Consider the following 142,578-nt stretch of genomic DNA (forward strand, 5'->3'; position numbering starts at 1 on the left):
ACTATGACTTTTTAATGTGTTCTACTCCACACAGTGAAGATCCCTGGCCCCTTGACCGGGATGTTTTGAATCAGAGAATGAATGTCTTCTGTGTCTCCACCCAATTCCATGGCGGAATCATCAGTGAGCGCCTCCATTTAATGGCCTCTAATGAGTTTAATCATATGCAATTAGACATGGAGTCAAGAGTCTTGGGGTGACAGTGGAAAGTACTTTCCTTTGCAGAGTCATACTGACACTGTTGACGTCAGTGGGCTTGAAGTAAATTATTATGCTGAAGTCTTACTGTCTGATATACTATAGAGACACTGAGGGCCAGATGTACTAATGTTTGCACCCACTTCAGGCGAATTTGTTTCGCAACGTAACGTAAAACCATGGCAAGGTATGTACAAACAGGTTGCACTCGGGCAAAACCACAGACTGGCTGTCGCAAGAGCTGAAAATGGCAAATTGCGCTTTTCCATGCCATGCATATGCCTTCATAGGAGGGTCAGCAGCTTTGTGATAAAAGATGGGAGGAGAAGCATTAGGCACCTAATTAGGTATTCTGTATGTACGAAAACTGCCCATGAAAGCACACGGAAATATTTCCGCCTTGTAAAAGCAGGTGTTAATCTGAATTGCGGTTAAATGTGTCAGACAATGTGTCAGACAACAGAATCACTATTCAGAGCACCAGTTTTGCTTCTTTGTACTAGTCAAAAGCAACCTTTACTTTCTCTGGCCCTTCTAATGTCTACTTTAAACATTTTGTGACACTGTGAAATCTGGCATTCTTATTGTTAAAAATATTAATTACACAGCATTTTCACGCTAATCCCTTTTGATTGTGAACAATGTGCTTCAATTAATTACCCAATTACAATTAACCCAAATGTCCTTAGTTGCTGGAGCCAAAGAGTTGGACAAGAATGAGCTTGTTGTGGATTACTATATTAATTTACCAGTTCTACATTGATCACACTATCTGGTCTAAGGGAAGAAATGTCTCTGTTGCCATCAGTTTTTACTTCCATCCTATGGCCAAATGTATTTAAACATAGCTCAGTTACTCACACCCACACACTTCGGAGGAGTGGAAATGGAGCCGAACCCACGACAAGTTATATGGATGTGGGCAATTCACTGTATTTTTCTGTTGTGTTGAGGGAACATTCATTTGGAAGGGTAGCATTCATGCTAAAGCAAACCACTAGCATACAACGCCTGTAATTATTTCCACATGGTGCTGAAGGACAACTGATGTCCCAGGGCAAAGCGCTGTGATCTGAGGAGGGGTTGCACCAAATCTCATGTGCAAAGAAATTCTGTTTTTCAGCAAGGAACCTTCCCATAACATGTTGAGAATGATGGAATGATGGGCTGTACACTCCTACTTATGAGGCTACAAAATTGCCTGCAAAATTCATCTCTTCTCCCGCCGTAACTCTGACCAGATTGGATGCATTGAGAGTTATTTATCTGTACTGATTTACAACAACAAACTGATGAGTCCCTCTGAGTATTTTCTGCAAACTGATGTTCTGTTCATGCCACGCACAAGAAGCTATTCAAACACTTGGAGGATGTTTCTTTTGCAAGACGCTTTGGCACATACCTGCCTACTCAGTTCGTTTCTAAGAGCTGCATGGTGCAGAAGCAGATACCGGGTTTGCACTCAAGGAACGGTAACTCTTTGGGGTTTGTTTTTCTGTGTCAAAGCCAGGGGAGCCTGGGAAAGGGTGTGCTTGCAGAGGGGTACATGGGTTCACAGCTGCTCACTCTGCAGGCGTAACTGCTCTCAGAGCCACCTGTTGCTACTAACTTCCTGTACCAAACATGACGGCTTGAAAGACACAACAGGTATGGCAGCCTGCCTGTCATACTGCTGCCAGGACCTTTGTTCTTTTTAGTGTTCCAATATTGTACATATTTATCATTATTATTATTACTATTATTAAGACAAATGTTGTTAAAATGTTAAATGTTTTATCATTTGCTGCACTTCTGTTTTGATCTTGATGGTAATATGGGAAATATTTGGGCATAAACATTTTAATCTGAAATCTAAGAGTATCCCCTCTTGTGGTTCAATAAAAGAGAAAAGATACAAAGATAACCCAGAATAATTGAGACACTGATAGAACCGCTGATCCCCACGGCGATGCAGTCTTTCCTAAAAACCACGGAAAAGCCTGGAGAACTCCTCTTTGAAGAAGCCTCTCAAAATGTCTACTGTTGGTAATTTACAGTTTAGTTCCAGGCTGGAGCCGGGAACACTGTGTGGCTGTTTACTGCTTGGGGGGGTGGAGGACAGAGAGGCAGTGGGAGCTGTGAAGAGGAGGCAGGGAGAGAGAGAGAGAGAGAGAGAGAGAGAGGGGTGGAGAGGACGGAGGGCTGGCAGACCAATGTGCTGCCAGAGCTTGTGGAGCCAGGGCTAGACCACCCAGCGTGGTGGCAGGACGTTGGCGCAGGATCAGGGGCATGTCTGCCAGCTTGTGCCCAGAACGGCGCTCTCAGACTCTGCCAGAGTAGATGGGTTGTTTGCCCTTGCCCACAAAAAAGAGGAGTTCAACGACTCCTGGTGCCCCTGAGTGATCCATGGCCTGCTGGTGTTTGAACAAATAGACGTGGAGGCTGTGTGTGTGTGTGTGTGTGTGTGTGTGAAAGAGAGAGAGAGGGAGAGAGAGATGAATGGGATGCTGGATGCACTGGAATGAGATATTTTTAGTGAGTGGTTTCTTCAGTTATGTGACATTCCTATGGGTGGAAGAAATATTACAGAAATGTTATTTAGACATTAGAGGTGCCACAGCACACTCAACAGCATCGGTATTTTTCTTTAATTTTCCCTCTGTATGGTGGGATTTTTGGACTAAAAATGAACTGCTCACACACTCAAGTTGTATTTTCCACATAAATCTGTTTGCGTGCCAGTTTATGACTTGGATGAAGTGAAGAGAAACCCTGAAAGGGCTCATCGTTTTCATTGCAGCACTAAAGCGCACAGCAGCCCATAACGCAGTATGCATTTTACCTTAAAACCTGTACTTTGTTAACATTTCCCACACCTCCCACGAGGGCCAGTGGCTGAGTAACTTCCTTGCAGAATCTGTAGGCGCATGCTTTGCAAAAAGCGCTGTTTTGAAATGGCTAGCCTGTTTGTTTTTCGCTAAAAGCTTTGCCATTACGCTCTGTTGTCATGAGCGCTCACAAACAGTTCTGCTAACGTTCTCTCCCAGTGGTCGTTTCAGTGGCATCACAAAGAATTTGGACTCTGTTTATCTTCTCCGATGGGGCCTCGCTCATTTCATCCCAGCACTTACAGGTTATAAACTCATTCACAAATTGCATTAGCCTTTAGCTTCTCTCAGCAGTTCAGGGCTTTCTGGTAACGTATCATTTGTCACAGGGTAATTCACTTTGCTAGATAGACTGGCCAAGGTAGATCAACTGAGAGGTAGGTCAGTGCGAAAATGAGGTTTCAGAAATGTGAAACATATATACTGATACATTTACGCTGCTCTCCTCTCCCCTGTTGCACTACCTTTATTTTATTATTAAAACTACCAGTCGACCCGGAAATGCTATTGCATGACTTAATGTAATGGATAGGCTATTTCATTTTAAAATGCACATTATACTTTATGTGCAGTGGTGTTTAGAATTGTCTGTTGTTGAAGAAAGTCATTTTAAACATGTTGTGCCTACAGGCTACTGTTACATAGAGACTGAGAGAGAGAGAGCGCTTGAGGGAGCTAGTTTCCCTGGTAGCTATCTTCCCTTGAGGGAGAGCTACTGTGCAGCATATTGAAACATGATTCAACGAAACTCTGGACAATAAAGCATTTCTTAATGCTGAGAAATGTTTGCTGTCAGTGTGTATTGAATTATCTATAAGTAACTCAGTGCAGAGGGGGGAGTTTTGTTCACTCTTTAGCCAATTTACCTCTGCAAACAGTCCAGTGAAAAGACAATAAAATAATATTACCAACCTAATTGATTACATGCATCACAACAGCACAAATCCAAACAGCATGACCAGCTGCTACAGTAGCTCTGGCTGTGATTGGCTTTGTTTAAAGTGGGCTACAACAAACTGACCACATGCCTCAGAATCTGGTCATCTCTTGGCTCTGCTGAACTGTAAAGAGCAGCCACAACAAGCTGCCTGCATCGGCCAGTTGTGCCTCTGCCACCGCCTGGCATAGCTCCTCGCGTCTTTCATTGTGGCTTCTTTTTATGTTTGTCAAGTCGAATTCAGCAGCTCACCGACCTATTGAAATAAGGGCTCCTCTGTTGTGTTTTTTCCCCTTCATCCTCGTCGTCTCTGGCGTGGGCTCATATTGTTTGAGTTGACCAGAGCTGCTCACAGGGGCAGGTGTTTGAGTGATCTCCACTGCCGGCCTCCGCAGTCCGTTCATCACTGTCAGTGCGCTCGGGCCACCCGGGGCCTCACAGCATCTAAACAGCGCGCCGCCTAAAGAGGAACAGACCAGCACCCCTGGCTCCCCCTACACTCATACAGTACATTTGCAAATCATTTATTTTGCCAGCGTTTCCTCTCCCCATCCTCCCCCTCCCCCTGCACCCAACCCACTCTGCCTTGATCAGATTCGGGTCGCGTCTGGAACCCATTTTGACGCGTTAGCTGTAGCGTGCGGCTGCCTATTGGGGACATTTTGCACTTTCGGGCTTTTTATTAAAGACGGGATGTCATAATAGGCCAAGCAAAGACAGAGACAGAGAAAGAGCGAGAGAGAGAAAGAGAGAGAGAGAGAAAGAGAGAGAGATAGATGGAGGGGAAAAACTTCCCTAATGTAAGATTGCAAAAGGATGTTTGCTAAACACTGAAGCTTTTAACTTCTGCAATTGTAAACACAGCAGTTTCCTCCAAACAGGAAGCATTAATTACTATGTTTTTCCACGCTGTGATAGAGTAATTGTTTTAATGAGTGAGTGCGTGATTGAACGAAAAAGAAAATAGACCTATCTGAGTAAAGCCTTCTGTAGTTGCTTCTGTGAGAGGTTTTTTTTTCTGATTCAGCTAAATGCTAATGCTTCTGCCGTGCTATACTTAAGCCTGGAGTAAAGATTTTGCAGTGAGACATTTACGCTTTTTAAATACTCTTTTTATTTTTAATGAGCAGGTATTGACTCGCCTGCGCTGCGCCGTGTTGACATGGAGCCAGCGTCTGTGTTGAGTTTGGAAAAGCCTCTGCGATTGTGAATATAATAACGGCCTGAGATAAAGTGCTTGACAAGGAAATGTACTCTGTGACTGTCTGAGATGTGAATGTTCTTCCAAAGGATTATAGGGGTGATGGGTGTGGGGAGTTGGAGGTTGGGGAGGCGTAAAAAGGGGGAAAAGCCATGCTTTACATTATCAAGTGGGTTCCACGCTAGCTTTATATACAAACCTTCTTTGACTGATCACTTTTGTTTGTATGTTTTTACGTCAGTGGTTCAATTGCAAAACAAACTATGTTTTTCTCGTCGTAATTATTCCTTCTTGGCTCTCCTTGTGCATTGGTGGTTTGGCATGGACAACTGTAATTTATGGTGTTGTTTACGTTGTGTTGTGCTTGGTCGCTGACATAAGGTCATGGGCGAGGTGGGGGTGTTGTGGGGACGCTGGTCAAGAGTCCTGGACAGAAAGGGGAAAAAGTGCAGGTCCGCGCGTCTTTCAGGAGTTGAGGTGAGTGTAGGTTGGGGCTCCCCGGGCTGCACCTGAGGTGGGGATAATCTATCACACGGCATGAAAGCCCTAATTAAAGCGTCTGTGGGCCCTTCCAGACACTGCAGTGCACCCGCTTGGCCTCGCACTTCACACACCCTCTCCTCTCCGCTCTGCTGTTCTTGGCACCGCTGCTCTCACATCTCATATAGTCAAGAACAAAAGAAAACAACCACAGAGGAGGAGTCCTTGTACAGAAATCAATGCTTTACCCTAGAAGGGCATTACACAAATACAAGACCTAGCTCTACAAGGGCACTAAACAAATAGCAGCTGATGTCTTATATACCAGTTAATGTGTTTTTTTAATTCATTTCATTCATTCTTTTTCTATTTCTCAGTTTTGGTGAGTTCGGCTTCCCTTTACTGGTGTGTATGCCCTTCCTCAAGACCTTGGCATGGGGGCCTGTGGTGTCTTTTTTCCAGCATTACTGCTGTCTAGTAGGGAAAGGCATACCACACTAAGGGCCCATGGCTTGCCTCACCCCTCTGGCTTTGTAAGCCTACGGGAGCAGCAGCAGCGGCGGCTGGATTAACGGTAATTGTGGTGTGTAGCAGTCTGGAAAAAAGCCAGGATTAAAGAGGGATTCTCCCTTATCCATGGGGATATGAAGGCTAATATGCTGCATGCGGACTAGACACACAGACACACACACACAGACACACTTACAGACAGTCACACACACACACACACGCGCAATGTATTTTGATGGTAATTTACGATTCATAAACTCACGTCTACAATGCTTACAGTACCATGTGTAAACAGTTCTGTAACAACTTGAGGATACGGTATATCCTAAAATGTTGACTTAAATGTGCAGACGGCTACACAGACACTGGCATGGCAGCGCTGGAAGAGGGGACATGACGTAGTTCAGCTAAATACAGGGTATGTCCTTCAAAGAGCCCAATTCTTATGATTCACTTCTCCCAGTGCTGAAGTGTCTAGCCTCAGTGAAGACTGGAACACCACACACACACACACACACAACACGCACACACACACGCAAACACACACACACACACACACACACTGGTGTGTTTACGTCTGCTCGTGGGTAAGCTTTGTGTGTCTCTGTGACACAATCTGTTACTAAACATCCTACATTTCCCAACAGCGTCTAGTGGAGGGGCACCCGCCCCCAGTCTAGCCTCTGTGACAGCGTCTGAATAGAGATGCATACCAGAGCTGGGCGGACTCTCCTCATCTGTTTAGAAAATCCCCATCATCTCCTCTCATCCCTCTATCTCAAATGGACTCGTGGATGCCCAGGGAACACTCACCCATACACTGACATATATAGCATAGTATGTACATCCACGTACACAGCGGCAACCGTAATAGGACGTGCTTTTGAAATGTTTACACAAAGGAGAGGTTTAATCTCCCGCTCAGGTTAATAACCTCCTGAGAGATAGCTGGTCTTTTTTTTTTGCTCATTTCTGCTTGGTCAGGTTCCTTCACCATTACTGTGTCAAGTGAGTTGAGAAGCCGCAGCCTGCCCTCCCTCTCCCCATAACAAAATCATGTCAAAAAGCAATTAATATCTTAATACCTCCATCAGCCCTGCCGCCTTCGCCTCCCCTCCATTTTCCAGTGCCGATGTGAGCCCGTGGTTTTCCTGGTCTCATCTACTAGTGCCCTTGGCGGTCAGCTGTGGTTTTCGGGGGCACAAGGAACCAGGCTGTGGCCAGTGTGGCTCTCCTAGGCTCCCAGGGCTAAGTACCGCAGGCCTGGGAGAGTGCTGGGAGAGGGAGCCGGAGCACTAATGCAGAGTCCAGCCACACTGCAGCGCCTGACTCTCCATTAACATTAGTGTGATGCATGCAGCGCAGAGCAGAGCAGGCAACACACACATTTCACTCCGTTTTTTTGAGACTTTGAGACATTATCAAAGTCCTGTGATCGATGCACTATGTCTATAGATAGAGTCCCATAGATTTAGCTGTAGCGACTGGCTGCCAGCTTCCTGTGGGTTCGTTTTGTTTTTAAGCCCTCGTCGAAGATTTTGGATTTGAACACATATCAACCAGGAGCGGCTCCAAGCCCAAGGTCAACGCGAGCTGGATCCAAACCCTGGGCTTTCTGATTACAGTCCATAAAAAAGAAGAAGAAAACATAAATCCTCGTCAAACCTGAATAGGTTTCTTATATTATGGTAGGTCACGGGGTAACTCTTCATCTCAGCTTAGCTCAGCTTTTTGAAGAGGAAAGTGAAGCTGGGCTTTAGGACGTGGCCACACAATATTTTGTTTTTTTGCTCATTTCTTTTGGCAGGGTCTCCTTGAAACTTGTGGAAGTTCTTGGCAACCCATGCAGGGAATCTCATGATTAAAGAGTCTAAAATAAGTTTATAACTCATGTATTTATTAACCACTGAAAAGAGGGAAAAAGCTCTTCGCTTTTCCTACCAAACCACGTGAGTTGTCTGACCACATAGTTGTGTAATTTCTCTTTCTCTTCTCTCTCTCTCTCCCTCTCTCTCTTACCCACCCTCTTGTTTTCTTTCTCTTTCTATCTTCCTTCCACCCTCCTTACCCCAACACATACACATCCAGCTCGCTTACTTTCTCCACTATACTCCTCCACTCGCTCTCTCCTTCTCCCTCTCTCTCTGCCTCATCCACATCCTCACCCACTTTGCTTTCCTCAGTATCCTCCTCCCCCACCTCTCTCTCTCTCTCTCTCTCTCCTTCTCCCTCCCTCCCTCCCTCCCTCTCTCTGCAGCCCTCTCTGACGCGTGACTTGGTCCGAGGTCACCCCGGCGTGGTCGGGGCCCACACACCTCGGCCGTCTGGGTGGTAGCGGCGCTGTGTAAACGCTGACTCCAGGCCAGTGGTTTGGGCACGCGGCGCGGCCCTGGGCTGCAGAGGTAAAAACTGCCCTCGTGGCTCTCGCGCTGGGCTCGGCCTCACCTTCACAACTCCCATCAAATAACAGCTGTGTCAATATATGGATATATACATTTAATTCCTGTTATGATATCTACTTTAGGCATAGGCTTTCATTTTTGCATATGCCTGCAGAATCATTGTAGTTATTGTTATCGTGCAGCAGTGAGCATTGAGGTGGTGAAAATTTTGACTTGATTGTGAAGATGATGCATGATACACTTACAGTAAATCAGTGTTGTAGGCATGTAGTGTTTATCACTGGTGTTCATTCACTTGTACTATGATGTGCCTGTATTTTGTAAATACCTTTTGGATGTGTATTCTTCATTTTCTTATTTCTGCATTTCTATTTCCACTCTGGTGGGTCGAAAGTTGTTATTATCTGTTTTTACCTCTTCAAACTGCTGTGTGAGCTCTCTGGATCCCTGATTGATTTACTATTCACCTCTTTGACAGGCTGCATAGAGACAAGTCATAATTCTGTGCACTTGGGAGATTAAATTCCTGTATCGCTGTCAGCTACATTAACTTACTTCCTGGATCTCAATCCAATTAGTGTTGCAGCCCTCCCTAGCATTAATAAATCAATACCGATGACCGGCCGATAGGCCCTGGACTGTTGATGAGGCTTTTTCCCCTCTCCTCGTGTCCAGCATAGATATGGTCAACATGGTCTCTCTTCGTCTCGTGTTTCTGATGTTTTGGTTGTTTTTACAACGTTTTGCAAACCAATGCAAAGAATCTTTGGTACCAGAAATCACTACCACAACTGCCTTTTGAGGTAAATGCTGGAGAGATAATGATCTACAGCTTAATGTTGATTTACAGGCAACACTTTAAATCATAGTCTGTTAACAGTGCAAATTAAATATTAATATTTAATATAATAATATAATATTAACATTGCTGATAAGTCTTTGCTCGCCTTTGCTACTACTTGGCACCCCTTGGTTAACCCCAACTTTGATCTTTGTCTCCTCAGCTCTTTTTAAAGGACTCTCCTGTTTAGAATGCCACCAACTCTCTCTCTCTCTCTCTCTCTCTCTCTCTCTCTCTCTCTCTCTCTCTCTCTCTCTCTCTCTCGCTCTCTCTCTCAGCACTTAAGCCACCCCAGCTGCTTGGAATGCCCTCACAGGAGGAGCAGCAATGCAGAGCAGATCGCGGTGGGCAGGATGCGAAGTGTGCTGTTAGCGGTTGGCCTTGGGCTCTGTTGCACATTACCCGGGTTCGGCACTCGGAGAGAATGACACAAATGAATGTGCCGGTGCGTAGTCCCCTCCGCCAGCCAAGTAAGAGAACGCAGCCCTCAACCCAGCCTATATGCCAGAGCTGATGATTTACATGGCAAGCAAGTCCACAAGGCCTACCAGTGAACCCAAGGTCAAATGCACTGTGGAGAGCTCACCTTACATTTGTGTTATATGCTTTGCTAAAGTATTTGTTGTGTCTAATTATAGCACTTCATTTCTCTTGTTTCTTCTGTCTGGCTACACTCTAATTTGTTGATTGCTGTGATCCCCTTACCACTGGTTGGGAGAACTTGACAGAGGTTGCTTCAGTATGGTTTGTTTCTTGATTGCATACGTCATCCTTCTAAACGGCCTACAGACTAATTTGCCTGTCTAGCTGGGGAGACAGTCGATAGGGCCATTGATTGCTTTCACTTTCAGGGAAAGACTTTTGGGGTGATGGGGAATCTGGTGTCACAAAACCTCACCAGATATCTTTCCATACAATTGACATAACCAGTTGACATAACCTAAATGGGCAATGTAACAATATAATGTTCATTATGGGAAGGGGTTTAGAGAGGAGGCTATATCCCATTCCCACTGCATTTGTTAGAACAAAAATATACACAAACAAAAATGGCCCTAGGTTATGGGCTCCAAGATACATTTTGGAATCAAATAAAACTCTAAAAGATTTCCAGATAAGTTCCAGATAGATCAATGTACAACTAAAAGAGGGGAAAACGTGCAGAGAAAGAGCTCATCCCTTTTCAAGGCATATGGTGCAAATTTGATCAGAAGTGATTTTTTCTTTTTTACGGGAGAAGGAGGAGGAGGGGTGGTATTTGTGTCATTGATGTGAAAAATAACGCAGGCTGTAAAAACCCAAATCAAAAGTGCATCTGAAAGTGGTTAAACCCAAAGAAGAACCAGCTGCATCATCAGGGGTGTCTCAATCTCCCCGTGGTTGGCAGGGCACTGGAGAGAATGCCGAGACAGCCAGCCCCCATATCTCGGCTGCTGCCAGCGAAGATTCCATGCGCCGGAGGAAGGTGGAGGACTGGGCCTCTTCTCCAGGGATGGCAAATGTACCAGTCCCTGGATGTCCTTAAATATTAATGTGGCCTGTTAGAGACATAGCGCTCGCTAATGCGCTGTAGTGGCCCTCTGAGAGCGCGCTCTCCCCGAGAGTGTGCGCGCTTTATTTGCAATTAAACTCCACGAGGAAGACGGCTAATGCAATAGCCTGAAAGATTTGTTCTATTTCTCAATTCAGTTAATCAACACAGATACTGCACCAGGGTGAGAGGAGCTCAACACAGTAGGGCTACAGTGTCTGGACTGTCAGTGATCATAGAGGGTGTTTAACGGTAAATAAATTAATCGTTTTGCATTTATCAGGAATACTGAGGCCTAACGCTGTGATATACTCAGCTGCTGATGCATGCTGTCCTCGGAAAATCAAAATCAAAATAGTAAAAAAAAAAGAAAATTTATGTAACTCTCAGCTCTGAGGGTAAAGGGCCTATCGAGTATGATGCAGATGGATCCATACCCACTGAAGTCCATTATGGTCAGAATGCCCCGTACCAAAACTGAAACCTGGTACGCTCAGAGGGCAGCCATTCTGTACTCTTGACCCCTAAGACTGTCCATCCATCATCTCCGACAGAAGAAAATGACAAGAGCAACATGAAAAATCAATCCCATTACCACAGTAGGGGACTGTGAGGGGCAGGGGACAGGCCTCAGATCAGCCCCTACTCGCGGGCTCACTCACGGTCAAATGATGGGGTGAAGGTCAAGTTTCCAAAGTAGACTTCGCAGATGTACCCCAGCGCTGGACCATAAGGTTGGCCCCGGAGGTCCGTCTGCTGGTCCATTTGGAGATGACCCCTCTTTGTCGCGCGCACGCCCTGACATAGCAAACAGACATGTCCTGATGCCTCCATAGCCACAAACTGGCCCTGGACAAGCTGCCAGAGGCGTGTGGGACCAGAGATGCACAAAGGCAGCTCCTGTTAGCCCTAGTGAAGTGGTCAGGCAAGGGTCAACCAAGGGTCGAGGAGGGGGATGGACGGGGACTGATTTTTTCACTGTCAGGACAACTTCAGTGCAGGATGTCCTAAACCACATTCACCATGTCAATGATGCAGCATTCATTATTCAGGCTTGGACCATTCCCCTTCCCTGACAAAAGCTGCTTACACGTGATTAGGCTCATTTGAAAAATATCAGTTATCAGAGTTTTGAATGGATAAAACAGACTGTATATCTCCGCTATTTGTCCTCTGTGTTGTATACACCAATCCTCCTTGCTCTGTGGGCTCTGGGCAGCGGCCTGTCTGTAATCACGAGTGAGAGGTAAGCAATGCCCTCCAGATGTCAGAGAGGGCCCCTGCTGCCTACACTACACTGAGATCCAGAGGCTTTTTTGGGGCAAATCAAAACACCGAGTGCATCAGACGTATGGACAAGTCAGCCAAAAGTGACATGCACCTCCTGCGTCCCTCCTTCAGATAAGAGAGTCCAGGCCAGCAATCAGCGTCCACAGCATATGAATGGGAGCGTCGTCCGTAATGGAGTGTGAAGACAATGATGGAGCAGGACCTTGGAGTGTGCGTATGTGTGCTTTCGTCAGCGCGCGCGCTCTCACACACACACCCCTTTTGATTTGTTTGTGGCTCCTAAGTGGCCTACGACACGCAAGCTGCTCCCCCTCGACCCTGACGAGCGCTACTTTTGGGTGAGTGTGTGTGTGTGTGTGTGTATGTACAGTATGTGTGTGTGTGTGTGTGCATGTGGTTTCGAGAGCGAGCGAGGCTACGGGGGCCTTTGCCAGGGCACTCTGGTTTTTCACAGCTTAATTCCATTAGCTGGGTGGCGCACCGTGCTGCCTATGGAGGTGGAGAGGGACAAAGAAAGAGGCTGCTTCTTCTGCTGGAGCTATTCCTGGAGATGGAGGCGGAGAGGGGGATGTGGCGAGAGGCACGACGGAGGGATGGAGGAAAGGTGGTGTGTGTGTGTGCGTGCGTGTGTGTGTGTGTGTGTGTGTTGTTGGGGGGGTGGGGGGTGTCAGTGGTTCCACAGTCTCCCAGGCTGCCGGTTCACTCCTGCCGAGTGTAAACTGTGTTTGCTTTGTAAAGTGACTCTGTGTGTCTGTCTTTGCTCTGCTGACCTGGCTGCCTGCATAATTGAATGCTACCTGTCCCACCCACCCTGCCGGTGCAGGCACTGCCACCTTGTGTTAGGGCTCGCAGCTGCCATGCTAATGGTCTGTGAAGGCAGGAAACACAGCCAGGAAGGTTTCTATGGGACAGTGTGTACACACGTCACTGAGTGTGCGTGTGTGTTTGTGTACGTGTACGTGTACGTGTACGTGTGTGTGTGTGTGTGTGTGTGTGTGTGTGTGTGTGTGTGTGTGTGTGTGTGTGTGTGTGTGTGTGTGTGTTCGGGGGCCAAACATTACATACTGGGGTGGATGGTGATTTTCCTCCTGCACGTCTGTGTGTGTGTGTGTGTATTGCCCAGACTGCTTGTTGTGGCCCTGAGAGAAGTTCCGATTTGCTCTGGCTAATAGCGCAGCGCAACAACAAAGCCTGTGGTGGGCCACGTTTCCTCTCATAGGGCCCAGTTTGGGACAGAGGATAACCAGAGCAGTGTGAGGAGCACAAGGACTACGGTGAGCAACCAGATCCCTGTTGGGCTTTTACATGCTGCAGTGCATCTCTCAGGTGGGCCCCTTACACATTGGTGATGGTTGTTATGTAAAGCCCTTTGGGTGCCTCCATAAAGCACTAAATACATGTAATGACGTTGATGAGATAGTGAGGTCTGAATCTTTTGATTTACGTCAGTCTCTTCATCAGTTACATCAGCTTTATCTGCGTCTATCCCAGATTCACAAACAGCCAAAAGCTGTGTTGAAATGTCATTGAAAAGTCATGAGTTTGTATCAGCTGGCTGCATTTGCACCCTACGGATCACATTATCTTGGTATTTTCCCACTGGTTATTGTCCCCGCTGGTCGGTGTAACGCCTCATTCCCATCAGATGCCTGGCCTGTGTGCGTATCTCAGACGTGGCTTGCACCGTGTCGCCACCGCGAGCCAGCGACAGGATCGAAACGGCGCCGCATTTTCACGGGGCAAGCGTGTCCGAAGCGGTCCTCCGAACAGATCCTGCGCGTCTTCTGCGTCCGAGACGGTCCTGGTGCAAACACACACACACACACACAACCTCGACGCAGTCATGACGGAACGGAGACGCATGCGGCGCGCATCTGGTGGGAATGAGGCGTACGAGCCATTCTGCTGCAGGCTGTTTACTTGAATGTGAAGATCAGAGAGGAAGATAGATCACTTGATCCCCAGATAGGCTCCAGTGCTCCAGCCATTCTCACCGCAGATGTGTGAGGAGCAGATAAATGAGCAAACTGTCTCCATTCTGAAGCGTTCTCCTCGCTGCCCGTTGCTATGCCTCTGTGTCCATGCAGAGTGAGTGGGGGCAATCATGACTGCGCGTTGCCAATCAGCATCACTGCAGCAGCCGAATCTGCTGAGCACATGTGGCACCAGACTCAGGCCTATTGTCTGTGAGTGGTGATGATCAACTGGTGTTGTTCACTCACTTCATCTGGGAACTTCACTGTCACTGATTCCTTAGACCCGACACAACAGAGACAGCACAGGCTGCCAAAAGAGAGGGATGGTTGCACTTTGAAATGAAGGCACTTAAAATGAACAATTCTTGAAAAACACTGATGAAAAAAACGAATCTCCAACTCATACTTTGCATGTGACGTCACAACTACTGGCTGGCAGGCAGGACATCATTCTCCGCAACGAAACCCAGTAAACTAATCAAGGACCTTGCCAGTACGCCACCAGTTTTACTATAAGAAATGTGGTGATTTTGATGTGAAAATGACATGCCAGATAGTTGTTGTGTGATTGGATGCACTAACCACCGAGGAGATAAGCCAGGGTTATGTTTTTTTTAATTATTTAACTACCTTACTTATCAAGCTGTCATTCGCCGGCAGGCGGAGTGTACATTCAGATGAGGACTTCATCACACCTGCAAACACAAACATGCAAACGTTAGCCATTGTTGTCAGCGTTTCTTGCCCGCCAGTAGTCACTTGACTGCAGAGTATGAATATCACAATTTAGTCAACAATTTATCAAGTCTAACAGCATTACAGTATATGCAACAAAAACATTAACATACTCTGATTCACAGAATGCTGTTAAAGCTGCTATTGATTTTCTGAAAAGCTGACCAGTTTTGTAACTTTTGTACATATTCTAAAACGTAACTGCTTTGTATTTGTAAAGCAAGACAAAATGAGTGAAGAGAGCAAGTTGGAAGAAATAAGAAAAAGGGAGAGATGCTGTCCCTGTGTAGCAGAGGGAGGAAGAGAAGGAGAGGAAAGGGAAGGAGAGAGGGAGAGAGAGAGTGGGCAAAGCCTTGGTTTCCACTGTGCAGATCAGGCATGGCCTCATGTGTGTGGACCCTCATTGCATGGTTTCACAGCAGCTGCAGAAACCACATCTCCTCCCATGGAGAGCGTCCAGCTCCGTGGCCTGCCCTGAATAAGCACTGGGCCTACAGGAACCAGTTCAGAACGGAGCCTTAGAACGTTAGCACAGAAAAAAAACAGAAAGAGAAAGAAAAAGAAAGCACAGCACACATATGGGGGTTGGGGCTCCAGGGCAAAGGAAACCACGCCGGGATTATGAGCGCACTGTTCCAGCCTCAGCAACAAGCCCTCTGGACTACCCCCACCACCACCGCCTACGCCCGCCCTCAGGCTGGCAAAGCTATTTGTTACCACACAGACCGTTTTTTTACCCCTCCGTCATGATTCCATAAACGTGGTGATCTAGTGGCGATGAGGAGAATCCAGATCTGGTTTCAGCTGGACATTTGGCCGGTAGGCCGATGCCTGCTGCCCCATCACTTTATTCTTTGAGGTTTACAAAATCGGCAGGCCTGCAGACAGAAAACTGGAAAACCATTAAACGCATACAGGGTTTCAGTTTGGAGTTTGTGTCATTTCTGGACGTGTTTCTGACGCAAGAAGCCAGGCGACAGTTTTTCAGGGCCAATCAAGACACGTCCAGTCATATTTGGCCGAGGCGTCATTAGCTGGTTGACAGCTTCATGGTGCTGCTCCAACTGACCCCTATCAGCTTGTGCTGGCGTCGGGACCGCTGGAAAAAAACACACACACGCATATTGCTGGGCGCTCGGCTAATAATTGTTGAGTGAGTGTTGAAAGGATATATCCAACGAAATAAAAATCAGTGTGAAGACATGGTTTTTGTCACATTGTTTCTTCCCATGCCAACTTTGGTGTCTAGAACTGTCTCTCGCTTAGATCTTGCTGGCCACGCTGCAGGCCACTTAACGTCTACAGGCGGGAAAAGAGAGCGAGAGAGAGAGAGAAATGTTTGTTAGCAACCATCATAGCAAACACTTGCGGTGCTAAACACTCAAAGGCCGATGTGAAAGGCTGATGGAGCGTGGGCTCGACACAGAAGGGGTGGATACTGGTATTGTCCTCTGCTGTCCACAGAGGTTTCTGGGAACAATGGACGAATGTCAGCGATGGCATGTTCTCATGTCATCTCTGTGTAATTAGACGTCTTCTGCTAGTCATCTCCTCACCGCTGCTGGATGTAAATATAGACCTATTGAATTGTTTGGCAGAGGACGGCTTTGATTTTCCCTTTGTCTTTTCTTTCTGTGGTGGCTGTGCTCCTGGCCAGTCATGCTGCCTTTGTTCTTCAAGGAAAAGGTCAGTGGCGATAAGCAATAGGTTTGTTGTCCAGGAGACATGTACTCTCAAGTTTTTGCAGCACAAAGACAACTCGTAAGGAAGTCAGGGATATATTCTGCAGCTTTGTGCATTTGTTACACATAAAGGTAACACAAATGCAAAATGTGAACTGGGTGAGAAGTGATCATCCAAACTCAGACTCTCTCACAGTCAGCCTGTGCAGTCTTAGAGAAATCATATCGATGTCAATATACCATAGTGATATTACTGTAATTCACAAATATAACATTATCTAACAAATGCTGCATTTCAAATGGCTCACTGCATGATTACAGGTAAGAAAAAAACAAGCTTAGCCTAGTCCAAGAAGTATTATATTTCATTATCCCTGTGTGATTTATCACGTTGTGTATTTGTGTTGCAATATAGGATGCTTTCCCTCGGGATAAAGTCAAAGCTCAATTAGTCATTGCTGTGGTTATGAAAATCACCCAGTTCACCCAAATAAAATGCTTAGCTTAATGAATTCAGTTTGTGAGTTCATTTGAAATGGGGGAAAAAATGGTGGCAGTTTCTGGCGATGCTATTTTGTTGTGGGCAGATTTTTGTGTGGCACATATTGCATGCTGTAGACTGATGTTTTTACACGCTAATGTTGCTGTGTTGTCACAAACAGCCGAGATGTTGAGCATTTCATTTCATAAGCATAATGTTATTTTTTTATTTTTTCAAATGTAGTATTTTCAGATGTTTGATTTGCGGCAATAATTTGTGTTATTGGCTTTTTATTGCTTTGCTAATGTTGTTGGACTGTGCAGAAATGGGCTTCCATCTTGCCAGAATCATATCGGTGTGGATGGCCAAGAGTGCCTCAGAGAGGCCTGGACACAAGATGGCATCTTACATGCTAAGCACTGCTGCTCTGTTTACTTTAGGGAAATCTACATGCCTGCCTTAGTTAGTGTATATGTGTGTGTGTGTGTGTGTGTGTGTGTGTGTGTGTGTGTGTGCAGTATGTGTGTGTGTGTGTGCAGTATGTGTGTGAGTGAGTGTGTGTGTGTGTGTGTGTGTGTGTGTGTGCGTGCGTGCTTGCGTGCGTGCGTGCAGCGTATGTGTGTGAACACACACATGTGGGAGCCAGCCTCATAATCGTACATTTGTGTGCAAGCGTGTGTGGAATGAGTCCCCAGTGTTGATTTAGCGTCATGAGCCATCAGAGGGAACAGTTGCAGCAATGTGCATGACGCAGCTACCACTTCAGGCCCAGCAAACCCATTCACCCCCACCCCTCCACCACCACCACCACCACCACCCACCCACCCAAGCAGGGGAGCGTGCTCCACCTTGCACCTCACGCTGGGTGGAGGGAGCCACAGGTGTTGAGAGGGGAGCAGTGTGGAGGCCAGGCTGGGGGGTGAGAGGAGGGGAGCGGGGGTACAGTGGGAGCTCGGCCACCTACCGCGCTCCGCAGAAGCCCGGCAGCGCGCCCCCATCTGCCATGCATTAGAAGCTGCCTGCGTAATAAAGCAGTTGTCATAGGAAATCAATATAATTAACGATACGCCCCGCTCTCTGTCATATCCTCTCAGCTCCCCATCTGCGTGTTCAGAGGGATGCTATGTGCAGGCTTGTGTTTACGTGAGCTTTAGTGTGCCGCTCTGTGTCTGTGTGTGTGTGTGAGACAAAAGATTACAAGTGTGTATTTGTGTGCATGCCTGAGTGAGTGTTTGTGTATGTGTGACTGTGCTTGTGTGTGTGTGTGTGTGTGTGTGTGTGTGTGTGTGTGTGTGTGTGTGTGTGTGTGTGTGTGTGTGTGTGTGTGTGTGTCTGCGTGTGTGTGCCTGTGTGCGTGTGCCTGTGTGCGTGTGTGGTTGGGTGTGGTTGTCACCAAGTTCATTTTGTTGTTTTCCCCACAGTCCTCAAGAAGCTGTTGTCAATGGTATTTATCCACTCAGACATATGCTTCGATCATTTGTCCATCATTTCATGTGTTAGGTATAATGTACACATACTGTACCCTATAAAAGCCTAATCTGTGGGCAGAGCTGTAGGAAATTTGGCCTCAAACAGATGAAAAATCCTCCTGACAAATATCTGCATGGACCTCCTCACACACACACACACACACACTCACGCCAACACATACACACACACACACACACACACACACACACACACACACTCACGCCAACACACACACACACACACACACACACACACACACACACACACACAGAGGGACACACACACACACACACCAGTCTTCAAAGGAGCCTGGAAAATCAAGTCACATATGGAGGACCAGAGCAAACATCTGTGAGGTTGTTGATTAAATCTGAGGCTGTGGAGAGATGAGAGGATGAAGTGTAAAAAAATAAAGTAAAAAGATGAAGGAAAGAAAGAGAGTGAGAGAGAGTGTGTGTGTGTGAGAGAGAGAGAAAGAGAGAGAGAGGGGGAGAAGAAAAAATGAAATGTTCCTGACTGTGAAATGACTGCCAGCTTTCTATTTGTGCTTTCTTTTAGAGTCGCTCCACGGCGATCCTTTCTACTCCAGCAGCATATGGGATGTGGGATTGGAGTTTTGGCGAATCAAAGCCTTCTGGATAAAGATCTCTGGAAGCTCCAACTAGTAAACAGTGCCATAAAAGTGGCTTGCGGGGTGGAGCGTCAAACAAAAACTTGAATGTCTGCCCACCGCCAATAAAGCCACGGCTTCCACAGCCATCTCCTCGCTCGCTTTGCTTCTCTTCCTCTCTCTCTCTCTCTCTCCCTCTACTTTCTCTTTCACTTATTTCTTTATCTCTGCCCCTTCTCTCTGCCCTCTATCTCCTTTTCTCTCGAGCACCTCTCTCTCTGTGGCTCCTTTTTTCTCTCCTTCCCACATCCTTCATCACTCTCTCTCTCTCGTTTCCCGCCCTTCCACTCTCCAGAATTGTGTTCTGAGGCTGCCCTACAGGACTTGTTTTTTTCCTCCTTCCTGTCTTTTCCCTCGTTTTTTATCCTCCATTTCCACAAGGTCTGCTCTATCATTATCTAGAACTTTCCTGATCCATCATATCAACCTCGATCAACCTCCAGCCACCTCTCTCCTCTCCATAAGTAACACCTGAAACTTCATTTTCTTTATACATTCATCTAACGGAAACCACAGAAGGTCCTGCAGCAGTTCTCAGCGCTTGGGTGGAGTAGGGGGTATTTCAGGATCTAAGTGTTTGTGACATTGCGGCTAGAGGAGGGTGGGGGTGTTTTGACCAGAATATTCCATCTGAAACGACTCAAGCCTAGTAGCAATATACACCGATACATCACTGGTTGGGAAAGTGAGACATGCCCTCCTGCTTGGCGATGGTTACATGCATAACTGTGAGTTTTTTTTTTCTCCCGTCTGTGTGAAAAAAATACCTTGGGAGCTGCTGGAAGCTGCTTCACATCTGGGTCAAATCGTACGGTGTGGTGTTGTGAGCCAGATAAATGTATAGAATAGACTTAGACTGAGAAAACAGTGCCTTCTCTGCAAAGCTCCCCAAAATCAGAAACGGGGCGCCTGTATGTGGAAGATGAATGGCCTCAACCCCTCCCCAACTATCATGCCATCCATCCCCATATCGTTCCACCCTGTTGGTTCTTACAGGTGGATAGCTGACTTTCTAGTGGTGAACAAAATGCCCCCTTAAGTCAGCCCATGTGCTTTTTAATGCCAGTGAGAAAGATGTCTTGAGGTGATGATGGAAGCGGTCAGTGAGGTCCTCATGCTCAATACTGACCTCTAGTGGTCTTTTGAAGATGGACTTCATTACAGTGTTCCCATACCAACACTTCAATAGTCAATCAGAAAACATTCTTTCTGAAAAATTGAATGTAATACTTAAAAGTACCGATTTCTTAATACAAAATGTGAAATTGTATGTTAATTACCTCATTACTCCACAAGATTCCTGGATGAATGGGAAAAAAATGGTTTAATGAAAAATGATTTAATCAGATTAAGTAAAGCTGAAAGATAAATAGTCAAACGCGTTAACCAAAATACATGTTTGATGATCCAAAAATTGTTTTATGATTCTGAGGAACTGCAAGCTGTCATAGTATCTTTCTACATAATTAGTTCAGTTCTCTCTCTTCAGAACTTTCCATCTAGTATAGTCCTAAAGCCTCCTATGTGTAGCTTCCAAATATGACTGAATATTTAATATGTCTATAATTTGCACGACCTCTAAGTACTGGCACTCTCCAACCTTGAGACTGCAGGAGGAGTAGGGAGAAGCCCTGAGCCCCCAACCGCCCATCATCATCAAACCTGGTGTTAAGGGTTTAATGACCCTCTCCACTGCACGCCTTGTTAACTCTTCCACGGTACAAATTAGAACGTGTTGCAGAGGGCAAAGGTCACAAGCAGCTGCTGTGGCACCTCTACTCAGCCAATCAGAAACAGATGCCGTCTTTTTCTCCTCTTCGAGCATTAACAGTAAATAGGCCTTCAAATGTAATTGAACATATTTTTTAAAAATGACAAGCACAAAATGAATACCCCCACCAGACTGTTTCAGTCAACAAATGATTTGATCTTGAGCTTCAGCCTCATGGGTGATTCATTGTTGTTGAAGTGATTTCATTATGATGTGTGTTTGTAATTAGATGTTGTAATAACATCAGTTAAACACATTTAAAAGATTATTTTAATAAATTGCCTATTAAAGTTTAAACATGTGTAAATATTAGTTTCTGTTATTTGCACAGTGTACACAATGTCCTACTGGTACTGGAAACATTCCTCTCTGCTTCTTAATTATCTCACAAAACTTTGCCAATTATTAATGACAAAATTCAGTCCATTTGTGTGAAACTGAATCAGAGAAAGAGAGAGGGAAAGAGAGAAAGAGAGATTGAGAAAAAGGGTGAGAATGAGAGAGTGCTGATGAGAGACCACCGGAAAGGGTTTCATGTGACCCACTCCTCTCACGCGCACTGGAACACACTTGTTTATTTTGGTCTGCACCCTGTGATTTCTCGGTCGCAAGTGTAAATTACATGTTGCCACCATTAAATATTAAATCCAATCGGTGCTTAATTATTGATGGTATCACCTATTATGCAACGTTGCCACCACTACAGGAGGCAGTCTGGCAAAGAGCTTTTCTTCATTAAGATTTTCTTGAGGTTAGAGACTCTGCCCACCCATTCCAACCCATATCTTCTGCTCTTTCTCTCTCTCTCTGTCTCTCCCCCTCTATTTCTCTCACTAGTGATTGATGATTGCAGGAAGTTCGTAAATGAAAGACGCACAGGGAAAAAAAAAAACGCTCTCTCCGAACTGTATCTTCGTGGGTTGGGATGGCCACTCAGAGAGAAAGTAAGTGCTTCTCAAACCACAGCTAAGTATTTTGTGTGGACCTGAGGACACTCAAGCTCCCCTCCGCCCGTAACGATTGGTTTTGGGAGTAGTGGGCGGAGGGTGGCGAGTGGTTACCCACAATGCAATGGGAGTCCGTAGGCCTCGGCCTCGCCCCTGCTCTGGTGGTGTGTATACGGTTGCATTGGCATGCCACTTCCAAATGTTTAATCTGCACACAAATAATCATGAGATAGAGGCAAAGGACCACTTACCACCTGCGGGTAAACATTAGTGACCATCATCACCTCAAGTCGGTAAGGAACACAGTGTGAGCAAGTCCTCAGACACCAGTCCCTCTCAGGCTATTTATCACGCTCACGGATTGTTTCATAAGGCTGTAAACCAGAAACTTGAAAGGCTTTGTTGTGTGCAGTGCAACATCAGTTCTCAGTTATGTACTTTTTGAAATTTCTCGGACAAATGGATAGCAATAATGATTAGGGCAAATAAAACAATGTGAATGCTCCATCTTATTTTGATATAGCACATGCTGCTCTGATCATACGTTTGAAACAAATCAGTTCAGATCAGCTCCAAATCACACACAACATTCATGTTGATCTTTCAGTCTGATCTCTACAAGGGGATATTGCACTTTTGTGCATGAATACAACTCAGAGCAGGAAAACAACAGCGGCTTGGCATATAGAGAAGCGCTCAGCAAACCTTTGAGGAACTGAGCGAATGCTAGCAGACAGGGGGCAGGGTGGTAATAAGCCCTCACCGGGGCACTGTTAGTCGTCGCCGGCGATAATCAATACGGCTTAATAACCTATAATCGAGTCTGCGCTCGTCACAAGCGATGGTGACGGATGGACCTGGGATAGGCCCTGACGCTCCGCTAATGTGCTCTCAGTGAGCGACTGTTTATTACTCAATAAGGGACTCGGCAACTGCCATGATCAATAATGGATGGAGCTCTTTTAACTGTGTGCAACAGCACAGGAGCCGGGAGAGACTGCAAGCAGACTAGGCCACCCAGCTCACGCTCACTGGGATGAGATGAGGGGGGGATATGGCCTCGGAGGCCCACTCAGGTTTTAGAAGTAATGTATTTACTGTAATATGGGCCTGCTACATGAAATGTATCTCTCCTTTAGATAGGTGGGCTGCGTCAATGTCATTGTGTCAATAATATATGGAAATAAGCATTTACATAAAAAGTGTGAGAAAGACATTTTAAGAGATATGGCTGGTACATGTGTAAACAAAAACAAACATTAAAGCAATTTGACAAACTAAACTTACATATAAAATGGAAACTCTTAGACTCTGTCAGAGTTCTTCATCCACAAATGAGTGTTTATGGTTTCGAGCGGATCTTTAAACACAATCAGCTTAATGCTATTTTCTGTTTGTTTGAGCGGAAGGATCAGAGCCCTGAGTTTGTGTGTGGAGGTGAGACGAGGTCTGCTCATTTATCTCAGATCAAGGGAGAGCTTGGACTGAGGTGGCCTTGACGCTCAACATCTTTTTGATTCAGCAACCTTGAATGGACCTTTTCAGCAAATTCTTTCACACACATTTTCAAAAACCAGGGATGACAGGTCACCAAAAAAAAGGCAATCTTTCGGGGGCCTCTGAAAATATTTTCCGAAACATAAATAGCAGCACACTTAAAGAATGACACTTTTTTTACACGACGGCACAGCCGTGGCCAGTATATCAGGCAGCCAGGTTGTCCAGATCTCTGTCTGAGGACAAGATGTTTGTGTTTTTTCTGCCAGTAGCCACAACTTAGAGGCAAAGAATCCTCTATCCTCACCACAGGCTCCTCAGTCGAGGCCCTGTTCCTGGCCTACAGGACGAGTGGAAAGGGAAAAAGCTGATGGACTCTAAAAGTGGCTGAGGTTTCCTCAGGACTCCAGTGGTCTCTTAGACGCGCCTCTGTGTGTGTGTGTGTGTGTGTGTGTGTGTGTGTGTGTGTGTGCTCAGCTCATGAGTAACCCAGTTCAGACAGAGAAAGCCTCACCAACATCCGGCAGTCTCTGTCCAAATATTTACATCTTGTGTGTGTATGTGTATAAGTGCGTGTGTGTGTGTGTGTGTGTGTGTGTGTGTGTGTGTGTGTGTGTATGTGTGTTGGTATCCAGTATGGCCATAGGCTCCATGTGTGGGCAGTGTCCAGGCTCTTTGCCACCTTCCTGACCTCCCTGGGTTTTTGTCTGCTGCTGCCCCACCCGCTGCCCCGCGGCCCTGCTGCCCGGCCTCAGACCACACAGACCACCCAGCCCGCCCAGCCTGTGAGGGGGCCACTATACCTCCAGACTGGACCTCCTCACCAAGTGTTGCCCACAGGACCCTAGTGTATGTGTTGGTGTGTGTGTGTGTGTGTGTGTGTGTGTGTGTGTGTGTGAGAGTGTGTGTGTGTGAGTGTGTGAGTGTGTGTGTGTGTGTGTGTGTGTGTGTGTGTGTGTGTGTGTGTGTGTGTGTGTGAGTGTGTGTGTGTGTGTGTGTGTGTGTGTGTGTGTGTGTGTGTGTGTGTGTGTGTATGTGTGTGTGTGCACGCGCGTTCGTGTTCGCTCATTCGTGCACATGTGTCTCTGTGTGTGTGTGTATTCCCTATGGTGACACATGTGTGTTTGTGAGAGTATGTATATGCCAGTGTCCAGCCTTTTTTCTGAATTCATTCATATTTCTAGGAACACCTACTATTCGTTGACTACCAGTGAGTGTGATTTTGAAACTGCTCAAATTATCAACTTAAAAATCATCAGACCATTAAACCAGATGACTTCATATTCAGTTGAATATTGACCATATTTGTGTGTGCGTGCAAGCATGTGTGTGTGTGTGTGTGTGTGTGTGTGTGTGTGTGTGTGTGTGTGTGTGTGTGTGTGTGCAGGCATGTGTGTGTCTGCTCCATGTATGTTAAACATCTGATGTCAAGGTGGTGACATTAATCCTGTGCTTCATTGGCCGTGTTGCTTAGTAGCAGCTCTTGCGATGGGACTATTTCTGTGTGGCCCATAGCCATCCTGTCATCCAAATGGCCAGGGACAAATCTACCCCATATGTTGAATTGCATAATGATTATACTTGCTTTGTCCGTGTGTGTGTGTGTGTGTGTGTGTGTCTGTGTGTATGTTGAGGGGGTGGTGCTCATACATAGATTCATACTTTCACATAAATCACATAAGCATAAAACACACCATTAAAGAAGCTAGTGAAGTACTCACTCAGCATCATCTGAATCCAGGTACAGACACCTATACAACAGCACAACACAACACATTCACACGTGTAATAGATCGTCCTTTTAACTCTGCAAACTCACAGAGCTCTCTTTTGGAGCAGCAATTACTCAGTGACATGATGTACCTGTAATAACAGCCTGCCTGGTGCAGGGGAGTGGGTGCTCCTCTTGAGGGCTGAGGAGCTTCAGAAGCCCTCACAAGCCCTCAGATCCTGGCGAGCTGATGAATGCGGTGGAGCAGCCGAGCGCTCATAAAGGTGTCAGAGTGTTGACATGCGCTCTGTTTGAAGCCACTCCCCACCGCAACGCCCTCGCCACATCTGACGGTCTGCCCGAGATGCCCCCGAGCGGGCGTCAGGATGCCCCCTCTATGCGTCTACTGTTCACTGCTGCTCCTCCTATGGGCCATAAGAGAAAGCATCCTGAGAGAGAGGGATAGAGAGAGAGAGAGAGAGAGAGAGGGAGAAAGAGAGAAAGAGACTGAGGGATGGAGAGAAATCGAGGAGCCAGTGGCAGCCGTTAGGAAGCTGTGCGACCGCAGGAGACACGGATGAGTCACCGAGCGGAGTCCTGCAGGCCCCCATCGGAACAGGCCCAGCAGAGGACTCCTCGCGCCGCCGCGTCCGTCCTCCACACCCCTCTGTTTATTTTCCCGTCCCGTCGCCTGATTGGCTCGTGCGGGACCAGCAGCGCCGCGCACCGCACGGAGAGCTGGTCCCTCGCGGGGCCGATGACAGATCTAAAGGATGGTTCCCTATCCCCTTGTTACAAATAACTTCCTCCGACATGTTTGGGCACGCTGACAATGTTTTGAGTGAAAACAGCTTTCAGGCCTGGCCAGGAGTCAAGCTTTCAACCCCTGGGGTGGGCTACGTCTTCAATCGCTGTTTTATTCCTCCAGAGAAGGGGGGAGAGAGAGAGAGAGAGAGAGAGAGAGAGAGAGAGAGAGGGAGATGGAGAAAGAGAATGTGAATGTGTCAGAGAGGACTTGAGATGGACTTGATGGGTACAGAAGCTGTGGGTTTAGCGATGGGTAGGAACACAGAGGGAGAAGGAAAGAGCTGAATAAATTACTTTTAGCCTTTTTTGCGCCATAGATTCCTAGCAGAAATAAAAATGTCAGAGGGGAGATTACTGGTGTTTCTCGTGACTAGTGAGCAGTGGCTGCTATTCATCATTATCACACTATTCCACATTTCACTCTCCATCTCTCTTTCCTGAGCTCGTCCTGCCTCTTGCTCCCTCCATCTCTCGTTCACCTCTCTCTCTCTCTCTCTCTCTCTCTCTCTCTCTCTCTCTCTCTCTCTCTCTCTCCTCGTTCTCGGGGTCCTGTGGGAGTCTCGCCTCTGGTCAGTGCACCGCCGTCAGAGTGTTCTACTCAAATGCTTAATCAGAGGAGATGGCGAGATCGATGAGATGTATCGTAACAGGAATCTGAAATGAATCTGTTCCTCCGGATCAATGAGCCCATGTGTGGAGGGCGACTGGACGGAGAGAAGGAGCTGGAGGTGGAGGTGGAGAGGTGGGGGGTGGGGGGGGGGGGGGTGGCGGAAGACGACCTTCCATGAGAGAGGCGGTGGATCACTTTTGGGAAGTGGCTCCTCGGAGGAATGAAAATGAGAGAGGGATGCGACGGAGGAGCGACTGAAGAATGAAGTGTGAATGAAAGAAGCCGATCCTTCTGCCCTGCTCACCGTCTAGGAGTATAAATATCCTAAAAAGGCCTCCACTCAAGTGCCTCATCAGTCTATGTGCCAGTGGACTATCCTACAGGGATTATTTACTTGATGGATGTCTGTTTATGGTTGCCCCCACCTTCCCAGCTCTCTGTCTGTATTAGTGCCTCCTTTTAGAAATTTGTCAAACGCACAGATCACACTTGTCCAGTCACAAGACTGAATAGCCTTCGGGGGGTTTCTATAAGTCAAGGAAACCATTTTCATGAAACAGTATTTACAACATGTGGATGAAGGGTCTTTTGTTGTAGTTTTTGCGTGTTATGGCCATTCCATGATTTGATTTGGCCTGAATCAACCGCAGGCCAACCACATAGAAAAAATCTGATGAATATATCCACACGGTGTGTTGAAACAGCTGACAAGTCTCATGTAGACATGGATGGAGTACGGTCGCCCTTTTTGATCATAATTAGTCACCCCTAAAGGCTGTGCCCAGGCACCATGCTATATTTGTGATAAAACAGTTGACCTTCTTTTGAAGTGCATGAGCAACCAGAGTGCCACTTTGTTAGATTATGTAGGGATCTTAGCCTTGATTTAGAAGATTAAGAAAACCTTATGGTGTCTGTGTTGAAAGCCGTCTACTTACTATATAGTACCAAAATATGTTCATATCAGTGCTCTACTCCACCTAATGCTTGAGTCGGCTAGATTCTTCAAAGCAGCACCATTAATGCATAGTATTAAGCCTTTGCTTTTTCATACACCTCACTCAAAATGAAGAACAGATACAGTGTAGAATGGGGAGAAATGTATAGAGGTAGGGGCTTTGCAGACATTAGCGCTCTGCCACCAGTAGATGAATCCCAGATTAATAGCCCTGTGAGGGAGGCAGCAGGCTTAGAGGGGCTGCTGTACCCTGGGCAGTGCATGAATAATGGCTCTGGAGCATAATGGAGAAAGACAGGCAGACAGAGCGAGAGCGAATGCAGACGAGAGAAGCCAAGCGAGGCGACGAGGAGATAAACTCAGGCGAGGAGAAAGTGGGGAAGGAGGTACATGGGAGCAGGAGAAGCCCAAAAGACACTGGTGAGTCACTGCAAAGCATCCCGCGCCATATGGGCCTGATCACAGTTTCTGATGGCACGGCTGATGTCATCGTCACAGAAGATGTTAGCAATTAGGGTCTCGGGCTGAAAACATCTCTGATGGCACTTGCAATGGGGCCTGGATGAAAGTGATGGAGCTCGCCTGAGTTTGCTGTCAATGTTGCAGAACAGGCCAGTCTGCAAACACTGGAAAATTCGCAAATGATCCCAGGTCATGAGAGAGTGGAGAACAGAGGGTGCAGAGAATGGGTGGGGTGCCAAGTTAAGGCCCTCTGCACTTCAAAGCCAGCGAGTCCATTTGCCAGAGAGCTGTTAGAAAGCCTTGAGGGTAGGATTAAAATGGGCTGTTTAGAGGCGGATGTTACATTAATGTGAGCCAGGCAAAGATTTGGTGCGCCGCCATTATTTATGGCACCACACTAATTCAATCCTACAGCACAGCTCAGTGTGCTGTCTTGTCATTGTTTACATAATTGATCTCCTCTACCACTTTATCAGTCTTTTCATCACTTCATCTAACTAATTCATCTTCAGGAGGAACTACCTCAGATATCAGACCACCGTCTCCTCCACCTCCAATAGCTGTTTGACGGTTGGAAAAGACTACGGATGACAAAACACCTTGGCCACCGTGGTCTGCATCAGGAACTGTGGGAGTCTGGGGGGGTTCAGACGGTAGGGTGGGGGTTGGAGGGCGCCAGCCTTCACTGATCTGCCGCGCTTCATATTTCTTTATCTGAGGCCCAGGCGGCAGGCGAGCCTCTTTTCCCAGAAGCTGTCAGGCGGCGATGAGATCAACGGCTCATCCATCAGAGCGGCCCGCTGCAGCCAGCCCTTCCGTCTGTGCAGCGGAGGCAGCGGAGGCAGCGGAGGCCCCGGCGGCCTCGCGCCCATTACGCTTTCACATCATCATCCCGCCGCCTGTCACGGCTCTCGGAGCGGCCAAACGGCAGCCCTTGAATCTTTTCCTCACTCCCGCTCCCCCAGTGTGGTTGCACATGTCCATGTAGTGTGTGTGTGTGTGTGTGTGTGTGTGCGCGTGTGCGTGTGCGTGTCTGTGTGTTTTACGAGGAGCAAAATAGCATTTGAATTTGTGACGTGCTCCTTTTGAGTCTCTTTGACTGCAAATGAAAGCCATATTTCTTTTTTCGCTCTCACCCCCACAGAGAGTGCAAAAGGCACGGAGAGGAGAAAGGAAAGGGAAGGAGGAAGGGAATTACTCATCCGGACATTTTTTATTTCATTCAGTGTGCAAGTTCAGTCAGTTATTTTAGTCCGCTGAATTCATTTGTGATATGATGTACAGACACAGTTGCCGTGCACATAACAGATTATATGTGTCAGAATGGTTGAAGAGTTGGTCTCAGAGGTACACTATTGTCCCTCACTTCTTGGTGACTGAGTGGATTCTTGTTAGTCACCTCATTTCTGCCCACAGCGGTATTAGTGGACAGATGGCATTTTCTAGAGAGAGTGAGGAGACAGAGAGGTGTGTTTGAGTGGGACAGAGACAGAAGGAGGGAATTGAGAGGGAGAGCGAGGGGGTTGACAGAAACTAAGAGAGAAATGTTTATATGGGGGCCCTGTTTTTTTGTGGTTTATTTTCTCTCCCACATCTCTCGTGTTCAACTCTCCGGCGTTTTGAGACGGCCTCCGGAGAGACAGGGGTTTCTCCTGAGGAACTGAACAGGCTTCCCCATTCACCCCTGTCGTCTATCCGTATACGGCCCTCCACTCCCTCCGCACAGGAAGGAAGCAGTTGTGAAACGCTCAGACAGCTTCCTCCAGAGGCTTCGCTCGAGCACCTTCGACTTCTCCCTTAAGTAAAATTACAATTTCATAATCTGTGCTTGTGTGAATATAGGCTTTAATAGACGTGGAGAGGAATTTTGTCGCCTTGTTTTTGTTCTTGAGTTTCTCCCCAAATAGCCCCATCCAGTGCCGAATGTGTTCCTCTCTCTCCTGCTCTCGTCTGGCGTTTCCACTCGCCCTCTCTCTCTCTCTCTCTCTCTCTCTCTCTCTCTCTCTGAGCCCCGCCCTCTCAAGGTGTTTACATAATGAACATATTGAGTTTGTTATAGAGACTGAGCCCTATTTCCCTTCGCTGTGGGGAAATAAAAAGGGTAGTCTTCATATTAAAACATATTTTTGAAATTATACGATAATTAAAGCAATTAGAACTTGTTTATGAGGCTGGGCTGGGGTTATGGCCACTTTAGGCAGGCACAGGAACAATATGGATCTTGTTTGACTGCTATTTGAAGCGGTTTGGCACAGCGGAGTGTCCTGTTAACAGTGCCTTTCAAGCAGATGATCTGCACTTTGCAGTTTCTTGAAAACTCAACAGAGATTTTACCCAGGCTGTCATCTACAGTTCAGCTTCTAAAGTATCAGTATTTGTGGCAGTTAGGAACCAATCTTCATAGTGTGATGTGAATGTGATGTTGGAATGGTCTAACTTTCTGGATAAACATAACATCTTTCTGTGTTTTGTGATGGTTCTTTGAATATGTGACTCTTATCAAAACCAGTTATAGACACAACATTTATTCATTCTAACAGCAATTTAAGTATCATGTTCAAAGAAGCACCGTAATTATCAGTAACATAGTATATTAGTTGTTTTCTGACAGTGAATACCCATTCAAATGTCATTATGCAACCTGTTGCGACAGTTAACAATGAACACACTGTTGAATCATTACCTGCAACCTTTATGGCATGTCATTGTGCCAATTTAGTGATTTATTCGGATTTTATCTACAAGCACACACATTTTCACTGGTGTGATTGACTGATTAAAATGAAACATAATCTTGCAGTGGTCTTTACTTTGGCTCTATCTGTGACAGGCAGTGCTGTTTCGATCCCACATACATGTTGAATCCAAAACATTTCACACCATTGTGGGTTTCATAACAACAGTAAATCTTTGGCCCTTCAATTTGCCCCATCAGAGTAAACAGCTTGTCTTTGGTTTTACCTAAATCCTTATGATATATTGTGCTGAAGACAAATGCCTTGTACCGCTCACGTACATGTTGAAATTTCTCTTTGACAATGGCAGAAATATTCAAATCCATATCTGTACCAAGACAATGTTCAGTGCATGGACTGTTATATGTGTAGAAAATGAGGCACTCCACAGCATCTGTCCTAATGCTACTTAGCACTCGCTTCTCAGAGTGTTCCGTGAATGCTTTACCTTCTCTGTAGAACTTGCGCAGTGGGATAGCTGCTGTGATGGGGCCTCTGTCGTAGATCTCACCTTTTGCCATCACGCGTCTCACTGTTTTGAAATCAACAGCATTCAGGCTCTCAGTCGTACCATTGCTACAGTCACTCCGGGTCAGCTTCAGTGCCATGGAAAACTGCACACCTCTACATGAAAACAAAAACACAACAGCAAAGACAAGTAACACTGTGCAAATATCATATCCACTGGTTACATTAAAAATGTTTAGGTTCAATTTTTTTTTTCTTTTTTTTTTTTAAAGAAACAGAAACAGCAACCCGAGACACACGTACTGTATGAGTGCTATTGCATTGCTCTGTGTGTATGTGAATGAATACACTTTAAGTAGAGGTCATGCCGGGAGATAACCTGATGAAAGTATACGGACTGAAACATTGTTAATAATAAATGAATATCACAAGTGAAATAGACAATGGGCTGGAGGTATTCTTCATGTCTATGCCATTGACCTTTGGTCTTCTCCAACGCACTTGTCGACTCAAAGTTTTTTGCTCTTGAATCACACCCATTTACACATGCCCCTTGGTGTTTCTCAGAGATTGTTTCAGACACTTAATCATGAGAGGAAGGAATGAAGCTAAGTGATGAAGTCACCTTGGCATCTTATGGTCACTCTGCATATTGTCCTGAGCTTCAGTTTCTGCCTGGACTTCCTTCTGTAGTTTACTGTGGTCGAACCTGCAGAGAAGACATTCAGATGGTCTTGAGGCCATTCATGTGATTTACAGAACATTGACTTCACGTTGTGTTACAATAATGTAAATCAGAAGTGTAGCTGGTTTTCTACAAACAGGAGGCCATAGAATGCAAGGGGACTCACTCATCGAAAACTGTTTGTAGTATTAATGTCAGTTTAGAGTTGGTTAATCCATCAATAGACATCACAGACAAGATGCAGGCGCATGTTATCACAGTTATCATCAGCATCAGTTTCACACCCATGGCCTTCTCCTGGGGCGAAACGTATGAATGGCAAAAACGTTTCATAATTAAAATGTTTAAAAGGAGTACAAAGGATTGACTTCAAAGACACACACATACACACACACACGCACACACTGACAACAGAAAGAAACACCCATCCAAAATAACTAGGTGGCTATATAATAAAAAGAGATTGCAAATAAATAGAGATAATGTAAATCACACTGTGCTTTTTCTATGGATATCATTTCCAATGCACCTAAGTATAATGTTGTTTATTTCTCATACGTAGAAGTACTTGATAACAAGTATTACAGACATTACACACAAAAATCCTGCATCCTAACAATACTCACCATCAGACTGACCGATATGGCTCTCACACAGAGATCTGTGACCAGTCATCCATGAGGAACAGTCCATTATATCCTCCAACTTTCAGCTGAGTAACGCCCCTTCAACAGTGTAATGCCTGTAATGAATACGGACATGTTTCATGTTTTATTGTTAAGACACTTAACTAGCATCATATTTGAGTACTCATAGGCCTACCCCTGTTTTAAAAACGACTTGTAAAATTGTGTCACTTGCAGACTGCATATGTAAATGCACTGACCTGAAGAAGCTCAGAGAGTGGGCCTTTAAGTGGGCTCTTACAGAGCAGGTGTTTACATCATCCGATTCACATTTCTAACATTTGCATTTTAATTACTTATACAGTATTATGTTTCGCTTCAAGACACAGACCATCTATTCAAGGAGGGATGTCAAAGTCATGTCAAGATATGTCTAGGGTCAGATTCACAATATTCACAATCTAAGCCTTTTATCCCCTAAGGCTGATACAGTATATACACCTAGTTATACACCTGGCTATATGTATTTCTATTTATTTATTTATTTAGTTGCTTCAAAAATATAACACATTGTCCTGTGGAAAATAGGCCTACTGAATGACAGAAATAGACTTTTATGGCCCACAGTCTCTCTCACGAACTGATCTGATCAACAGAATTTATTTGATTCTAAAGCATTTCTGTGATGAAAGCCTTTCATGACCATTTTGACTTTTTGAGGGACACTGCATGATGATGTCATTCTTGCAACATTGATTGGGAGCAATTTCCAGTGGCTCAATTTAAGTATAAACAACTTTGACATCCAAAAATTTGTTTGACTAAAATTAAATCATTAATTAAATTGATTGATTCATTCATTAGTTAATTCATTAATATTAGCATAGTTAAGTTAGCCTGGTGAGGATACACAGAAACAATTCAAGATTCAGACAAGGAAGATACTCAGAAGGATACTCAGGGAGGCTCCTGTATTAAGAGTCTGAGGGAAAGCAATTGGACCCCTTTCTCACCACCCAGCATCATCCTGACAGGAAATCCCACCAAATCCCATTTTCCAACCTTGCATTGTGAGTCTCAGTCACAGAGGATATAAAGTGTCTGCTATGCTGGAGTTATGACAGAGACTCCCAAGTCTGGTGTTAAGTCTGGACTGTGGTGTTAAATGCAGAGCTGTATTCCACAAACAGCATTCTGACATATCGACTCTTCTCCAGGTGGGTCGGTCAGGACATTACACATAGGCCTAGACCTTATTCATTCCTATAGATGCTTCATACTGTATTAGCTATCATTCAAACTGCACCAATTACCATTTCTTTGGCAGCCCACACAATAAAATCTGGTTAACACTAAATTAAAAACTATTAAAAAGCCACAGGTGGGAGTGAAAAATGGTTAGTGGTTACTTCACCTCATTTGAATTGTAAGGTTGTGTCAGAATGACTTGAGGTGAGCACGTCACAATTAATGTTGCTGTGTGGCACTGGAAAGCTACAGGCTTGAAACAGCTTCAGGGGAGGGTTGCATCATGAGTGGCGGCCTGCCCGTCAGATCTTCTCATCAAACGGCTTCTGTGGCAACAGCTCCGAGCCCAAATATCATCTTGTGTGGGAGGCCTGGTGTTTGTTTTATTCGAAACCTCGCCTCATACTTTTGGTTAACCATTATCTTGCATCAGGTTTGTTGTTCCAGTCGGCAGTGCTGATCGGGCCTGAAACGAGTGGTTTGTTTAGAATGTGGGTGGCTGGCTCGATTCAGACAGCATTAGCTGAGGCAGCTCTGCTGGACCCGCTCGAGAGTATTTTAAACCTCCCCACAACATGAATGCCTCATTCAGGCCACAGGCCTCCCCATTCCTTTCACTGCACTGTCGCCACAACCTGAATACCTTCGGATGTGTGTACAGAGAGCCATAGCCATGCCTACCCCCGAATACTCCAACATGTGTACTCGCAGACAGACACTCTCACCCCACCTCCCAGAGGCATATAGCATTATGACGCCTTATTGGGTCATTAGATGTTAAATGCCACTGGAGTGCACTGATACCTGTGCCATTAAGAAGACAAAACACAATTGCCAGTCATGCCTGGCACTCTCAGTGTACTATGACATCGCTGTCATCACAAAGTAGATGATAGCAAATACTTACACTCACAAGGACATAAGCACACTATTACACAGCACACATGTACATGTGCGCACACACACACACACACTCAAAAACACACATACTGTAAACACAAACAAACAAACACACACACACACGAAAGCACATGCACACATTCAGACACAAACACACTCACACACACACCCCATGTGCGTAAGCAGTCAGTTCGTAAGAATCTGGGTGGAGTGTGACAGAGCTCCAGTCACCCAGCCTGGCATTCCACTGAGTCAGGGCATGCATGAACTGGGTCCCTACGGAGGAATGCAGACATGCAGACAAATAGCTGCCTCCTCAATCAAGCAACAGCAATTAAATCACTTGTGTTTTTACTCTCCTTGACAGATGAAAGAGGCAGATAACACCTTATCGGTGGCGTGATCAGATCAGACAAAACATTCATCTCAAAGTTTCTCACGCCACTTTATCAGCACAAGACATTTGCCCTTGATACAGAGGTATTACTATAACGAAGTGATTGGTCAAATAAGGTCATTCTTACATCAAATTGCTTTCAATGTGTCGTGCAAAATATTTGCTTTCTGATTTACAAAACAATCCTGCCTGTGTGTGTGTACTGTGTACTGATCCAATGTACAATCAGCATAGTTCACTTGAAACGATAAGGAAATTATGTTTATTTAATAAATAGTGAAATGCTCATAAAGGGTCAGCTGAGGAAAATCAACAAACAGCAAATGAGTAAATAAATGATAACAATAAATGATTAAGAACTCATGTAACATAATTGTTTCCCTTTCAATTCCCTCGCAGATTGGGGCGATTTACATGTTCCATGTAACAGCGATACAGCTTTCAGGGTATAATTCTCCCATTAATATTTCATTGGCATCAGTGTGTTTTCCAAAGTATAGGGTGACGTGCTGGTCAATCCCTCCCACCCCCCGCGCACAGGCCCTCAGCTCAGCTGCACTCCGGCCGGTCACAGCCTGGGCGGAGGAGGACCGCTGTGGTGTGGATGTGGAGGGCAGCGCCTCCGAAGTCATCTTATCCCGCGCGCCCGAGCGCAGGGGCACCTGTAGCGCCCCGGCAGCAACAGTAAATCACGTGACCATTTCCGCGCGAGGAAATCCTAATCCCGACGTTGATCTGCCCGGGCCCCGAGCTCCGCGCGGCTGATAGAGGGCACGCTGAAACCCGAGGCGGCGGCATTAAGAATTAAAAAGCCGGGGAAGTGGTCCCCACGCTCGCCTTGTTTTGTCATCAGCGCTCCATTAGTGTCACTTTAGGCCGCGCGGCCCCCTCCTGCCGCCCTCATTGGGCCTGAGTCAATATCGGGAAAGCTGGCCCGTTTTGGCCCAAATGGTTACAATACACCGTCTTCACGCCTAAAGAGCTGACAAAGGTTATTATGGTGACCCGCCATGCAGACATGGAGGAGAGAGCTCCAGAGGAGAAATCGTTACGCTATGGGCCCCAGACGCAGTAAGTAATGCGGCGCACTGGTGCCGAGGTGAAGGCCCTGTTCACGGGTGTGCTTAGAATGCCGCTAGATATGAGAACTACACTATGTGGACCTCTTTCAAACCAAAACATTCAAACAAAAATTCATATTAAAATTTTGATAATAGTAATAGTGAATTTCATATCTTACGTTCAATAAAACACTGTTCTTTGTCTTTGGTCTCTTTTTTGTATAAGTTGATGCGTATAGAAGTATCACATTAGCATAACTTTGTACCATGTGGCTATTGTCATATCCTGTGTGGGTGTCCTAATCCTCTGGATCCAATTCCAGGCAGCATCATGTCCTGTGCTGAAGTGTAGTGAGGCAGGAGGCCGCGGGGGAGGCTGGAGGGTGGAGGTGAGGTGAGGTGAGGTGACACGGGCGGGTTGTTTATGATGTGGCCTGCTCAGGTGGTCTGCTCCTGCACCCACAGCCTCCACAGATCTATAGCCGCTGCCACTGCATCCCCACAGGCACAAAGCCACAGGGCACCCCACCCGACCCAACTCAACCCAACCCGACCCAACTCAACCCAAGGCAGCGCAGGGCTGCCCTCACAACACTGTTTCACCTTACACAGCTCTCAATACTCATATCAGTCTCAGTACGGAATGACCAGTGTAGAAGTCCTTTGACCAATGGGAATGAATATTTGATTTTTCAAACTTTATTAAAAGACATTATTTTAATAGTGAAAGTGTTTGGGTTCTAGAGACTTTTCATTATCATAAACATAGGTTTGAGAGGCGGAAAGCACTTTACTATTACTATTGTGCCTATACAGTAATGTCTGGATATAATACTATGTGGCAGTGTGCCCTCATGCACACAGACACAGATGTAACACTCACACACACTCACACACACAGAGAGACAGGCAGAGAGATAAAGAGAGAGAGAGAGAGAGAGAGAGAGAGAGAGACTCCCAAACACCATACACACACTAATGGTTAAAGATTTCTCTTTCTTGCCCCCCAACCAAAGCTTTGTGCTTCTCCAGAATGTCAATAAATAAACCAAATAGCATTAAGAATAACTTGAACTATATGATCGGGGCTCTAATTTGATAAAATTAGTATCAGTGTTTTAAGGTTTGGCCATTTAGGTGAAATCCTAAGCCAAAGTGGGAGTAATTTGGTCGTAGGGAAATTGATTTTGAGCATCAGCACTTTCTCATTTTCAAACAGAGCCTTCGGCTAACCAGGTTAATTTCTGTTAAACGCATTACCCAGGTAGCTCCTGCTCTCCCTCGCAATGATTATGTGTCGGAGTTGAGGGATTAAAATTTCGTGCAAATAAGAGAATTATCATGGTCCCTGACTGGAAAGGGAAATTAAGAGCTGCCATTACGCTCTGTCTCAGGGCCCAGAGCAGAGATTAAAGATGATATTATTAGGAACAGTTTGAGTCTCCATGGGATGAAATAGAGATTTCTATCAAATGGTGATTTCTTTTCTGCCAATTTGTCAAGGGGAGTTGTTTACAAAAGATCGCCTGGATTATAGATATGATTGTATAAAAAGATGCTAAAAAATACTATTTGATATTTTTGTCACAGTGACAGCACTGCCAATCTACATGCATGAGTAAATAGGCAGTTCTCTCTAAAGCTCTGAGTCTTCTCTGTTATGAAGTTTCGATAAGAACAATAAAGAACCTAAAATGTGGCACACTTTTGTATGGGCAGCTCAATCAATGTCCCAGAACATGCACAATGTCCCTGCAGCAGCCTGCCCTGGGGTTCCTGTGGCCGGCCCGTCTGGGGGACACGCGTGGCATTGGGGTGGTGCTAAGTGTAACCATGTGGGGGAACCTGACACTGCTGCTGAACGGGCTGAAGGGTTAACCTGGGCAAGCAGGAAAGCCTCAGAGCCCTGGAGATGGATGGCACTTCATCCCCTTTCAACAGAGAGAGAGAGAGAGAGAGAGAGAGAGAGAGGGTGACAGATAGACTGGTATACTGAACAAAAGGGGAGTGGAGAAGAGAGACCGTAGTGGAATGGCTGGTTGGTTGGTGAGAGGGGAAAGATAGAGTGGAGAGGTAGAGAGTGAGAGAGATGGAGGTAAGGCACTCATCTAAACGAGAGGAGAGAAAGAGAGAGAGAGAGAGAAAGAAAGAGAGAGCAAAGTAGACTGAGAGGAGAAACAGAGACAGAGAAAAGAGACTTCATCCATCCGGCTCCGTCTCAGGGGTTTCTGCGGCGACCGTGCCTTCCAGTGCGGCCGACCGACAGGAGGCATTTACCGTACGCCATCCGGCAGCCAAACAACAAGCAGCCACACTAATGGGCGAAAAAAGCAAAAAGCCACAAGCCACACGTATCCAGTAAATAGCCGACTGACCGCAGTCCTAGAAACGCAGGCCTTTTCCATTCTGTTTGATTCCACGCGCCAGGTACACTCCTGTGCCCATTACAGCGTCCAGGCCAGCCGTCGTCTGACCACTGTTGTGACTCCTGTAAGTTCATCCCAGGGAGTGTGGTCGCATCCCACTGAAATGAGAGGAGGGAGTCTCCAGGAGAGAGAGAGAGAGAGAGAGAGAGAGAGAGAGGAGAGAGGTGGTGGGAGGAGAAGAAAGAGAGGAGAGGAGATGAGAGAGAGAGACGAGGAACAATAGTCTTCTGAGTCCAAAAGACTTGGCTTGCCATTAGCCAGCGTAAATATTTCATTCTCCTCACTGTATGTATGTATGTACGTATACAGACATATACGTACAGATGTACATGTATGTGTGTGTGTGTGTGTGTGTGTGTGTGTGCGCGCGCACGTGTGTGTATGATGTGTGTGTGCTGGAGGATTAGGAGGGTCACACACTGATGGATCTTCCTGAGGTCAAGTGGGCAGTTCAGTCCCCAAACGGCGCTTGGGGGTTGGTTGGGTATCAAGGCAGCCCGCCATGCCTCAACCCTCCTGTTGACTCCAGCATGTGCTTTACGTTAAGGCAGCGACTGCGTCTGATGAGGGGTTAAGTGAATTTCCCAGCTCACCGGCGTCTGGGCTTATTTGCTTTGTTCAGCTCTGCAATGGATTACAAAGAGCCCGTGCCCTCCAATCGCGTGCCCACAAATCCCCCCCAGGTCATTACTGTTACAGCAATGGTGTGATTGAGGCCCCTTATATTTGACTTTACACAGAGATACTGAAACCTGACACACACTGTTACACCAACATTGCACAGACCTTCAGCGTTCACACAGGGCCAACTAAAACTGGTACGTCTGAAAGACTGAATTTGATCAAGGTAGAATGTTTTGGCTTTCTCCCTTGGCACTGTTTCTCTCCTTCTCACATACACGGGCTCCAGAGATTTTTTCCACTTTGCTCATCCTTAATGTCAGTCGTTTGAAAGGCGAGCTAATCTTCTGAACGCCAGTTGAATGCTCCTCTGTTCACTGCCCTTTCCTAAACAATTCTGCATTCTGTTGCCGCTTGAAGCCTGAAAAATTTCTAAGCATCCACAAACTGCTGTTGGGATTGTTGCTCTCTTTGAAACCCTGAGCTCTTCTTATGTTCTTCTTACGTCGCCAGCTCTCTCTCTCTCTCTCTCCGTCACTCCCTTTTTTTTCATTCTTTCACAGACGCTGTACAGCAACAGCACTGGCGCCTCCCTTAGGCTGTGATTAAAGTCAATGAGTGAAATAAGATACAAGGAAATTGAAATGATTAGCTTTTATTGTAACCACGGCGACTGGCAGGGCTGCCCTGCCACAGAGCAGGAAGGCAGGGCCCATAAAGCAGGGCCACTCGACTGTGAAAATATGAGTTGGGCCGGCGGCGCAGCGCGGCACAGCGCTGGGAGGAGAGGGAGACGAGCGCTGATTATATGCTGATTTTGCGCTGCGCTGCATGAAATGCGCCTGACCTCATCACGCAGTCCCATGACTTCCTGGGACACCGCTGGACCCAGCTGAGTGATCGATCACGCCGCGCGGCTTTGGTCGTTAGTCAGCTCGTATTTTTCCTTCCCTTGGAAAAAAAGAAACAAAATACTAGCTAGCAGACATCCGAGTATATATTTGCTTTTCCTTTTATTTTTTTATTTGTGCATATATTTATTAGCCGCTAAAATGACTTGCATCATGGAAAGCGTCAGTGATGCCTGGCATGAATGTGAATGCTGCGAGCCCTGTTGTGCAAACCATAAATTTGAGGATGCAAAAGGTACGGCTGTTCTGTAAAGTCGATGAGCAATCTGATGAAAATTAAAATGAGGGCCTCAGCTCGGCTTACTCTCCCTTGGCACTCCTCTGTTGCTTACAGATTTGTTTGATCTAAACTCCGTGCCCCCCCCCCCCCCCCAGCCCCCCTTTCAAAAGTCATCCCGCTAGTCCGCCACACTCGGGCCTGGCAGCGGAATAAAGGCTGTGGAGCCGCACAACTGCGCGCGGGCCGGGGCCAAACGGGCAGGGTGCCATCGGTACATTTCCACATTCTCTCATCGCCAGCGCTGCGCTTCCTCTCTGCAGGCCATCCATCACCCGTCGAGCGCAGCGCGCACGAGCCGCTCTCTTCCAAACGTGCCATGCCGGCCGGCCGGCCAGCCAGGGGCCCTCACCCCGCGCCATGCCACACAGCTACAGCGCCACAGGGGATGGGGGGGGGGGGGGGACAGGTTACAGAGCAGTTGGCGGACCACGTGGGCAGAGAGTGAGAACGCGGCCAAGAGGGCCACCGTCTCAGTCCAGGGCAGATGAAACAGCTTCGCTGGCTCCTTCCTCGACTCTTCTCTTCGCACCTCCTCCCCCCTGGAGGAGGGGGGATTCCTCTCTCCTGTGGCCTCCGTGATTTCCTTTTTGAAGCCAAGGGGTGTATGTTTTTTTTTTTTTTTTTTTTAACGGCGGGCAGCCCGGGTCTTGGCAGACCTCCGGCTTCCCTGTGGGGGCACAAATTGTCACGGCCACCGGTTGGCCAATACCAAACCACCGTGACCGGGAGGGAAGTGACATCATGCACCCTGGCTTGGCGTGCGGGTGTGATGGCACTATAATAGCCATAGCACTGCGCGTCTGACGCCTGCCAAGAGCCGCTTAACCACCGGGAACAGCGACGGCGGCAGAGGAGGGGGTAGCGCACTGCCACAAACGGCATCTTAATTTGTCCCAGAGAGCTTCCTGTCAGGGGGGCTCCAGCCTCCGCCCCACGTCCTCCTCCCCCCCCCTCACTCCCTCCCTCCCTCCCTCCCTCCCCTGCTACAGGAGCAGCGCCTGACATGGATGTTTGTTTTCCTGAGCTTCATCTGCTTGTTGTGGTTACTCTGCCATTATTTTTGTGACTCCACAAAACACACACAGGACCATGGCCAATGGAGATAATGCACAGAAGGCCACATCGCTGGCTTAGCTGGATCCAGTTGCCAAGATCTGACCCCATGACACAAAATCAGTTCATCAATTGTCCATTTTTTTCTAATCAACAAAACTATAAATGGTGCAATTCTTCTACAAATGGCTTCGCCCTGGCTTCATGGAAACATTTAGTTTTATTTGTAAGTGAGCGTGATCCACTACCACATCAGATGAGATTTAAAAATATAAATGTCATAAACAGACAGCGTTGATGTCAGTCGCATAACCGGAGGCCTGTGGCATGACTTCATTGCACTGAAGGAGAGTTTGCAAAAACATGCTCTAGTGAAGATCTCTGCACTGCCGGCTCACAGCAAATTCAAACGATGCTTCTTATTTAGGCAAGCATATTACATTGCAATGCGATACTGGATTACATTCGGCAGAAAGAGGAGACGGCCTCAATCCCCCCCCTCCTCCTGCTGAACCCTCCACTCACTTTAGGATGTAACTTCATCACTGATGTGCTGCCAGACCCGTTGGGGGAGCTGAAGTTTGGAAACACCACGCCCCATCAAGGCCTCCCAGTCTGAGGAGAGTGTTTAGCCGCGAGCTGAAACACACAAACACAAAGCTACATCCAAGAGTGATATCTGCCTCAGAGGATTTGCAGTTTAATGGACTGCGCTAAATGCATTCCATTTTGGTGTTACCAGGTGAATAGGGCCATATCTGGTTTCTGCACTGTTTTTCTCCACGTCTCATTCCCATTAGCACTTATCCATTTTCACACTCCATGGGGCTTTCCCTCTCCCCCACTGGTAATAGGCCCACTGAAGTTAGAGAGCAACACACCTTTAAAGTTCAAGGTTCTTTGATGTTACATAATGTACTATCCTGATTTGCTAAATCATACTGACAATTTGTGTCATACATAATGTTTCAAATCGACTGTGCGCTTTAACTTTTTGGCATAACTTATTGCTATGCATTGTTCGGTACCATTCATTGCCCACTGAGTAAGACCATGAAAGTAGATGGGCATGTGCTGTGTTATTGTTTTGAGACAGTGGTTGATGATTCAAGTGGGCCATTTTGTCTTTCATCTCAGTCCAAATACTATGATTTGCCAGTCAACAAGTCGATGCATGCAACAGCAGCTGTTGCACAAGCATCATCATAAACATGAAGATCAAGTAATCCAGGCAATCAATCACGACATTTGTTATTGAAACACTTTTGAATGCTAAATGACTGGTGTCTACTTCATTTGAAGCCCGCAAACATCAGTACAGTTCTCCACAACCAAGCAAAGGTCAACTTGTCACGAGTCTGCGGCTCAGCAGGTCTGCAAGTAGGGCTCTGATGGTGTGAACTTGAGAAAAAATAGTTCCCTGGCCTCCTTTATTTCCTCCGCGCTAAATTGCGTGTTAGCCGTCCAAGCATCCGATGTGAGGAAGCTGTGGCCATTTGCGCATCCCGCCGAGAGGAACCATTTGATGTTGGGTCACATTTTCTGCGCCGGCAGAGAGACAGATAAGAGCGACTGTTCCTCTCACAGCTGTGTGTCCAGGGGCTGTTGGCAAACGCGTCTTCCAGCTAGCTTCCTCCACAACAGGCCATTGTGTCGCCAAGTGAGAACTGCAGCATCTAATTAAGGTCAGAGGGAAGAGAGGATGGGAGCTCAAGATGCGGGGGTGCAAGAGGGAATTGTTCTCCACATATGATGAGGGAAGGGAGACAGCATGCGCTGGAGTTATGTGGTTTGGAATGCAGGAAAAATAAGACTTGCATGTGATAATACTTTGTTATCTCTGTCTTCATTCCACACCTGTTCACCCTAGAATCTGTGCAATAATACATGTATACATGATGTTCATGTCCATACTTAGATGCCTGTTTTGTTGTCTGTTGTGCATCCACCAATGCCTTTCTGTTGTTGAATGGTCTACAGTTACAGTTACATTTGTTCATTTAGCAGACACTTTTATCAAAAGCGACCTCCAAATGTGGATTAACATTCAAGCTATATTGCAGTGTAGAAAGGAAGTATTTGTAGTGAGGGATCTGTATTTCTGCCCTGGGCTATTTGGTGTGCACACATCCACACTGATAATGAATGTTTCACTACAAAGTCCTCGTTCCATATACTCACCTATAGTCTTTTCATAGTTTCAGTTCCCTCATATTTGCCCGTCACTTCTTTCTGCTTCTTTTCATTTTCTTTCAACTGTGCTGCATTGTTCTGCTTATAGATTTCGTTTGATGAGAACACATTTGTTTCATTAGGGATTAAAGGACTGTAGAATGTAAATATGTCTTTCTGGTGGGTAAAATGTTTTAGATCATTGCAACTGTGACAAAATAATCCATTGTCATTGAACTTTGATTCCCAAAAGCAATATTCAAATGTGTTTGATTCGTGCACTGGCAGATGTGCACATTGCTCAAAGTGCACTAACACAAATACACAGAGAGAGAGAGAGAAAGAGAGAGATAAAGAGAGAGAGAAAAAGAGATCGGGGCATTGTATGTTACATGGTGCCCTCTTGTGGCATCATGAGACCTTCTTTGGTTCTTCCATCACGGTCCTGTCTCAAAACATAAATACTACTTGCAATTCCACATTCCATTGTCCTCCACAATGAGATGGACAGAGCCACCATGGTACTGGCTTTTATTTTCCCCTCACTTTTTTGTTGTTTTCAGGCCCTAAAAGTCTGAGCACTAATTATGATAATAAGCGTGCAGATTAGTCAGCATTGCTTCAGAGAGTAGACTGGAAGACATATGTTTATCCACAGTTCTCTGGCAACAGCAGGGCTTTGGTGGTTGATGCTTGTGGAAAAAAAATATAATGGGTCTTAATTGGAAGTTTAATTGTCAACAGCACTTCAAGAATGATAGCTCTACAACCAGTGGTATTTGAATATGTTTCATGTCCTCCCCATTTGCCCTTATTTTAGGCTTGTGCTCAGTAATGCTATAGCCTTGTTTTTAAAGCACATGGTGTGCCCAGAAAAATCACTCAGAGAAAGTGTACATTGTGTGGGACATGTTAAGCCATCTTGGACCATGAACTCAATGCATTAGGAGAGCATTAAAGAGCATTAGGACTATCTGAATGGGTTAATGGTGAGATATTTGTCTACGCATAATTGCATGAATTAATGTGGTGTGCAATATGGATTTAAGCAAGGCATGCGATGGATGATGATGATGGTGCTATTTGAGTATGCATTTGGATTGTTATGGGCAAACAGTGTAGAACACCAACAGAGAGAGAGCACAATGGCGCCTGATAGGCTCTACAAAAAAAGGGGGGCGGGGGGGGGGGGGGGGGATGGACGGACGGTATGGAGAGAAAGAAAAAAATGTTGATGAAGGCAAAGGAAAACAGACAAGCTGAAGTAGGCCTACAGGCTACAGCCAGGCTGCCAAACTTACCACAGGAGCACAAATTAATGTGTGTGTCTGTGTGTGAGAAAGAGAGAGAGAGAGAGAGAGAGAGAGAGAGAGAGAGAGAGAGAGAGAGATGTTTGTGTGTGTGTGTGTGTGTGTGTGAATTTGTAAAAATGGGTGGTGGCTGATTAATAAATCAATGCATCATGGAAACCGAATGAGAATTAATTGTGTGCTTCTCTGCTTGGATTTCCACTCTTTTGTCAATAGCAGAGTAGCATTACAGCTCTGTGCAATGGAGACGCATGTTTTCTTTGGCCCGGAATTAATAACTTTTCATTCAGTGCGGAAATGACAGGGATAGCAATTAAGGAAATGGAATGATTTTATTGGCCATGATGTTTATATTACTTTCCAGATGTTGGACAGCTGTACACACTAAGAGTTCTGGTCTTACAGATATGGCAGTCTGAAGGACTTGGAAGTAGAACTTTGAGTTATATTTAATGAAAATGGTGCTTTCTATGATGCTTATGTTATGATGAACAACATAACCTGTATATGACTGGTTACTTTTCCACTATTCTATGACAGAAAGAGGCACCATCTTTAGTATATTCACAGTGCTTCAAATGCTTACATATTTAAATTGGGGTTTTGAATTTTAAAAATGAGTGTGCATATCACTAGAATTGTCTACATATAAGGATAGATCTGTGTTTTTGTGTATAGGCATGGTTTCATTGGTTGCTATGCACAATGAAGTGGGATAAAAGGGAGAGCAACAAACCCATTTCCTTCTCTCTGTCCCAAAAAACAAACATACTATTACACACCCATCACACTCAAACCATCATCATCAGCTAAAATACATCAAATTATTTGTTACATCCAATCCTTCAAACACTCAAAATGATCATTTTCTAACAGTGCTTTACATAATTTGGTATCCAATAGGATTTGTTTCCTGACTACTGTGTCTTTGACCAACCAATGTTTCACATTGTTTTGCATTGTTGTGATGGTCTTACATCTGGTTTCCAGTGAAAATGCATCACCCCATTACCATCGCCTGTGATCTGGAGGATGCTTTAATCTGAGGCTATAAACTCTGCTTAATTACATCCTCTTTAAGTGCTCAGTTAATTATAACATAATCAAACAGGAAATGCATCTATTTTAGTCAACCCGACAGACTGTGTTAAAGATGCTCTGCAGACAGTTGTTTATATCCCCTAATTGTTGAGTGTAAACTACAGAGACACACATAAAGCATCATGCATGAGAGTTTAACCTCTAATTGTGCTGAACAGGGGGGGAAATCAGTGGCTACTATTGACAGGCTAAATTCTTAATAAAAAGAAAACATGAGTTTGAATTTTGCTACAGGCTATCCCGATATCAAAATTCTTCTTTTAGACTCTATGAATGTGTCTGTTGAGCTGTTAATAGGCATATCCTACCAAACTATTTTACTACTTCTATCTAATCAATAACATGGGACAAAACAACACTTACACAGAGGTAGGCCTGCGTAGCCTGCACCAAAAATCCTTTATCAGCCTACTAGCCTACTTGCTTATATCTGTACTTCTATCAGTGTTAAACCATAGACTGTAAAACGCATGGTTAAAAGTCAAACTAATATATCGAAACGTCACTTCCTGTTTACAATTTTCAAGATGGCGTCTGGTGTAGAGGTAGGGGTTGCCAGCTACATATTTCGAAACATGGGATTATTGGTATTTAAACAGCGCTAACTATTGTATTATTTTAAAATAGCTTTCATTGTGTCTGTATATTTATGATGGCAGATATTCGTTCATTCTCCCTAGTTTTCACTATTACTAATCGTCGCCGTCTTCCGTCGGGCTTTTAGCTAACTGTTAGCCAACGTTGATTGAGGTTGGTGGTCGGGGAAAAACTACGACATCGAAGACTGAATTCAATAATTGTACTCATTGGGAGAAGAATAAGGATTGATCATGGTGTTGTGAGTGTGATGTTAAACTCACTTGGTAAATGCGGCAGTGTCGGTTCGGTGTTGGTGTAGCTAAGGTTATGCTAGAACTTACCGTTCGAAAGGATCTTTGGTTAGACTGTTTGTCCATTGATCTGTATTGTATATGGCTCAGTATCCATATGTGTCTTGCCATTTGATAATTTTGCATATATCAGCTGATTTCAGTCATCCTGTTAAAACTCACGTAGGTGTCTACGCCAGTTCCTGAAGAGGAGACATCAGAAAGCCTCGCATCCCAGAAGAGAGAGGAGAGGCTAAGAAAGTTTCGTGAACTTCATTTCAAAAGGGTGAGCTCAACAATGTTTCTCAGTGATGTTGTGCTGCTGGGAAATAACAAAAGATGCTGATTAAAGTGTTGTATGGTATGAATGTCCATGGCTATCACATTGTGTACCAAAAAAACCTGTATGGATATAAGTGTCTGCTAAAGGATGAAACATGTAAAACATGTTCACACGAGTCCATCTTTGAGAACACCATCCTAATCCTAAACCATCTATAACCATTACAAAATGCAACAGCGAAGTCATGTTTCGTCTTTTACCGCGAAAATCTCATATTACGGAGTATAACTGATTGACCTGTCATTTAAGGTGAATTAAAATGTATTTTCTCTGTTGCAGAATGAAGCTCGCAAACAGAACCATCAGGAGGTGGTTGAGGAGGACAAGAGACTGAAACTTCCATCTAACTGGGAGGCAAAGAAAGCTCGTCTAGAGTATGAGCTAATGGTCGACGAGAAGAAGAAGGTGAACATTTTGTCTTTCTTTTTTGTTACTTTAAATAAGGTAATAGAGAGCATTTTCAGCAGATTATAGTTAATAAAAAAATGTCCAATTCGTATTAAGCATAGAGTTATATTTTTGGTTTACCTCTTGTCTCTTCTATCTGACGTTTACCTATTGGAAAATGTTTTAATTGTGATCCATATTGTGTTAAAAAATAAAGTATTCTATTGAGCCAGCAGATGTCAAATGAGGCGACAAGATTTTTTTTTTAATGTAAACAAAATAGCCCAAGCTGCAATATATCACTTGTTTCTGTAACAGCAGCTAGCTGGGACGTAGCTGTGCAGTATGTGAGGTAGCCGATTACATTGCTGCTGTGATGAAAGTGAGGTTTAGGGGGTTGTGTATAATGGTAGCCAACTGGGACATACCTATGCATTAATTACACTACCGGTCAAAAGTTTGGGGTTGCTTAGAAATGTCCATTTCACTCCATTATAGGCAGAATCCCCCAACCTCTCCATTCTCTTGAATTTCCCCTTGGGGATCAATAAATATCTATCTATCTATCTCGAATACCCGCTGAGATGAATTGCATTGTTCATCAGGGCAGCAGTTTTCAGATTACATTATGTACTTACATTTGAGACTCGATGACATAAGAGCTGTAAACAATGCTAGCACCCATGGGTTTTAGCTCCCTTGCTAGTGTGCTCGCCTCCCAATTTGGAGGTGTGAGTTGCGGGTTAAAGTCTGGGCTATAATGCTTACAAAAGTAAATATTACAAGTGCTATCTCATGTCTGCGCCATCCTTACAGTCACATTACAGTCAGGCTTTCTTATTCTTAAAGCTAACACCTGGAAGGTGCTTCTGAGGCTTTCAGAATAAACAGAGAGAATATGGAGTTCTGTATTTTTTATGGTTTGAGGCTTTCTCTATTTCTGTATATTCAGTGCTTTGGCAACGCCATTTGCTTTTAAGTGATCATGTCAATAAGGCGTATTGCATTAAATTTAAGTTGGATTGAGTATCCTGCAAGGGGTCCATTTCAGGAAAACATAGGCACCACAGGCACAGCTCTGATACACTGATGTGTGGTTTGTAGGAGTGTGCAGAAAATGGGGAGAACTACCACCGCGTGAAGCTGCTCGAGATCAGTGCAGAAGATGCTGAGAGGTGGGAGAGGAAGAAGAAGAAGAAGAATCCAGACCCGGGTTTCTCTGGTGAGTCCTGTTCACACACAGTGAAAGCACACCACTATTTATTATACTGTGGCAAATATGGCTGCCAGCTGTTGCTCTTCAAGCCTTAAAGAGATGAATTGACAAGGAAGGGGGGGCGAGGGGGAAACAGTGGCTGTTATTCATTGGTTCTGGCAATTATGAACTGAAGAGTTTTTCCTCTCCCGCTGACTTTGTATCTCTCTCTCCATCTCTTTTTATTTCTCTCCAAACCAATAGGCTATGCTGAAGCCCAGCAGCGCCAGTACCAGCGGCTCACCAAGCAAATCAAGCCAGACATGGAGAGCTACGAAAGGCAACGAGAGGAATAGTATGTTCCTTGTGCACTTTTACTTGACTAAATACTATGCCAGTTTTAGGTCTGTTAAATGATAATGGAGATGAATTAAGTGATTAAGATGAATTAAGCATGTTAAATGTTTTCTAAGGCAAGTGAACTGATGAAATATAGTGTGCACAGAGTACATTATTTGTGACATGGAACCTTTCTGGTTACCTTTCAGTGGTGAGGACTTCCACCCCACCTCCAACAGTCTGATTCATGGAACCCACGTGCCCACCAAAGAAGGCGTCGACCGCATGGTACAGGACCTGGAGAAACAGTAAGTGGGAGGTTGGAGGGGATGGAAAGAGACCAGGACATGCCATAACATTGTGAAAAGACTCTTATGTTCAACTGTATAGTCATGAATAACATTAGATGATGGCATCATCTGAGTTGTCTATCTTTGCTGTATACAGTATTGGGCAAGCCAATGCCAATCTAATGTTAATTAAGCCTGAAAACTTAGCAATTAGTCATTACTGGTTACCCGTTAAATTGTTATCTGGATCAGTTTAAATTTTGTGTTGTAGACAACTTAACAAAGCTATGAAAAATTGTGCCAATTTGTAGAGAGACCATGTGCCTTAACCTGTGATGTCATGCTATGGGCATTTAGTGCTACTTTTCATGAATTTCCATGACAAACAGTTCTTGGAAAACTGATAGCGTGTGTGCATGTGTTTGTTTCTCTCCTCAGCCTTGGTGTTCTAGGCGAGATTATGCTTTCAAGATCTATTTTTGGGTGTCCTATTGTAGCCATAGCTTCTGTGAGAGATTAGCCAATGCAGTTGGTGCCAGGTCATGACGCATATCTCCACGCTTTGAAGATGCTTGGAGAGAGGAAAAAAAGTGACCGTGTCTGTGTTAGCTGTGCTGCTTCGGCGGGCTTGAAAGTTGACTGGCTCCATTGTATTGTCAGCTCCTCGAATTAACTGCATGTCAGAATGTGAAGCAAGACTGTCTGGAAAAGCTTCAGTCGAGTGAATTCAAAGGGTATCTAGGGTATTCAAAGCACAAATCTCTTTGTCTGACCCTGTCACTTTTACCTCTCCCAACCCCTCCAAACAGGATTGAGAAGCGGGCTAAATACAGCCGCAGACGAGCCTACAATGATGATGCAGACATTGACTACATCAACGAGCGCAACGCCAAGTTCAACAAGAAGGCTGAGCGTTTCTACGGCAAATACACTGCCGAGATCAAACAGAACCTGGAGAGAGGAACCGCTGTGTAATCATAGGTCAATGTTTCTAGACATTTCCGGATTCAGCAGCTGTCCATCAGCTTATAAAAGCAAAATCACCCATAATTTCTCTTCTGGGCGATCCCCTGTTATCTTTGTGGAGAACAAGCTTCTCTTTGTCTTCTGGTTGAAGGGTGGCATAACAAAGCAGTGAGGACTGTGATATCATCAGAGGTGGCTGTAAAACAGATTTCTCTTACATTTCTTTATATTTTTTCTTTTAAGCAGACAAAACATTTGACCATTTAGCTATTCATTGATTATGCAAGGTTTCTCTTTACATCGGTATTTTTGTTTATATAAATGCATTCTATTTCATATTGTTTTGTGATTTCTTGTTTGTTTTGCATAATAAACAAATATGGTGTTGATTGATACACCTTTCAATTACATTTCCTTCTATCTATGAGAGTTGGTGACTCACTGGTTATGTGTGTGCGTGTGTGTGTGAGCTCATGTGCTTCCCAAGTATGCGTGAGAATTCAAAAACATTTATCTCCGGGGGGCATACCGCCAGTGTGCCACATTAAAAATACCAGCCAAAGAATGCGTTAGTGTAGGTGTAGGGAGAAAAACAATTCTGCAATTCAATTTGGTGACTTTATCGGGCTCATCTCAGGCCTCGGAGCAGAGCGACATGAGAGGAGAAGGCTTGTGACCTGAAACTAGATCAAAGGAGACACTGAAGAATCTCATGCTGTCATAATTGGCCATGTCTTCCGTCCGCACTCTCCCAAGTCCGGCAGCTGATTTCCCTGGCGTGCCTGGTCAAATGGATCCTCAGGCCTGTACAGTATGCTAAGGGGCCCGAGGACACGCTTTGACTTTAATTAAACCCCTGCAAAGCTGAAGGGAATAAAAACATCTGACATGAGTACACAAGTCAAAGATGCAGCAGTCGCAGCAGACTATGTGTAGTCATAAGCTTTGTGTGTGTCGATGGGGCGGTGAGGTTCTTTGTAACGTGTCACACCATCATATGAATCAGATATGTGCATGTGAAGCCCACATGTGGTAAATGAATGTTATGAATTAGCCTTGGAGGGGGTAAAGATAATTGCCCTGTTTGGTTTGTGGATGGGATGGCTCTTTTCAAAGGAGGGTGCGTGCGAAGAATTAGTGATTGTTTATGACTTACCCCATACATTTCCTCTCAGTTGCAAATTCCCAGGGTGGGGGGCAGCATGATGACAAAGGGTCCAGTCCATACAAAGCATCCGTCTTTGATAGTCAATCCCATCAGTCAAAATCAGTGAATTTTATTGTCATTTAAATGTTCAACTAAAGCTTCTGAAAATTACTGACTTTTATTGATAATGTCTCCACACATATTTGACCCAATGCCTAATCTGGTTATTTACACATACACCCATTGAAAAAGCCACCTTAGAACACTGAACAGTTGAGCATCACACGTATTCCTATTTACATTGCATGTAAATGCAATGTACTGTTATCCCTGTTCTTCTTATTATTATGGGGATTATTCTTCTTCCGACCAAAATCAACGGTTTTTGACGCTAAAACCACTTAACCGTTTGACGTCATTCAAGCACTCATACAAAGGTCTTGTAAAGGAGATTTGACGAATGTATTTTTCACACTTGTGAACTTTATATTTTTTAAGATATTGACGATAAAAGAATTAAAAACTCTCATAGAGTTAACATTGAGAAGCTTTGGCGGCAACGAAGCCTCTGTTACGTCAGTGCTCAGCTGTCCGTAATCAAGGATCCACACCACTGCGCTAAACCCATGGGCTAAACCAGGCTGCTGCACCTGAATGTTATGTCTACTCATTAAGCTGTACTGCTGTGCTAACCCAGGACGTTATCGTCTTGTCTCCTGTTAGGCTAGCTGCTACTCCTTACATTTGTTTATATCATTACAGTAACCGGTTTGCTCTCGGTAACGTTATCAACAGCTAAAGACAATCTAACCTAACGTCAACGTAAATTTAACACTGTATGTAGCTAACGGCAACCAAACTTGCTCCAGGCTAGGTTTAACGTCGGGTAGGCTGCAAGGCCAACAGGACTTACACAAGGGCTTTTAGCCATCTCACAGAGCAGCCTACACGACACCGATCTTCACCAGAGACACTTATTTGTCTTCACCCAGCGTTTTAAGTGAAGTCCAACCTGATAGACATTTAGGTTCAAGTCTACTCACAGTCGTTTCTAGCACAAACTGCATTGTTATCATTTCACGTTTGTTTGTTAGCAAGCTAGCTAGTCGTTTCAGCTTGGGGACTTGCCAACCAGGCAATCATTTAAAGCTTTCGGTATCATTCACAAATTAAAAACCTTTGTTAACAGCTTATTGTACATTCCTATTAGGACAATCACACACCTGGAGACACTTCGAAGAACATAGCTCATCCTGTAGCCTACATAACATATCCTACTGTAAGCTAACGTTACATTTGCTAGATATCCTACCTGTTGCTGCATCATCGTTGATTGGCGTTATTTGAGATTGTAGGGTAGGTATTCCAATTCCTATTCTGTATTCCAATGGTGTCTAGTATGGCCTACTTTTAACCTGCATTAGTGTAGATATGAAGGCTATAGCTATCCTACCAGTCGTTTCACTGTAGGCTACTAAGTGTCAGCTCTTGCAACTTTGAAGTTGGCAACTTCATGTCAGTCTTTTAAATTCTAATAAATGAAGATTTATTTTCTATAATAGCCTATATCCACAATTTTGATGCATTTTCATAAATCACTTTTTAAATGTGACTTTTCAGTGGAATTGTAATTGGGTTATTGTTATTTAGCCTATCTATTGTTCTCTGTAGCCTAGTTGTCTTTTTAACTATAGGCCTAATGTTTTACACAGTCAGCAACCTTTTTCGCATTTACATGCAATGGTAATTCCTTCCATGGAATTACATTTTCTAGTTTCTTTTGGTCTTTCATGGTAAGTTTAGAGATTCCAAGGATGATTGTATTCATGGGTTTCATCAGGTCCCTTTCCACAGGTGTATTAATCAAGCACCATGCAGACTGCATTCATAATCAAGGCACTTGATTTTATACACCTGTGGAAAGGGACCGGATGAAACCCATGAATTGCACTCTAATTTTTATTTAGTTTTCCCCCTTTTTAATGTATTTGGTTGCTTTATTTACACACCACCTTAAATCCTATACCATTGAAGAAATCTGGGTGGTTGGTTGCTGTGGTGTGGCCTAATTGAGGTAGCCTATCCCCATTAGCATTTGCTGCTTGTTTTCATTGTCTGTTCAAGGGCCATTACAGTTTATAATGACAACTTGAACTCAACTGCAAAGGGAACAGATGACAATGACTCAGTCAGCTGCAGACAATCCTACATTTACCCAACACTGGCAAAGAGGGTGCTTAAAACACACATACCCTGTTGGAATTTCAAGTCAGTCATTTTTCATAACTTCAATACAGCTTTCAAGCTTAGATCTCTTGATCAACAGCTTTCAAAATTAGGTCATTTAAACTAAATAGCTTAAACTTACGCCAACATGTCCTCTTACATCTGTAACACACAAATTGTGTCATTAAGGACAACCCCATTAATCCATAAACCTTTACAACATTTGATTAGATTGTATAATTGTTTATACATGTTTGATCTCTGTCTGCTTCATGTTGAAGATGATGTGTCATGACATGAACACAGCCAGTAGGCTTTCAAAAGTGGATATTACCGCGCACAAGATTGATTGTAGTAAGGTGTTTAGTCTTTTGGTGAAGATAAGATAGCACTATTGTTAAACTTGTTAGAGTTCTAAGACAGGCGCCTTTGAATAAAAATTATACTCATGTGATGGCCTCAAATAGATGCCCGGCATCCGTGGCATTAAAAGAGAAAATTAAACATCAAATAAACTTTGCCTGCGAGGGGTGACTTGAAGCATTTTTCTCAAGCCAAACTGAAAAGGCGTTCTGTGTCTGGCAAACAATGGAGGCCTTTATGTGCATCTGTAAACATGGAGGGGTATCTTCAGAAGATGTGTCAAGATTCTTTTGTGGTTTTGCCAGGATGTTCCCGATTTAGAGGGCAGCGTTCCCTTGTGGCGGAGTATCGGGCTACATTAAAATGAAGTCTGTTGCTAGCTGCAGCTCACAGCACTGTGAGGATATTGGAAGTCCCTCACTGAATGCCGTTTGACACGAATTAATGCATGTGCGCATGAATGTTGATGACATGTAGGCCTAAATAAAAATAATAATAAAAAAAGTCCTGTCCCCCCTAGCTACAGTGAACTCAGCTGACAAAAAAATTTTAGAACTAGGAATCACTCATTCTGATGTCAAAACTGAATGCTCAATTTCCCTTGATAAATCTAGTGAAGGTCATGTAAGGCAAGGCATGGATCGACTCCATTGGGATCATGGCAGACTGTTACACGCTCAAGATATTTCTAAGACCAAAATCTGTGCTGTACACCTGCCAAATCTTCGTTTTAGAAACAAAGCTCAACCATCAAACATATACAAAATAATTGTAGTGGATTTATAACACCACAACATTAAAGTCTCCTATCTTGTCCTCTTTGTTCGATGAAGTCTATTAAAACCACTAACAATCTTGAACTCCGGGATTGAGTATTGAGACAGATGAGGGCTAACATTAGATGTAGTCCTCTACTTCCATCTACTGGCTAGTTGTGCAATGTCATAAGAAGTCCCACTAGTTCATGTTCCAGCCTACTCTTTTCTGGCTAAGTAGTCATACATTTATTATGGTTAAGTCATTTCAAGAGCTAGACAAAAAGGACTAAGAGCCACTGACAATTCCACATTAAATGTCTTTATTTAAAACCACAGAAACATCACAAAAATATCCCACCTGTAGATTTTCTTCTTGCCTTCTTCCCAATTCCCTCAATTGCTTTTTACTGTACATCTGCAAGAAAATATCTATGATGAATTCCATACACCCCTTTCCACCCCATATATATACAATAAATACAATATTTACAAAGTCTTGCATGGACAAGCAAGCTTGCTAACGTTTCGATGAAAGAAGGACTTTTGTCTTGACTGGGATCCACTGGCCATAAGGCTTTTTGCTGCCCACGATGTCAACCCTTGAGGTTACCTTAACCTCTGCCATGCCCTGAGGTTTGCCATTTGTCGGCTTTGCAACAGTGTTCTGTGAAGATAAAAAAAAAATCATAAACGTGTTTTATTTCTTAATCTAATTCTTTAATTTTATTTCTTAATTTATATTTATTCAAAATGTCACTTGTTAATTCAATTCAATATGCAATTCATACTCACATTGATGCTGAACATGATGGGTTTTCTCTTAGGAGACATCTTGGGGCTTAATTCACCATCCTCGGAGGTCGTCTCTGTGATCTGCCAGAAAAACAAAAGGAACAGACTTGTTTAACAAAGTGATCACAAACTCTTTTCAAACTTTCTTTATCATCCTCAGACTGATAGAGATGTGACCTTTTTTTGTCTTTAGACAACAAACCATGCATATGACTATCTCAAGATCATTAAGGTCACAATGTACAGGTATAATTGTGACTTAATAGCTACGATCTGCAATGTTACAACGAAGATCTGTCTGCACTGCTGCCAATGGGCAGTTGCCGAACTTTTGGACCAGTTAGTTCCAGTACATTTGAAGGGAAAAGGAAAAAAATAACAGCACAAAAATAAAAATAAAAGATCCCTTCTCTGATGATGCAGTTTTTGAACCCCAACTTGTGCCACAGCATGGGCACAAACTTATCTTTGGTACATGGAGAGGGGGAGGGGGTTGTTTCTTCTTCAGTTTTTAAGTTTTCAGCTCAGGGCTCAGGGATAGTCACTAGTGTGCAGTCCCAGCGCCTGCACTTCTTCTGCAAGCTGGAGGTAGGCTCTGCCAAATAACAACGCATCCGTTTCAACCAAGAGCAAACAAACATCAAAAGTTTCTGTTATGCATGAAGAAAAGAACCTGCTAGTACGTTACATGTAGTCAGATATGAGGCGTTGGCTACTTCTTTAATGTCTATGTTGCAACGACCTACAGTCTCCAATTTGAAAGGATGGGAGATCAATGCAATACAAAGAGATGTATACTTAACTATAGTAACGCTACTAATATGTACTGTACTTCTTAAACAAGGTACACTACAGGCATCAACTGTTACTTGACCTTTGATGTGCAAGTGAGACTTAAGAATTAACCCTTTCCACAAACCCAGTGGCGTCACATGACTGCCCCCTCGCTCTCCTAAATCCGAGGGGTGCTGGAGAGCAGACCATGTTATCTGAAGAAATGAATAAAACAAAAAGGCAGAGCACATGAAGCTAAACCATGTTCCTACAGACAGTGATACGAAGGCGGTCAAGAGTTAAAACACACACACTTACAGAGGATAGAATTAAGTTTCACACAGACAAGCATGCTCACACACGCTCACACACACTCACAAAGAAAACGTAATGCTTACTAAGGGGAGAAACCTCATTTACCTTCAACATTTCCTTTAAATGTCCGTGACAGACTCGATGATTCAAACTACTCGAATAAGCCTCTGCTGTAATTAACACACAGCGTTTTGAGGACTATTTTTAATCAGCCTGATCCAGGCCAGTCAGATGCCTGCAAATACACCTTCTTTATGAAAAGGAAATGGAAAAGTTACAGAAACAACCCAGAGAAAGGGGTCAGTTTAAAAAAATGTTTCACAATTACAAAAAAAAGAGAGACCCCTTCGCTCTTAAACTTTTACTCATTGACTTGTGTGTGGACATCCAGATAACCATATTGGCAATGGTCAGTTTCAAATACTACACTACATGATGTCAGAATTGCACATCTGCATTTAAGCAGCTCAAGTACTGTTACCTTGTACAAGAGTAAAATACGGTCAGTAGCTCTCTCATTCAAAAAGGACGCACAAAAGAATAAACTATTTGCTTCTGTTAACACCCACCTGTTCTAGACTCTGCTGGGGTTCTGGATCTGGTCTCACCCATTTGTTTGGGACTGGAGTGCTATGATCTGGTGACAGGGACGCTTTCTCTTCCGGCTGGAGGGTCCTCTTCACACTTTCAGGCAACTGCAACCGTTCTGACCCCACAATCTTCACTGCGTTTTCTGCAGCGATTTTCAGAAGCTCCCTCTTTTCTGTTGAAGGACAACCCAAGATGATCAACTTATCAGCTTGACAACTCACATTAAAGTGTCACAAACTAACAAAATAAAGTACCTCAGTAAATAAAAGAACCACAGACTAGAAGCAGACACGTTCTTACCATCCTGACTGAGATGGACTGAGGACTGCTCGGGTGTCCGAGACCTGCTCCTGTAGCTCCTGCGGCTGGAGTCAGAAGGTCTGCTCCGGTATCGGCCAACACTGCCTCGGTGCCTTCTGCTGTCGGGTGACCTGGAGCGAGAGCGGCTTCGGCGTGTGTAATGGCGATCTGATGATGGGGAAGGACTGTAGGAGCGGGAGCGTGCCCGGTACCGGCGAGGTGGCGAGTGGCGATGACGGCGGCAACGATGATGTGACGACTGTCTGTGGCATCGTGGACGAGGACGAGAATGGGAACGAGATTGGGTACTTGATGTAGAGGAACTGGAGGAAGATCTGGAATGACCTCTCCTCCTATGAGATCGCTTCATGCTTCTGGATGAGCGACTGTCCCGGCTGGTACTGCAGCTGCTCCCTCCACTACTCCTGCTGCTGGAATGGGGACTAGAGGAGGGAGAGCTGGATGACTCTTGATCAAAGATCAACCTCAGCCCCTCACTGAGACGTGCTGTCTGAGCTTGCATGCTCTTGTCAGTGGTCTTCATGTTTTTCTATGGAAAGCAGAGAAGACAATAATTTAGAAAAAAATCCATTAGATACAACACTGACAAAGTGTATTATGCAATGACTCCGTTTTAAAACGTGACACAAGTTGAATAATCGGCTGACGTCATGTTATTATATAGCAGCGCTTAACAAGACTTGCTCTCGGGTTCCCCCTACAGTTGAGAAGCGCAATAACAAATGAACTAAATTTGCGTCTTTATGCAACAGTCTGAAAATAACTCCGATATATAGAGGGGATGCACCGACTGCAGTCTGTAAAAAAAGATCTCAGAATTACTGCAGCGTAGTAGCAGATATTTCCACTTCGAAATTATTTTGGAAACGTCGTGTTAAAATAAATAACACCACCACACATACGTTTTAAGTGTCAGTAAACAGGCACAGTTCAGCCGAAACCTGGACATTATAGAGACCAGCCCGCCCCTGGAGGCTGTCGGAGTTTCATAAACACAGACGTTACGCAACTCTGGAAATTTCCAGGGACGCCTCGACTGTGTTCTCGTAATCACAACTGTTGTTATCAGTGACATTTCAAACACAGCTAGTTTGACTTATAGATAATCGTAAAACCCCCCAGTTTCACTACAGGTTAACGTTAACATGACATTCCGAAAAATCTCTATAGTTAGTGCTACACCTCCACAGTCCATCTGCTAACGTTAAATGTACGTTTACGTCAGCGCTCACAAAGAACATGCTAGCTGCTAAGTCAACTCAGCTAACGTTAAGGTTAGCTGGCAACATGTCCAGCAACATTTACATTTTAAGTGTAAAGTTATGGGATATTTCGCATGCCATGCCACTCTATTCCACACCAATAATATCGAAATGTTGGTCAATATGGACTTCATGATTTAAGTTAGTTATGAAACTGGTAATAAAGAACTTACCAGTGATAGCTTCACGTTGGCGTCGTTAGAAGCTCCTTCAGCGCTCGCCTAAATTAGGCCACGCTGTTCGGTCTGTTCTATTGGATTAACGTCCGTTAATAAAGAAAACTTTGATTTGAAGTTCAAATATGTTTCAGAGGTAACTTACGGATAGATTTGTGGTCGTTTGAGATCAAATTAACAAAAATGCAACAAAATATTAACTCTCTCTACACAGATTGTTGCTCTAGAGATTTCCTTCTGACTGTCTCCAATGGCGACTGCGATATGTGCACACAGGAGTCACGAGGACTAGGGAGGAATTATATGTTGTGACGTCATGTTCACGTTTCACCAGTGTGTTTTTCACTACACTTTTCCTCACAAATATCTTTGTGTTTCACAAATATGGCGATTCGAAGCAGTTGGTGAAGAACGAGCATATAGAGTAGTTGGATTATAAAGTTAATGACTAAAGATAAGTTATATTTAAACAAAGAAAACATGATAACCAGCAAGAGCCAATATCATCAAACATCGCGAGAACTGTTATCTACTAGAAATCGCTTTGACCGGCCTGCCACTTCCTTCCTCAAAGATCGTTGTTTCACTTGGGAAAACAAGAGACTAGAGACTAGACAGTATATTCACACGATTGTATGTTAAAGTATCTGCATGATGGACGTTCTTGACGTGCTACCCTCAAATTTCGGCCTTGTGATCTTCACGTACCTATACAGTTGGATAATGCTGGGTTATCTTGCGGTCCAGGTTGGGTCTGCAAGGAAGAAATATGACGTGAAGGTAGGCTCTGCATTTGAATTTGTTTAAGACTTCTCTCATTGCGTAGGCTACACTATGCTATATAGACAGTAAAAGGCATATATGGACCTGCCTGTCTGTATGCTAATCAGCAGTGTCATTAACTGTTTATTAGTTCAAAGTGAAAGGTGCATTTTATTTATAACCACAATAATTCCGTAATTGAATTGGAGAGAATACTGAGAAAAGTGCAGTGTCCATGCACTCTTGAAAATCAGAATGATTAACTGGAGCAAGAGGTCATAAGTCCACTTGTTAACAGTTAACTTTGACCTCTCTTGCTTAAGAGCCCATTGTGAGATAAAGGTTTAGTGGAGCATTATATGAAAGATATTGTGCATTTTATGCATGACATTTTCTGTTTCTTGAGACCGTCAACTTCATTTTCAGACATGGGGCCATTAAGATTTGGCCTCAGGGGGCAGGCAGATACATTTCACAAAATTTTCAGGAGTAAAATTCTGCAAGTCATTCTAGAATTTTACTGTGCAGTCTAGAACTTCCATTAAATGCCATTACATCTCTGTGTGAGACACATTATCAAAATTCTTGTACAACCTTAATTCTGGAAATGTTGGGAACTTGGGACCCTTTGTAAAATGTGAATAATAAAAAAAAAAATGCTATGATTTACACATCATGTTGACAACATATCAACTGCTGAAGGAAAACAATTGGACTATTTCATGGAAATCATTCATTGTAAATCATTTTACTTTTTTTCTCATTTTACAAAGCATCACAACTTTTTCTTAAGCATAAGCTCTTCGATGGAAACATGACTGTGTGTGAACGAACATGTATGGATCATTGGCACATCAGCTTCCATCACTGTTTTCCAATGACGTGCACTTTGTTTGGTTGTATTATCGGCAGGTCTTGTGCCACTTTACCCCATTGGCTCTGAGTGTGGCTCTATGCCAGTCCCATCATCTAGCTAGCCTGTCCAGTCCTGGGGGTAATTGACCAAGGCAATCCTAAACTCAAGAAGATCCTTGGTCAATGAAACATAGAGCCACTACCTATGCTAATAAAAATGGATTAAGATGAGTTTATTTACATTTATTAGTAATACATTGTTGTTGCTATACTCTTTGACTTGATACAAAAGTTACAGTTGCTGAGTTTTGAGGTTGCTTGGCAATCATGATTCATTCATTAAACCTTTATTTATTCTTGGAGGATCATTGATGAAGTTCAGATTACAGAAACAATGAAGTAACAAAAGATGTAAAAAGTAGAGTATAGGTCTAGGCCTATAAATAAAACAAAGTCAAATAAATGAATAATACGATAACTTATATTACACTACAGAGGAGGAAGGGGAAAAAATAAAATATTATTATTATTATTATTATTATTGTTGTTGTTGTTGTTGTTGTTATGTCACCTGTGGGGTATACTACGAATCTCGCTGAACATAACCAAGCTTTCTTAGGATAACTTGGATTGCTAAAAACGAAAGAGTGGTATTACGAAACTCACTCACGGATGAATTTATCAAACTAGGCTTTCAGCTCAGATCTGTGCGCGTTCTCGTGGTTGGGGTGACTTTGACCAATGGGGAAACGTGGAGATGCACAAGACCGCCTCGGTTTAAAAGCGATTACTTCCGTATTTATGAGCGGTAGCAAAATCTAGGGTGGTCTTTTTTTGTGTCTAACCTATAACATCCAAAAATCGATGGTCATTAGATATTGTATGCTATGCATGTCCATAAAAGTGATATATCTGAATGCGCAACATAATTAAAGCGCCTTCGAGTTTCAAAATGTTTGAAGAGGCGGAGCTGCTCCAGTAGATGCGATGACAGATTCTCACATGTGAGATGACTTCGTTTTTCAAGATAATTGATTGGTCACTAGTCAGTAGGATGAGTCAGAGGGCGGTGATTTTTCACGATTTGAGCTATAACTGAGCACATAACCAGCTCCTGACCAGGTTTGGTTGCGAGCATAAGATACCATGGTGATACAGCGACGCCAAAACAAATCCACTTTCGTATGACAGAATACCCTGGCTTTGAGCGCAACTTACCTCGCTAACCCACTAATCGAGATTCGTAGTATACCCCACTGGGCTTAGAATGGGTACACTTACCTTACTACATATATCTGGCAAGATTTCATAAAATAAAAGCCATTAAATATAAGTTAACAGTTTTAGAAAAGCAATAAGCCACTTGAGTCCGTAGGTTACACTGATTATAGAACAGCTAAGCTGTTCTGTAATCAGTGTAACCTACGGCCTCTCCTGCATATTGGTCAATTATAAAGCAGTAGTAATGCTTGGTAAAGTGATAATAATGATAATGGTAGTAGTAGTAGTAGTAGTAGTAGTCATAGATATGTATATATGTAAAATATACACAGGAGAGATGTTAAATTCCTCGTGCTATAGGTAGAGGATTTCACACAGCAGACAATCTACAAGCCTGTTTACCATCTTCCGTTATGGATGTTTATACCGGGTTACTTTGGTTACATTTACACCTGAAATGGCCAGACACGTGTTCCAGGAACAGTGTGGCATCAGGGCAACAGCTGTGGTCAAAATAAGCTTTTCTATTGGAATAAAACTGAATAGTTGTAAACATGTACTTTATTGTAATGAGGAATAATGGGGGAAATGAAATGATGATGTCATCGAACCCTAGAGGTCAGATACAAAATGGCTCCACGTCTGAAATTAAACCTGTGTCAAAATGTTCATGCTTTATGATATGCTTCAGTTAGATTGTTTTGTTGCATGATTATGTTGTGCCACTGTAGCCTTCGATCTCTTCCTTTTCAGTATCCAACAATGTACAGTGACAAGGAGCCAGTGTTCAACTGCATTCAGAGAGCACATCAGAATACCTTGGAGGTATATCCTCAGTGGCTCGTCTTTCAGACTATTGCAGCATTGGTCTACCCTGTAAGTTTTATCAAAGGTTAAGAAATGTTTCATCACAATTAGTAAGATTTCAGAAAATGTGCATTAATGTGTATAGGCTACATACATTCATACAGACCCAATGTGCTTTCTCTTCCTTGCTGACTAGGTTGCTGCCTCTGTGTTGGGTGCCATCTGGGTGACCAGTAGGTTCTCATATGCCTGGGGCTACTACACTGGAGGTAAGGTACTCTATTACTGGTAACTAATTTACCAAGAGAGAGGCTAGAGCTTTAAGATTGGTACATGCACCTAATTAATTGTGCAAATGGGAAACTTCCAATTCAGTTTGCAGTTGAATGTGTATTACTCTTATTAAAGTAGGAATGTTTGGAATAGTTGAGTTACATGTATGTGTTGGTTAGTCATGGATGTACTTTTACTATTTAGATCCTGCAAAGAGGATGCGTGGCGTTTATGGCTACATTGGATACTTCGGAGTCATCATTCTTTCAATTTCCGTTGCTTTGCAACTACTGAAAGTGTTCTGAAATGTAATGTAAATATTTGTTATTGTCATGGCACACAGCTAGGTGAAAACAATCATGTTGCTCCATCACACATTGCTGTAGATTTGATCTGTTTGTGATGTTTTCTCTAAAATTGATCTGTCTGCATAATGCACTGCTTTTAGTAAGCTATTCAAAAAGACCACTATTGCTTTTTATCAGTTACTTCCAATAATGACAAGATAATTCTGGATGTGTACACCATCAGTTATATTTGATGATGTATTGCATCAGTAACACTTGGCATGAATGTTTTGCATATCTTTGTCTTTTCACAACATGAAATTGAAACATCAATTAAACAACTTCAGATTTAATAGTTAACTCAATACCAGCCTTTGGGGTAGAAAGAGTATTCTTTCTGCAACGATGCTTTAGCTTTATTCAGGTGATGTGACATAAACCAAGAATGTCTTGTAGTTACTTGTTTCTTGGTTTTCTGTGTACAGTATGTCATCATGAAATGTCTGAAAATTAAAGTATGCTATTGAACTGTAACTTAGTGGTTTGATAACAAATGGCAAACATGTTCTAACTTCCTACAAGGGCTTGTGTTTTAACAATAAATTATTTTACAATGACTTGTTGATGTTGTTGCTGATATAATATATGATATAATAATTTAGTGTCATTCTAGTGTGAACAGTAAACTCCTATCACTGTCCTGCAATAAAGTTTGTAGCCTAGCCTAGGCCTATCAAAGCAGAATGAATCAGGCTAAAAGCTTGTGATCAACAATGTCATCTGACACTCTCACATGACTCATAAACCAGTATATCCTGTTACTTTTTGATGTTACTTGATTCTGATGTTACTTTTGGAAAATACAAAGGCCATTTTTAATGTCTATTAAAAATGTACGAATATGACATTTTCATAACGACAGATGAACCATTAATATTATCATGTCTAGCCTAAAGCATTGGAATATGGCGAATGCCTCCCGCAGTGCTAGAAGCTGCGCAAGTCCTCTGATGTAAATACGGACAGTAATCGATTATGCGCATGCGCCTTTGGACAAGTCAGTCAGTCGGAAATAAGGAGGAAACTGGACCGAAGACGTCTGAATTGGTAATGTTCCGTTGATGTATATTCACAATAAATTCGTGATTACATGCATGGTTGATAAAAAAAAATACCCATATACTTTACTTGAATCATGGTATGCTTTAGAGTAGAGGATAAGCGGGCGTTCCTGGAACGACAAGCTAGGTTAGCCAGGATAACATTAGCTCACAAGAGCTGGCAGCTGACTGCTACTGCTAGCTAGCTTGTTGGAGGAGTAGAGGTTTTTATTCCCTGAACATAATTAGTAGCTTATCGAAATGCCGTATTTTGTCAGGCAACTATAAACATAACTATAAACATTATTGTCCAAACTGTCTGACGAACACAGCCTGTTTTATCTCTTATCCACCAACAGTTGAAGTGAACGTTGATGTTAATCCTTTGTGTGTAGCATCTCATTTTAAGAACCCATTGACACTGCGCAGCACTGAGAGCTACGAAGGTCGAAAAATTCAAATAGTTTTGTCAATAGGGTTTAGCACTCTGGTCCAATGGCAGGTTGTTTTTCAAATAACTTATTCGTGTCTTGGGCTGCAATTTAGAGCTTTAGACAGAAATTAGAAGGTAGAAGTTCCTTGGCATTGTTTTGTTGTAGCAAGCGCCTCAGTGGCCTACATTTCCCAACCATCCACGCGAATAGTTTTTTTTCCATGTAACGTTAACATGTTACCTGTTAAGATGTTTATAGATTTTTGCTTGATTTCGGGGTTAGGATGGTCCTGTTCTCACCTCCATGTCGGGCAAAATAACCTGTTTAAGCACCTTAAATGTGGCTCTGTTTAAATAACAGGTCTGTTTACTTCTGTTCTCAGGTGGTGAATCATGTCAGGCTTTTTGGATGGAATCAGATGTGGCGACTGTGAATGCAATGTGGATTGGGGCGAGAAGAGAAACACAATAGCTTCGATAGCTGCTGGGGTTCTTGTAGGTTCCTCAAGTTTTACCCTTAATTATTTGTAGCTCTATGCATAGAGTTGTTTTTGACAATGGACCTTTTTACAGTTTGAATCTGGATGTCTTGCCGTTGTTTCTGTTTTAGGAAATCAATTGTGTCTTTATGTCTGAAGTTTTTCACAGGATGGTGGATTATCATTGATGCAGCTGTGAAGTATCCAACAGAAGATGACTTTCACCATGCTTACCACACATGTGGAGTCATAGCCACGGTGGCTTTTTTAATGTAAGTCACTGCCGTGATTCACAAGAGAATGTGACTGTGACAAACAAAATTCATTTGCAATGATGATGTTCTTTTTGCAGGATCAATGCTGTCTCCAATGGGCAGGTGAGGGGAGATAGCTACAGTGAAGGATGTCTGGGACAGACAGGTATGTCGCAGTTAAAATGTTTTCCCAGTATGGATCTTGAAGCCGAACTGTTATTGTTTTACTAGTTTTTATCCCTAAGTAACATAATTAAAGACCTCATTGCACTGATCTCTTGCTTATTTAGATTACAAAGAGGGCCAGTCCCAGTTTGTGGTCGATTTAATGTGGCCCTTATCTACCAGTAGTTCACCTTGATACTGCTACCAGATTTCTCCTTAAATATTGATGTGTTTACACCACTAAATGCAATCTACGTAATTCCACTGAATCCATTGTCTTAGGTGCCAGGGTGTGGCTTTTCATCGGCTTCATGCTGGCATTTGGATCCCTCATCGCTTCCATGTGGATCTTGTTCGGAGGGTTCGTTGTCCCCCGTAAGTTTTTACTCTAACTGTTGGCAGTGCTGCCATTACCACCGCATGCATCACACACTGTGTGCAGGGCAGGGCACCAAGGGCCGTAGGAGGCACCAACATTTAGTCAATAGATATAAGTAGCTTTACTTCAAACTGCTTTTCATTTTTCTAAACGTTTACAATGTCAAAATACAGCAACAGCATGTTACATGCAATGTGAACATGGCGCTATCTACCATAGAGGGCACGAGGTCATTTCTTTCTTTTCTTTCTTCCAGTTCCGTTTAATTTATTAATATTAAGTAAAACTAGATGACGAGACGATTATCATTGCCTCAATGCACCGTCAGGTCTCACGTAGCCCAGTTGCAGTCACATGGCAGTATCTACCACAGAGGACACCAATATTTCTTTCTTTAAGTTTTGTTTCATTTAGTAAAAAAATGCTGCCGGGACCATTATCCTTGCCTCAACACACTTGGTGACACAGTTGCAGATAGGCCTAGGCTACCTCTGATAGGTAAAAATGAATGAGAAAGCTAATGGTTAAATACAATAAAGACGCAATAGGGCCACCACAGCATCAACACAACACAGAAGACAGGATAGAGAAATCAGACAGTTAAGAAGAAAGAGTTAGGAGGAGAAGAGAGGGAAATAGATGACACTCACCGTGCCAGAAGGTAGCCTATAAACTCTAGCCTATGACCCTGTAATTTATAAATGCAATATTCGCTACTCTGATGAGGAGAAGCAGAGCACACACCACAAAGCAGTTCTGCTTTGGGTACCCAAATGGTCAGCAGCAGCACTGACTGTTAGCATTGTCCTTTTCATCCTGTTGAATAGTTCTCTTATGGAAGCCCATTTCAACCACTTGGGAAACTTGTTATCTCAAAATGTTTAGTATCGTGTGTTTATCTTGTAGTTTCTTGTGTGAAAATCACATGAATATTATGTTCTTGTTTGTATTCTGCAGAGAAACCCATTGTGTACCCTGGAATTGCAGTTTTTTTCCAAAATGCTTTCATTTTCTTTGGGTAAGTGTTTGGTTGTCTGGTGTGTGTTTGTGGGTGTATTGAACCATATCACCTGAACCAAAGCAATTGACTCTTTTGTAGTGATTTTGATGTCTGTTTGCACCAATCTCATCAATGATCGGTGTCTCTAATGTTCTATTTCAGTGGCCTAGTGTTTAAGTTTGGACGCACTGAAGACTTGTGGCAGTGATAAGCTGTCTTCACTCAGCAGAACTGTTACACACTCCTGCTCCTGCTGGCCTCCTGCCCTTTGATTCAGCCTGACCCCTGGTGTGATGAGACCAGTCAGACCAAAAATTGCAAAATGGACCCCAAAGCTTGGCCGCCAATGGAGAACATTAGCTTGTTGCAGTGTCAAACCTGTCTGATCTCGTCACGACTGTGGTTATAAAAGAAAAATGAAAAAGAATGGAGGCCACAGCCATTTTTTGTATAAGAAACTCCTGCAGGCTTGGGTTACTGTGTGTCTATATCGCATACCGTGGTGTGGCATTCCATTTTTGCTTGGCACAGTCTTCAGCTGTAGCAACACTTAACCAAAACGATATCCTATTAAGAACAGTGGTTTGAGGTTAAAAGTTAAAAACAGTCATGTCAATAAACAGGAGGTGCCCAGAGTTATGATACTAACTAGTACATAATGTCCTTTGTTTTTTATATATACAGAAATATATATATTCCATATGTTTTCAAATACACTACCGGTAAATACAGATTAGTATGAGTTTTATGGTCATGCCACCTAATATTTCAAAGGGAATGTTTTCAAAATCGTTAAAGCTGGAAATTCTGTTCATGGTGTGAGTATAAGTATGTTACAGAACTTGCCCCTCCTGCAAGAAAACATGTGAAATGTACCCTTGGCTAAAACTTGTTTGTGCTGTTGCAGTCCTCTACTCCATATGTGTCCATATCAGCTGATACAGACTGTATATTCTGTAGCTTTCACTTATGCATTATTTATAGAATGGTATGTGGTGGCTTTAGCAAAAACAGTTGCATAATGTAAAAAGCACAATTTGATATGAGGTCCATGTTTTGAGGAAAAATCAACTAATCTTGTGTTAAGCGTTTGATTGGTCTACATCTGATGTTTGGAAAGGAACATGCACTCTTTTATTTTAGTTTTCTTTCTCTAAGATGCCATAATAACGGCTCTTTACATGTCTTACCTGGCAAAACAATAAAAAGCAGATTTGTTATTACACATTGTAAAATTGTCTTCTATGCATATTTTAAAATGGAAAATGAATCTCATATATGTGCTAGTCAAGTACAAGTAAACAAATGAAAAGCAAAAAGTTGTACAATGAAACATGTAATCAATGTATGTTTTTATTGCTTTTTTTCCCCTCAAAGATTTTTCTTTGTTTCCAGCTTGTCATTCGTGTTTTGCCAGATGGGGAAACTGCAAAATATTTCAGTTTTACAGACATTGTTGTTGACATTGAAACATAGTTTATTGTGGTACATACCATAGTGTGTTGTATCAATATGGACATCTGCATGCTGCTATCAAATGTATAACAGAATATGGATAATGTTACAGGTAGTACACTCACTTTCCAGAAGGCCTGGTCATCAAAGCACTTCCTGTCCTGAGGGGGTCTCCAAAGCTTCCATTTTAGGATGATACCTGAAAAAGACAGCCAGCGGTCATAAAGACTTCAGTAGGTGCATGGATCTTCTTGTTGAACTTTATTCTGTAATCTTCTAAACATGGGAAATTGGCTTCAGAAAGTAAAGGTCTTACCACATATTTATTCCAAAAATTCACTAAGCCAGCTGATTCTAATTAGCAGAACTCCTCAAATGGGTGGTTAATCTAATTTCTGAAATGACCTGTTAAGTGCACATGAACCAACAATACTCGGTATGACTTATTCTTTCAGAAACCAGATTTTCCCACCTCTGCTTTTTAAATGATCAGTAAGTACCTGTAATGACTCCCATAGTCAGACTTGAAGCAAGTGTGATGAGGAGAATCAAGATGTGATACACAGTAAACCTCACTGCACTGATGGGTGAAGATTTGAGAATATTGTGTTAGGTACATAAAGGTACAATTACATACAGGAAAGGTTACAGGAATGTTACCTACATTGTTGTGCTGTCAAAGTTTGCAATCTGAAGAAAGAGCCGAACAAACCATCCCAGAATGCCAGGGAGCCCATGCACACTGAGGATGCTGCATGTGTCGTGGCATTTGAACACTATTTCCATTAGGGGCTTAATGGGAGAAAACAACAAAGGTTAGAGTATTTCTACTGATCCATACTCAAATATCGACCCATTTTAAGCAAATTCATGTACCTTAATGTATTGGTGTCCCAAGGTTGACATTATGCCAGCTGATAACCCAACTGCCATGGCAACCCAAGGTTGAGGAAACGTTGACATGGTGCCTCCCACAGCCACCCCACCAGCGAGAATGCAGTTCTGTACATGACGCTGGCAGAACGACACCTGGACCAGTCAGCTACAACTCTTAACACCACTCATAGAACTGTATTGCAAAGTGCTGGTGTAAAGTCACAAAACTCATATTTTGAGTTAGATATTTCAGTCAATTTATACACGTGTCTGTGCAAGCTTTCTTTGATGTGGCTTTCAAAAATGTGATGCCCTCCCTCTTCTCTTTAACTGTAGATGTTGCTCATACAAAGATCCTTTGGACGTTTTAGAAAATTAGTGCCAACCTCACCATGTTGAGTTTCCCTCGAGGGTTGAAAAGAACAGAAAGCGCGATGGCAGTTACAGCAGAGACAGCCATAGCCAGGTATGTACTACAGATGACATTTAAAGGCACTGCAAAATCCATGTCTTTGTTCAGTAAATACGCTGAGTTAAAACTGGGCCAGAATATCCATAGGAAAAGAGTCCCTGAAAAACAAAGATTTAACCAAGAGCTCAACATGAAGAGAAGACATGGCCCATAAAGGCAAACACAAATGCCAAATAGTTACATTATCTTTCAGTCAAAGTCACAGCTGGCACTGACCAGCAGGGTATACTAGTCAGAGCTGGAAATATGCAATGAAAGCTTTCCAACGTATGTGCAGGGTGGTCCTAAATTGTATAGACCTGTTATGTAGCCTATATTGTATAGCATGCCTAAAAGAGGTAAATTGCTCGATACTGTTGCTTTAACAAGATGAAAGGTCTTGCACCTGTATTCTAACTCACCAAAGAAGGAGAATAATGTCATCTTTCGATCAGATTTCTCTTTTTCATGACGAGGTTCAATACCCTTACGATATAGTGTCCAAGATGTCATAATTCCAAAGAATGCCCCATATATGTGGAGGTACATGATGATGTGTTTTAGTTTGACCTGTTAGGACACATGCCATTTCATTATATTCTGCACATCTGTGTCAGTTGTCCAATGCACAAGCCATGTAAAATAAAAATTCAAACAGGGCTTCTAGACTTGACTCAGGTAAATGTTTCACCTTCAGTAAAGTCTGAATTAGCCACTCATTTAGAATGAACCCAGTAACCTCCATCAAAGACATCAAGAGAAGCTGGACAGGATTGGTCTTCCCAATCACAACACCCATGGAAATCAGTGATGAGAATGCACTCATTTCTGCAAGGACCAACCTGGCAACACAAATAGTGGCTTTAACTGCTTGAGATAAAGTATAATGGGGTTTTTTTCAGTTCCTCAAATTAGTTTGTGTGGTCACTTGTATTTGCCCTGTTGTCTTTCTCAGGAGTAGGCACACAGGGATACCTTTCTATGGTGATTCGCCCTGGATATGGTAATTGCAGAAGAACCCGAAACACAATGGCCCACTGCACCGCCAAGGCTGCAACTAGCAAGCTGAAGCCAGTACTGCTGAAGCCGTAACGCACCAGGAAGGTGGACAAGAAGCCAAATCCCATAAAAACCATGACGTGGACATCCTGGAACTCTTGAAACCAAAAGAGAGCACACCTTCAGATGTTTGCAGGTAAGTGACACATTCATACAGTTATTATACAGTTGTCATTTTAAGGATCCCCGGTTTTAGTGAAGAAAAACCTGAACTGCACATGCAACATGACAATTCGAGACTGCCTGTAAAACCTTTATAAACCCTATTATTGGTGAAATCTTCTATTTCGTGAGGCTTGTCATGTGAAGGGAAGCCTATTGGGAAATGGCTTTTTCCAAGCATTGCTCTGCTGGCAAGCATTTGGGCAGAATGGTGAGGCGAGAGCCTGTTAGAAGCTCTTATCAGCTCTAGTCAGCGCTGCATGCAGTCCATCTCCACCCCAACTGTACAATTGTCAAAGCTATTGAACCATCGAGAAAGTCTGTATTTGAACATTGTATATTGGACTGTCTAAACCGTAGCCTATCTTTTTGGAATAAAAAAGGCACATTTACACAGTCAATTAGAAGTAGCCTGGCATAAATACAGATATTGAATCATTTTCTGTACAAACCTGCATAAAATGTAATGGAGAATATGTGTTGAACTTCCACGTAGAATGCAAAAAACAAGATAAATATAGTTTCCAAGAGTAAGGCAACGACAGGGAGTCGTGAGCGTAGACTAGGTGCGTACTGTGGCGCCATTAGTATGTGTGAACTTAACAAATTATAGCACTGACTCTCAGACGAGAACTCACTTTGCACATGAGGCAAAAAGGGGAGTTTCCTCTGGAGAATTTGAACTAATCATATATTACTCTTCACATATTCCTGGTAAAATATGGTTTTCATGGACAGCAAATATTTTGCTCAGCTATTTTCAGCTGATTTATCCCAACTCAATTTTCAATGGGACCAAGTGCCATGTTAGCGAATTCTGTTTACATTTGAATGAAATCCAAAGGAAAGGCAGACAAGATTACAAATAATATTAAAAGTGTATAGGCCTACATTAGAAAGTTCGGGCAAGCCACTGCATTTTGCATTCTTTACTCTTTCATACTTCACATTGTGTAAACCTTAATAATAAAAAAAATACCTCACTAATATATGAAAATGAACAATATATGAATATGACTTTAAACGTGTGGGTATGTCTGAAATTACTTGTAAGAGTGCATCTTCCATTTCACTGCTGAAAACTGAACTAAAATATCCAGTGGTAATTGTTCAATTTATGTACAAATGTGGCTGTAAACGTTCAAAGATTAGCTGCTATTATTAAGGAAGGCCTTTAGATGGCACTGTGTTTCAACAATTTTTAATCAAATGGAAAAGAGACTTCACTTTTTCCTTCCTTTTAAAAATGGTTTGTCTTCACAGAAATCTGTCATGTGCTTGGTATAGAGAATCAATGTTTATTGAATTGCAAGCATTTATCAAAATACTGTCTTATTCCAAGCACTGGGTGTGAAGATCAGACTGTCAATTCTCTTTGAAAAACTACAGTGAAATCACTTAATTGCTCATGAACCAGCATAATCCTCTTACGATGTTGACTTCAAAAGACCTTTTGAAGACCTGCACTTGTCAAGTTATCTCATAAGATCCTTCTTGGTCATCTTTACTCTTAAGTCCACTACTGAGAACCACAATCAAAATATCAGCAGGGTTTATGAACACCTAGAATGTTAGTTTTGCTCATTGACAGATTTTGTGGAATCAGTCAAGTTCATCAGAGCCCGAATAGTTCATCCAGTTTATTCTCCACCTGTGAGTGGTGTGTTTATATATTTTATATATCATACAACAACACACTTCCAGTGTCTGAGAAAGACTAACTCCTCGTCTTCACACGGGGATCATCTTGGAGCTTTGGAAATGGTGATGAGCTAATCAGGGTTCTTACGGGTCATGGAATTTCATGGAATATTAATGTCTATTCCAGACATGGAAAGTTAGGGGATTTGGTCATTTTGGGGGGGAAAGTCATGGACTATCAGGTATTATTCTTTACTGGATTATTTCATGCATTTCATATGGTTCCTACCGTTACCCTACTTGATTTTTTCCTCCACCCATTTATGCCCATCTTGCTCATCAGCAAGATGCAAATTCAGGCCAGATACATATGGGTGTTTTAGCTTTTTAGTCAGTGAAAGTCAGGAAATGTGATTTAACAGTGGGAACCCTGGCCAATAAGACTATGATCAGATTATGCAAAACATGTCATTAGAGATCCAAGAGATCTCTCTGAGTCCCCTTTGTTTTTTTGGGATGATCAATGGTTGAATGATTGCTGGTCTACACCATGATCATACATTTTCTTTCTGGGCAGTCAATCAAAGTGTATACAACAGAATGAACATTTGAGAAAATATAGTCAGTGTGGAGCCTCACAACAGTTTATTAGACACACATCATCCTTCCCATAAAGAATTACTCATGTTTAAATACTGTGCTGGTGTAAAAAGTTACGAGGGAAGAACATCTATTCCCGGGCTAACATTTCCAAGCAAGTTTTGGACCGCTAGGTCTATTTGAGGGAAACATGTCCAACATCAATGAGGCAAACACACTCATCATGTGACCACTCAAGCTCTTCACAGTAAAGTAAAGCAAAGTCCTGAATTGGTGTCAGTTAATCAGTCGCACAGCTTCTGTGCCACTGTTTGTCTGTGTCAAGTGTGAAATGATCACTTCCTCTTCCCATGCCACTGGGTGACCCAGACAGGCAGAAAATAGGTGAAGACATACAAAGGACTGGTTAAGGGAAACTCTAGAGGGGCCCCAATAGGCATGAATGCAGACAGACGAATAAAGGGGGAAAGCAAGCAGTGACAGCTCCTTCCTGCTATGTGCATGTACAGGAAAGCTAATGTGGCACAGAAAGGGATTTTCCACTCTCTAATTGGATGGAAAGTTTGCTCTAGCAACCATTTCCATTCAATCTCCAAATTTGTCTGCTTAATTTTTTGGATTGTTCATTACAAAGTTAAAAGAATGTTTTGAATTTATTAAAAATTGTTAATGTTAGATCTGAGACGGCAAAAATCAGAACCATCGTCTCTATAACAGTTATGAGCTGCATAACTACAGGGAGCTATAGACCTCCATCCATCCTCAGCCACAGTGGCAGCCAGATGGCTTTGTCTTGAGAGGGTTGGTCTGAACAGGTGCTCCAACTGTAAGTCCATACCATCCGTCTCGGATAGAGATTCTGCGTTTCTGGTACTGATTGTAGATCCCCTGGGCCAAAGTCTGAAACGCCAGGCTGACGTTTGTGTTGTCCTTGGAGGAGACTTCCAGATAGCCCACCATGTTGAGCTTCTTAGCCAAGGTCTCTGCTTCCTCTGTGGTGACCTGTCTCTGTACATCCAGGTCACACTTGTGGCCCACCAGCAGGAATATCATAGGGTTGGGTTTGACATAGTCAAGCACTTCCTGTTGCCAGCTGTGGATTCGTTCAAAGGTCTGTCTCTGGGACAGGTCAAATACAAGCAAACAACCAACAGAATTCCTCATGTAGGACTTGGCAATTGACCTGTGTGAGGGCAAGTATCAGTAGATCAATTAATAGAAAGGAAATAAACCTCTCCATGCAGTGAAATGGTCCATTTGTAAATTATTTGAAAATGAAACCAGTCCTATCTGCCATGAGGAATAGTAAATTATGTACTGTATATATTACATTCTTATTACTATACCAAAACATTAATGTTGTTACTGATCTGTGGTGTGATATTATATATATAATCATACAACTTGTATTGTCTGGTGTTTAATATGATTAACAGCTCACCTGAATCTCTCTTGTCCAGCGGTATCCCACAGGAGCAGTTTCACCACAATACCGGGGTCAAAATCCAGATGATGAACTTTAAAATCAATTCCAAGCGGAGACTGCCTTGAGTCATCAAATATGCCTTCAGTGTAGCGATGGAGAAGAGAGGACTTTCCTACTGCTGAGTCCCCAAGAATGACAATCCCAAACCTGAAATTCCATGATACCTCCATTCTGTTGCCAATATGGCTGTATAAAGACCCTAAGCTGTGAAACAGCGTGGTAGGTCAGGGAGATCTTTACTGCCTCGGTTGCATTTTGAAACAACTTTGGTCGAATAAGTTTAGATGTGTCAGTCACCTGAACTTGACTTCAGTAAATCCTCCTCTGACTGAACAAACGAGTTGGATACAAAGACAATTTTGTAATTGTTGTTGAGTCCACACCTAGGTGTGAATGGGTTAGACTGCGCATGTGGGCAGATACAATACTGCATTTGTATGTCATGACAAAGTTGACCATGTCAAAACCGACACTTCTGTCTCTTTACACAGATTGTCAAACAGTGTTTTTGAAATCAGAAATCAACTTTTCAGTGAAACAGTGGTTGACATGGGCATTCCTTTGGCCAGTTCTCAGAAGAGCCCATCCTCATTTGCCTTTGTATGGTGCAGCATTGTTTTGCTAACCTCTTCCTTTTCTTTGTTGCTTGTCAAACAAGAAAGCTCAACCTGTTGGTCCAGCAGGCCTGATTTTTAAAAGTTTTTTACAGAAAGGATTGTCGCATAGCATGACTGTATCGTGATAAGTTACTGTATATGCCAAACGATACCATTATTCTAGACCAACAAGTCAGAAACACATCATGATAAAAAAAAAAAAAAAACATTTCTTTAAAAAATGTTTAATGAATCAGAAGAAATCAGTTAAGTGTCATATTGTTCATACATTCAGAATGGATCAGGGAAACACTTAAGACTTTCTAAATGTTCCATTTAGAGTGTCAAACAAAACACAAATTGTGTTTTTGATTTTAAAAAGTCTCTGAGGTGGATAATGATTCTATGTTGTGGACCAATAAGACAATTCAGTGTTCCTTTGTGTCCAAACATAACCTTCTGTCTCCACTTCAATAATGAAAATGTTCCTCAGTGTACAAAGTCCAGAAAATGTTAGAGATTAACATGAAAATCATTCAAAAACAGGCATTCAGCCTACAAACAAATTCTAAATATCAACTCAAGCAAAGGTGTTGGCTCATCTGTGCCAAAACAATAGCTTTAAACATGAGTAACAAATTCAGAAATAGATTGAACAGAGTCTGACAGCTACAGTATGTGCTCATGTGTATTGCTGCTACCATCTGTGACAGTGAAAACACATTCTTATTTATCCACATTACAGACCAGCCATCCAGCACATCCACCTACTTCTGAAGTGGCTCTCATCCGTTATGTTAGCACAGGGAGAAGCGCCGGGCGTTGATGTTCATCTTGGTGACCCCAATGAGCTTCAGCGGGGCAGACAGCCCAAATCCAGGTGTGATGGGAGAGTCGCAGAGCAGGTCTGACATCTCATCGCGTTCCTCCAGCCCAAAGGTGGCATCGTTCAGCATCTTGCGGTGGAGGTGACAGGTCTGCTCGATCTTCAGCTTGTTAATGTCGCTGCGCAGGCGCATCAGTTGCCGGGCAAGCTGCTGGTCTTGTACTCGCATTTCTGTCTGTGTTAAATGGTGAATTCATTTGATCATTTGTTTTTAATTACCACATTTAGTGTAACACTTTTCACATTAAACTCCCCTCTTCTCAACATGTAATTGTATTTTATAGGGTTTTTAATCATATTACATATATTTTGTATCTGGAAAGTTGGTCTCCATGCTAATACCAATGGCACAGTGGTAGTACATTGCTTGGCTTATTGAATGTCATTGTACATTTTTACATTGTATACTCTGTTTTAACCATTTCTCTTCAGCTACACAACAAAGCAAAAGGTCCTGCTCACCAGCTCTCTCCTCAGCCAGACCAGGGCTTCGTCTATGCTGCTGAACTTCCTGAGACTTGTGAATGGTCTGCAGTCTCCACCTGACCCCAAGCCAGGCCCTGTGTCCCTGTGTCCCCATTGCTTCAGAGATCCTGGAACACAGGTGTCTTTCCCCTGGGTGACAGCCACGCATTCCTCTTTCCCGCTCTGGGCCGTCGGAGCAGGGCCTTCCAGCTGGGCCCTCCACTCCAGGTAAAAGGGCCTTCTGGTGTCCAGCTGCAGCTTCTCCGTCAGAACCTTCAGACGTAACAGGTGGTCATCCTGGCAGAGGCCCACCTTCTCTTTTTGTGAATCTTCCATCATAATGCTTGGGATTCGTTCAATATCCATGACCCTTGATGAGAGATACATTTCAAACACTGGTGGTATGTTTATTTGACACCAAATGTGAGTTACAGATTAGTTCATTAAAATATTTAATATTTTATGTGAGTAAAACATCGATTGACATCAGCCATAATAGCAGTTCTAGAAATAGCATAGTATATTACACTGTAAAGTATGTGAGCAGGCCTAATCTCTGCAGGTTTTTTTAAGCATGTGATAGCTGCTAATTAGATGTTTGCCTGCTTTCTGCTCTGTTCACATTGTGCCTGCATCTAGATGGGTCTAGAATTTTATGTTAGAATGGTTTGGGAGCATATGCCACTGTAGTCCTCTTAAAGGGATATTCCGCCATTTGTGGAATTACGCTCATTTTCCACCTTCCCTCGAGCAAAACAATCGATATTTACCTTGTTCCCGTTCATTCAGCCATTATGTGAGTCTGGCGATACAACTTTTAGCTTCAGCCTAGCATAGATCATTGAATCGGATTAGACCATTAGCTTCTCGCCTGCTAGCTTCATGTTTAAAAGTGACTAATATTTCTGGTAATTTTCCCATTTAAAACGTGTGTCCTCTCAAGTTAGAAAGTGCAATAAGACCAACTGAAAATGAACCCTGCCGTTTTTCTAGGCTGATTTGACATGGAACTACATTCTCATCTGGCGTAATAATCAAGGCAACTTGCAGCTACTGGCACTACTACTGCTTGATGTCTATGGGGACTATTTTCAGATGCTGCGTACGATATCACTGCGCCTATGGTATGTTTGCAAGTTGCCTTGATTATTACGCCAGATGATATATATATATATATATATCAGCCTAGAAAAACGGCAGGTTTCATTTTCAGTTGGTCTTATTGCACTTTCTAACTTGAGAGGAGACACGTTTTAAATGGGAAAATTATCAGAAATCTTAGTCACTTTTAAACATGAAGCTAGCAGGCGAGAAGCTAATGGTCTAATCCGATTCAGTGATCTATGCTAGGCTGAAGCTAAAAGTTGTATCGCCAGACTCACAGAATGGCTGGATGAACGGGAACAAGGTAAATATCGATTGTTTTGCTCGAGGGGAGGTGGAAAATGAGCGTATTTCCAAAAATGGCGGAATATCCCTTTAAGCAGTAAACCCCAAGAGTCTGTATGTTCCAGTGATTTTAGAATAGCTAAGGTGCATGCGTATTCTATTATTTCAGGTAGTGTGTTATTTCATGGGCATGGTTTACGTTAAAATCACTACTGTATAATATTTTTACTATCACATTACACACTGTCCAAAGAGTGAATTTATCACATAAGAATCAGCATTTTCTCATGGAAGTCCTAGTTTGGGGATGTCATTTGTGGGAACAGGCAGTAAAACTAGTTTGGTCAGATGCAGTAAGTTGTTGGGGACTGAAAAACACATGGATTTGGCTATGAGGACTGATGTTGATATTACTCACAGCTATTTTTTTTTTTTTTTAGCCCATAGACTGTATATACAGTCTATGATTTAGCCAGATATGAACACACAGTGTTCGCAATATTGTCTAAGTGTGGGCCCTATGGTGTGAGCATGTGTCACATGTAGGCTACTAGGCCTATCAAAGCCTCGGCTCTGCTGCCTCCTGCTGGGACGCACGCACATTCCAACTGGCCTGCACAGCAAACACTGTGGCTATGTCCGAAACGAAACGCAGCTGCCTACTGCCACGCTGCCTTCACTGCCTTGCGAGTGAGTTGCCGTAGAGGGCAACAAGGCAGCAGCTAAAAACTCTGTTTCGGACAGCCTAGCAAGATATCAACATAGAACGCCGTTGCTATGTTACCAACAGCTGTGCTTTAGCTGCGTTAGCGTAAATCGCTATTAGCATGATAGTCATTGCAAATTAATTGCCACTGATGTGTAATGACCGGACAATTTCTGGAAATGCTTTAAAAACCTGACCAGCCAACGTGGTTCACTTGATAAGACCCCGGGGATGGTGTTGTGGAGGAGAGAAGTCGAAATTTGAAGTATAAACATGCTTAGACGTGTAAACAGACATATCGTGATTTTTGCAAGCTAAATACAAAGAGGTGAATGGAAGCATTTTACCGTTCACTGACATCATAGTTAAATAGAACTTTTGGACGTTTAAGGCAGCATGAAGGATACATCTATGCTGCCTTCAAAACTGGGTAAAACGAAGGTATCTTAGAAGGCAGCGTTTTTGTTTCGGACGTGACACGATGCCTCGCTCCCCTGTAAGATATCTTAGAAGGCAGCATTTTAGCCCGTTTCGGACACAACCTGTGTTAGCCATAGGATGTTAGCTAGCTACAAACACAACTTGGCTTGGTTTAGTTAAGATTATAAATTGTGTTAATGGAGCTAAATCCATATTGAACATTTGAAGCATGTCTTTACATGGTGTTAAAAGGGCCATAAGGAGAATGTTAAAACCTGTTAGACTGTGGCAGACAAAAGTTACTGTAACTGTCCATGGACCTGGTCAAAGGCATTAGCCACCACACTAGCTACATTAGCTAGCATTAGCCATGTTAGCTAACCAAGTTGGTTGCTTAACAACCAAGACACCGAACACCATTATGACATAACTGTAGTCGTAATAACCGTTAAAGATTAATTAAAGATCATACAACAACACATTTGTCCTGCGGTAGGACAATGGTTAGCGGTCCCGACCCAAAATCACAAGGTTACGAGTTCGAACCTGGGGCAACCCGGGTGACCTGTGATGGACGATCATCAGTGTCAGTTGATGCGGACGGTTCGTACCAGTGCCAGTTGATATCCTGCGGTAAGTGGAGGGATATCAACTCAGGGCACTACTGTACTGGGTCGACACAACTAACCATTTTACGGTCATTCAGTATTTTTTGAGGTAGCTGCTAGCAGCTATCATCCAGTCATCTTAATCTTGATTACTTCCGCTTCAACCCTCTGCTTCAGTTTCGTGGTGTTTATCATAGACGGGTGTTATGCTAACACGTTTCTAACACACATATTTCTCACACTATCGAAATATAATTTCCGACCTGACCTGGAGTCACTTCTAAATAAATACCAAGAATAATACATCAAAACTCACTCGAATACCACTATCAAGAAAACATCTCTATCGGAGACACTTCTATTATGCCCACACAGGAAAACAGAGACCGTAGACGGGCTCTGAAAACACTAAAGAAGTGGGCAAGTTTCCGGACAATATCCTGGACAATCTAGCTACTATCGCCCCCTAGTGGGTACATCGACAACCTTTTGTTTAAGATCTCAGCAGACACTTTTGTCCAAGTGATTTGCAATCTAATAATAATAATAGGCCTAATAATAAGAATATTAACTTTAATATTAGTAATAATAACAATTTAATAAAAACAACTGATATACACAATATGGTTTATGTTTATAGCTACTATGATAATATCAAATATCAACAATAAAAATAATGGGCTTTCATGAGCAAAAAACAATGTAATAGAAGTTTCTGGACAATCTTGCATTATCGCCTGGGTAGGCTACACAGACAACCTTTCCCCCTCTTTTTTTTCAAGTAGGCTAGTTTGTTCACTCAAGGCTATAGGCCTACATCTTATATTAGTCTAGCTGTCATATCAGTGGCAAGTAACGCATGTTTGTCACCTATATGGGTTTACAAAAAATCTATATTTATATTTATATTATATGATCATGTTTGTGATGCTTTTGTCCAAAGCGACTTGCAGTAGGTCTACTCTAATGTCAATAACTGAAACAATTTAATAAATAGGCTAACTTATGCATCATATACAAAATACTGTATACTGTTTCTGTTTATATTTATGGTATATGGCAGACACTTTCATTCAATGTGATTAACATGACCACTACATTGTTGGTTAAATATAGCAGTTTAAAGGAAAGCCAGAAAGCCAACATTATGCCAGTTTGGAAATAACCATGGCAAGCACAAGAAGTTGTGTGGGAAATTGTGTTAGATACCTCATAGATTCTTAACCACCGCGGTTGCTCGTATTATGCTGCCATTATTATACTCTTCAGTGACAGAAACATGAACTCACATCTTTCCTATATGCTGACTGTGATGGGCAGTGTAGAACTATGCAGAACTATGTAGGAAGGTGGAGCCAGGCTAGAAGTTACAGTATGTACATGACAAAATCAAGACAAAATCAAAATCAGGCTACACAAGAACTGACAGTTGCCATGAGTAATGTATGTAACTGGTGGGAAAACACTGATATCCCAACATTCTGGTGTGGGGAGTTAGCTTGAGGTTGTGTATGAATTAAAATACTCATCTGATTCACAACTGACTCACAAAAAAAAAACCCTGTTTAACCTGCCCAATTTTAGACATATAAGAAACAACTTAACTTTTGAAGCAGATTATACAGTTGTGCATTTTTCATTAATTTACATATGCTAAAGTTGACTAAAAATTAAAAAATCGTTTGGAAATTGATCTTAATGCCTTAGGCCTACAAAAAATGAGGGGAAATCCAACCTTTAAGCACCCCAATTTCCATTGAGAAGGAATAATGTATCGTAAATAAATATTCTTCCTTAAAATACAGGGGTCATATATATAGGTCTCCTTTTGTTAAAAAAAAATAAATAAATAGAATATATACTTTTTTGATCCTGTGAGGGAAATTTCCATAGAGGCAGATTTTTAAAGGCCAGTTATTTCATGGATCCATGGATTTCATGGAACCATGCCAAGAACATTCCACTATAATTTTTCAGAAAATCAGAAGATTTTGTATTAACATTTTTAGGTCAACTTTAGCATGTGTATGTAAATTAATGACCACAACTTTAATGCAATGATCTTGTCATATTACTTATTGCACAATAAGTTGTGTGCATGTTGGCTTGTAAGTAAAGCCAATTGAAACAGCATAGCATGCCTTTGGACAAGTTGTATGTAGAGCATCTCAAACCTGGAATGCAATAATACACTGTACCGAACATCTAAAAAATGATTACTGGAAAATGTATTCTTATAGGGACCATCAACCTGCAAGGGACTAAAGATGGAAATTAGCCACTGGCTAAAATCTTATTTAGGCTACAATTTAATGTTTATTAATATGTGAATTTGTCAAAGTTTCCTCAGTGGAATATCTTGACAAACCTTCAAAGGGATGCAAATGGAAGGATGACCTTCAATCAAATTCAACATCCAATACCCACAACGCATCCAGTCATTGTAAACATGCTCACTATCAAACAATAAAATAAGTTAATGTTGGAGTCTGACAGCATGCACACAAGATAGCTCCCTACTGTACCAAGTGCTAGTCAAATGGTGACATCAGTTACATGTTGCTATATTTCATGGCTTTCTTAATATTGTCTGTTGGAAAATATAAAAAGTTGCATATTATCACCAACACCTGCTGATAGTGTGCAATTGATGTGTTTCTTACCCGAACTAGTGCACACATGCGATGACCAAACAGTACCAGATTTTGTTGGTTATAACTCACTTCATAACCACATTTTAATAACTTCCTTATTCCATGGAAAAGCAGCACATAGCCAATAAAACTATATCTACAATTGTCATTTGGTTTATGGTTGTTCCTGGATAGCCAACACCCATCAGAATCATCTTGCCTTGCTTGCATCCGTACTTCTTTGCTATACCTTGAATAGCAATTCACTTTAAATATGTAAGTAGATTCATCATTATAGAGATTCATCATTATAGAGCAATCCACAGAGCAGAATCCACATTTGCTTTGTTAGTGTCATGTTTTGGCAAAGGAAGACATAAGCAGACACTTACCGGGACATGTGTGACTCCTATAACCCAGCCTTAAGCCTTTGCAGGAGCCGCATCGCAAGCTCTCTGACTCAGAGCTTTCATCTGGGATTTGTAGTGGAAAGGGGTGTGGTGTCAGAGAAGGGGCGTTGCCTAGACACCATTGAGGAATTTCTGGCAGGTCTTTATTCTCTCCGGAACTCCTCAATGCTCATCATAGGGTGCAAATCAGGACAACATGCAAACTTCATGTGAGCCTCATTTGAATGGCTGTGGCTATGTCTCACTCTATAAACATTTAATAAATAACAATATGGTAACTTTAATCATCCTGAGGGAATTAGGTGAGCCAGGGAAATAAATGAGATCCACAATCATGCCAGCAGGTGGAAAATTGCATTTGAGAAATGATAATACAGACATGCAGCCTCCTTTGGCATATGTTCCATTTTTATTCACAATGCATACCCTGAAACCATCCAGTTTACATGCTGTGCCATTATGAACTAAAAATAAGTGTGTGTTTGTTTTGCAGCATTATCGAAGTTGGTTTGAATATAAAAAAATACGTTTTGTCAAACTGTTTTGTCAAAAGTCAAATCAAAAGAGTTTGTTAAATAGCCTAAACATATGAGGAGTTCAGATGCAAAAGCCTCTAAATCCACTTTTGTCAAAAACCCTTCATATATATTTTTACAAAATCTTGCCAACTAGCCAGAATTATCCCACATCATTTTTATTAGCAAAAATGAAGCAAAAATGATCGACTGTTCATTTTGTCCAATGGAAGTAAAGCATGACAACCTTATGAATAGGATGAATTAGTGCCCTATATAGGGCACTAGGATGAATTGGTCTGACCTGACCCCTGGTGGACAAAGGCGAGCCTTGCCCTGAAGGCCATTTGCAATTTTTTATAATTCAAAAAAGCTCACAGTTGTATGACACTGACATAGTTACTTCTACTTATTCTGTCCTCTGGTTTGAAGCCAAACTTAAGCATAGGCTGTGTTTCGATAAGTAAACAAATAAAGTCATAGGTCCAGACTCAGCCCATTTTCACAATGAAAGGAACATAATAATAATAATAATAATAATAATAATAATAATAATACATTTTATTTCATGACACCCAAGGTCACTTCACAATGGTTGTGAAATCATCACATACAAATAAAAAAGAAAACAAAGAAAAATAAAATTTCAAGTCAGTCAGTCAGTCAGTCCATAAGCTTTCTTGAAGAATTACGTTTTCGGTCTACTTTTAAAGTCAGTAATTGAGTCAGAGTGTCTGATGTAGTCTGGCAGTGAATTCTACAGCTTGTGGGCAATAGCTGAAAGCCCTCTCTCCCAGGGTGCTGAGGTTCACGTCAGGGACACGTAGTAGGCCTGCTGAGGAGGATCTCAGAGGGCGGGCAGGAGTGTAAACTTCCAGGAGGCCAGTGAGGTATGGGTGTTGTTGTGTAAGGACTTGTAATGCCAGGAGCAGGACCTTGAAATTGATTCTGTAAGCAACTGGAAGCCGCATAAGCAATGGTGTTATATAGTTGGTGGATTTGGAGCATGTTATGAATGCAAGGATGCAACTGATTGCCTCCATCAGAGTTGATGAGGAAAAGGATGTCTATCTCTGATGGTGGGTAGGCCTATGGCATGACACTTTGACAGAGCTATTTAACATTAGCCTAATCATATAAGGATGTAGGCTATATTCAAATCATATGCATGTGACAAATAAACATCCTTCCTTGTATGAACTTTCTGTGTTGAGGGATTAATAAAAAATATATATATTGCCTATCTTAGTTGAGATTGAAGTTCAGTAGCCAAGAAAACAAATACGACAAGTGATTGTTGTCAATAATACACAGAAAGATCGGCTATATTTACATAACTATTTTTACTCTTTATCCTAGTCAGATGTCCTGTCTGTAAGATGATAACTTTCTGCACCTGAGCCTTGGGAACCGCCTATCTCTATTTCAAGCACTACTATTGGTTAATTCAGCTGCTTCCTCGTGTCTATCAAGACGTCTACGTCATACAATAAGACAAATTGAGGAAGTTGTAGCAATGACGTGAAATTCATTCGGCATCGAAATGTCAGGCTAATCGCTGGTATTTAGCTGGTGATCTATAAGCTACTCGTTTGAAAAACGAGTAAATGCTGTTGCTGTTTAACCAGAGACAGTAAAGGGTAAGTGTAGTCGCGTTAGTGTTAATCGTCCTGGTATTGTGCAGTAGGTTTGGCAAACGTTTGTTTAGGGGCCTAACGTTAATGTCATGTTCAATGTGCATTTCCTCATTGGTAACGTTACAGCAACAACAGTGTAATTTAATTAACGTTTCTGTGGCATTTGTAAATTATGCGTCGACCATTGTGTACCAACCATCTTCAGTTTCTTATTCGGTCGTTGCATGTCTTTAGTTGGGTTAAGAGAACTTTGAGGTGGTTCTTCCGTTTTCCTTGAAATAGATCTAGCTAGCCAAACGTTCAGTCAGAATTGTGTTGCACCTGTTTGTTGTTCCGTAAGTTAACCTGGTTCGTTGGCAAGCCGTGTAAGATACTGTGACTCAAATGTAAAGGCTGTTATGCAATTTAGTTTGTTGCCTCTGCAGATCTTCTTGACTAAACCCATATAATGTGATTAAGTTCATATCGCTCGCTGTAATTTCATTAAGCAGAACTGAGTTGTTGATGAGCAGTTGCAATGAATTCTTGCGGTTTTTTTCTTAAAATATTTGTTACACAGTTGTCGAGTAACGTTAGGCCTACGAGTAGCTTCCTGAATTTGGCCAAATTATCAAACTGATGTTGCACATAGCCTACCTACAGTAGCCTATACATTTGAGGCACTCAGGAGGCAGTTGTTAAAATGTCTGGTTGTTCAGTCATTGTGACAACTTCAAATCTTATTGAGTTACCCTCCTCCTGAGTGTCCCAGATTTGGTAATCAATGCTCAACCATGACCGTTAAACCGTAATTTCTTTCTTGATATTGGCAAAATGTTAGGTTCTTCACTGGCCTTACCTCCCACCTGTCTATATTTTTAGAGTTGTTGAGGGCGACTGCCTCAGTCTCCCACGCGCACACAGGATGTTGATTCATCAACTGCTTTGGTTAGCTGTCTGCTGTGGATTCGCTGCTTCAGAGCACAGAGGAAATGACACGGACAAGCAGTCCACACCAGTGACCCATCCCTTACTGCTTGTATCCTTTGATGGTTTCCGGGCAGACTATTTTAAGATGTATCCCTTTCCACACTTTCAAAAATTTGTCTCTGATGGTGTTCGTGTGGGCTACCTCACTAATATCTTCACAACAAAAACATTTCCCAACCATTACAGCCTGGTCACTGGCTTGTATGCTGAGAGCCATGGCATTCTGGCCAGTCGAATGTATGATCCACAGACCAATAAGACCTTCACCTTGGGAGACACCGATCCCTCCTGGTGGGAGGAAGCCACACCTATCTGGGTGTCTGTGCAGAACAATGGCTATAAGTCAGCTGCTGCCATGTGGCCGGGGTCCGACCTGAAGATCCAGAACAGCACAGCGACCCATTTCTTCCCCTACAGCCCCAAAGTGACTTTCCAAGAGAGGCTCGGAAACCTAACCAAGTGGATGAAAGATGACTCGGATGTTAAGTTTGCTGCTCTCTATTGGGAGGAACCGGACCGGACAGGCCACAAGTACGGCCCAGACAACACTGTAGAGATGGTCAAGACCTTGAAAGAGGTGGACGACCACATAGGCCTGCTTATGGAACAGCTCCAGCAGGCCGACCTTTGGGGGAAGATTAACGTCATTCTGACCAGTGATCACGGCATGGCTCAGTGTTCTGAAGAGCGGCTCATCAAGCTGGACGACTGCCTCAACCGGACCGACTACTTAGTGGTGGACCTCACCCCTGTAGCTGCCATCATGCCTGTTAACAGTAAGTTCCACTACATATGTAAGCACATTTCCAACACAACACAGACACTTTAGGCTACCATTTTGAAGGAAAATTGGTAATCAACAAAGGGTCTCCTCATTGGCTTTGGGCCTTTATTCAAAATGCCAAAATGCGTGGAAGCTTATTCCATCTAAACCTGTGTCCATCTAAAATGTGTCCACACACTAAGCCATTACAAAACTGCTCTGGTGACTTAAAGGTTAACTGTCAACTGTCTTACCAGCGGAGATCCTTCTTCAAGAGTTGTTCCGCATGTCAACACATTGCATGAAAACCACAAACTAAGTCGCCGTTGACAAAATACTAGCATGTGCACTTATTGCTGCTGTTTATGCCTCTGCGCTGGTAATAGCCGTAGCCAGAGTATTCAAAACATCCCAACGCAACTCTCATTTAAAAAAATCTTCATAGATGTTTCTAGGGTCTTCAATCTGCTGAACAAGTGCCACCCTCATATGAAGGTCTATATGAAGGCAAACATACCAGAGAGATTGCACTACAAGTACAATGAAAGAATTCAGCCCATCATTCTCGTGGCCGAAGAAGGATGGACCATTGTTCAGAATGGCTCGCTCCCTCGACGTAAGCTTCTCACTGCTTACTGCAGTTTTGCCATTAACCGTTTGTATCCTTCAGATATCAAAAATCTGGAATGACCTTATAAGAGAACTTTGTATAGTTAAAAAGGTTATGAACAACAGTCTATTCACACTGTGTTTGCTAATGTCTTTTTATTACAGTTGGTGACCATGGCTATGACAACTCCCTTCCAAGCATGCACCCTTTTCTGGCAGCTCATGGTCCTGCTTTCCGGAAAGGTTATCACTTGTCTAACTTCAACAGCATAGACATTTACCCGTTAATGTGTCATCTTTTGGGCATCCCAGCTATGCCCAACAACGGCAGCTTTGTCAAAGTTCGCTGCATTCTCGAAAGTGAGACGTGCGCAGACCTCGCAGTGACGGTGGGCATTGTGATTGGAGTCCTCATAGTGCTCACCACACTGACCTGCCTCTTCAGGCTGATGAAGAGCAGAGGACCTTCTCCCTCTCGGCCCTTCGCTCGTCTTGAGCTACAGGATGATGACGATGATGATCCCCTACTCGACTGATGCACTTTTTCTTTTTTTTCAACCCATGATTTCAACCTAGGTTTTGTACGTATGTCTGACACCATTCATACCAGGCTGCTGACTTGCCGTATTGTCAGGTCAAATTGATGTACCCCATGACCAGGGCCAGTTAGCCAGGTATTAAGATTCAAATGCAATGACGTCACTTCAGTATATGCAGGGTAGTGCAACTTTGCTCACTTTTAGTGCACAAAACAGCTAGGACTTGTGGATATTATAATATTCTGTTATTCCACTTGTAAACAAATATTTAGTGTTCATTTAGTGTCAACCAGTAAGTTTGTGTTGCATCTCACAAGCAATAACTTGGCAGAGGTTAATTCCTTTAAACCAGACTATGGATTGTTCTGAGTTTTTCTAGTCATTGACATAAATGGAGTTTAAGCTACTTTGTTCCAGGGAAACGCTTGGAATGCTCAAGGATAAAATTTCACTCCAACCAGAGACTTTAAGAAGGGCCTAAGTGGAAATAATTATTGTATAATATAACAATATATTTTAGACTCTTCCAGTTCTTTTCTACGTATGTAAAGTTTTCGCTATGCTGCTAAAGATTGCTAATGAGGAATACTGTGGGAGGCTATTCATGTTTGGTTTGTTGGTCTCCAGAAAAGTTAAGTGCAGCTGAGCCATTTTTTCCCTTTTTGCACTGTTGTATTTTTAAGAAGCTATGCTTCAGTTGCTGTCTGCTGAAACGTGGAAACTCCCAAAGACAAGGTGTCCCGTAATTGGAACGATCGCTTTAATATTGTTGGTTGCTTGTAGACACTGGAATTACTTGAAATATTTTTTGGCCAGATATGTGCTAGTATTGGTACAATAGCAATGTCGGTGTCTGTTACAATATTACAAGGTCTAAGCAAATTTGAAAGAAAATATTTTAAGCAGAGATAAGGGCATGAACTGTTCAGAATTAGTTTTTTTTATTTGGAAAAAAGTTCTGTATTTATATTTCCAGGTGATTCGAGTTGTAAATGAGACAGCACACATTCATTTCCTTGAACATTTGAAGTTTTGCCTGAAAATGTCACTGGTCACTGTTAATATAATGTATGGAAATACCCTCTTAATCACACCTTAATAATATTGACAGGCTTTTTAGGACATTATTGTGCACTTCTCATTTCAGGCATGTGGAAGTTCTTATCCACACCTTGTAGAAATACTATATCAGGAAAATATTTGTTCTTTATTTAAGTCTAATCTATGTTTGCTTTAATGTGATAAAATGAAAAGGGGCATCTATGTAAGGAATGTTCTGCAGTGTTCTTAGTGAGCATTTAAATTTTGTTCTTCTGTCAGAATATATTATCTACCTGCACTATTTGTTACTCCCTTCCAATGGTACGATACTCTTGCACAATTTCACAAGTAATGTTAAAGCTTACACCAGAATATTGGTTTATCTGACATGTTTCTGTATTGTGGCCAGGGTCATGACTCCACATTGTAAACTATAAAGACTTATTTTCATATAGGAGACAGAAATAGTGCTTTAAGTTAAGGAAAGCCTGACTAGGCATGAGGTCAATAAAAGCTTTTTTATATAAAAATTTAAAAAAATTACTTGCACTTATTACCACTTAAGCTTTATAGCCTCCACCCAGAAGTAAGCAATGTTGCTTCAAGAACACTTTTCTTGAAGGACGAATTGTACATATTTAGGATATGATTTACCTTTGTACTTTGTACTACCCTGCTTTTTTAGTGATGGTAAAATCACCCATCATCATCGAGGCAATTGCCATGTGTGGGCGGTCTGCAAAGACAGGTATCGAACTTGATGCTGTTTGCATGCCTTGCGTCAGGTTGTCTGACCTCAGTTATTGCAGATCCACTACTGTGGATGTTTTGTCCAGGATACCATTGTGTAGGAGCTCAGATCGCTTGTAAGTGATCACCATTGTAGCCTAGCTCAGTGAGCAGGAGATAGGGAGCCTTGGGTTGGTGCTTAATCCATGGAGGTATTATATCGACAAAGATCCTTGATTTACTCTGCTTCAACCCTCTCTTATGTAGACCTGGAGAGTACAAAGAAGTACTATCAGCTGTGGATTGCCTAATATGACATCAAGAATGCTTCAAGGAAGGTTTAGTACGAATGTTAACTGGGACTCTAATGAGATTAACTGATTTGATTTTGGAGGGCAACAGTCAAAGTTAAAGGTCACTGTCCACATGTGCTGTAAGAAAGTGTTTGCCCCCCTTCCCGAATTGTTCTATTTTTTGCAATTGTACACACTTTGTTTCAGATCATCCAACTAATTTTAATATAAGTCGAAGAAAATGAGAGTAAACATGAAATACACATTTTAAATGATTATTCTTTCACATAAATATACGGGCATTTGTGGATGGGCGTTTTTGAGTGGTAACCTAACCAGGTACCACCAGAAATTTTTGGAGGTGCAAACAAGCGCATCGCCATGGAAATCTCATAATTCTCTAACATCTTTTTGTTAAAAGATAATCCATGAGTAGGGTCATGTAAGCTGAGTTCAATGCTGTGAGAAGCATCACAGCTGAGTTTAATGCCTTTGGAAACACAATTAAAATAGACATTTCACAGCGCAGTGCTCTGAAACCTCTACCAGTTATGTGATTTTCATGGTTATGTGTTTTGTTTGCATCTCCAAAAACATGGTGTACCTGGTCTGTGATGTGAGTTTGTCTGAAAGAATTTCATTATAGAAGGTGATGTGTTAGGCTATTCAAAGCCTATATCACCCATGTGAAAAAGTAATTGACCTCCTAAACCTAATTGGTTGAGCCACCCTTGGCAACAACAGCAATCAAATGTTTCCAACAAGTTACTACTGTACATTGCTGCAGAGGAATGGCGGCCTTATCTTTACAGAATTGTTTTGATTCTGCCATAAGGTTTTTCGGTTTATGCCACCACAGCATCTCAATCGGTCATGACTTTGACTAGGCCAATCCAAAACCATAAATTGGTTGCCCACACCCTGAAGCAGTAAAGCAGCCCCAGATCACACTACCACCCCCACCACCACCACCACCACCGCATTTGATTGTTGAGATGATGCTCTTACTTTAGAATTATGTGTTACTTTATGCCAGATATAATGACACCCATGTCCTCCAAAAAGTTTTTGACTCATCAGTACACAGAATATTTGCAAATTTGCCTTTGTGTTCTTTTTCAGCAGTGTTTTTCATCTTGCAACTCTCCCATGGATGCCCTTTTTGCCCAGTCCTTTTCTTATTGTTGAATCATGAACACTCACCTTAACTAAGGCCAATAAAGCCTATCTTTAGATGTTGCATGGCTTTGTAACTCTTGTCAGATTGATAGATGTCAATGACTTTTACTATCATCTTGAATTTCTTTTAGACAACTTCACATTGCCAGACAGGTTCTGTTTGATGTTTAGATTCAACAGGGTCGACAGTCATCATACCTGGGTGTGTCTAGTGATGTTGAACCCAATTGTTAATTAAATGTGGTTAATTTAGTAATTAAAGGAGAAATTACTTCACATAGCCCTTTCCTTCAATAAATGAAACCATCATTTAAAAATGGCATTTCATGTTTACTTGGGTTATCTTTAATATTAAAATTAATTTGATTATCCGAAACATTTTAGTGTGACAAATATGCAAAAATTGAAGAAATAAGGAGGGGCAAATACTTTTCTCACTGTAGGTCCCTTTTGTGTGAACGTGATCTCTCAAACATGCCTTGTGACATGTTCTACACATTTGGGATGCAAATTCACTTGGACTAAAATATCAACTGGTTAGATTCTGTACATAATCAATGTTCTACATGCCACAAAGACATGGATGACAGAGTTTGGTGTGGATGATCTTGACCTACACAGAGTACACCTCTGGGATGAATGACAGCGGAGACTGAGAGCCAGTCTCCTCGTCCAACATCAGTGTGTGACCTGACAAATACGCTTCTGGAAGAATGGTCAAAAAAATCCCATAAACACACTCCTAAACCTTGTGGAAAACCTTCCCAGAAGACTTGAAGCTGTTATAGCAGCAAAGGGTGGACCAACATATTAAACCCTGTGGGTTAAGAATGGGATGTCACGGTTCATAAAGACGACTCAACGTAAGTGACCCAATACTTTTGGCAATACTTTTGGCAATATGTATAGGCTTTGCTAACAAATACGTAGGGCCCGGTTGATGTGGACTCCAAATGGTTAGCCTTAGTATGCTCTTATATATTGGAGCCCATCTGCTTCTGGCTGCAGCTCTAATGGCAGCAGTCAAATGTAGTCGACGGGATAACATTTGTTAACTAAAGGCTCTCTTAGGTATGTTTTCAGGTATTTTTTTTTAAAGATATTTACTGAACTTGCTTGTTTGATGTACAGAGGCAGGGTGTTCAACTTTGGGGCATATTGGATAAAAACAGCCACTCCACTTTGCTTGTGGAGCACTTTGGGTACAATTAATAGATTAGCATTAGGAGATCTAAGTTTCCTTTGTGCAAGATATTAAAAGCTCAGAGATATATGAAGGTGCTATACCATTCAGAGCTTTGTATAATTAACATAACCTTAAAATCAATTCTATAGCAAACAGGGAACCAGTGCAGTTCAGCTAACACAGAGGTGATGTGCACTCTCTTCTTGGTGTTGGTTAAAATTCCAGCTGCAGAGTTCTATGAGTTCCAATTTCTTTATATGTTTTTTGGAGAGACCATCAAAAAGTGCATTGCAGTAGTCTAACCTGCTAGTGATAAGGCATGGATTAGTTGTTCTGCATCTTGTTGTTGAGATAAAAAGGGCTGCGCTTGTTGGAAGGAAATAAGGAAGGAAATGAAGGAGGGAAATATGCTGTCTGATTACCAGTGTTGATATGGGGCTCGAAGCTGAGCTCTGCATGTAGGCTGATACCTAGCTTGTTACCTTTGGTTTGACTTGGTGTGCCAGGTTCCCAAGATTATTATTACTAGTCTCACTTTGATTTGTACCAAAAGTACCAATGTTTTGTCGTCATTTTTATAATCTTATAGCTTATAACCTGTCCTGTCATGTAATTTGTTTATCATGATATGCCTGCTTGGATACAATCCAAGACCTCAGAAGATTGCTGGGTCACTCAGGAAGGACTTCAGGTTGGTCTTATGTAACACACTTTTGAATTGATATGCAATACTCAAGCTGCGCCTATCGTTCACTTTGCCACTTTACCCTGAGCTGGAGAAATGTCTATTTTTCCAATGTTGTCATGTGCAGACCCACCACCCACATCACACACTGTGCGTAGGGCACCAACATTTAGCCAGTAAATATAAGTAAGTTTGACTTATTTCTTTATTTCAAACTGCTTTTCATTTTTCCGAACGTTTACAATGTCAAAATATAGCAACAGTAGGCCTACATGCAATGAGTATGGGTTCTCTCAATCTCGCAGATATCATTTCAACGTTATGCTACTCCCTAGTTGAAATGTAACGCATCTTGAGCACGCACGAGAGTCTTTGATAATTGTTGATAATTGATGTCTAATTTTTGACATAAGAAACGTTTTAAGGAAATCATGAAGGCAACAAACACAACACATTTTGGAGTTAGCCGATTCCCACTACTGACCATGTATAGTGCAAGCATGGCGATATCTACCACACTGCGGTCATGTCAGCTGTATTTCTTTCTTCAAATTCCGTTTAATTTATGAAGTGAAAATAGACACTTATCATTGCCTCAATGTAGTCTAGTTGCAGTCACATGGTCATATCTACCACAGAGGACACCATTATCTCTTTCTTTAAGTTTTGTTTCATTGATTAAGACGCTTCAACACTCAAAGCTAATGGTTAAATACAATGAAGATATAACAGGGCCACCAATGAGATGCTATACTGGACATGGTAATGCTGGAATTCAGTGTAGATACACCTAGCTAACCTGCACTGAAAATACATTTCTGTTAATGTTACATAGGATATATTTAATGTTGTGATGATATAAGCATGACCCAAACAATGTTTGGGTCATGATTATATCATCACAACATTAAATATATATAAACATTGTCAAATGATATCAGTTAGGCTACTGATTATTTTGTTGTTTTAAAAACACAACACAGGAGAGAAAAATACAGTTAAGGAGAAAGAGTTAGAAGAGAGGGAAATGGATGTGACACTCACCGTGCCAGAAGGTAAGCTCTATGACCCTGCAATTTATAAATGCAATATTAGCTACTCTGATGAGGAGAAGCAGAACACGCACCACAAAGCTGCTTATGACACCCAAATGATCAGCAGCGCCACTGTATGTCACTTGAGAGGTCACCACACCTCAATACTGTTGACCTTGCCTAATTTCATAGACCATCCTTAGTTTTAAAACCACCTCAACTACTGTCGACCTTGCCTAATTTCAAAGACTAGCCTTAGTTTTAAAACCACATAGATTGTCCTAGTTGGACAGAGGGGGATGTGAATTAGTTGCCCTGCCCTTCTAGCAGAATAGAATAGAAGAGAATGGCTTGTTTGCTTTTATTGTGCTTGTGTGTTTTTGTTCTCGTCTTCATTTTTTACTTCTTTAACTTTTTTTGGACTATTGCCCTTCTACACTTTTGTTTGTAAAGCACATTGAATGACCTTTGTGTAAATACACTTGACTTGACTAGATACTCCTCCATAGTGTACTGGACACTGTTGAATTTTACTAGCTGTAGAGCAACTACAACACAGTTTTATTATACCACAACTGTGATATTGATATATTTTATTTATTTATTTATTTATTTATTTTTAAAAAAGGTGGGGTTCAAAACGGAGAAAGTTTAATTCTGATCTAACCAGAATGGTGTCTTTGTAATGTATTTATCAAATTCATCCAACAAATTGTCATCCAGGGCTTCAACATGTTATGCAATGTGAATGTCAAGGGGGTTTCTGAAAGTAGCCTATATGGTGGACCTAAAGGTGGAAGAAGTGAGAAGGGGATCCATGAATATTCAAAGCTTTTTTCACATAACAAAACCAAAGAATTGCTCTTTATACATCATCTGGAATAAGATGTAGTGTATCACATAGATACTGTACATGTTTGGGGACTTTTCTGGATGAGACCATTAACATGGTAAATGTATTTGAGACATTCTAATTCAGTTCAGTGGTTCACATTCAAGCAGATCGGTACCAATAGTGTCCCCAGGGATAAACAATCACAATGTTCCAAAGTACACATAGAAGCACCTATACTTTGTTTTACTTCAGGCTGATCCATATGCCATCTTATCCTTTCAGGTCTCACACAGTAGGTTGTACAATAAGCATGATGGGAACAGTCATGTGCCCTGATGGCCTGCATTATTTTTAGACTTAGACTTAGAACACTTTAATGTCCCCGAGAGGCAATTTGTTGTACAGTACAGGCATGTTAACACATAATCCACAACACAAACATTGAACCAGATATCTAATCACATAAACACACATCAATAGCCGTGGTGGTGACGGTGGTCCAGTACCGGTCTGCAAGTTCAAGATGAGGTGTGTATTGCGTCTGTGTACCAGGTAGCTTGAAAAATTTGAAATTGTTCATTCTATAAAGGTCATTGCTTAATTTTAGCTGAATGGTTATACTTCCTCTGCAGTACCATTGTTCAGCACAGGAGGCCAGTATTAGAACAGTATTCAGCTCTTTTCCAAATGATTGGGTGTATTCAGACCAGGTTAGTATGCGGGAGAACATATTACTCTTTTGTGAAATTGTCTCATGCTAATATGTTGATATTTGCTGCTTTCAGTGAGCTTCTAGATTTAGACAGAAGTCTTAGATCTGCTGTGTCTCAGAATGTTCATTGAGAACAATATCATGAACCAGGTTATAAGGACTCTGATACACTTGTCTTAGACTAAAAGCTCTTTTTCAATGGAAAACCTCTGTGAAATTCTCTTTCAGTCAAGGACTAGGCTTAATCTGCTTCTTATTATCAGTTTGCAGGAATGACCGCAGTTGTGCTTGTTGTCATCAAGGGGGAAGTTGCTGCAGCTGATTTTTAGACTGATATAATTTTAAGTCTAATCTCAAAATGCCGGCTTTGTGTTTCCAGTATAATAAATTGTGCCTGTACAATATGTGCCTGAATTACATACCAGTGGACCTTCGTCAGAGAGCTTTGGACCATTTGTCTTGATAAGCGAGAGTGTGGAGTATGATATTCTAATGAAACTCTGAACCTCTGAGGCAGTTATGGGGATTTTGTTCATGTCCGTCTACACAAATTGCGGTGTGCCTCACCTGATTTAGTCATTTAGTCAGTAATGTAAAGGTCAGGTCACGTGTTATCATGCAGGATGACAAGTTAGTCGATTTCCTCTTCACTTCCTGGTACAACTTTGCAATAATGTATGAAAGGTAAAACCAAAGTATTGGTTATACATTTAATCGAAAGTGACCTGTATCTACAAAACAAGTTAAGTTATTTGATCAAACAAATCCGTTTGGGAACAGTAAAAATCATAACATTCCGGCTGAAATGTTGAACAAAAATTCTTCACATATTGACATCAATTAATACAAGTTAAGATGTTGACAAATTGATATGTGAGAGATTGGTAAGATATATACCCAGTTCTTCAGTTAATGGCAAATGTGCTCATATGTGGATCCTGTGTGATAATGCAAGGCTTAGCATGAGCAGGGGCACAAATTGATTGCTTCATTTAGTTTGTCGGACTGAATTAATAATGTACCCCTTAAGTAGCACTTGCTGACACTATTATTGTAAATGATTACTCATCTGAATCAAGTGCATCAAATTGCCTCAAAGACTTGCTGTTTAGGGAAGTTAATTTCATTTTGCGGTGCCTGTATTGTGCAACACAGCAAACAGACATACAGATAGACTGTGAAAGTATATGTGTTTGGGGTATGTGTCATTGCAAGACAGACATAGATTTATGATGAACTGGTGACCATATGGTCTTAACATACAGTAGTATTATATATGCAGAAGTATATTATAGATATATTATATGGATATAAATAGACATACATATAATCTAGCCAGAATACAAATATTTTAGGCCAAATTACTCTCAGTTACCACAAAAACATTGATTTGGTCAAATGTACTCTCCTCTAATTGTGCATAATAGACTTTAGCACTCGTTTCTGGCACTGTCAGGAGCTCTTTGGATATCAACAAAGAGGGCTGTGTGCTGTTGTGTCAGGTGATGTATTTCAGAAGATACTACTTTACTGTCTTTAACTGATGATTTTAACTGTTCTTGATGCTGTCTAATTCGATGGAGATGGGTGTTATAGATAAACACAGTGGTCATGCTCATACAGTAAATATGCTTGAGTAGTGTAGAAATATCATCTTGACGTGAGGATGACATACAAACCTTATCACTTTTGAATCAGTGTGTCTTCTAATGAAACATCTCTTACTCTCAAACAGGAAATTATATACTACAGTTGTTCCCCCTAACTTGATCTTCAAAGACAATTCGTCTTCTTGTGTCAGAGGTGCTGGACATGTTGAATACTGTCTATCCAGGGACCTCATCAATAAAGGAGCAGTGGCTGTACTTTATTGAGAAGTGTGTAGTGAAAGTGGAGAAGCCTGATTTCTCTCGAATACTGTCCTAAGGTCCTTTCTTCACTTCATGTCTTCCACAAATCATCCACACTGAAATACATTGTCTGCATTTCCATATTGGCTGGAGAAGTAGCTCACAAAATTGACTGGAGATGAGTGAACTCAGTGCTGTGGTTGAGGGACCAAAGGAAGACCCCTGACTTAGTCCTCCAGAAGTGATGGCAAGGAGGTTCTAAGAGGCCATGCGATTTATTAGCATGTTAGAGGTTCATGGAGAGGAGAATTGCCTTACTAGCTGTCTTTTGAATACAGTAAATGTAGGTTTTCTTTACAAAGGGCTCATGCCTCTGAGTACATGTATTTTGTCAGAGCACAACATTGATTTTGCAATCATTACAGAACAGTAAAGCAAATTTTGTAAGCTTAAATGTTTTCTAAATGGAGATACTCCATTTTGGAATTGGAATTGGTTTGCAGCCAGAGAAACTGCGTCCCAATGTGCTGTTGCATATCCACCTACCAATTTCAGATTTCGACGTGCCCTGTGATTATTTACACCTTCAAGGCTGCTCGATTGAACTGAACATCAGTCAATTAGCAAATCAGAAATTTTCCTATGATTCCAATTTAGTGAGGAGTCCTTGGCTCCCCTCTAGCTCCCTCTCCCTCCCCTCTCCTCTCTCCCCCCTTTTAGATTTGCACCCTGACAGTGACAAATGACTCCTCTGCTCGCCGAGATTGGAAATTAAAAGCATTTAGAGTTGCTCATGCATTTATGCTAATGAGAAATTCAGCTATGATTTGCATGCAAAAGAGCCCGGGCTGAAAGCTCATCATTTTCTCCATCCCTCGTGCTGCTGTTTCTGTATCCTGCCTCCTCTTTTGACCACAGTGTGGGGGATAAGAACAGTGGCTGGGGTTGGGGATGTTTTGGAGTGAAGAAGCACTGAGGCTTTATCTAATGATGGACATTTGCATTTGTCTGAAGACATTTTTTTTAAAAGTCCTCACAACCCGTAGAGAATCATGGTGTCTCAAAACAGACTACCTTTTCTCTTGGTCATGTCAATTGCACATATTTGTGTGTTGTTTACCATGTGAAGTGATTTTGTGTTTTCCTCTTCAAACATAGATTACTGCAGACTGAAGTTGTGTGCCACTAAGCTTTGAATAGGTTATTGTTTTACATATATAAATCTAACATGCATCACTGACCTCTAGAAATATATATATTTTTAAGGCATAGCATGCAGGTCTGTGTGTATTTACAAAGGAACAGATGGGGTTTCGAATTGTTTGGATTTTGTTTATGTGTTGTTGTTAGCAGGGAGGTACTAAACTAATTGCAGAATGTTGATGCTTGTTGGTTTTGATGATGGTGTCTAGCATTCAGACACCTTACACATGCTTTTATATCAGTATTTTAACAGAGGTAAACTATTTCATGTGAAGCCTGATTTGAAAATAATGTCAAAAATGAGGTTAGAATTATTACATAATAAACATAATGATAATGATGTAAAATGATGACTTCTTGTTGTTGCTGCTCTCATTGCCATTGATGCACTGAAATACAATCTGCATAATGTGTAGCTGTTAGTCTGTGTAGTGCATTTTTTGTTTTGGCGGAGAAGTGCCAGTATTAGCCTACTCTGCGTAGTATTGTGACCCAGTTCTGATTTTTGAAGTGGTAGCTATAGGTGTGATGCTAGTGTACACAGGATACATGTGGATGGAATCTTATCTTACCTGAGTTGTGCTGCAGCTATAGATGGACAAATATCATATCTGCTCTAGTGAAGGGAGTTTTAAGGTGTATCATATGCAACAGCCATCAGAGGAGGTGCTAGTCATGTGTATAGCTTGCTCTGGCAACAGGTGACATTTTGTGAACTAGAAAAGTACTTTGAGACTATTGTTTAAGGCTATATGTTATAGGAAGGCTATACTATGTTATGGTATATTAATTAATAACATTGAATTCATTACCATGATATGTTACTCTGAAATTCCAGAAATTGTATACAGAGTAATACAGTTTGATGGAGTGAACATCGGCAATCACATACTGTGTTAGAGTGTGAATGTACTTCAGTGCTGGAGTCACACTTAAGGCAGTAGTAGGTACAGCATGGGAGATTGAAGTGCTCTCATGTACTTTCTGTCCTTAGATTATTTCAGTAAAAGCATTTAATTGCAAACTCTTAGAGTGCTATTGCTCTGAACCTGCATAACCTGTGAAGATGCATTGGTCTTGTTAAAGATGAAAGGCTTTATGGATCTCAAACTTAAGCAGCCATTAGAGATCAGACAGAATGCATCGCCAACATGTCACTTTCTCCACTACCTTCAGCATTTACACTAATGAATAAAATGTAATCACAGGCTATTTGCCACATACAAATTATTTACTTGCTGCCAACCCCATGTATCATCCCTTAGTGGGTGTTTGTTGATAACATGATATGTGCATTCATGTTTACATGGAAAATATAGAATAGAAACATTGAGTTTTTCATTCTCTTTATTGACTATATTCTTACTATTGGAGGTATATATGTAGAATGAAGAATGAAGAATGAAATGTTCTGTTAATATGGTTTGTCGTGCCACTTGTATTTGTCATCCTGTCATTTCGGTGAGGAGGCTGCAGCAATTAGACACACGGTTACTGTGCAATTAAAACTGCTGCTTTCATTAATAATTTTGATATAAATTCATCATCACAGGAGAGAATGGTAGGCGCTGCAAAGGCGTTTCAATTATGTTTCTTAATTAGAAATGTCAATACTAAGAAATAATTAAACTCTGAAATACATTAAGGTTGTCATATGTACTTCTTAAAAACAGCATGAGAATCTCTTGCATCTTGGCCTTTCGCGACATCTTATAGTCTCTAAAACCCCCACCAAATATAGACCTACGTACATATTTTAAATACATTAGTGTCTCTTTAGATGATTGAATGCAGTGAACAACACATTCATATTTTGTTGTTTCGTTCCCTCTTAATATGTGGATTTAAAGAGAATAGTGTCACTCCACTGGATACTTATGTTAGCAAATAATGGTGTGTGGTCTCTCAGACTTGTGTGTGACAACAGAAATGAGTATGTGCCAAGCTAGTGTGAAGGCATTGACCCCTTGTCGCCTGTACAGCCTCAGTGTTAACGACCAGGAAGTCTTGGAGCGTTTCCCTGAAGGGCCGCCAAGGATTGACTCTGTGGCACAGAAAGGATCGAAAACCCTGGTTAGATGAATTATGTACACTACCTTGACTTTGACCTTCACCCTTGATATAAATAATAAGGATTATATTATGATCTATGTTTTCTATAGGCTATCAAAATCTACTTTGCAACAACTATTTTGTTAAAATGTACATTTACTAACTAAACAGGGGCACACTTGGAACTTTCTTTGAACATAATCACATCTGTGAAAGAAATAAATTGCATTCCATGTGGATTACAACATTCAAGCAAAATGAATAGACATGGAATGACTTTGAACATTTGTCTTTCTCAGTTAAGTCTGGCATTTTATATTGTGTATGTTGTGTTGCAGAGAGAGAATTTAATTGTTTTCTCATGTGGTGAGTCTTTTTGTTCCAGTGCATAACCAGAATTTAAAGAGGACTGCTCAGATGCTTTTCAACTTTTCAGATGCTTGATCCCAGTTTATGTTGCCTCACAATACATTTTCTTTTTCAAACACTATGCATGTATTTATATCTATTTAGTGTTTAGGAACTCTATGGAAGAGGAAGATTTACATCAAAGTCTCAAATAAAGCCTGGAATACTGGAGAAAGTCTATTCTTACACTTAGGTTATTGTTCAACAGGTATTTCACAGATGCACAGCAATCACCATTGATTCACTCTTGATGTCTAGCTTGTCCTCCCAAAGGGTGCTGTGTTAACGTTTAAGCCAAATCAGTGGGTGAAGAGGTGCGCTTTTGCAGCCTATTGCTGTGGTTCAGTTTAATTTACAGAGAGGAGCACATAGGTCCTGTATCATCTACATACTCCTCTCGGGTACCACATGCTATTCCATCGTTTTCAGCCATAGCGTCACTTGCCTTTGATTCCTCCTGCAGATAATCATATACAGTCAACGTCACATTTCCAGGCTAATGAAAAGAGCAGTGCTGAAAATAAGAATGGCCTCTTGCTCACATATTCACTCAGGAGCTACTCATTAGTACTGTGGGTATTAGGGTGACTGGAGGGTTTCGCCATTCGTTTGATTTTAATGAAGTTTAAACAATCTCCTGAAAACACCTGTTGGCGGCTATGCCGCGGCTAAGAGAGGGACTTGAAAGTGTTCCAGGCTCAAAGGGACGCTCTTCTGTAATGATATGATCAGTCTCTCTGCTCCACGTTTGCCAAATTTCGCTCAAAGCACACATGTGACAGTTTTCTAATTAGAGTCCAATGTTCCCTCAAAGTTGTGGGATGTTATTAGTGGTGTTATTGAAGTTTTTGCTGGTTAATTACCTTGCGGTTTACCTATAGTGGGAATTAAGCTGAGCGAAACTTAACTATGTACCTGAGTGTAGGGCCATTTGTATTTAGTATTGCTATAACTATGAATTGTTATAACTATATCTGTCACTAGAAATGTATGACCTCTGGTAAAACTCAAATAAGTAATGTTCTTTACCATTCAGTAAATGTGAAATCAATAACTTTCACAGTATGATTGTCAAATGAAAGATATTATGAAAAGAATTGTGGTTCTGATGTCTTTTAACTTTTGCAGTCATATGCTGTATTCCTGAAATATGAATGAGCTTGCAGAATTGAATAGTATGTACTTCGAAAAAGACCCAAAAGGTGTTTTCTAGATGGGATCAATCTTGCTTCATTATGATTTGGTCTTGAAGGCACCATTATGTTTACTGTAACAACACACAATACATCTCTTTCACAAGAGCCATCATCTGGGCTCTGGCTAAACTTTTCCTAGGACTGAAACAAAGTAATAGACTGTGTGTTGTTGGTGGAATGAGTGTAAATGATGTGCTAAATCTTGCCACAGCTTGTTTGATATCATATCCGAGTGGTGACGTGTTTGGTCATTTCATCTGTTGACCTCCTGCGTACCTTGAACAAGTGTCTTAATTTAAAAGCCAATTTTCTAACATAATTATGCTATTACAATAGCCTTACTGTCTCACTACAAATTAAATGTAATGAGTTTATTTTTCTTTAAGGATGAAATGAATTAGTGCTATTCTAATTAACCTATTATATTTATTTCATGTAAAAGCTTTCATTTTATTTGACACTTGAAGAAGCTATCATTTGTGTTAAGGAAATGTAAGCTTGAACAAGTTATTAGTTTGGTGTAGCTTTGGACAAGGATTTAAAAAGACTAGTGAATTATGATATACTGTATCTCCTGTTGCATACATATATGAATACATTAAATAGCCCATTCGAGGGTGATTCAGATGCAATATGTTCAGAACAACAAACGGAAATTCAGGTACAAGATATAATCTTTATTAATCTTCAAGTAGACATATGGTTATTTTGGACAATGTTTTGGACAATGTCCAGTTTTACTAATTGGAGAACAAGCCAAAAGGGTCAATAATAAGAAACCAGGTCAGCTGCGTTTGGGAGAGAGGCACTGTGTCTGTGTTTGAAAGAGCTCTGGTCTGTAAAGACTAGAGAGGTGAGTTGGGACGAGGTGCATTCAATCCATATAGTCTATTCAATCAGATCGACTGTCCACGTACAGTATTAGATAAGTGTTTAGTGTCACAGGTTCCACGTTTGCTGTTTTCTGTCATGTTGTGTTTTGTCGTGAGTGCCATGTTCCAGTGTTGTACACTCCAAGTTCTGTTCTATTCCTGCACTTCCTGGTTTTCTATGGATTGAGTCCTACACAGATCTAAGTCTTCCAAACACCCTCACTATGCCCTGTCTTGTGTCTGTGTCTGTGCTAGATTGTTTTCACTAGTTTTCCAGCCCTGCTCTTGTCTGGGTCAAGTCTGCTTCAAGTCAAGTCTGCTTCAAGCTTTTCTCAAGGTCAGTCAAAGTTCTTGTTTCATGCTCAGGCCCTGGTTTCAAACTTTGACTGTTTTTGCACTGCACTTCACCTGTTGTTTTTGGAATATCTTTCAGTGGAACTATTTGCTCATGATAATTACTTTTTGTGAGTTTGTTCTATGTTCAGCCATTTCCAGACTTTGAACTAAATGGATGCTAGTCTGATGTCTTATTCTGAATCACCAATCAGAACCTTTTGTTCAGTGGATTTGCAACCTGAAGTTCTTGGTTGCTTTGCTAAATGCCTTTTATGCCAGTTTGTTTGCTTTTAATGACATTGTCATTAAGATATTGCTTTTGGGTCCAAGCTTTCATAGTTGGCTTCACAACCCATGGCAATTTAGGATTTATACAATTGTGATTCTCTCTCTTCTTCATCAATCCCGTTCTGATTTGCTTTAGCTTTACTTATCGCTTTTCGTCTTGGTTTTAGTGAAAGAAAGAAGGGGGCAAACCAAACCTGTGCTGCTGTTCATCCAGAAGCTGTACGTTAAGGTAAGCGAGCATCAGCAGATAAACAAAAAGTTGCGTTTCTTGTGTTGGCACACATCTGGGTTGGCGTGAGCGCGAATAGCTCCCAGTGGGAGTGGATTAGCATAAAGGGGAACGTCACAGGGGACACCCGGCACAAGGAGCCGGTGTTCCACTTCACTGGAGAACTCCATCTTGTCCTCCTGTCTCTAATTTGTGAGGTCACATAGTACGGGTCCCAGTGCTGGAACCCTGTGATTGCATGATTAATGCTGGGGAGGGGGGTGGATGGGGCCTTAAAGGCTGCAGTAATAGGGGTTAGCTGTCACCACGGAAGCTTGTCATCCATTGTGTGTGTGAGAGGGGGGAGAGTGTGATGGGTGTTAAAGCAGATGCGTGGCAGGGTGCAGAGCCAGATCAGAGGGCTGGAGGGGTGGTGCAGTGGAGATTGCCAAATGCTCAAGATTCTCAACCCAGGCCAGTGAGTGCTGGCTTACCCAGGATGCACCAGTTATGATTATCCCTGCCTGAGGAATCAATTAGGGCTAAGCACCATTGTCTCCAGGCAAGATCTGAGCATTAAAATGTAAAAATCCAAAATAAGAAAAACTCATACTTTCAGGGATACATTTGGAATATTTATAATGAACAAATAACTTAATATAATATTAATTATAATTGCCAAATGTCGTCTTTGCACAGAATTGGATTGAAAGTGAATTTGTCATTTCATACATACATTTATTCTTGACTATAGTTTAAATGGAAAACTAACAGCTCTGAGATTGAGTTCTGAGCTGCAGTTCTAGATTGCAGCTCAATAGTGTTTTGACCCCACAAACAGACAGCCTTGTAGTGCAACTGTGTGTGGTGACTAGGAACTAGGAAGCATAACCTGTGTGCAGAGTTAGTTGGCTTTACAGTACACTTAACAGACTGTAATTGTGCTATCATTTCATTACATTGCTTAATCTCACTGCCTTCTGGGTGTATTTACTTTACTTGGCTCTGTGTTTAGATGGGCCTTACTGTCACATTGGTAACATATGTGAGTTCCCCCAATGCACAGTGCAAGTTCCCTTTTGATTTTGTACTGTTTCACGAAAGTGTCCCCGCCAAAATGAATCCTGATCATTATTTCAGTGCATTGGAGCCAGTCTTGTTTCATCACTGTCCATGGGCACCACGGTGGTCTCAGCCCTCTCTATCAGATGGCAGCAGATCCCTGTCAGCACGCTCCTGTCTTTTGCTTACAGACGGAGCGCTCTCTCCCTCGGACTCTCCTGCTTGTCTGTCTCTCCTCAGACGCTGCTGCTGGAGATGCAGTGGAGAGTGAATGGGCTGTGTGGCGATGGAGCGCTCCGAAGACAAGGCACGGCCTGCCATCCATTGCTCATTCGTCTCAGATAGACAGAGACAGAGACAGAGAGAGGGAGAAATAGAGAGAGAGAGAAAGAAAAAGAAACAATGTGGCAGAGCTGAAATAGTTCAACGCTGTGGTGGGAAAGAAAAAAAAATCCTCCAAGGGGTGTAAATTGGCTCTCAGAAGGAAGGAGAGAGAGAGAAGCGAGAGAAAGAAAAACAATTGCCCTTTACCTTTGAGGTTGCATGTCATTTCTCCGCAACTTACTCTCGGGCAGATTAAGGTCGAGTAGTCCGTTTTGTCTCCCCTTTGAGCCGAGGGAAAGCGAGATTGTGAAGGTCTTCGAAAGAGGTTTTAGATCCATCCCCGGTGGATATGTGGAGACGTGTCTTGATAATAGCCTCTTGGCTGAAAGCCGGAGCTCCTCAGCACATTCTGTCTGGCTGCTCCACTCCTGTTTTTGATCTGGCTGACATTGAGAGGGTTAGTCCATTATCGTCCATGCTGAAGTCGCAAATTATACAATACAACATGCTTCAGCTGCTATCCTTGCTGTTGCATTTGGACTTGTCTCTGGTGGTGTCTCTTGTCACAAAGTGGTGCTTTTGTCACCTTTTTGAGTGCATTTAAAAATGTCTTCAATAATTACACAGGCCTCTTTTTTATCAGTGTACATGCCCATTCATTGTGCGCTCATATAAGTCTGAGTTTGAACATTTAAATAAGTTCTTCTTTTTTAATATGAGATATTGATGGCTCTCACAAACGGGAAATAAACCCTGGGACTCTCCTGGGCTCTGTAATAGGCAACTAGAATTTTCACTCGCAGTTGTATTAACCAGACAATAAAGTTCCTAGGAAACAGGCCTTCCCACCTGCCAGTTATTTTGCATGTGCTCTGCACACTGAAGTGACTCCCGTGGTGGCTGTGTTGGATGAAAATGCAAATAAATTATGTGTAATAAGTTTTGCCACTGCAATGATTCCTGGAACTTTCTCTGTCTCTACATAGACACAGTGCTGGAGGCAATGAAGCCTTCTCTATATCTAATATTATTGGCTTGGCCATGTCCCACATTCAGCTGGGCCATTAACCTATAGAAGAATTGTCCTTACCATGTAATTTTACATGATTTTCAGGTGATCCCTATCTAAATGTGCCTTTTTGGCGTTGCTTTCTTTGTACAACTTATGTGTAGTATCACATAAGTGTATGTGTTATTGTTACCATACTTGCAGCCACTGTACACAGTATTATGAAAACTATGATCAATTGGAGGGAATGTGTGGTAGTTAGCGACAAACAGTAGGCTCTGAAACCTACATAGTCATTGGCCATATCATACACATCATTTTGTTTTGAAGGGGTCATAAAAAGGATATTTGTTTTTTTGCATGAGGTTAGAAGAGTATTTTCAAAGAGTCACCATCTCGCCAGAATATATTACAGACTAGTTCAGGTCCCTTGAACTTGGAGAAATTACTCACATGCATTTTCACAATGGATGTAACCACTTGAATGTAACCAAGTGAGTCTCCCTAGGATGCTCTGTTGTGGCTCAGTGAAAAGCATGGGATGTCGCGTGGTATGTACTCTTCCTGACTTTCATTTTTTGCTTCTTGTATTCCCCTTTCTTTCTTTGATTGTGGGAGAAAACTTGTAATTGCAAATGGGGCCAAATAGAATGTAATTGCTGCTGTTTGATGATTGAAATGCGAAACTAATGATTTCCCAACACTAAGGTCAGACGGGGTTTAATTAGAAGAAGCACAATCAGTGTCACCTCTCGCACACTCTGTTGTCGTCTGGTCCACTGCTATCCAACTCATAGCCTGTCTGCTTAAACGAAAGGGACTGCTAAATGAAGAAACAAAACAAAAATCTTCTACATTTTTTTCACTGGGGTTGTGAATGTTGAGGCTTAAAAAATGGAACCAAGATGAAGGCAAATCCTGTGGGATGTCATTACACTTGGCACTAATGTTCCTTTGTGGAATCTGATGGGAGCTGGTACCAAAACAATGAAAGAGATACCTTAGCATCTTTTAGTTGTGGCAAACTAACAACTAGAGTCTCTTAGTGCTGTTTTGCTAGGATGTATTTTTTTGCCCATTTGCCCTTGACTAAATAATAAAGGGAAAATAGTAAATGGAATAATGAAAATGCATCTAATTATTTCCTCCAGTACAATTTCCTGCCACACTATATTTAAAAAGTGCATTTGCCAGATCATTCAATTATCTGAATTGATTAGTAGAGATAATTAGACATTAGTGTCAATCTACACTAAGAAAACAGGGTTGCTTGAAATGCATTTTTTTTTCTCTTCCCGTCATTCAGTCATTCCTGTTGGATTTGTTGTTAGGGCAAGAGACTGACCATTCTTCTCAGCATCAACAATTATCATCAAATTCTGCAGTGTTGTATTTTGAGCAGGTTTGGTTGACTGAGGTTTTTTTTTTTGTATTTCTTTCATGCGCAAGATCAAGAGGGAAATGAGGCTCTCAGAACGGAATCAAATCAAATCTTGGAGCTGTCTGCCTTCTTGAAAGGCTTGTGTGGCATTAGTGGTGGAATAAGACAGAGCAATTGGACTGTAATTCCTTTTCGGCTATTAGCCGCCGCTGCTTGCAGCCCGGGTTATTTCTCCCTCACCCTCTCGCCTTTGATTAATTCATTATTTCACAACAAAGCCGAGTTACATTTCGGTTTGGCTCCTCCAAATTGGATACACCAACAATTCCCTTTTCAGCAAGAACGGACGAACAAATGGACGGGAAAAGAAAAGGGAATATTAAAAAGAAGCTGCAGTGTTACGGAGGAAAATAGATGTCCTCTCATTTGGCTTAATAATTTGTGGAGTTTTCATGTTTTATTTATGCTCTGTGGAAGCACTGGCTCTCGTAAATCACTGGCCTAATGAGGCAAATCAGTTGGGCTGTATTGATTTAGGCTGACTGCCCCCCCCCCCCCCCCACACACACACACACACATACACCCCCCCAGCCCTCCACCTCCACAGCTTCAATCAGGCCTGGCTCAGCCCTCATGCTGGCTCCTAATGGAGGTCTCTGGCCCACAGGACACAATGCAGTCCCTTCATTCAATATCTCCATTATTATGTACATTAGCTCTGTCCTCTGTGTTGTTGCCCGCGCTGGCTTGTTTGCTATTTTTGGGGGTAACGAATGTGACCCTTCATGCTTCGAAACTTATAAATCAAGGAGCCAGGAGTTACTTTGTTCACAGAATTCTCCAGACGACCCCCCTACCCTACACTCCTTCTTGGCTCCCCCCACCCCTGTTCCCTGACTGGATGGGCTCCGTGCTGCGCTGACCTTGAGTTTGCTGACATGAGCCCCGTCCCCCCGAACCTGCTGACACACTCCACACCTAGGCGTTTCCGCCCCCACCCACACCCCCAACACCACACCCCAACCCCTTTCCCTCCCCTCGCCCCACCCCCTGGTCTCTCCCCCGCCGAGCGGAGCGCACCTTGGCCGGGCACCCGCGGGCCAGAGACGGGCCGTGTTTAGAATGCGAGGCGGCTCCTCTGGTGCGTATCGATTCGCTGAGTCCGCTCCGGCCGCCTCTCCCCGGCAGCGGCAGCCATTCATCAACGCCCCGGTGCCATGACTGGGGAATTCGCTCGGCGAGCCTCTGTCAGACGCCGCTGCCGCTTCAGAGGGGCGACGACGGATGACGCGGCGTCAGCAAGACGTACGACCCGTTTGGTTCTGGCTGTTCAAAACAAGCGAAAGCAGCGGTGCACAGTCACGTTTTGGTCCTCACAGTGACTAAGTTCCACACTGCCTGAGTAAATGTTCCCTAATGCATGTATTCCATTAAGTGATGCTGAGGGGATTCTGTTATGTGCCTCTAATTATACAAATCCAACGCGTGTGTCATGTTACTATGCTATTTGAATAATTCAATGATATTTCTATGGGGTGATGATTGTAAACACTGGTTTCACTCTGTGTGTGTATTACCAATACCAGATTCCCTCAGTTTGCTCTTCACCACCTTACAACCCCCCTCCACCGCCACCCCCCTCTCCACCAACAAGCCCCCCCCCCCCCCACACACACACACACACAGTTTGGTAAGACATTTTTGATGGATAACTTCAAAAGCCATCAGCAGGCATTTGTCCCATTGCACACGCGGTCAGGGTTAGCTGTGGCAAGGACGGCCAATGGCTCCGTGTCACATTTGCGTTAAATAACTTTGACAGACGGATTTTATTGTCTCTCAGGGTTGGATGTAATCAGATGTGAGGCGGTGCCACACTGAGGCAAATAGGACATGGCTCTGCTGGTGGGAAAGCTGGTCTCCTGACTTCCTCCCTCCCTCTCACAACCCCCCTCTCTCTTCCCATTCTCTCTCTCTCTCTCGTTCTATTTGCTCTCTCACTCTTTCTTTCTATTCTCTCTTTCACTTTCTCTATCTTCCTCTCTCTTTCTATTTCTCTCTTTTCATCTCTCTCTCTCTCCCTCTCCTCTATCCCCTCTTTCTCATTCTCCCACTCCTCCAGTAGCAGCATGTGATCTCTCTGCCAAAACAGAAGTAACAGTGTAATTGCATTATTTCTACACACCACAGTTATCTTTGTGGCTAATATTATTATTAAGCATGATATCAGTAATCTTGTTTTTGCTTTTATGTGGTCACCACAGAAATCTGTTTTGCCGAAGGCTGTTTAGCACCTGCATCTGCAAATTAAACGGTTATGCTTTACAGGAGTGCTGAATATTAGCATAAGCGTGGTTTGTTAGAATGTAAAATAATGGACACGGTACCCAATTCAGATCAAATAGAAGGTATTTGTGTTGTGTTATTGCTTTTTGTGTCTCAAACAAGAACCAAACCCACTCTCTGCAACAAAATGATATTCTGCTTGGGTACTCTATAGTCAAGTCTGAATTTACATGTGGGTCACAGTTTATCTCTGTGCAGAAAAGCATTTCTTTGGCCTCCCTGAGTTCCTCTCCGCACACGTCCGTATCAGTGCCATTCATGCTCGGCTTTGTGTGAGTAATACAAGCAAGGACATAGGGTTTGCCTGCACCGGGCTGCTCTCTCTGCTCTGTAAATGTACCCCCTGTGTGCAGCCACAACAGTAAATGCATTTTCTGTTCTTGCCTCTCTTTAATTCACGGTTCAGACTGCGCCCAACTTGCTGAGGCGTCCGGGTCAGCCGAGCCCGGTGCTCATCCATCCCCGCCGCTTCCCTTTATCTCCTCTCCTGCGTTCCCTCGCTCCGCAAACCATTTGGGAGGTCACGGCCCCTCCTGTCATTTGTGAAATTGCTTGAATGCATTTCACTCAGACCCTCACCCGAGCTCACTCGCAAGCCCACAAACACGCACACACACACACACACACACACGTGCGCTGCGCTCACTCACACATTCACCCGCTCACACACACACATGCATGCATACACAAGTCTTTATGGATGCGTTCACTATGTCGACACATGGAGTCAAATCATATCCTGAGAGGGGTTGCGCTGCGGGGCAGTGCTCAAAATTCATTGCAGGGTAATCCTCTCACGCAGCGCCACTCTCGGGCCCACGCGCCCAGCACAGCCACCCAGCCCTGCTAATCCGCCGCTCTTCCCCTCTCATTCACTGGCAAAAAGGACCCACTGAGAGTGGTTTTACCGTTTAAGCCCCGTCTGTGTGTGTGTGTGTGTGTGTGTGTGTGTGTGTGTGTGTGTAGTAGGGAGAGGCATGCAAAAGACAAAGAAACTGGTCTTCACCTTTTAAGAAGTATCATTTACTGACATTGTTACAGAAGTCAGGAAACAGAGGTACAATTTCTGGATTTCTGGTTTTATGAAGAAGGACTCACACTGGGGGTGATGACGATTGGGTGTTTGGGGGGCAGAATGAGCTGGGGGGTTAGGTACCCAACAGGGGCTTCACATTTGTAATTGGGGTGTGTGTGTGTGTGTGTGTGTGTGTGTGTGTGTGTGTGTGTGTGTGTGTGTGTGTGTGTGTGTGTGTGTGTGTGTGTGTGTGTGTGTGTGTGTGTGTGTGTGTGTGTGTGTGTGTGTGTGTGTGTGTGTGTGCGCGCGCATTTGAGTACAAACAGGGTGCCATAGCAGCCAGATGATGCTGTGGAGTGTGGGGTGCTGCACGGGATGAGGACTGGTGCGGTTGCCACGGCGCCCCGTCCTTGGGCCCTCCTCCACAGCGCCAGGCTTCATTACTCCCCCGCTCCGCCGCCACGGGCAGCCTGCTCCCTGAGCGGCCGTAAAAGACGGGCGTCCTCTCCACGCGCTGCCTGGACCCAGCTGTGACCTCTCCTTATTAATCACCACCCAGTAACTTCAGCGGCCCCCCACCCCCAGGTGCCCACCACCACGGCCCTCTGCATGGCCCGGAGGGAACAGATGAGCTCTGAGAGTAGCCTAATGTGGAATACTTTGGCCACATTAGAGATCGCCAGGACCAGCAACACTGCATGTTTCAACAGTGTGAAGAACTTGGGTAAACAGAGGGGTTCAAACTCAAAATGATCAATTAAAACTGGCAAAGGCCTTCTTCATGATTTTGGTCATATTTGTGATGATGGGTATGATTCCTAGCCTAGCAGTTCTTATCTCACTCTTTCTTCTTTCTCTCTCTCTCTCTCCCTCTCTCCCTCCCCCTCTCCCAAACTCTTTCAGCCCTGGCGTTTCCATCTATGCAGAGGACACAAAGAGTACAGCTATGCCCCCTCTCCCTGAGCCCCAGCAAGTTTTCACAGAATGCCAGATGCACCAATGCCCTGGAGAAGAGCCCAGAGCACGCGGGCACTCTGCGCGGCCTGGACGCTCAGATGGGGTGCCAGGGCGGGCACGGGATGAGTTGTCACGAGCGGACAGCTTCAGAGGATCCCCGAGCTCATACGTGACACGTGTTGGCCCTGCTCCCGATCTTCTCAGCGAAGGAGAGGGCCCAGGGACCCGTGTTCACGCTGAATAAGTAGGTGACTGAACGGCTGTGTGAGAGCGCCATTGGCAGAGCATCGGAATATCAAAAGGTGATATTCCTTTGGTCGTTCTTTTGACATTGTCCATGAAGTGCTATGTGCCCGTATCTGTGCAATGCAGGTTGGTGGTGCAATTTCATAGTTTGACATAAAAAAAAAATAGTGTGGCCAGTACATGTTGACAGTTGTGAAGGTTGGAATTTTGATTCACGTTCAACACAAACCAAACTGGCCTCCATTTCTCTTTCACAAACAATGGTGCTGTCCCCCCGACAATGGAGTTCCATGCTTTGCCTTGACACCAACTTGTCATTGCTCTGTGGTAATAGGCTTGGCTGGCTCTCCTCTCCTGGGTGTTTCTTGACGCTCTGGCGGTCGGGTGGACACTGGGGAGGCGGCGTGCTCTTTGCAGGCAGTCTGTGCAATTTAAACCTGCCTCGGGCATGTAGATATTACTCCCTGGCGACGCGGCTGAAAATTAATGAAAATTGTTTTAGTGGGGATCATCATTAACATTCTCCTTTGGATGCCCTTTTGTCATATTGCCATGGCTCCGTGTGTGTGTGTGTGTGTGTGTGTGTGCCTGTTCGTGTGTGCCTGTGCCTGTATGTCGGTGTACTTTTTGCCTCCTTTGCCAGACATTCCTTGTGATGAAGAGCAGATATGGCCCTTTTGCATGAGCAAATAGGATTTTTTGTTTCCCACTGGCAACGGGCCATTTTACTCTTTTTCTTGCAACAATATTTCTTGTTATCACTGTAGCATTGGTTTTGAACCTTAAAATAATAATTTTAGAGGACAGAGCTAAAAGCATAGAGCTTTTTCTTCTTCCTTGATCCCCTCCACACACACACACACACACACACATTCACATTCCCTCCTCACCAACTGCCCTCCAGTCTTAGATGGCAAAAAGCCACCACTGGAGTCCAGCGTTGTTGGCTGCCGTGCCGTCTACAGCAGCAGTGTGCAGAGGAGTGTGATTCTCAGCGCTCTGCCTGGCTTCACACCTATCGTTAAATTAAGAGCAATCTTTGCTTAAGGTCTGTAAGGGAAGGAAGTAAATATCACCCGCGCTCCTCCCGGCAGAAAATACAATATTTAAATGGGAAGTAATAGAATTGACATTTTACAGTTCATTATGCAGCCCATGACCTTTGGGTGTATGACTAAGGTGCGTCAGATATGCACGTATGTGGGGTGCCCCTAATGGGAAATATTTGACTTTGTCATGAACGCACTAAGGTCAGGAATGGAAAAGCTTAGCCCATCCACTCGAGTGTTTGCATTCACGGCAAATACAGAAAATGAAAGCGGCCCTGGTGTCAACATTTTAGACCACAATCTTGTTTTAGATAAAGACTTTTCATGAAATTGAACATGAATATCAGCACATATTTATAGACTTAAAAGGTTGCCCAGTATGTTGCGTGCCAAACGGATGGAAAATCGTAACTTAACTAAGACCACTGCTTTGGCGTACTTACACGAAAGCTATTGATCCTGGAGAATGTTCAAGGGGCCCTCCCGATATCTTGCTCTACCTGACACTACAGTATCATGAGAGGATGTGATTATATCTATTTAAAGCTCTTTATAGGACCTAACACTCAACTCATCTTGTCTCATTTTTTTCATGGACTGTGGAATCTTCAGATTGACCTATAATCTTGTTCTCTCTCTTTTTTAATATAATGATGTCCTCTCTTGTTCCTCAGGGATAATCTTATTACTTGCTTGTCCTTTATTCTCCGTGTTACTCCCTTATTCTTCATTCAATTATTTGATGCATTTAATATGCTAATTTGTAGCACTATATAATTGAGGTCTTACATTTAAAAAGTCTGGTCCAATTTTTAGAAGATTATGAATTTCATCCTTTGGATTATAGTCTGCCAAAAAGAAAAAAAGAAATCCTCCTATTATTTTTCATGCTATTCAAACTTAATTGTAGAAGGTCTTTGTCATAAAAAGTCAGTCAGCCAATTAAACCCGATTTCTTCTTGGTTTTAGATTGTCGATAGATGGCCCAATTAAGAACATGAGGTTGACGGGTCGACTGTTGTTTTGTCATTGTTCATTCCTCCAGTAGCTTACCTGCAGTCCCTGAACTGAAATGAACATATGAACATAGCATAGCATAATGCCATATGAACATAAATCAGATGTCAGTGTAACTTAACATAATGCCATAAATCAGGTGAACATAACTGTGTCAGTGTAACATAACATAACATCATATCATATGAGCATAAATTGGACATGATTGTGTTACAGTGATAAATCTATGCTAGGTCTGATTTCATCTGCATAGCAGGTTTTTGAATGGGGCGCCAGTATGGTAGAACAAAGCAAGCAGTGGAGGACTGCAGTGAGCATTTCATGGGAAAGCTGAGGGAAATGTCAAAGTGATTAGAGCGACTGCAGCCTCTGATTCATGCCGTGGCTCAACAAGGGACTGTTTCACTGAGGAAATCTCATTCCTGAAATATTGAGTGACTGTTGATTCCATGTCAAAACATATTTAAAATTTGAATGCTGTCATTGTCTCTTCGGAGGATGTCTCCTTTCACTGTTGTCACAGGAGGCACACACCACACATTTTCAATATATTCAAACCCTCTCTTTTCTGATTGTCTGTGTGACATTTTAAGTGGCAAAATAATGTGCCGGGGATGTTTTGAAATTGTTTGGACAGATCACTCAAGGGAGAGGTCTTTGATTGGGAATGTTGACAGAAAAGTGTAGTGACACGAGTGGGGGAAAATGAGCTTTTCATTTCCATCGCTGAGAAACACTGAGCAGAAAGGAGAAAAAGTCTTCACATAGATCTATTACCTTCATCTAATTGTTTGAATTATAAGATTGCCTGTTCATTAAGGAAAGTGAACTGTGCTGATTATCCTCCACCCCAGCATATTTCAGCGACTAATAGATTAGCAGAGAGGGGAAACGTATGAGAAATTGGACATCGTTTTTTCACAGTGGAACTAAGCCTAAATGGAGTCATCATTCAAAAAAAACATTGTGTATTAGCACTTAAACAATGTAGTAATATCTAGTGCACTGTACCATCTATAACACTCACTGGACTTTATAACAGCTACTCTGTGGTGTGCGTTCCTCTTCCTGTGAGTCATGTTGATGTGTTTGCATGGGAGTTATTTTGGTTGGGCAGGATACGGAGCGGCGAGGCGTGGGAGCGGACGCTTGGCCATGAGGGCCTTTCCGACAGAGGAGTGAAGGAGGAGTGAAGCTCGCATGTGGGCCTGGAGCTGGGGCTGGGGCTGGGGCTGGGGCTGGGGCTGGGAATGTTCTGTCGTCGTGGGAGCAGCCCTAACCGTGAGAGGACGAGCCGGTCAGCAAGACTCCCCCCTCCTGCTCTCAGAACCAACGGCTCTGCTCAGCTCCGCTGCTGCTTCCGTGGGAAGAGTGGCTTGGGAGGCCGAGTTATCCTGGCCGGAAAGAATGAGCTCGTGGGGCAGCAGCTGTTTGGCAGAAGTGGGCAGGGGTGGGTGGACTGTGAACTCAAACTGATCCATATGGTTTGGACGTCCTGCCAACAATTTGGACCCACACAAAAATAAATATAGAGCAGAACATTAATGTCAGCATGAAATACTGAGATATGCCGCAACAAATGGACAGAATTTTGGAATATGAACAATATTTTCAAGACATTTTGAATGTGCCAAGAGTAAGAAAGATAACGTGGCTTTTCATATACTTGTGAATATGTATTAGATGTGCCTTCCCATTATGACCTGTGATGGGATGATGACAACAGTGACTGATCAGAAGCAGACACTCTTAGCCATACAAGGCCATTTTGGCTCACAGCGGCTAATCACATTAGCCTATAGCGTGATTTATATTTTGTACAAGAATAGAAGCCAAATTAGCTGCCACATCTCCCTTGCAATCTTCCTGACTGGCATTGAGAAGATGAGATTACAATGGAACACTAATAAGGGCTTTGACATTCATGACATGACCACGCGATAGGCCCTATGTTACATTTCCCTTAAATGATGCTCTCCCCCCACTCTGTCTCACCTCATATGTCAACCGTAATATCATAAATACCCCAGACACCTGAGATGAATATGAGTTGCATTCAAATGCATGTAATCTACGTGGTGTCTCTGCTTTGGGGGAGGGGTGGGGGATGGGACAAGAAATTGATTTGTCTGCAATCACTGATGTCTAAGACAGCACACTGGCTATTCTACTGAAGTGGAGGCACTGGTAGAATGATTGGACAATGGGCAGTAAGAGATGACACAAGTATCCCCTCCTTCTTTGAACACAACAGCATCAAATTATCCACTTGGCTGTTAGTATTATCAGCCGATCAGCCTCATGACATAATTGCAGGATCTGTGTCTTGTTCGCTCCATTACGTTCACAAAAGGCCTCAGAATTAAAGCACTTTAGTGAATAAAGTTGAGCGCACTTGACTTTTATTGAGAGATATTTCCACATCTGATGCCATTACGGAGCACAATGCCATGACTGCCAGACAAGCAGAGCAGGAAAGGCACGAGACACAATATGAAGAACAGTCTTTCATTTTCGCATCGTTAACACGCCACACACCTTGTAAAGTCTAGACCACATTCTTTGCCGTCACCACAACCAAACATGAATGAGGTGTGTGTGTGGTGCAGTGATACTGCAGAGTAACGGACACAACCAAGCTGTTTTCATACTCATTCACACTGCTGAAATGGACATTACATTTGGGTTAATTTGTCCAGAGCTGAAAGTATGTTTTTAAATCTTGACCATTTTCTCTAAACCAATTACAGTGTTTCAAAGCTTAGGGGACTGCAAACCACTCTGGGACATACCAACTCCTGCTTTTGTCTTTGTCATAATTTATTCTCAGTTGGATGCCAAAACAACCACAGAAATACAAACCTTATCTAGTCAGGTTGTATAATTAATCAGATTTAATTAAAGGACCCATTTTTAGTTTTTTTTTTGTGTTAGGTTTTCCCTTTTTTGTCTTTTTTTTTTCTTTGCGGATCAACATTTTTCATCATTCATTTTCCTTTTGTTTTGATTTTGTCCCTCAAGGAAGCACAACCTGACAGACTTATCAGCTAACATGCCCAGACTCATTTCTTCCTTTCACCACAACTGACATAAATTGGTAAAATATCACTTTGATCTAAGAAGCGAAAACAAAAACAAAAACCTAATTAGTTTAATTTGCTCACATCCAAATATGCATGGTTACCAAAGCAGAGAGGTCTGAAGCACATGAAAGAAATAAAGACTTGCAATCAATAGGACACTCTGTGATTTATTAATCACTCTGTGATTTATTTGAGTCATTTTAGACCCTCTCTAACACTTCTTTGTCACTGCTATGCTGCAGACATGTTTCATTCTCTGTGCAAAGAGATTGATACAACCGCTGTGATGTATCAAGGCCCTGCACAGCAATGCCTGCCAAGCCAGCTCCAGTCCCTGGAGGTCCTGTAAAAGAAATCCTGCAGTGAAATACTACAAGCCATATTATGGTGCTTAGGCGTTCGTATTGCTTCATGTAATGCCTCTTGTTGTCCTCAGTAATAAAGTGAAGGGAGTAATACCCCCACAGAGCAGCTAGTATGGCAGGGCTGAGATCTGAAAATAAGTGTTAATCTCTCCACATTGTCTCTATGATATATAGATTTTTCTGAAAATGGAGCTGTAGCTTCAAAAGGTTCTTCATATTTAAATTGTGAGAATTTCTTTTTTTTTTTTTTTACCAATAAATGCTCATTTCACATAGGTAATCTCCCACCTATTATAGCTGTAATAAGGAAGCACAGTATAAGAAAAATAGGTATTTTTGTCCCTTTTAAGTTTAAAAGAATACAGCCACCATAAGGATGCCTGCATATGTGGTGCTCAACTGCGTAATGCTGTGAGCTTAGCGCTCCCCTGCTAGCTTTAGCAATGACTGCTGGCAAGCTCTTACCATTAAGTTTTCACATCAAAGGGATTTAGTCAAATTCAGCGCAGACGGTTAAAAAGTGGGCTCGCTGTGGATCTTGTAAATGCAGTCTTTGAGTTGTGCATCTCGGGGGACACTTCACACACGCGGCAAATGGAGGGTCTCTCTGAAGGGAAGAGGGAGCCAGTGACAGGCGTCAAGAAGGCTCCATGGAGCACTGCCATCACCAGCTGGGATCAGGTAAGTGTTTCCCACCAAAAGCTTCTGTCTCTGTAATGTTCTCCTCTGAGTGTTTGTGTGTGCTGGCTGTGTCTTCCACTGCCACTGTCTGGTATTTATCTGTCTTTGCTGATGTGATTTTGTCTCTTGTTTTAGCATCTTCCTGTCTTCATCTCTGTTGCTTTTTCAACCGCCAGTTATTTGGGCCTTAAAATACACACACAGGCTTGGCAGCTGCGCTTACCCTTAGATTGTAATTGTTCAGATTCATTTTCCACGCAAAAACCCATTTACTGAGCTCTATTGTGACTCCTCTGGATTTATTTATTTTCTGCCTTTTTTGTGGTCATATTCAATCTTTTCCATTCACAGAATTAGAATACCTATTCTTGTTTCTATGTTTTCATTACATGCTTTCTCTCCCTGAGGGGTGAGTCTCAGCTCCCCTGTTGTGGAGGCAGTGCCCCTTCAAATGCATGGGGTCTTGGCTACCTCAGTGTGGGTCCTTGCAGACTGATCAATGCAAATGTTGTTATTTAGCCAAGCCTGAAATTAAAAGGCTTTCGGATCAATCGGATGTGTTTCCACGCAGCAAGGTGGGCTCGTAGCAGTCGCTCTCCTGCTTTCATGTGTAATAAGACTAAAAAAAAAAGAGTCCCCCTGGTCGCTGAACGGAACCCTTTTTACCTCCCTGTGGTTGCACAAAACACACGCAGCAATATCTCACTGTCAGTCACACACACACACACACACACACACACACACACACACACACACACACACACACACACACACACACACTCAGTCACTCACATGCACATGGTTTGGAAAGACCGCATGGTTGAGAAGGGCTACATTCAAAGCTTTTTTGGGCTGACCCACTTTCTGTGCTTGGCCATGCTTGTGCTGCCTGTGCCGGGGGAGATCCCAGCAGATTCCCCCCGAAGAGGAGGCTCAGTCTCCTGACAGTCAAGCACTGTGGCAATGTTACACCCTCCACACACACACACACACACACACACACGCACACACCCCACCATCCTCACATTGAAAATAGTGTTTTTTTTTCTTTTCTTATGAACACACAAAGACACTGATTCTTTTGCATATTCACTCTCCTCCTCCTCCTCCTCCTCCTCCTCCTCTCTCTCTTTCTCTCTCTGCATCACACTCACATGCGCCATGACACTCGTCTCACCATTTTCATTTCTCTGCTTCTCTGTCTCAAACGCTACAACAGATATATTCCACTTTCACTCTTTCTCTCTCTTTGACAAAATAGATAGTCTCCTCTAGCAGCTCTCTCTGATCTGCAACATGGCCCCGTCTGCATTTACCATTTCTGCTAAATTGCTCTAATCTCACTGCATCATAGGGGCCTTAGTGGTTATAAATTAAACATAAATGCAAATTCACCATGCCATTGTTCCTCTCCACTCCTCCTTCAAATAGTGCAGTGTGCATCTGTGGATTAATACAAGAACACTTTGCTTGCTTAATGTGCAACGTAACCGTAACAGCTTTACAAGTAGAATAGGCTACCACAGCAACTAACAACAAACTCAGACTGTTTAGCACTTAAACTCTGTCAGAATAAGTAGTAGTCTACTCTACAAGACGTTAAGTCAGCCATTTTTTTTTTCTTTTTTGTGCCTTGTAGAGTTTTTAAGTTGGATTATTTTAGAAAAACAACAATTAGACAGCAGGCTACTCAATGTTCAAGCCAGAATGCTGAATTCAGATGCGCCGTCTTGGTGCTTGTAGTTTCCAAAACTGTCCACCAGGGGTCCTTTCTTTCAAATGTTGGTAATCGTGACTGACGGCCAACATGAGTGACAGTGTTCAGTGTAGACTTTTACAGGTCCTTAGATGTCACTGCTGCATTCATTCAACAAGGCCTGGCGCATAATGAACTGTTGTTTTCATACAGTGGACTGCAACATAAGGCGATTATTGAGCGATATTAAACTGAATAACCAGTCCATTAAAAGTTAAAGGCGTTTTACCTGTTGTGTCAATCATTATCATTAGCCTATTCTTTCTCCAGCGTGCACGGAGAGCATATATTTCTAAAGAAAAGCTTCATTTACCTTCTGGATTTGTAAACAATAACATTTCATTCTAAAATGTAACATTTAGGCTTACAGCCTATTGTGTAAAAACACAAGACGTGAAGGGATAAAATAGAACTAAAGGCACAGTGGACAATATATCTTCAACTCAGGCCCACGTGGAAATGTGTTTGCCACATTTTATGTGCACACTTTCCAGTTCAGATGTCGTTTTTATTAATGGTAGGCTACCTTGTAGGCAGCAATGCCATCATATAGGCAATGGAAAGGGTTTTCCCCTCTTCGCTCATGTGTCTTTAAATGAGAGATGGAAAACAGTGTAGGCGGGGGCGGAGAACAGACTGAGCGGGGAAACTGCAAATTAGGCTATATTAGCCTAATAAAAAAAAACGAAGAAACAGCACTGCTTCACATAAATAGCCTATATCAGGTCATGAACAACCTATTGTCAGATCTAATCGTATCTTCTACTTTTTCCATTTTCAACAGATGTTCACGTTGTTTAGTTAGTTTTTGTATATGTTCTTCATCGACTATTAGTAGCCTACTTGGGTACTTTGAGCGGCTATATTAACACGCAGATCTTGTGATTGCGTATGATGCTGTCTCCCGGAGCAGTAGAAACTGGATTGAGCCGTAGCGGTGGGCGAAAAGCAAAGCCAGACACAGATCACTAGCCTACCCTGCAATCTGGAGCGCACAGACTATGTCAAGATAATTTTCAATCAGTGATATTTTAATGTGTATTATCTCTGCGCAACTATATTACATATCTCACATTTGAGCCGTTGTATAAATAATATCTTTCAGATTACAAATAGACAATGTTTATCACAATTCTAGACAGTAAAAGGTTATGCCTATTTAAAAAAGGATATTTGCCTGGAAAAGGTATGTAGATGCGCACGGGGTCCTGAACGGCCAAGAACGTCGTTAGACGAGCCAGGAAAAAGACTCATCAGTATATGTTTCTCTTGTTAATAATGATAACATGAAGTTCTGTGAGCCAATAATAATCTCCTTCAGTAGTGACAAGCCAGTAATTTTCCTCTGAGCACATTTGTGGATCCAGTCCGTGTCTTCCCCTTAGCCGTCGCGCCACAGAGAGGTGGATAACAGCAGTTGGAAATCTCTCTCATACCATGCTGGGCCAGAGGGGCTCCGTGAGACATGCTCACCCATATCCGGGTTAGAGAGGAAAAGGATGAAAAAAGTTTCATTTAAACCTGGACTTAAACTTTCAACATGAAGCCGCACTGACGCGACTGCCGCTGTTGATGTCAGTGGATCTTTTTTTTTGCTTCTGATAACACAGCATAGACGGCTCTCTCGGCGCTTCGTTTGTTCTATTGAAGACATTTCCTTCTCTCTGTTTGCCCGTATTTCTCTGCCTAATTGTTTTGCGTGCGCATTTTAGGTTATTGCCGGGGGATGTTGGAGTGATCATGGCCGCGCAAGTGGCATCTGCCCCGGCCGCATCTAATAGTAAAAATAAAAATGTATCTGGAGGTTTGAGTCAAGAATTAAACTCTGGAAAATCAGGAGGGACGACACAAGGATCTGGCGCAATGCACGGAGCCGGAGACGGGACTACGACTCTGAATAATGTAGACCATCGTCTTCCGACTGAGTTGAACATGACCAACAGAACTTGTACACCAGCGAACAGTAATTCTGACAAGCCGAAGGAAAGTGGAAATATATCAACTTCTGGTTCTTCTTCGTCCAACTCTACAACCTCTCCGAATATGGAAACTGGTTTGATATCAAATCATAAACTAAAAGGCATTGCAGGAGACCTCCCTTCATCTCTCAATCGTGCGCCTCAGCAGTCACAGTTCAATCAGTTTCCACATCATCAGCGTCAGTTACAAAGTAACAACATCAACAAGAACCAAATAATGACACCAGGAGATAACGACAATCAGCAGCACGGAGGCAAAGAAAATGTTTTGGGGAGACATGTTGAGCATCAGCAAATGCTGAATAAAGGTGGGGAGGATCAGCCTTGCAAACCAGACCAGATGGGCAGTAGGTATGAGCATGGCAACTTTGGACCAACGAACAGCAACAACCACGCGCAGAACCCCAGTGGCAAAAGTGGTGTTTCTGAGTTTAACAATTATTATGGTAATTCCAGAGCAGGGCCCTGCTTTGATCAACATGGCGGCCAACAAAGCCATGGTATAGGAATAATGCACTCTTCGACAAACAACAATGTGGAAAACTCTCATGAAAGCTATCATAACACCCAGTACAACCACTACCCGGGGTACCGACAGGGGTACGGTAGCGCCGGCTACGGTATGATGGGCGGCTCGCGTCAGGGTAACATGTTGATGGGCCCAAGCAGCAACTCATCTGGCCAAACCAAAGGTTTGGCATCTGCAAGTTCTTCTGGAGGAAATATCGGGAGCTTTCAGAGATTTCCTGGACAAAGCCAACATCCCTCGGGGGCTACGCCGACATTGAACCAGCTTCTCACGTCTCCGAGTCCCATGATGCGGGGATATGGTGGTGGCTATCCAGACTACAGTAGTTCTGCTGTACCCCAAGGGGGCATGGGGATGAGCAAAGAAATAAGTTCGCAGTATGGGTCTTCGGCGCATGCATGGGGAGGCCAACGAAATCATCCAGGAATGAGTCCTGGGAACGGACAAAGTCTCAACAGACCTCAGGTAAGGAGCACCTCTTAATCGTTGTACTGAAGTGCTTGTGTTTTACTGACAGTGAACTTCATGTTCACCGTGCTGACTTTTGATTCTAAAGAATCTAGAAATTATTAATGTTAAATTATTGCATTCGTGCGCGTACACTGTAGTTTCTACTTTACGCACACGTAGCCTCGCTCGTAATGTTAGAATTGCTATACTAACTCATGTTTACAGTAGTCACCTATGTCTTCCTAGTTCCTAAAGTCATAAAATTATTCTAAAGGTTAATGCGCAGTGTTAACATATCATACAGTAGATTGAGCCGCTTTAATGCTGCCTGGTTTTCAGTTTTCAGTTTTTGTTATGAAGATTATTTGAGTAAAATGCCTCTCAGGCTGCGATGTGATTATGAACACGTGCGCCTCGCTGCTGAACTTGGAGCTGCCCGTTTGAATAATACATTATACATGGCAGCAGAAAATAGAGCCATGAAACTTTAGAAGCTAAGCCGCAAACCCAGTTTCATTTGTAGATTTGTGGCTGAAATGGCATGGCCTGGAAACAACAGCTTCTGAATTCCACGTCTTTTTCGCTTTTATAGAAGGTGACATTGTGTTTGCATGTCTTCTCAGTTTGAATTGCGGAGGCAAAACAGCTTATAATAGTCGTCGGACAGCTGGCTCCGAGTTGACATCAAATCTGACATCTGATTGGCTCTCCGTATCCATGGGGCCTTTTGTAAATAAAGAAAAACGCGCGCTCACGGTGACCGCGCGCAGTTGCTATTCATACAGGCTCGAGCTGTGGTTGAAGGTGATGATGGTGTGACGAATAAAAGGCAGGTAAAGAATTACATGAAAATGAAATCGCTTTAATGTTGAGGGCTTTATTACAAGCAGTTTCCAAATGTTTTACATATCTTTGAGTTGCACATTACACTACAGATAAATTAGAAAGCTTCTGTGAAGGGCTTTCACCTTAGGCCTAGTAGCCTAAGAAGTTATTCTACATCCTATTTTAGTCTGCATACTTAGACCAAATATAAAGTACCACGTTCTCTAATATGAATATATTGGCATGAACAATATTTGAGGAACAAAACGGAGTAATCATTTTGGCATAATCCGGTATCACATTGTGTTCGTTTAATATTATCGCCTATATTAACTCTATCGGGCTTCCATAGCATTATTTCTCTCGATTTCCCCACAGAGCTCGCTTCAAGATTCATATAACAATAATAGCCTTCTTTATGTGTTGTAGGCTATACTTTTCTAACTAAATATTTATTAGATTTAACATTATGGGTATACCTCTTCGGGTTTATTATAGCATAACAATGTCACAGCAAGACATCATTTAGGCTATGATATCAAATGTTACAACTGGCCTCAGGCTAGCAACAATTAGGCTACGATGTTGTAGATGTTCTGTAAATAAAATTGAAAATGAAAATGAAGTCTACATTTTATATGGACTAAAAATAATTGAGTCGAATGAAAAGACGTGTATTGTACTGCTCAGAGTTGAAGTATTTCAATTCCAGTGTGGTATACCAACACAAAGTGGAGCCATGAACTCAATATTTTGACAGTCATTTTCTGTGTTTAGGATTAATTAACTAGTAGCCCAAGCCCATCTGGAAAAAAACTGTCTTTCACCTGTTGCCAGCCCCCTCCCCTCCAAATTTTATTCTGTCATCAGGTTTAAGTCTAGACTGAAAAAAACAACCCTCCTCCACTACAAGCTTGTTACCCCACTTTTTCCTGGCCAGTCACCAGTTATCAGGCATGGGGGAACAGAGCCTCTCTCTCTCTCTCTCTCTCTCTCTCTCTCTCTCTCTCTCTCTCTCTCTCTCTCTCTCTCTCTCTCTCTCTCTCTCTCTCTCTCTCTCTCTCTCTCTCTCACACACACACACACACACACACACACACACACACACACACACACACACACACACACACACACACACACACACACACACACACACACAACACTGGCTTATCTGTGCAGCAACAGCTAAGGGGAAGTGATGGGCTCCAGCTGAAGTTGTCCACTGTCAGGATAGCATTGTTCTGATTTCAATTGATTCAGCCGTTAGAAGAGTTACTCAAGGCTCCAATGCAGCCAAGGACAACTAATGGAAGAGTGTGCTTCTGTGAATGTCTGTGTAGGGCTGACCCCATAACCCCACTCCCCCATGACCCCATTCACTAGACATTTTTGTCTGTGCACAAAGCAGTTACAACATTGCTTCATATCAGAATATAGGAAATGTTTTGTGTCTTATATGCATATTTGTGTTGTTACATACTTTTCAAATGTCACATTCCTATTATTATTATTATTATTATTATTAATAATAATAATAATAATAATATGATTATTTTAGTTAGTGATGAAATGCAATACAATATATTTATTTTAATCATTGAATGTATTCTTCTTGGTGGTAGAACATTTTAGCAAGTGTAATAATAGCTTAATTATATTTTTACTTGTAATAGGCAACAACAAAATACTAGAATAATAAATGTAAAATATAACATTATTATGTATTTTAATTTAAATGACAATGACTTTAGCCAGATGATGCAGGAATCAAAGAACTCCTGTTATTAATGAAAACCTCCCAAGTAGTCTGGAGCATACGTATGAGATGCTGCTGGTAAAGCTGTGTGTCTTTAGTCATGCCCGAGTTCCGCTGACCACAGCCAGACAGCCATGGAGGTGGTGCCTTATCTGTGGGTGAGAGAGCCGACGGAAGGAGGCACGCCAGCAGCTGCTCCTGGCCCGTGCTCTTGTCCGCCGCATTTGCTTTGTTTGTGTCGGTTTGTTTACATGTCGGCCTCAGAGCTGATTAGGAACAACTGAGTGAAATTTTAATTTGCTCTGTTGCTCCTGATAAGGGGCCTGGCAGTGTTTTCATCTTCCAGGATGAAACGCCACGTGCAGGAGCGTAATTGGCAGATGGGTTATCCCAGGACTGCCCGTGGCTTTGTTAAAATGCCAATTAGTTCTGATTCACCATGACAAAAAAAAAAAACAGAGACAGAGAGAGAGAGAGAGAGAGAGAGAGAGAGAGAGAGAGAGAGAGAGAGAGAGAGTGATACAGAAATGACCAGTGAGGTTTCCTGCCTCACATATAATTAGCCTACTAATAAAATAATTGAAGCTTTTTTGGTTCAATCCTGTGATGATAAGAAATTGATTGGAAGAAAAGCTGTGCATTTATTTCTATATGGACTCATTGTCATGTGGGATGTAACAACATTTGCACAATTAAATAATGTGAAAAACTGTCTAATGCTAATGAATTGTTGTCAGCCTTCAATGTCACAGCATGGGAGTAAAAAGTAATTTATCATCAATGATCTCAAAGTGCTCAAGGATCATTAAGGGTGTATCATAATGATTTAAAGACATTTCAATAGCAAGACATTAAGCACAACCTCCGAAGGAGCTGCCAGGCATGACCGCCATAGAGGCATGTTGTTCACCTCAGGTCGTCAGCAGAACCATACTGATACGTTTGTCTGTGAACTGCAAGTGTGGGTGTTTTTCAAACTCAGTGTTGCAGAAGCGTTCCTGTTCAGACATTTTGGTATCTGTTTATTTAGTTCTTTGGAATAATGTAAGCTGGCATGACTCTATATTGTAGTTTGTGAGTGTTTGGGTAGCATGTTGCCTGAGACAGACAGAAGTGTCTGGAAGCAACAAGGTTTGTTCTGTATGTGCTGAGGAAAGGCTCAAGCTGAGCATGCCAGGTTGGGTTGTTCTGGGGGGTGAATAGCAGAGGCCCTGATGTTGACAGTGAGCCAGTGAGCTGCTGGGTGGGTTGAACATGGAAAGCTCTTGTGTCGGCTGCCGGTAGAGCCTCTGTCTCTCTCTCTCTCTGGTCGGTCTCCACAGGGGTGTGAAGTGGGGCTCAGCGAGAGCTGTTTCTGGGGAGCAGGCAGTGAGGAGCTGTGGAAATGAAAAGGTCCCAGGTTTTGTTTGGAAGGCTGTCAAGTGTTGCAGACCAAGGCTGGGACGAAAATGGGTTTTCTGCACCTCTCAAATGCCAGAGCTTTCAGTATCCCTTAAAGATCTGTGATTTGGAAACGTGTTATGCTTTAAGTTGTGTTTATGACCTGCTTAGTGATTTCTGCTAAACCACAATTTGGTTGTAAACCACCACCCTTCTCTCACTCACTCACTCACACACACACACACACACACACACACACACACACACACACACACACACACACACACACACACACACACACTCACACTCACACTCACACACACATGCTCCCTCCTCTCTGGTATTGCCTCAGGCTATCGTATTTCTTTTCTTCACCAGTCAGTCCGGCGTGTTGGGCAGTGCGCCAGGGTTGTGGCCTCACCTCACAGAGAGGCTCAGTGACCTTCACACATGTAAATTAGCCACGTGCATGGCCTGAGCCAGCGAGCGGGAGCAGTACCTCCCAGAAGGAAAAAAAGGATTTCTCCTCTCTGTCCACCCCCCACCCCCACCCCCAGTTCCCATGGGCGTTCCCAAAGCCTGCACGCCCTCCAAGCTGGAAGGGGAGAGGCAGAGCCAGGAAAAAAGGGAATTCGCCCCAGTGGGACTCCCCACGTTAGCGGACAAACAAGGAGAGCCATTTATATGAAAAACCCACAGTGTTTGTCATTAGATCAGGACTGTGTGAGTGTGTGCGTGTGTGCATGTGTGTGCACTGAATTGCTTGCTAGACTATCTTGGCTACATTGTCATGGAGAGTATGTTCACTGAATTGTGAATTCCTCTGAATGCTGACTATGTACAATAATGTGCACTGGGTTGATTTTTGCACTTTTCTGCAGTTTTGTATTGTTTGCTATGTAGAGCTGCAAACTACTCACATGTTGTAAATCTAAAACATTTGCTTACACAGGAGGTCATATTTACTTGGCGAATTTCCAATATTAGAAAAGTTGATACCATAAAAGTATGCATCATTAAGAGGCGAGTCAGGCCAATGCCATGTTGTTTTCTGCAAGTGATTATGTTCTTTTCTAATAATAGGTCAATATTATTTGAAGTGGCCGCTGGTGAATGGTGTGGGCTGGACTCACCTGTGAAACCGGCTGTTTTGCCGGCCACCCTTGGAGCTACAGTAGTATTATTTTTTGATTGTAAACTGCAATTTACTCATTAAGATCACAGTGGGAGTATCCATAAAATTGCTGGACATGGATGGAGACTGAGAAAATAGCATGTTGTTCTTTTGGCCTGGCAATAATAATAATAAACTTCTTGAGCTGGAGGGTATTGATGGTAGATAGATACAGGTAGATAGATAGATGGATAGATAGATAGATACTTTATTTACCCTGAGGGAAATTTTAGACAGAGCGTACATTTTTGATGCACTTTATACAAAAATGCAAATAGGTGTGTCCAGGCAGTTTCTTTTCAAGGTAGATTTTTGTATTGTGCACTCAGGAGCTGAAATGAAAGAATCAAATAGTTTATATTGTATATGAATAAATAGCTTCAAGAATGGATGATTTTATATGCATTAAATGCCGCTGATAATGTCATATTGGGGAAAAAAACAACTAGTGTTCGCCTTTAAAAATATGAATGCTGGGAAGGGGTAGGTCCTTTTGATGAACACTGTAAAATAAACACAGAAAGGGTACTATAATGCCAGCTGTATGTCACCAGCTACTGTGTTTACCGTTTTGTAGATCACATTACCATAATCAATAGCTGAGGTAACAGAGTGTGCTGCTGTCGCTCATCGGAAAAGTTAAGACAGGCACTGGGTTTTCCAAAGTGTTTTACATGCGGCTCCATTTCTGGAGCCGAAATGGATGCATCAGTGGGATGAGACACCCAATAGACTCCTGCGCTTTTAGCTAAATGAGGTTGACTGTGAGAGGGGGTTGAGGGTCACTGCCAAGCACGATGCATCACGGTCCTCTGCTGTCTGCGAGGACGAATGATCGACTTTGCCCACTTTTAAAAGGCGACTCTTAAAGAATGGCGTCACTGCCGGCTCCTCGGAGCTCGGGAGTGGACAGAGCGTATATTTTTTTCATTTGGTCTGACACTGTGATTGTGCGCTGTGTGTCAGGGTCAGTGGCAGCAGAGAGCGTAGCTCTGGAAAATGCTGAGTGAGGTGAATCGCCCGGTGACAGTCCATCGTACATCCTGCAGCGTTGGCTGGCTGAAGAAGAAAAAAATAATGCTCCCCAATGTACAAAGTTCTCTCTTTCTCTCTCTCTTTCTCTCTCTCTCTCTTTCTTCTCTTCTCGTCCCAAGCTAAATACTGCCGCTTTGCTGTCCTCATTGTGAGAGTCCTTCTGGTTGACCTTCCCCATTGCAAATCAGCACTGCTCTGTCACTCAAGTCATTAAGCATTAAAGATGAATTGTTTCATTATGCTGCTCCTGCAAAAAAAGTGAGATTTAGTCCAATTAGTGTTAATTAAGAGTGTGAGGACCAAGAGGACTTGGATTGCCCCTGGTTCTTAGGGAGGAGCAGACCAGGGTCTGGGTCTGGGGGTGGGGGTGGTTGGAGGGCAGAGAGGCACGGCTGTTATTTTAGGAGATGACTTTTGGGGACAAGGTGTTAGTGGGGGGGTCATAGTGGGCTCTCATTGACCTTTCCCCTCACACGCCTATTCTGTTGAGGCTGTCTTGTTAGGGATAAAAGAAGAAATATGCGCCAAAGGTCAGGTTGGCGGTGTTATTTTAACCAATGGGTGGTAATTGTCATTCCATAGTAATGTTGATTTAAGCACTTTGTGACTAAGAGGTTCCTATTTGCCCTGAATGGCCATTTGTGTCCGCTTGTAGAATTTTGTTTAAACATTTTGTTGAACTAGAAATAGTGGTTGACAAAATTACATTTGGAAGCCTAGATATTTTTTCTATGTTATAACATTGTATAACATTCTTATGGTAAGACACAGATAATGTACAGGTTTGTTAAACACTGGATTAAGCCACTCTGCTTTGATAGAAAAAAGCTTCCACTGACTTACCTCCTAACAAAAGCCATATCCTACTGTGTAGTTATGTGGAATGAGTTACATTCATGGAGGACTATACAATACCAAGCAGCTATGTATTGTAGTACTTTACCTAGAAATATTGTAGACTGTGTATGATTGTGTATGTGGTGGTGCAAGGTGGCCTGCCGACACATCTTATATCTGTATGCGCAATATACAGCCTCCATTTATTGCTCTGGGTCTTTCTCAGCATGGCATGTGCCCCATCGGGCTAAACTATGGGTCCTGTGTACATCAGAAGCCATTATGCATAATGGCCTTCCCCGCGTGTCATTCTCTGCATGTTATGATGCTTATTTTATGACTGCTTACATATCAAATATTTAAATAAACAGAATAGGGGCTGGCTCATGCCGGAGGGGAGAGCCATTCATTTCCTTCATGCATACAGGCGGCGTAGGGAGAGGGAGAGGGAGAGAGATAGACGGCAGACATGGGGAAAAGAAATGCTTCGCTTGCCTCCAATCAAAACGGTCGAGGACGTTTTTTCGCTTACGCCCAGCAGCAGCGGTGGCAGCGGCGGCGGCAGCAGCAGGGCCATCCGTCAGCGTTTCTCCCCAGCCGGGGGGATGGACAGGCCCTGGTGGCTCATAAAAAACCGGCCCGCTGTAGTTGTGAATATCAATCCAGCAGCCAAGGAGACCGGACGCAACAGCCGGAAAGCAGAATGTAACACAGCGCTGTGTAAAAAAGCAAGTGTGTGTGTGTGTGTGTGTATGTGTGTGTTTGAGAGAGAAAGACAGAGAGAGAGAGAGAAAGAATTGCATGCGAGATGCGAACGGAAGAAGTAAAAGAGGAGAACTGATTTATTTGTGCGTTCCTCGAGAGCACACAACAAGGTCTGAGGCCCCGGCAGAGCTGTGCCTGTGCTGCGTTAGTGGGAGGCCCATTACTGTCAGGCTAATCTTAAAATAATTAATTGAGAAGTCGGCGGTTTTAAAGAGTATTGTAATTGAATCCTAAATTAGGCCTGGGAAAGAGGACACGTCCTGCTTTTTTTTCTGCACACCAGCTCACTCTCTCTCTCTCAGTAGTAAAAAACGTGATTATTTGCGACGGGAAGGAGATGTACATCGGAGAAAAGAATGAAAAAAATAGGCATATATTATTCATTTTTTTCTGTTCCTTTGATTTTTTTGACTGATGTGTTGTGAATTGTGATAAGATCCATGCTTTAAGAGAGGATCATTCTTTCAACTCGAGCCCCCTTCTTTCTCTTGTAAACAAACAGGAGTTATGTGAAGTAATAAAATAAGCACAATGAAATGCATAAATTCAGTGGGCATTGTTAATAATATCTGAACAGCACAGGCAGCATAGCCTCCATCATCCCATTTCTAGAGGAGCCACTGAAGTGAGATACCACGTGCCATCCTTTCAGATTTCAAAGTTCCTGTCTCACCTTGACAAAGCACGGTTATTTGCTCATTCTCTGTCCCTCTTTACTGTTATTTATTCCTCCATTGTCCACAAACAGTTCTTCAGTAGGACACAAGTATTGCTTGCCCCCAGCGCCTGTAGTGTGTTGCCTGTGTTCCTTGATGGCTGTGACTGAGGGACGCGTGTGGAGAGCCCGTGGGGCATCACAATGTGCTTTCACTTAGACGCTCTGCACTCCAGATGGCTCCGCTGAGAAGCTCTCTTGAAAAGGAGAGGAGGTGCTGGAGAGAAAGAAGAGGGGGAGAAACGCCCTTTGGATCAAAGCTCAGCCCCAAAAGCGCTCCCTCCATAAAAGTGTGCCTCCTGTATGGCTCGTGGAGAAGTCATCTTAAAAAAAATGGTAGTATTGAGTTTAAGGTCAAACTGAGGTCTTTCTCTCCACTGGGGAATGTTGTGAAGTTTTGTCAAGAAAGACAGATGGTCTGTATTTTGGGGTAGTCAGATGTTCAGTGACTGCACTGGACTATTGTCTTGGAATATATGGAGCACCTCCCTGCATCAGAAATACAATTCGTTTCTGGAAGTGTCAGAGTTGAATTAAAAATCTAAAAGTTAGGCCATGTTTTTGTTTTATAGTTGGTGTTTGTAGATAATTCTTTGTTGTTTCAGACAACAAGTATGTGGCAAGAGGCTCTGGTAACAGTATTTTGGCTTTGAATTCATTTCCCACAAAATTGTGGCCTTCACAGGATCCATAATGAAAGCTGCATTTTACCTCTGAGTTTGGAAGGTAATTTTTCCAAATAGTGTGCATGTTGTTAGTTCGAGCACACTGCCATGAAAATAGATGTAAAGGGACGCATCATAAAATTACTTTTTTTTTTCTCACACAATCCCCTCTCCAGACCACTGTTTCTCCACAGTGCAAGTGCATGTGAGTGGTAATAGTGGTTGGAGTGAGGGAGAGAGGGGTCTTTTTCTGGACATGCATTACCCTTGGGGCCAGGACTCATTGATTGCAGAGTGCTGGTCCCACATGTTCACACCTGGCACCATGATTGATTCGGAGATCTTAAGAGATTGAAAAAGGCCCAGCCGCTGCGCTCCACTGCGGGGTGGCCTTGAGAGGTCAGGGGGTCAAAAGCAGCCCATATCCAGGGCACCCCCAGGTCGACGGGCCTATTCTTTGTGGGGCAAAGGCATTAAGAGGACAATCAACCCTCAAGAGCCCCAGCCCTTTGGCCACTCTCATTGTTCCAGCTCGAAGTCAGTTACCAGCAACTCATCAACCCAGAGCATGGTTCGCTGAGGTGTGACTGAAGCCTTGAGAGGCTGCACTCTGCTTGTATTGCCTACTTCATTTTCTCCTGTGGTAGATCCAGGCAATCAAGCATCATAGGAAACACCAGTGTATGATGGGTGTGGTAGTGGAGTTAGTTTTGGCATGTGTATGTGTGTGTATGTGAGTGTGGATGGAGGGGGGTGAATTTAATGAAAATCAATTCTTTCTAATTAACTTTTTAAATTTCCTGCTGAGCAATCGGGGGAGTCATCGCACAGTCCAATAATGAAATCAATTTGGTTAAAATTGTTTCAGTTGACTTTTAATGAGTATCTAATAAGTACTGAAGGATAGAAGGTCAGAAAGATCTGTTTGTTGTTCCTCCAGTGATGGGTCGCTGTTCTGTAATAAAATGGATAGGCCCTTGGCCAGACTGACCTCCAAAACCCTGGCCAGGGTTATGTTTCCAGTGTCCTATTGACTGTGCATTTTGACTGAACCTTCACAGTGGTTCAGAGAGCTTTACTTTGTGGTCGGAGAACTTCAATCTCACCTCATGGTCGCGCAGGGAATTGAATGTTTGCGGGCTGAGCCATAGAATGGCTTGTTTTGTATTTTAAAAAGCGTTATTAAAAAAACAGGCTGATAGATGTTGTCAGGAAGTGTGTCCAGTGGAGCTCTCAGTTGTAATGCCCCTCTCCTCCCCATGAATATGTTTATGCGTTTTGTTCTCTCTAAATTCACGCAAACGAGCAGCCATTGTTAATTCATAAACACACTTGGTAACGCAGTCTCGTTTACAGTTATGGGAGCTGTAAAGCGCAACACGAGGGCCATTTCTATTAGCCTGGGTGATTCCCCCTGAATATGTTAAAAAACGGATACATATTTAATAGCCACATTTCCACCATAGCAGTAGAGAAGGTGAAATTGGTCAGACAAAGCAGAACATCTATAAGAGCCTGAAAAGAAAATGTTCCTTCCAGATAAACTGCTTTCATTGTCCCCCTCCTTGGGCTTGCTGAAGGAGGCACAGTTGCCGTGGTGCAACTCCCAGGCCTCGGCCTCATGTTGTTGAAGTGAAACTAGAATGCATTCCTCTCGTGCCACGGCTGCCCTCCGCTGAAACGGCTCCACAGTTGGGCCTGGCTTTTTCCCATGCTCCTCTCTGGCGGAGGCCTGTCACTCTCACATTGTGCTCTCGGGAAACGGGGCGGCTCCTTACCGGGGCCCCGTCTCTCTCTCTTTCTCTCTCTCTCTCTCTCTCTCTCTCCCCCTCTCTCTTTCTCTCTCTTCTTCTCCCTCTCCCTCGCCTACGATTCCGAATGGCAGACGTAGGTCAGCCGAACCGATCGTGATTTGCAGTCTGTGCATCTGGCCGTGTGGGGGCGGACACGGGGCTGGCATCTAATTAACGCTGAGGGTGAGCTGGCGGGCGAAGCTGTTGGTGCGCATTAGCACGTCGGAGGGGAAAAACTGGTTTGTTGGCATCGTGTTTTTTTCTCTCAAGGCAGGGAGAGTCGTCCTTTTTCTCTCCGTGTCTTTTGTTTCTGGATGTTTCTTTTGCTTTGTGGTGCTCTTGAGTCGGCGGCTGAAATGCAGCTGGTTTGTTTGTTTGGCTTTTATTGTGCTTTGTTTGGTTATTTTTTTTTCTGTCTGACAGATTCACACGTGGTATGATTTAAGTTGTTTTGTTAATAGTCTCTGTGAGGGTTTGGGGTGGAGAAGAGGGGGTAGGAGAGATCCTCCACAGACGTTTCAGCTAGAAGTTGTCTTCAGACATCTTCCCACCCCCAGTCCCTAGCCCCTGTTTCCTCTCTCTAATGACAACTGTGTGCTTGGCGTGAGGATTACAATGCTTGCCCACTTTCACAAACACACGGGGGATATGTTGTAAACACTGGTGTCAGCCATCGAGGGCACCCTTATCGTTGGCTGGCCTGCTAACTGTACACAAAGGCAGAGCAATTATGCACATGCTGCCAGGCACAATGGCGCAACGGGCTGCCACATGACAACGGCCAAGCATGCTCTCTCTCCCTCTCTCTCTCCTTCTCTCTCTCTCCCTCTCTCTCTTTCCCTCTCTCTCTTTCTATCTCTTTCTCATTCTGTCTTGCACTCTATCTTTCTCTTACTTCGTCTCACACTGTTGTAATTTCACGTGTCCTGTTCATAACTGGCCGTCATGGTAAGCTGCCACTTAAAGGCAACTGCTAAAAGCCAATTTACAGGACCCTGAAATGATTTTCAGACCTCTCCCTGGAATTTTGGTGACAGAAGTTTCACACAGAATTTTCCAATGGTACGGTAAGAGCTCAGGAAGACACTAATGCTACTGCAACCAGCAATTAATTTTAAAGCCTTTAACCGGCTTTATTGCTGGCGAGGAGGACATTCTTGTATAGCAAGAATTATCTATGGTCTTTTTGTGTGATTTCTAGCTTGTAATATGACTGTTTTCACTGTCAGTTGGACTTATCTGGTTCACGTCTGGTTGCTATGCGGTAACGCTCCTGTTCCGTTTTTGATGACATCAGTATTGTCTTTGCTTCCATGAAATTAATTTTCTAATCTTCATCAGCAGCGGTGTAGAATTTGCACATGTTAATGAGGATTCCCTTCAGTTCCTTCCCGTTTGCCCATTTGTGATTCAGGCCTGTCCACTCTGAGCCGTCAATGAGGGGGTGTTTACGACTCTAATTACGGTGTCCGTTTTTGAAAATGTCTCTGGCTCTCATGCACCTGGGGAGCGGTGTTTGCAGTAATGCTTTATTTCACTGCAGCCATTTCAGAGTATCAGACACCAACGGTGACGGGTGACATTTTGAATTTTGTCGATGGCTTCTTTGCTCAGCTTTTTGTCATTGATTTTCTGGCACTATGAGACGCAAGCCTCAGCAGGAGCTTTTTGTACAAACTGAACACCTATAATCCCCTCCTACACACAGACACACGTACGCACGCACACACACACACACACACACACACACACACACACACACACACACACACACACACACACACACACACACACACACACACACACGTACGCACACACACACACACACACACACACACACACACACACACACACACACACACACATAGACACACACAGACACACACACACACACACACACACACACACACATACACAGTCAGGAGTACACACATGTTTACATACACCGCAACATTATAATTATTCTACACATCATGTTCACATCACCTAGACCTAGACTTGACTTCCTCTTTTGTTCAAGGAAAGTTGCTAGTATACGAACAAAAACAAATCTCGTGGTGTGGTGTGGTGTGGTGTGGTGTGGTGTGGTGTGGTGTGGTGTGTGTGTGTGTGTGTGTGTGTGTGTGTGTGTGTGTGTGTGTGTGTGTGTGTGTGTGTGTGTGTGTGTGTGTGTGTGTGTGTGTGTGTGTGTGTGTGTGTGTGTGTGTGTGTGTGTGTGTGTGTGTGTGTGTGTGCCCATGTGTGTTCTAGTTTTCTTAATTCATTTAGCAGATGTTTTTATCTTAGTTGTATGTGTGCTCTCAGAAATTGAGCCCCTGACCTGTTGTTAGCACATTCGATTATGTTTCAGGAGCACCGTGCACTACAGGTATTAATGTGTGTGTGTCTGTGTCTACGTGTGTGTTTATGTGTGTATGTGTGTATGTGTGTGTGTGGGTGAGTGCATGTGTGTGTGTGTCCTCTTTTATGTTTGTTAGCATTATTGCGCTGATGAGCTCCTTTATTATGTATAATTAATTTGATGCAGACATACACATCTTGCTATGCAGAGTTTAAAAAGTTAGGGAAAGATATGCATGTTTCTGCAGGTCCATTATAAAATTATAGCAATAACCATTTCCAGATTAGCATTTCATATTTATTTCATCTCAATATGCAGAGTATTACTTCCTAATCTATTTGTTTTGTTTTTTTGCAGAAAGAGTCTTTCTCTCTGCTGATTAACATCCCTAGCACATTAAAATGAAAGGAGCTAAAGCATTTTGAAGTCATAAAATCAGTCACAACAACTCAAAAGACTATTTTATCAAATTTAGCAGTTTTATACATGTCTAATTTCCTCCTTGTTCCTTCCTTAATAGCTTTGTTTTTGCAATATTCTCACCGCAGTTTAACATGCAGGCGAGGTTCATGAATTCAATTTCAAGTTTATTAGTAGACATGGAATTCTCTGCGCCTGCCTAATGTAAGTGAAAATATATCACAAAAGATATATCCCGCTGCTTCTAGACTAGATACCTCCACTACAAGCTGTACAGGTCCATTATCATTCTGTAGTGTCTGTAAATACCCATTGAAATGTACACTAATAATTGGCTATTGAATGCCAACACCTTTGAGGGGGAAAAAAGTACTTTTATTTAGAACTTAGATTACGGCAGCATTTAAATCAGAACGGTCTCACTGTGGGAAGTCAGGATTTTCTGACAAGGCCCTGGAATCTGATAGCATTCCGGGTTCCTTCAACATTTTCTTAACAGCTTGATATCATCACTCAAAATCTCTCTCTTTCCCTTCTCCACTGAGCCCCAACCCTCTTAAGGTTCCCTGCGTTGAAGTCTACGGCACTCATGCACACATAATCCTGTCGGCATCCCTGCTGCTGAGTATGATACCGCTTACAGTTTCACTCATGGCTGGCTGAAGGGGTTGTAGATTAAGTGTAGGTGTCCAGACCTCCACCCCCTCGATATTGCTTCCGCCTATCACGCCTCTTCTCTTACCCTCAGTGATGCCTATCACATTAATATCACATAACCACTTGTTGACACTGTAGATGTTAGTCTATGCACACAAATGTAGTCATTGTGAGCAGGATGGTGAGGCTTGGCCATCTGTGGTGCGTGTCAGCATCTGGGTCACCTTTCGCGGACCGTTTGCTCTTTTCACTGCCGGTCCCCATGACCGCTTCACCACGTACAAGAATTTGGCAATGGCACAGAGAGGAGGATCTGCTTGCCTTGCAGTCCTGCATTTTTTTGGCACACCCCCCTGCTTGAGCGAAGGCTATCTGAGGAGGCGACCTGAGCCTTGCCCCATATTGCGGGTGGCACAGTGCCCTGGATTTTTTCCCCTTAATTCATGAGTGGAGCCCTCCAGCTCCAGATCACACTCTAATTAATGGGCTAGAGTGGCATGCCTGATGGCAAGGAGGGGCATCCAGAGAATGTTTTGTCCATTTTGTGTGTGTGTGTGTGTGTGTGTATGTGTGTGTGTGTATGAGTGTGTGCGTGTGTGTTTATATTTTTAAATAGCCGAATTCAAGGGAGCCAATTTTGACTGTTGGTCCAAAACAGTCAGTAAATGACAACAGTAGGCGGCGGAGATTTAGTCTGTCATAATGTGGTTGCTGAAAAATGTTTGATGTCTTTGCAGCGTTGTGAAAATTTTCATCTTTTATACAGACAAATAAACATAAGTGTATGTTTGTGTGTTTCCTTGGAGAATATTTCTGTTCTTTCTTGCGACACACTGATGTGATTTTGAAAGGCTTAATGTGTGTGCAGGACTTCACAAGTGAATCTTGCAAGCAGATGGCCAGGGGCTGTATGGATGAATCCGTCATTGTTCCCATATGAAGACAGTATGGAGAAATTACTCAAGATGATGATAAATGATTGAGAAATTGTACAAAGAGGAACAGAGTTGGGCTGTGTGGAGACTGGGGGCTGTAGCGGCGAGCTTGTAGGTGGGAAGGCAGGCCGACTGGAAAACTGTTGTGATACGGCGGCCTACTTTCAAACCCTGTGAGTCGCATTTGTTTCCGTCATTTTCCAAGTGAAGGTGGTAGTGGAGACATAGAGGCCCTGTCCCTCTGGCAGTGGGTGAGAAACCCACAGTAAATCCTGCTTAATCTGGAAACCAGTGACTGGGAGGGCAGAGTGCCTGACCACACACACGCGCACACACACACACACACATACACACACACACACACACACACACACACACAGATATACGTACGCACACACAGACATGCATGCAAGCTCGCTTACTCACACACTAAATTGCTCAAGCACACCTGAACCAGGCAAATCAGTGGAAACACATTTGAGGAGAATGACAATGGGCTTCTTGTATTTCCCATTTCTCCCATGGCTGGCAACTTGGTGTTGGTGGCAACCCACCAGGTATCACCTGTTTAAAGGGTGTATAAGGTTCTTTCTTTATTGCCCATTTACCGTCCACAGCACAATTGGTTGTGTTTGTTCCTTGACATTTCCCCGGCATTGTTCCGTGATTAGGCCTGGCCGCCTCTAAAACCTGCTATTCTCCTTCGCTCAGCGGGGCTGGAGTCATATTGAGTGGAGAAGTGGAGGTATTGTTCAGGGAGGTGAAAGGGGGAAAAGAGAGAGAGGGAGAGGTATGGAAGGCTGTGCTCGGCTGAAAAAGACAGTGGGAACAAATGCCATAAATCATCCGTGATCCAGCACAGCGGAGCGGAGACATCAGACCTGACATAATCTGCCCCGCCGTGTATTCCGCGTTTTGGGTGACGGATTAATGTTAACCTGACATGCTGGAATTTTCCTGTTGACTCACTGGGTTAAGGGAAGGAGGGGAAAAAAAACCTTAAAAGAACAAAATACTCGAAAGGAATAAATTGGCCCTGGCAAATCTTTCTTTTCGGGCACTTCTATTTTTTTTTTCTGAGCCGCCTTCCACCTCTCTATTCCAACAGGGGCTCAGCGCTGTCCTATTCTCACTGATGGTGTACTGCGGTTGGCTCATGTCCTCCTTTGTTCTTGTTTTTGCAGGTGGGCTCCATGGACTTCATGGTGATGAAGCGCTCTCAGCTGTATGGGATGGGCGGGAGCAACCCCTACTCCCAACAGCAACAAGGCGGGCCCTACCCCAGCCAGCCATACGTATCGCCCGCCTCCCACCGGTATCCAATGGGAATGCAAGGGCGTGGTCAGCTTGGCATGGGTGGGATGCCATACCCCCAGCAACAGGTATGTCTTTGTTGGACTACATACACCTCAATAGTCACTAGACACATTTTATGTCTGTACTGTAGATAACAAGGCACAACATAAAATTATTTTGAATGGTAACATTTGCCATTTCAAAGCGCAAAACAGTTCCAGCTTGCATCTCAGTTTGAAAAAAGTATGATATAACTGAATGATTTAGTTGAATATTGGAAAACATACTTGCAGTGTCTGTTTGCTATATTCAAATGTTGCATGCAAAAGGCACCATCACTTGTCATTATGGTAAGTGTCAAAGTGAAGAGGGGTCATGCTTCTCATTTGAAATGTCCTGAGTCCGTTCCAAGAGGTTTCGTGTTTTTAGTATCAGGCTGCCAAGCTGCACTCTGTGTAATTCTGTCCCTGCATATGGAGGTGTCATTTGAAATCATCTAGCAGCTCTTGGCAGCTGAAAATGGCTGCTTTTCATGTTTCCCATTCACAGCAGAGCATTAGGATGGTGTCAGGAGTACCTATAACCAGTCCAAAGTGGTTGCTACTTAAAAGGGATGTTTGATACAGTTTGAGGTTGCCTTTTCAAACATGTGTTGAAATTTGGAAGAAAGCTACTGTTTGCTCCATGTAATCCATGTTGTTCTGAGTGAGAGGATCCAGACTGGCGCTCTCTCTATCCCATCACTGGAGCAGGCCACGCTATTCTGGGCTGGCAATGTCCCCCTGTCATGGAGCTATATTTAGCCAGGCCTGTTGGTCTGAGCTTTAATGTCTCTCCTGAGAGTTCTTGGCACAAATGGCAGGACCTCTGACTTAGCCAGCTCTCTCATGAACCCATTGGGATGGATGGGAGTGGAGGGAGAGGGGGGGAGGGAAAGAAAAAAGAACCAACCTCAGCCTAGGCATTAATAACATATTCACACCACACTGTTTCATAGCCCGAATGCCCATAGCAGTGAACCTACTTGAAAAGGGGTTTGGAGGGGGGGGGGGGGGGGGCAGTAATGGAAAGCAAAAGTAATCAGGAACAGCCCTTGCGTCCTTTTAAAAGCTATTTTATTATTTACTCACCCGTTTTTTATGTTCAATATTAGCTTCCTGCATGGATTACCATTGTTTTTTTGATTAAAGCTGGACCCCAGGGCTTTGGTGCACTGGCGGTAACACCACTAGAGGAGTCGGCAGTCCACATTAGAGACTTCCTTTTTTATAAAGGGCTGCTCAAGGCTGCTTCTGCCTCTCCTATGACATCAGTGTGAGCCATAGGGAGGCACTGGAAACAAAGACGGAAGTGATTTCTGCCTGTAAAACACACACACACACACACACACGCACACACACGCACACACAAATGCACACACACGCACACACAAATGCACACACACATAAACACTTGCACTAAACAAATCCCGTTCTTCTGCAATCAAGTGCATTGCAATGGGGAGTCAGACCCATAGACTTGGCAGTCACAGAGCAGCCACGCAAAATAATTAGAGAAATTAGTTGTTATCCCCGACTATGGCCAAGGGAGATAACTTCTAAAGTTATAATTATCTAGCGCTGCCATTAAAGAGAGAACATGAGACTGTAATTGCGAAACATAACTAACCGAAAGTAATGAGTTTATAACAAGAGAGATGGAACGGTTTGTATCATTTTATGTGCTCTGATATGTCTCATAATGCAATGAGTCAGACAAATGGGGAAGAAGGGAGTAGCACATCCATCTCAGGGATAAATGTAAACAGCCAAGGGGAAAAAATCGCTTCAAACAATTCCCATCTAATTTGATCCAGAGGCCTGCCTGCAATTCTTAGGAGCTTGGGAGCTTCCACAAATGCACCTGGGCTCTTCCAGAGGACTGAGACAGTACTGTCACAGGCGCCTGTGGGTGACACAAATGTCCTCCATGCTGCTATCGTTTCCTGCCAGTGTCCGTTTCCCCTTGTGTCCTACACTGAGGCTGTGCTCTGTGGAGAAGACCGAGGCACAGTCTGCCTGAAGAGGCACATGCTACCAGTGAATACAAATTTCTTCATGAAGAAAAAAGTGAGCAACATTCTCAGCAGTTTGACTGGTTTAGTGAGTCAGGGGGCAGAAAACTTTGACAGAGAATTTGCATTCATTAACCAGCCTCAGTGAGCACACCAAATTCATTTTCCTACGTCTGTAATATTCAACTCAAGCCAGCAGAAAAACACAGGAGTACCCCTCAAAAAATCCATTTGTCAGCAGTTGTATCAGCCCGTCTCTCTGTTTTTTTTTTTTTTTCTTTTTTTAAACAGACACTATAGAATCCTGACAGGCTTTGACCTGTTCTCTGAGGAGTGACAGTGTCATTGCACCTGCCTGAATAGGCAAGGGAGGGAACAGCAAGGATTTGAACCTCTCGTCTGGTTTCCTCTGTGAGGATGTCAGAGTCGCTGCTGTCACCCACAGTGACAGGCTTGTGGCAGAGCATTTCCTCCAGATTATCCTGCTCTCTTGGGGCAAACACGCTGCCCTACCAGAGTGGTGCTGGTGGCTCGGATCATTGG

The 142,578-nt window shown here is 42.9% G+C and overlaps 9 protein-coding genes across 23 annotated transcripts in view; 5 read left to right on the forward strand and 4 right to left on the reverse strand.

Moving 5' to 3' along the window:
* The first annotated feature begins 46,545 nt into the window (after positions 1–46,545).
* On the forward strand, positions 46,546–50,827 carry syf2 (SYF2 pre-mRNA-splicing factor). Its single transcript, XM_062523036.1, has 7 exons — positions 46,546–46,573; positions 47,085–47,183; positions 47,520–47,645; positions 48,732–48,849; positions 49,087–49,177; positions 49,371–49,469; positions 50,261–50,827. The coding sequence occupies exons 1-7, from the start codon at positions 46,556–46,558 to the stop codon at positions 50,424–50,426; spliced, it is 717 nt and encodes a 238-aa protein (XP_062379020.1). The 5' UTR covers positions 46,546–46,555; the 3' UTR covers positions 50,427–50,827.
* Positions 50,828–55,214: 4,387 nt separating this feature from the next.
* Positions 55,215–59,422, reverse strand: rsrp1 (arginine/serine-rich protein 1). Of its 9 annotated transcripts, none has more exons than XR_009936531.1 (6): positions 59,140–59,421; positions 57,684–58,233; positions 56,898–57,555; positions 56,623–56,692; positions 55,704–56,298; positions 55,215–55,575 (listed from the first exon to the last, which is right to left on the reverse strand). XR_009936531.1 is itself a non-coding variant. In XM_062523030.1 (5 exons), exons 2-5 carry the CDS (start codon positions 58,225–58,227, stop codon positions 55,429–55,431), a joined length of 966 nt encoding a protein of 321 aa, XP_062379014.1. In that variant the 5' UTR covers positions 58,228–58,233; positions 59,140–59,417; the 3' UTR covers positions 55,215–55,428. The 9 variants fall into 9 exon arrangements, 1 of the variants encoding a protein (XP_062379014.1); XR_009936532.1 differs by having other exon boundaries at positions 57,362–57,555; positions 59,140–59,420; XR_009936526.1 differs by having other exon boundaries at positions 55,704–56,692; positions 57,362–57,555; positions 59,140–59,422.
* Positions 59,423–59,670: 248 nt separating this feature from the next.
* mgst3b (microsomal glutathione S-transferase 3b) lies at positions 59,671–63,964 on the forward strand. The gene is made up of 4 exons (XM_062523047.1): positions 59,671–59,922; positions 62,734–62,856; positions 62,984–63,056; positions 63,265–63,964. The coding sequence occupies exons 1-4, from the start codon at positions 59,794–59,796 to the stop codon at positions 63,363–63,365; spliced, it is 426 nt and encodes a 141-aa protein (XP_062379031.1). The 5' UTR covers positions 59,671–59,793; the 3' UTR covers positions 63,366–63,964.
* A 388-nt stretch (positions 63,965–64,352) lies between these two features.
* On the forward strand, positions 64,353–68,380 carry tmem50a (transmembrane protein 50A). The gene is made up of 7 exons (XM_062523045.1): positions 64,353–64,454; positions 65,264–65,375; positions 65,519–65,631; positions 65,712–65,779; positions 66,061–66,153; positions 67,115–67,175; positions 67,320–68,380. Exons 2-7 carry the CDS (start codon positions 65,274–65,276, stop codon positions 67,363–67,365), a joined length of 483 nt encoding a protein of 160 aa, XP_062379029.1. The 5' UTR covers positions 64,353–64,454; positions 65,264–65,273; the 3' UTR covers positions 67,366–68,380.
* A 147-nt stretch (positions 68,381–68,527) lies between these two features.
* Positions 68,528–71,762, reverse strand: rhd (Rh blood group, D antigen). Of its 2 annotated transcripts, XM_062523020.1 has the most exons (10): positions 71,613–71,762; positions 70,915–71,095; positions 70,631–70,781; positions 70,362–70,509; positions 69,880–70,058; positions 69,489–69,626; positions 69,277–69,404; positions 69,113–69,192; positions 68,738–68,811; positions 68,528–68,583 (listed from the first exon to the last, which is right to left on the reverse strand). In XM_062523020.1, the coding sequence occupies exons 1-10, from the start codon at positions 71,743–71,745 to the stop codon at positions 68,557–68,559; spliced, it is 1,239 nt and encodes a 412-aa protein (XP_062379004.1). In that variant the 5' UTR covers positions 71,746–71,762; the 3' UTR covers positions 68,528–68,556. The 2 variants fall into 2 exon arrangements, with proteins under 2 accessions (XP_062379004.1, XP_062379005.1); XM_062523021.1 differs by lacking the exons at positions 68,528–68,583; positions 68,738–68,811 and adding an exon at positions 68,974–69,017.
* A 1,684-nt stretch (positions 71,763–73,446) lies between these two features.
* Positions 73,447–75,199, reverse strand: LOC134067654 (ras-related protein Rab-39A). The gene is made up of 2 exons (XM_062523041.1): positions 74,843–75,199; positions 73,447–74,584 (listed from the first exon to the last, which is right to left on the reverse strand). The coding sequence occupies exons 1-2, from the start codon at positions 75,055–75,057 to the stop codon at positions 74,164–74,166; spliced, it is 636 nt and encodes a 211-aa protein (XP_062379025.1). The 5' UTR covers positions 75,058–75,199; the 3' UTR covers positions 73,447–74,163.
* A 513-nt stretch (positions 75,200–75,712) lies between these two features.
* LOC134067652 (protein FAM167A-like) lies at positions 75,713–83,017 on the reverse strand. Of its 3 annotated transcripts, none has more exons than XM_062523038.1 (3): positions 82,983–83,017; positions 76,832–77,204; positions 75,713–76,544 (listed from the first exon to the last, which is right to left on the reverse strand). In XM_062523038.1, exons 1-3 carry the CDS (start codon positions 82,988–82,990, stop codon positions 76,281–76,283), a joined length of 645 nt encoding a protein of 214 aa, XP_062379022.1. In that variant the 5' UTR covers positions 82,991–83,017; the 3' UTR covers positions 75,713–76,280. The 3 variants fall into 3 exon arrangements, with proteins under 3 accessions (XP_062379022.1, XP_062379023.1, XP_062379024.1); XM_062523039.1 differs by lacking the exon at positions 82,983–83,017 and adding an exon at positions 80,274–80,348; XM_062523040.1 differs by lacking the exon at positions 82,983–83,017 and adding an exon at positions 79,896–79,919.
* Positions 83,018–85,022: 2,005 nt separating this feature from the next.
* On the forward strand, positions 85,023–89,642 carry enpp4 (ectonucleotide pyrophosphatase/phosphodiesterase 4). Its single transcript, XM_062523018.1, has 4 exons — positions 85,023–85,155; positions 86,014–86,897; positions 87,330–87,500; positions 87,659–89,642. Exons 2-4 carry the CDS (start codon positions 86,057–86,059, stop codon positions 88,027–88,029), a joined length of 1,383 nt encoding a protein of 460 aa, XP_062379002.1. The 5' UTR covers positions 85,023–85,155; positions 86,014–86,056; the 3' UTR covers positions 88,030–89,642.
* Positions 89,643–121,893: 32,251 nt separating this feature from the next.
* The window catches only part of LOC134067623 (AT-rich interactive domain-containing protein 1B-like), a 144,175-nt gene continuing 123,490 nt past the window's right edge, over positions 121,894–142,578 (forward strand). For all 4 annotated transcript variants that reach the window (XM_062522992.1, XM_062522995.1, XM_062522994.1 and 1 more), the window contains exons 1-2: positions 121,894–123,403; positions 139,871–140,068. In XM_062522992.1, the coding sequence (XP_062378976.1) occupies positions 122,171–123,403; positions 139,871–140,068 (1,431 nt within the window). In that variant the 5' untranslated portion in view covers positions 121,894–122,170. The remainder of the gene's footprint in view (positions 123,404–139,870; positions 140,069–142,578) is intronic.

Source organism: Sardina pilchardus, chromosome 20 (assembly GCF_963854185.1).
Source record: "Sardina pilchardus chromosome 20, fSarPil1.1, whole genome shotgun sequence".
NCBI classification, from domain to species: Eukaryota; Metazoa; Chordata; class Actinopteri; order Clupeiformes; family Clupeidae; genus Sardina; species Sardina pilchardus.

What these genes read in the sequence shown, in the direction of transcription:
- syf2 (XM_062523036.1), top strand. An exon ending in GTGAACTTCATTTCAAAAGG is followed by an intron (nt 47,184 to 47,519) that starts GTGAGCTCAACA and finishes TCTCTGTTGCAG; the next exon opens with AATGAAGCTCGCAAACAGAA. An exon ending in GAAAGGCAACGAGAGGAATA is followed by an intron (nt 49,178 to 49,370) that starts GTATGTTCCTTG and finishes GTTACCTTTCAG; the next exon opens with TGGTGAGGACTTCCACCCCA.
- rsrp1 (XM_062523030.1), bottom strand. Translation starts at nt 58,227, where the DNA reads ATGAAGACCACTGACAAGAGCATGCAAGCTCAGACAGCACGTCTCAGT. An exon ending in AGTCCATCTCAGTCAGGATG is followed by an intron (nt 57,556 to 57,683) that starts GTAAGAACGTGT and finishes GTCCTTCAACAG; the next exon opens with AAAAGAGGGAGCTTCTGAAA. An exon ending in CCCAGCAGAGTCTAGAACAG is followed by an intron (nt 55,785 to 57,361) that starts GTGGGTGTTAAC and finishes TTTTTCTGGCAG; the next exon opens with ATCACAGAGACGACCTCCGA.
- mgst3b (XM_062523047.1), top strand. Translation starts at nt 59,794, where the DNA reads ATGATGGACGTTCTTGACGTGCTACCCTCAAATTTCGGCCTTGTGATC. An exon ending in TTGCAGCATTGGTCTACCCT is followed by an intron (nt 62,857 to 62,983) that starts GTAAGTTTTATC and finishes CTTGCTGACTAG; the next exon opens with GTTGCTGCCTCTGTGTTGGG. An exon ending in CTGGGGCTACTACACTGGAG is followed by an intron (nt 63,057 to 63,264) that starts GTAAGGTACTCT and finishes TTTACTATTTAG; the next exon opens with ATCCTGCAAAGAGGATGCGT.
- tmem50a (XM_062523045.1), top strand. Translation starts at nt 65,274, where the DNA reads ATGTCAGGCTTTTTGGATGGAATCAGATGTGGCGACTGTGAATGCAAT. An exon ending in CGGAGGGTTCGTTGTCCCCC is followed by an intron (nt 66,154 to 67,114) that starts GTAAGTTTTTAC and finishes TGTATTCTGCAG; the next exon opens with AGAAACCCATTGTGTACCCT. An exon ending in AATGCTTTCATTTTCTTTGG is followed by an intron (nt 67,176 to 67,319) that starts GTAAGTGTTTGG and finishes GTTCTATTTCAG; the next exon opens with TGGCCTAGTGTTTAAGTTTG.
- rhd (XM_062523020.1), bottom strand. Translation starts at nt 71,745, where the DNA reads ATGGCGCCACAGTACGCACCTAGTCTACGCTCACGACTCCCTGTCGTT. An exon ending in GGGCGAATCACCATAGAAAG is followed by an intron (nt 70,782 to 70,914) that starts GTATCCCTGTGT and finishes TTGTGTTGCCAG; the next exon opens with GTTGGTCCTTGCAGAAATGA. An exon ending in GACTATGGGAGTCATTACAG is followed by an intron (nt 68,812 to 69,112) that starts GTACTTACTGAT and finishes TGTCTTTTTCAG; the next exon opens with GTATCATCCTAAAATGGAAG.
- LOC134067654 (XM_062523041.1), bottom strand. Translation starts at nt 75,057, where the DNA reads ATGGAGGTATCATGGAATTTCAGGTTTGGGATTGTCATTCTTGGGGAC. An exon ending in GCTGGACAAGAGAGATTCAG is followed by an intron (nt 74,585 to 74,842) that starts GTGAGCTGTTAA and finishes GCCCTCACACAG; the next exon opens with GTCAATTGCCAAGTCCTACA.
- LOC134067652 (XM_062523038.1), bottom strand. An exon ending in TCTGGCTGAGGAGAGAGCTG is followed by an intron (nt 76,545 to 76,831) that starts GTGAGCAGGACC and finishes CATTTAACACAG; the next exon opens with ACAGAAATGCGAGTACAAGA.
- enpp4 (XM_062523018.1), top strand. Translation starts at nt 86,057, where the DNA reads ATGTTGATTCATCAACTGCTTTGGTTAGCTGTCTGCTGTGGATTCGCT. An exon ending in TGCCATCATGCCTGTTAACA is followed by an intron (nt 86,898 to 87,329) that starts GTAAGTTCCACT and finishes AAATCTTCATAG; the next exon opens with ATGTTTCTAGGGTCTTCAAT. An exon ending in GAATGGCTCGCTCCCTCGAC is followed by an intron (nt 87,501 to 87,658) that starts GTAAGCTTCTCA and finishes TTTTTATTACAG; the next exon opens with TTGGTGACCATGGCTATGAC.